We start from the raw sequence: 144,179 nt of genomic DNA, 5'->3' as shown, positions 1-144,179 counted from the left end.
ATTCCGGTCGACAGTTGTCATCATCCTAAATGGTTAAAGTCTGTCCCTCGCAGTCAGTTTCTCCGGTTGAGGAGAAACTGTACGCGGTTGAAAGATTTCTATACACTGTCTACCATTTTGAAAAGTTGGTTTCTTGAAAAGGGGTACCATCCTACATCTCTAGACTTTGAGATAGATAGGGTATCTAAGCTTGATAGAAACACACTTTTGAGGTCTCAACCCAAAACAGATAGGGTGGATAAATTTAGATGGTCTTTTTTCACCTCGTACTCAGTTCACTCAAGGCAAATAAAAAACATTATAGTAAACATTGGGGAGTCCTTCATAGTGATAGGATTTTAAGCCCTAACATTCCAGATAATGTGAGCATTATTTTCAGAGGGGCACGTTCTATCCAGGGACAGGTCGCACCTAATGTTATTGACCCTCCAAAACATATACCCTTTTTCAGCAATGTAAGGGGTACTATCCATGTCGTAAAGTGCAACGTCTGCCTGCATAATGTGTGTGGCAGACGTAAGAGTAAGAGGTTCAGTTCTACGGTCACACAACGCACCTATGACATGGAACATTTTACTATGTGCGCTACCAAATATGTTGTTTATATGTTGACTTGTCCTTGTCATAAACAATATATTGGACGAACTATCCGAACATTCTCAGTTCGGGTAAATGAGCACTTGACTAGCATTAAAAAGGTATCCTCATCACTACCTTGAACATCATGATCGTAACCCCTTAGGAACACGATTTGTCATTATTGACAAATTTGTCCCCCATTGGAGAGGCGAATCCCAATTAAAGGGTGTCTCCCGGGTCGAGACCCAATGGATTTATCGCCTAAAGACGTATTCACCTTTTGGCTTAAACGTTGAATGGGACATAAATTCATTTATCAATAAGGCTTAAAACAAAAAGTAGGATTGTTATGGGAGAGTGTTTAATATTTATTTTTTGTTGTTATCTTTATATACTAGTTGCCCCTTTGATGAATAGCCCATTGGAGGATTGCCACGATGGACGTTTGATGCCACACTTCTGGCTCTTTAATGGAGTGTTGTTGTGCGCAAGTCCATTCGTGCTGTCCTCCCATTTCTGGTTATGTGGTCTGGCCGGATGTCATCCTGGGGTGGGCCATTTGTAGCTAAGGCCCCCTTTGTGATGTGTGCGGAGGAGCTTCGAAACTTCCACTTTGACGTCACTTCCGGTTCCTGACACGGCTTCCGGTGTATACCGTATATGGCCGCGGTATCCGGAAGTGACGTTGTTTGCATTCGGCTTAGCTTGCGGTACAAGCCTCATTTTGAGATGCACGCAATTGCTGACAATTTTTGTCACCACCTTCCATTGCGGGACACTGATTGGTCCATTATTATTGGTGACAGTTTCCTGCATGGTCGTATGTGATCTAGTGATTGGTGCCCTTTACAAGGCTACTTACTACTGGGTATTCTCTTTACCCTATACAGGGGATAACCCATTTTTTTGCGGGTTTTTGCCGCTAATGTATGTGTCTACTTTTAGGATCTGTTAATATTGGAACACTATTGGTTTTTGATAGTAGGGGGTTGGACATTACTTGACATGTGGTCTGTAGCCTCCTATCAGATCATTGTATTACTGTCAATTGACAATGTATGATGATTGATTTTTCTTTTAGAATTCATCTATTTATACATGAGCAATATGGGAGAGCAGGTTGATGCCCCGGTAGAAGTCCATTTGGACGAAACACGTAGGGCCTGGTCTCTTTGCTCTCCATATTGCTGAGTCTACCAACTGAAAAGGCAGCAGTTGAAGTGCTAGCAATTTAGCCAAGCTATCATTCAACCACTGGGCATGTGGATGGCTGGGAGTGAACTTCTTTCGACGGTCCAGCAGCTGGGGTAGGGAAATTTGCCTGCTACAATCAGACATCGGTGTACTGCTAGCAGAGTGCCCGCAAGTACTTGGCTGTGACACACCTAATTCTACACCTTCATTCCTCTCAGTGCAGGTTTCAGATGCACTGGTCTCAAAAAAGGCCCACACCAAAGAACTGTCAGAATAATGCGCAGAGGCAGCGCCCTGCACAGGCGAAGCTCTGGCCCCCAGAGGGCATCCTGCCTCATTGGAGGTGTACCTTCTCCTCCTCCTCTCTCCTATCAGGCACCCACATGGAGTCAGTGACCTCATCATACCCTCCCTCTTCACTGGAGCAAACCTGGCAGTATGCTACAGCTGATGGAACATGACTGCCAGATAGCTCTCCTTCTTGAGCATCCCCTCTCTCTGCTCTCACGCTACTGCCTTCCTCTAGCTGGGTATCATCATCAGAGCCTTCAAAACGTTGGCCATCCTCCTGGAGCATGTACCCAACACTGTGCTCAAACAGTTCGGGGGACTCCTCAGGAGGACATGGTGGGTCTATGGAAGGAGTGAATGATGACACTGAGATGAGGGAAGAGGACGTGTTGGCAGCTGCTTTGCTTGTACCCTGAGCCTGGGTGAGAGAGGATGAGGAGGGCTTGGTCATTCACTCTACCAAGTCTTCAGCATGATGCGGCTCAATGCATCTAGCTGCTGAAAATAAGGACAAGCGTGTCCCATGGCCACGTGCTGATGATGATGCACCGCGTCAACAACCAGCACTGTTGTCTCTAGACACAGAGCCTGCTTGCCCTCCATTATTGGCTCGTGACTGTCTGCCTCTCCTTGTTGGCCTTCCAGACATAGTAATGGCCTGCAGGGAGATGGGAAAATCAGCAATTGGGTAGCTCTAGGTGCACACTGAGCAGATGACACTGACTGTAATTACTGCAGCTGCCTGCCTGTGTTACAGAAACAAAACAACACCAGCAATATGAAGTAGCTTAGTAGCTTCAGGTGTATACTGTGCAGGAGGCACACATCACCCACTGTAAATGCTGCAGATGCCTTTATTACAGAAACAGAAGACCAGCAATAAGGGGTATCTTCAGGTGTATACTGTGCTGGAGGCACACAACACTCACTCTAACTTCTGAAGATGTCTGTATTACTGAAACAGAACACCAGTAATAAAGGGTAGCTTCATGTGTATATTGTGCAGGAGGCACACAACCCCCACTCTAACTTCTGCAGATGCCTGTATTACAGAAACGGAACACTAGTAATAAAGGGTAGCTTCAGGTGTATACTGTGCAGGAGGCACACAACACCCACTCTAACTTCTGCACTGCAGATGCCTGTATTACAGAAACAGAACACCAGTAATAAAGGGTAGCTTCAGGTGTATACTGTGCAGGAGGCACACAACACCCACTCTAACTTCTGCAGATGCCTGTATTACAGAAACAGAACACCAGCAATAAAGGGTAGTTTCAGGTATATACTCTGCAGGAAGCACACAACACCCACTTTAACTGCTGCAGATGCCTGTAATACAGAAACAGAACACCAGCAATAAGGGGTATCTTCGGGTGTATACTGTGCATGAGGCACACAACACCCACTCTAACTTCTGCAGATGCCTGCATTACAGAAACAGAACACCAGTAATAAAGGGTAGCTTCAGGTGTATACTGTTCAGGAGGCACACAACATCCACTTTAACTGCTGCATATGCCTGTATTACAGAAACAGAACACCAGCAATAAGGGGTATCCACAGGTGCATACTGTGCAGGAGGCACACAACACCCACTCTAACTTCTGCACTGCAGATGCCTGTATTACAGAAACAGAACACCAGTAATAAAGGGTAGCTTCAGATGTATACTGTGCATGAGACACACAACACCCACTGAACAAGGGCTAGGTTCCCAAGCAGTAAAGACACTGTCCCTGCCTATCCTCCTCTTTCCCTGACCGCCGCAACACACTACACAAGGCCACCTCGCTGGCGGCCTTATATAGTGTGGGGCGTGTATTAAACCCCCCTGAGCTATAACTGGCCACAGGCATCTTGCCTGTGGCCAATTATAGCTCTCCTCGCTGCTAGCGCTGTGAATGGCCAAGCATGCGGTGTCACAGTGCATGCTTGGCCAATCATGAGCCAGCAATGCACTGCGATGGCACAGTGCATTGTGGGCCATGAGCGCCACGCGAATATGGAGCGAACAGCCCACAGAGTTCTGGCTTCGCCGAACGGGCGAACAGCCGGTGTTCGAGACGAACATGCGTTCGACTCAAACACCGAGCTCATCCCTACTAGCACTCAACAGCGCTGAGGTAGTTCATTGTGAACTAGAAGCCACCATAAACAGAGGACTGTAAATAAATGAGGTCCCTGGGCAGGCGGAGCCCCTCATGGCCATGGTAGTTTCAAAGAGTGACAGTGGGTGCCCAAAGAAGATGCCCGCTGTCACTGGGGGGGGGGACGTTGGTTTCAGCTGATGGAACGTGTTACATGATCCACCCTAAATACAGGTGGAACATGTAATATGTTCCAAAAGGTGAACTTATCCTTTAAAGGAATGGTGTTAAGGAGGTTTGAAGACTGCTAGATTCTTCTTCTGCAGGTACTTATAACTTGGCTGTCATGCTATTTGGTTTCAAATATGACCTCAAGAAGGGGATATTGTATTGGTAATGAATTGATATGGTGATGTCATGTTCTTTCTAGTCTTAATGAAAGGAGCGCTTTTGAACCCCTAAAAGGCATTGATTACTTTTGGATTCCCCCCCTGACTTTATTGGAATAAAGCTGTATCTGGACCTCTTAGCATAGGTGTAGTGTTTAAATTTAAATTTTTGTTGCATTATTCTCAGTCACAAAGACATTGCTTTAAAGAGTTTTGTGCAGCTTTCATATGTTCCTGCAGCTTTAATTATAATGCAGTGTATGCATGTTTTTTGCAATCTGGACCATGTTTTGCATGTTTGCTTCTAAATTTACACAAGCAAGTTACAGTTACTTTCTGTCTGATAATTTGGCCTAATTACCTATTTTGGTAGAGTACTTTCTGAGTCACTGACCTGAAACCAAAATGCAGATCAGATGCTAAGACTTCACAATGACTTTTATGATTTGAGCACTTAGTCCAGGTAAGTGTCTCAGAAAGTAATGAAGGCAGGAACAGCCACTTACAGTTGCAGCCCCTAAATCTGTCATACGTTTTCTTTAACCTGTTGCTGCACGCATAATGCATATGTGCGGTGACAAATAGGCTGGGCTTTAACACCCACTCACCACACATACAGTGCCTTGAAAAAGTATTCATACCCCATTGAAATGTTCCACATTTTGTTATGTTACAACCAAAAACGTACATGTATTTTATTGGGATTTTATGTGATAGATCAACACAGAGTGGCACATAATTGTGAGGTGGAAAGAAAATGATAAATTGTTTTCAAATTTTTTTACAAATAAATATCTGAAAAGTGTGGTGTGCATTTGTATTCAGCCCTCCTGAGTCAATACTTTGTAGAATCACCTTTTACTGCAATTACAGCTTCAAGTCTTTTTGGGTATGTCTCTACCAGATTTGCACATCTAGAGAGTGAAATGTATGCCCATTCTTCTCTGCCAGATTAGATGCAGAGCATCTGTGAACAGCAATATTCAAGTCTTGCCACTGATTCTTAATTGGATTTAGGTCTGGACTTTGACTGGAACTTTCTAACTCATGGATATGCTTTGCGCTAAACCATTCCATTGTAATTCTGGCTGTATATTTAGGGTTGTTGTATTGCTGGAAAGTGAACCTCCACCCCAGTCCCAAGTCTTTTGCAGACTCTAATGCCACGTACACACGGTCGGATCAAGTCCGCTGGACCAGAGTCTGCCCAACAATTCACCCGTGTGTGGGCTCCGGTGGACTTTTTCTTTCCAAAAGTCTGGCGGACTTAGAAAGAAGTTTTGACTCAAAATTGTCCGCCGGACTCTGCAGTCTGCAGGACAATCTGCCCGTCTGTGTGCTAGTGAGCCGATGCTTTTGAAATGAACGGACTTGCCCAAATGGAGAAAAGTGTGTTCATTTTGAACATGTCTCCAGGTAGACGGGACTAGCGAAGGAAGTGAATGTCGCCGCCTCCATCAGTGAGATTGACTCCTCGCTAACCCCATCACCTCGTATGGATTTAAAGGGGAAGCCCTACGCTGAAAAAAACAGCATAGGGGTCCCCCCAAAGTCCATAGCAGACCCTTATCCAAGCACGCAGCCTGGCCAGTCAGGAAAGGGGGTGGGGACGAAGAGCGCCCCCCCCTCCTGAGCCCCACCAGGCCACGTACCCTCAACATGAGGGAGTGCTTTGGGGAAGGGGGGCCCTTCGGGCCCCCCACCCCAAAGCACCTTGTCTTCCGACTTTGGGGTATTGTCCCGCTCTTCGGTTCTTCTTGCCGGGCCTCCGCTATCTTCTTATAGCTCTGTTACTAGTGTTGGCCCGGTCTTCTGTCGCAGCTGCCGCCTTCTTCTCTTCTTCTTCTTCCTTGCGATGTTGACATAATGCTCTCTCTGGCAGCAATGGCAGGGACTCGTTGTGCAGTCCCAGCATCCTCTGGGACTGTGACATCATAAGGGATGGGATCACCATGTGACATCACATGGTGACCCCACCCCTTGTCCCTATATAAGTTGGCGCACAGCGTGTCCCTGCCATTGCGGCCAGAGAAAGTGTCGTGTCAACATCGCAAGGAAGAAGAAGAGAAGAAGAGAAGAAGACGGCAGCGACAGAAGACCGGGCCAACACTAGTAAAAGAGCTATAAGAAGATAGTATTATTAGAGGACTGGAGTTAGGTACTTTAAATGAAGGTATGGCCTGGTAAGGTCAATTCTTCCATCCCTTGGGACTTTAAATGAAATTGTGGCCCGGTAAGGTCACATATTTCCATCCCTATACAAATCAAGAGAGGAGAGCTGACAAAGGGGTGGGACTTTATATGAAGCACATGGTTACAATAGAGTAGTTTGGTGATCATAGTAGGAATTTATTGATTGCCAAAATATACAAACATGGTATAAGATGTAAAAATACATTAAAATAGTACATGAGTAGAACAATACATCTTGGTTATAACTTAAGTACACACATAATGGCAAGACAATAATTTTACAAAGTACACCAAAAACACATTTAAGGTAAAACCATGATACAAGGTAATGCCTGCAAAACCTCGGGCCTCTTGGATCCTTACATGGGATATTAAAGGTTAGCTATCACTCCTTCTAGTTCCCAGCACTGATTCGTCCTCTTCACTTCTATCAATCATTCACTCTCTTGTTGTGAATTTTCTGGTTCATTTTATTTTTCGCTTTACACATAGGTTGCCTTGGTTTCATGCCCGCCCCGAGTGGAGCCCGTGGGATGCCCCCCCCCCTTTAATTGCCTGCCACGGCTCCCGGTGGGGGATACTGTTAGATGGCTAGTGTTGCTTGGCACCACACCATTGCACAAACTCAAGTAAGTTAACTTGCATTTGGTATGGGGGTGGCTAGTTCTACCCCTACCCATAAGTGCGTCTACCTTACTATCCAAATTTACACCAATATTTTTATTTTTAGGTACACCAAGTGCTGGCTCCTGACGAGTGGCCTTCTAGCCACGAAATGCATAGAGCTGCCATACAATTTGATATTTGTCTATACCCAGATAGCTTTGCTAGCTAACCTTTAATATCCCATGTAAGGATCCAAGAGGCTTGAGGTTTTGCAGGCATTACCTTGTATTATGGTTTTACCTTAAATGTGTTTTTGGTGTACTTTGGAAAATGATTGTCTTGCCATTATGTGTGTACTTAAGTTATAACCAAGATGTATTGTTCTACTCATGCACTATTTTAATGTATTTTTACATCTTATACCATGTTTGTATATTTTGGCAATCAATAAATTCCTACTATGATCACCAAAGGACTCTATTGTAACCACATGCTTCCTATAAGAAGATAGCGGAGGCCCGACAATAAGAACCAAAGAGCGGGACAAGACCCCGAAGTCGGAAGAAAACCCCCGGATGGTGGCGGTGAAAGAAGAAAGCCTCGCTCCTCCACTAGTAAAAGAGCTAGCAAAAGAGCAGAAGATAGCAGAGGAGTCCGGCGAGAAGACCCCATCATGACGGAAGAAGACCACCGGAGCTGTCTAATAAATTATTTTAAAAACTTGTGTTGTGTTTTTTTATTTACACTTATTTCACCAGGTGAATGGGTAGGGGTACATCGTACCCTTTACTCATTCACATAGGGTGGGGGGCCAGTATCTGGGGGGCCCCTTATTAAAGGGGGCTCCCGGACTCCGATAAGCCCCCTGCCCACAGACCCCAACAACCAATGGCCAGGGTTGTCGGGAAGAGGCCCTAGTCCTCATCAACATGGGGACAAGGTGCTTTGTGGTGGGGGGGAAGGGCTGCGTGCTCGGATAAGGGTCTGCTATGGACTTTGGGGGGACCCCACGCTGTTTTTTCAATGTAGGGTCTCCCCTTTAAATCTATACCAGGTGACGGGGCTAGCGAGGTGTCAATCTCACCAATGGAGGCGGCGACATTCACTTCCTTCGCTAGTCTCGGCTACCTGGAGCCACGTTCAAAATTAACGGACTTTACTCTGTGTGTGGGCAAGTCCGTTCATTTCAAAAGTCCGGCGGACTCCCGCCATAGTCCAGCAGGTTGTCCGCCAGAAAAGTCCGGTCGTGTGTGGACAGGTCCACTCGTTCGGAAAGTCCGGCGAACCTCCACTGCAAAGTCCGGCAGGTTGTCCGCTGGACTAAGTCCGCCAGATAGTCTGATCGTGTGTACGCGGCATTATAGGTTTTCTTCTAAGATTCCCTTCAATTTGGCTCCATCCATCTTCCCATCAACTCTGACCAGCTTTCCTGTCTCTGCTAAAGAAAAGCATCCCCGCAATATGATGCTGCCACCGCCATGTTTTACGGTGGGGATGGTTTGTTCAGGGTGATGTGCAGTGATAGTTTTCCGTCACACATAGCATTATGCTTTCACATTTTGGTCTCATCTGACCAGAGCACCTTCTTCCACATGTTTGCTGTGTCCCCCACATGGCTTCTTGCAGATTGCAATCGAGACTTAATATTGCTTTCTTTCAACAATGGCTTTCTTCTTGCCACTCTTCCATAAAGGCCAGATTTGTGAAGTGAATGACTAATACTTGTGGATAGATTCTCCCACCTGAGCTGTGGATCTCTGCAGCTCCTCCAAAGTTACCATGGGTCTCTTAGCTGTTTCTCTGATTAATGCTCTCCTTGCCCAGCCTGTCAGTTTAGGTGGACAGCCATGTCTTGGTAGGTTTGTAGTTGTGCCATACTCCTTCCATTTTCAGAGGATGGATTGAACTGTGCTCCATTGGATTTTCAAAGCTTGGGATATTTTTTTTTATAACATAACCCTGCTTTAAACTTCTCCACAACTTTATGCCTGACCTGTCTGGTGTGTTCCTTAGCCTTCATGATGCTGTTTGTTCACTACGGTTCTCTAACAAACCCATGAGGGCTTCACAGAACAGCTGCATTTAACCTGAGATTAAATGACACACAGGTGGGCTCTATTTACTAATTAGATTACTTCTGAAGGCAATTGGTTCCACTAGATTTTAGTTAGCCCACGTACACACGGTCTGAGATTTTGCCAACCAAATCCGTCGGATTTTGCCCGTCGGATTTAGTCCTACGGATTGTGTCCGAAACTGTTGCATACACACGGTCGGGCCAAGTTGGCGAAAAATCCGATCTTTCAGAGCGTGATGATGTAATTTCGTTACGATGAGACTACATTCAGGCTAGTAGCCAATAGCTTTGATGTAGGAATTTGATCTGAGCATGCGTGGCACTTGGTCCGATGAAAATGCTCTACACATGATCGGATTAGGTCCGTCCGGCCCAGTTGGTCGGGAAATATTTCCAACATGTTGGAAAATTGGGTCGGACGGAGAGTCGGATGGAATCAGTCCAATGCATACCACACACAGTCGGATTATCTGACGACACGGTCCAATAAGACTCATTCCGACAGATTCTCCGACTGTCTTTTACAGATATTTATTTGTAAAAAAATGTTGAAAACCATTTATCATTTTCTTTCCACTTCACAATTATGTGCCACTTTGTGTTGGACTATCACCTAAAATCCCCAAAAAAATACATTTACATTTTTGGTTGTGACAAAATATGTAAAATTTCAATAGGTATGAATATTTTTTCCAGGCACTGTATGCATCCATTGGCGTCAGAGGTTTCTGTGTTGAGAATGTGCTCACTGTAAGCTTCAAGCACATGACCAAGCTGTCAAATATATCTTCTGGTCTCCAGAAATGATGGATCAGATCTAGATCATATATTCACTGTGACAACCAGTCACAATGGTCATTTAATTGGGCAGAATTGACCATGCATCTGGGCAAAAAAGTCCAGTTACAGGGATGCCGTAGCTGGGTGGGAAGGGGTAAAAGTGTTTCCTTTTGTTGCTGTACTTTCAATTTACTTCACTTCATGGAAAATGCAGCTAGTGGAGCGAGCCATCCACTCTTTGGATTAACAATGAGCAGGAACTCTAATATGGACATATTGCTACTAAGGCTCCAGGGAGATATATAAGCTAGAGGGTGAGCCAGTTTAGCTTTTAATAACCAACATTGCACAATGATATGACTGTGTAACTGAAACACACAGAATGATAGATCCGTGCATTTAGTAAAATGCTTAAATGGCAACAGGGAAATGCATGCATAATGCCTTATTTGTTTGCATAGCTGCATTAAGTAAAACATGGTAGTACTGACTGCTTGGTTAAGATAAAATTCAGCATCAGCCATAAGCTTCCAAGTAACAGGGTCCACAGTGGCCAATTAGTGGGAAATGGTGGAATACATCTACTTGAAGATTAACTAAGCAATAACCTTCCAACAAAGAATCCCTCAAGTGTCCTAGTTTTATCTCACAAAGTGATCTCTCAAATACAGCACATTGCTCTGCAAACCTATTAGCTTCATTAATAATTACAACATCCCCTTTTAGCCTACACATCAGTCAAGCAAAGTATCATAATCCTCTCATCCATACTCAGCATATTATTAGTTTCATCTTCTGCACGTTTTATTGTGCTGGGTAGATATTAGGGAAGGTATACAATTATAGCACACAGGGTGTCAGATCATCCTCTCCACTGATAACTGTAATTTAACCTCTCCGTTGTCATAGGATCTCTGAGGACAATCCGCACTTTCGCTCACAGCCTAGTAAAAAAACATGTTATTACTGATTAAATTGCAGTGATCTCTTCTAACACTTCTTGGAAATAAATATCAGGCAGTTTAAGATATTCCTGCAGCAGGAAAATGCATTTGAAACACAGCTGACAATATTACCAACAAAAAAGATATATGATCACAAAGGCGCAAGTAGAATCGCCATGAATGCCTTGGGTCTGATTCAAACTGGTGCATTTCAGTAACCAACCGCAAATTCATTTTGAATAGCACCCCAATGCACAAACACAATGCACTGCAGTGCACCTTCTTTGCAAGGCACCGCAATGCACAGTTGTGAATAACCTGTGCATTGCGGTGCATTTTCTTATAGGAGAATGTGGCATGCAAAATGGCATATGTTCAAACAACAGACCTGTAACCAGGTGCTAGACTACAGAAACATAGAGAAGGAGACATTTCCCTTTTTACAATCAGTTTACTTTTACTGATTGCTGGTTTGCTGAATGTTGTGTTGCACTATCTCCTCCAGTCAGCAGAGAGAGAACGATAGCCAGGAGATCCTATGGACACATTATAAAAATTATAGCCTGAAAAGAATGGAACTTTTACAATATAGTTCCCATAGGAAATTGAGGAGCAAGAAGAGTGGTATAACAGCTTTTACCAGACAAACCTCTTCCTCTTTGCAGCACGGAAGCCAAGGTATGCACATCAGACCTGGTTCACATCGATAATCCAAGGGGAGATCTAGAGGCAGACACCCGGGTCAGCGAGGCACAGGCCACAGCAATCACATCTGCACTGCTGCTGCATGGAGAATACAGAATCCTCTCACCTGCTACTTCCCACTGTGATCACAGTGGCATTCTGTGGAGTAACTGAGGCGGCCTTCCCTGTGCAGAGAGAGGTCAGCACAGCAACCCGGGGACTGGTGAGAGGGCTATTAGTCCTTGCCAATTGCTGAGACTGCTAGCCACTGAAAGCAGGACACCAAATATACCCAATCCATACCGTATCAATACTTGCACACTATACCACACTTATTCCAAACCTAGACTGCACCTATACCAACCCTATACTGCGATATACCAAACTTTTACCGCATTTGAGTCACATCTACCTTGCACCTATGCCAAGACTATATACCATACCTATACTGTCCCTATACTGCATGCAGATTAACCCAGACTGTCGTTAATTGCACCAACGCTCTTGAAGGGTGTCTACCAACATTTATGTTGTACATGGGCCTGCCTCATAGGGTCCTGAAATGGATAACGGTTTTGTGTCTGTAGATCACCTTCCACCATTGCTGACATGTCAACACTCCTGTTTTATGCGAAAGGTCAGGCACAATAAAATTTGCCTGGTCAATCATTACTCTGTGAGAGTCCAGTACCCGCAATGCTTCTCCTTCATTCAGTGAAGTTTTCTTTGTATGTTGACACCTCCAGAGACAAGAGTGGGACAGCATTTCACCATAGGGCTGAGTCTGTGGCTAAAATGGGGAACTGAAAGACCATTTGCAGCCAGTCATTTTCTGTCTTTTTAAAAAGTTTATTGGTCATCGCACACAAGGAGGTGAGGGTTAGGGATTCAAGATACCCAGAAGAATACTTGAATACTTCTCCATGATGTATATTTTCCAGCTGGTGCTCAGGAATGGAGTGCTGATATGAAATATCACCATCCAGTAGTTTGTAGTATACTTAAAGAAATCGCCACCCTTTCAGGCCAGTCTGTGTTAACTTGTGTAAGATAGCTTCAGGCTTACACTACTCCACAAGCCAAGCCCTTTGACATGATTCACCCCACCCACCGGTGCTTAGTCATATAGGTTCTATCTCTTCTATCTCTGACTAAGCCCCAGTGGGTGGGGCGAAATATGTCAAAGCGTTTGACTTGTGGAGTGGTGTAAGGCTGATGCCATCCCACACATTTTAACAACATAGACTGGACTGGGGGAGCAGCAATTTCTCTAATAATACAGACTTCTGCAGATTCACTTCCAGCTTCACAGTATCAGAACCTTTAAGTCAACCCAGCATAATTGTAGGCATCATCCTATCTCCTCATCTAGAGCACAAAGTAGGCTCCACACAGTCTATGGGCCTAATGGATCAGGTTCACTCAGCGACACCTTTCCAGATCACAGCCCGGGGGAAGAGAGCAATCACAAGGCCTGCCTATATATATATATATATATATCCCCCCCAGCATGCACCAGTGGTCATGAACCTCCTACTGGTTTGACTAGAGGACATTTTAAATATTTGCAACTCAGTCCTTTTGTGAAATATCATACTAATGCCAACAGTACCAGGTACACCTGCTTTTTGCAGTGAAAAATCACAGCTCCACTGAGTTTAGTAATAGACCAAGTTAAGAACTAAACTACAAAATCAGTCTGGGTTGACTTCCACCCAACATAACTAAATTTAGCTAACAGTCCCTCTTTAGGACAGGATGCTACACTTGAAAAAAAAATCTCCTTTCATGCTGTGAGTACTATCTGTCTGCTGGTCATTGCTTTCTGCAACTTTCTGGATTTCTTGCAGCTTCTCTTCTGCTCATTCCTTTGCGTTACTTTCGATTTCTAAGGACTTTATATCCCATGGTACCTTTCTGTGTGCAAGTTGGGATTCCTGTACTGACTCAGCCTCTTGAAACACATCCACTCAGCACCTCTGCAGTTCAGAATGCAAACTCTGTGAAATGTGTGACAGCAGTGACAGTGTCAACTCACAGGTCTTTATAACTATACATCACAGAATTCAAGGAATTAAATGTGTGCCATTTTACACAAAGTAGGTTTCCAAACTTCAATGTTGTTCAAATTATTAGCAGTAGGCTAGAAATAACTGAAATAGATACCCTTTAAGTAGCACAGGTTAAATAGCACTGGTTGCCTTGAATTGAAAACTCTGTTTAACTTTATACTGGACAGTCAGAAAATTCAGCTGCAATGCCAACTCAGTCTGCATTCTGCCTCTATTATGCTTGTATAAGCACAAAATCAACTCTGTTTGGCCACACACATTAGATCACCTGAATGCCAGGTTCATGAACATGCTTCCACTCTGGTGATTGTGTTCAAGGCCCAGTGTTGCTGATTCAGGGTATCCTTTAGATATAGTAACTATAGAATATTTTGCCATTTATACAGGATAATAAGTTCTACAGAATTGTACCAATTCATTTTTATTATAGGAATCACTGACAAAAGCCCAGTAGGCTGTAATGTATCTGCTATGAGAAATAGTGAACATTTGCTGCAGACATTAGCTTGAGATATGTTTTACAATAGCTGTGAGAGTCTGCCAGGCATAAAGAGGTAATGAATGGCAGAGGTAGGCATAGTTAAATTCTATGGATAGGTTTTATGTGAGAGCCAGTTATAAAGCTAAATGGCATGGACAATAGACTGCCTTGGACTGAACATAATAGGGAAATGGTGCACACGAAAGATAAGAGCTGTGTAGGTGAACAGAAAAAGAGAAGAAAGGAATATCATAATAGAGAGACATTCACAACAATAGAAGATGGCAGGATGGTGTGGGCAGCTCCACCGAGGACGTACAAAGCATACAGCCATAAATGAAAGATAGCAATCTGAAGTTTCAAGGAGAATTAATGTAAGGTTACAGACAATAAGGATCTCTTTGCACAGAAAATGGAAAATTTAACCCATAAAAATAGAGCTTACTGTTTGAGGAAAGTAAGAAAGGGTTAAAATCCCTGTCAGATTTTTTTGGCATCTGTCTCCCATTTGAGCGTTTTCCCCTTTACTTCCTTTCCTGTTGACACAAGAGAAAATAGGAGGAAATATTTCCAAAATGGGATAAAACCCTTCTTTGGCAGTTGTCACCAAAATAAGTATTGCCATTGGAAGTGTTCTCCTATATTCCAATTGTTTGATTTTTCTTCTGTTTCAGCCCCAGGGAAAAAAGCCAGCAGGACAAACAGAAAGAGTGAATCTCAGTAGTATAAACATATCAATATAGATTTGACAAGGGAAGAAATTCCTCACCAATCTATTCAAAAACGTTTAGCTTGTAAGCTCTAACGAGTAGGGCCCTGTGATGCCTCCTGTATTGAATTGTATTGTAACTGTACTGTTTGCCCTAGTGTTGTAAAGTAATGCACAAACTGTTGGCACTATATAAATCCTGGACATAAACAAAAAGGTCAGTGCTACTACCCATACATCACTTAGATAGCAGAGTTCCCAGGTGCTCGATCCACAGTCGTTGGCTGAGTAGGGAAATAAGGAAAAGGTGATCAACACTCTGGTGATTGCTCTTAAAAAATGTAGTATTTATTACAAGCCACAGTGACCAAACGCAAATAAGAAAGGTTGACGTGTTTCAGCCTATAAGGCCTTAGTCATAACCACATTACAGACATGAAACTCTTGAAATAAATAGTGGCTCTAAGGATCACATGCTCCACCCATTAATTGTCTTAATTGACTGCAGGCAATTACCCAAAAAAAGGGGGAATCAGCTACACTGCATATAAGGTGATCCATATGTATGCCACTATTTCTCACACACCTTATAGTGATAATAAGTACATGTATGCTCACACTCATGCATGCACTCATGCACATATACATAATTAAAACACACCAAAAAAAAGGAGGAAAAAAAAAAAGGGAGAAAGAGAGAGAATTCTCTGGGGATTCTTAATTCTTAATGTAAGTGCAAGTCCAGATCCCACCTCAGGTTTAACCCCTGAGACGATCTAGTTTTTATTCTAAAGATCCACCATGCTTCTCTCCCCAGTAGCCTTCTCTCCCTATCACCTCCTCTGAGTGAGTGAGACAACCGTTCTATTCCTATCAAACAAAAAGAAGAGAGATCGCCCTGATGACATTCCCTAAAGTGACGTGTTGCATTTTAAATATTTCTAGCGTTTGGATTATTAATGTCACAATAATGTTCCCCTATACGGGTTCTCAAAGGACGTGTGGTACAGCCTACATATTGGAGGCTGCATGAAATACAGGTGGTCAAGTAAATTACATAATTCGTGCCACAGTTGATGTATTGCTCTATAATAAACTCTTCATCTGTAGCTGTGGCAACAAATGTTTTACCCTGATCACACAGGTCACAGTACCTACAGGTTTTTACATTACAGAGGGTCAGGGGTCATGCAGCCTCATAGGACAGTCAGGGGGGGAATGAAAACTCCTCCTACAAGCTTTAACCAGGCACTGAAAGAAGTCACAAAACTGCTCTAACTGCTGATAAGAAAGGGTATTTAGCAGTTTATATTCACTAAAATAATTGCATTTCCATGCTCTGTGTACTGTGGGAGATCAGATATAGTGAATGCAGGGTCCTGGGTTTAGTAACACTTTAAGCCATGCCTTTGCACTTCCTGTTTGCCAGAATATTGTGCTCTCTGCTGCTGATAACTTGCTGCTTTGCCTATCTGAAGCTTTCCATTTCACTCGTTATCGACTTTTGGCTCATTTACTCACTATGCTTCCGCTTAAACCCTACTTGCTATATCTACTACTGGAGCCCTCTTTGCTCACCTCCTAGTGGAGTGATCCTAAGCACCATAAACCCGGTACTAATACACAATAAAACCCATCTCTACCATCAGGAGTTCTGGTGAATACCAGAAAGTGCTTAGACCCCACACCTTGGGTGAGTTCATGTCCCCACAAGGGAGAAATGCTTGTGTATTTATCCACCTGACCAGTGAGAGCCCCCTACTGCAATAGCTACTTGTAATTGAGCCTGACCATGACACAGTGTCCCTCACAGTGAAGTCCAAGCTAGGCATGGTAACACAGGTGAACAGCTGGATGCATCTCAAGGCTGGTAACACAGACAAGCAGCTTGAGGGTTTTCAGGGCTGGTAATACAGATGAGCAACTGGGAACACAGAGCAACTTCACTTGAAGGACAGTACCTGGTAGAAATTGGAGAAGAGCCCTCCATAGTGATTGGGTCTTTCATGGAAGCTGTGTGCTATTGGTCTGCTGTTTGGCTGCCCACATGCCAGGACTAAGAAAGAAGAACCACAAATATGACTGTAGATCACATGCCCACTCACCTCTGCCTCATCAGGTGCTGAGTAGCTGAAAGCAGGAAACAAGGAAAGATATTGACTCATTCAGCTCCAGCTTATTAACCTGGAGAACTGATAGGGCTTTATTCAATTTAAACTGGTTGTGGGCTGGAGTTTGATATGTCTACTCTACAATTTATTGTTTGAGGTGCTTGTAATTGTACACAAAGATTGTCTAGCATGTTTGAAAATTTCCTGGCAAATCCTTTGTGAAGAAAAGTAAAGAATCTAACATACCATGTGCGCACTTCTGTCAGGAGACCTTAGGCCCTGTCTTTCTTGTGGGTTATGATCAGCCATCTCCAAGTTTTGTTCTTGAAGAAAATAGTTTCTCTGGTTTAGAAATAAAAAATCGTCTTACTAAATTTGACTTGAGATACACTTGGGATCATAATATGTAGAGCAAGGAAACTTTAGTTGTGATTGGTTGCTGAACCACAATGATATGTCCATGTTATCCAGCTGTCAGCATTATGAAATGCGTACGACATGCACAAATAAGCTGTAATAAAATTTCTGGTACGAAGCACAGGTTGACAGATTTCATTTTCCCCCTTCTGTCAGACCTAACACTAATCTCATTAATTCAAACCGTGTAACAAAAGTCAATGAAAATGATCCTATCATATAACTTAGTCAATGCATGTTTCCCAGGCTCCCTTGTTTCATTATCCCTCCCAGCATGAGGCAAATGTTTCCATTCTGACAATCATTTCTGCACTAACAATATTCACGCTTCAATACAGAACAAGTCTCTGGGAGCTTGTATTTGCCCACTGTTGTCACATTTTGGTGTAATACTAAAATGATTTTTATGGGTAAGAATTTAACAAAAGTCAACATTTACATGAAAAAATTGATAAAATAATTTAAGAATTCAGCTCCTTAGACATTGATTACAATACAGACACCAGTTACCCAGTATCCCAAGGAAGATGAGCTTTGGTGATAGCAGCATTTCTCCAGCAATTCATGAAATTTTAGTTAAAGACTTTGTAGGTTTGCTGACAGAAATATGGAATAGTCTATAATGCATTTTGTAGCCTTTGCCCCTGTTCTTCTGAGTCATGGGAGATGATAATTTAAATAAATGGATAGCCCACCCACGTTCTATAAAAGGGTGGGCTCACAGCAGTCATATTGTCAATGTGTGTTAGACCTGTTAGGCAGAGCTGATCATTTTGTGTATTGAGTGATACTATTTTTTTTTTTTTCATTTTAGTTTGAGTATTGATATATGTCTCCTTTGATAGAGCTAAGCTTTCTATGCCTTTTGTTTGACAATGGCTTGATTTTAAGCCCCAGCAATGACCAGTATTGAAAAGCAAGATTCCCAGCCCTACTCCCAAAGATTTTTTAAAGTTTTTGCAGCAGTGTTTGCAAATCTGAGCAAGCTTTGCAAAATTGTTAGCAAACCGAACCCAGGAAAACCCAAGCAGATTCCCTCATGCCTGATCCCAACTACTCCAAGTCTATGCTTGGAAGGAAAGTTCCATTATATACAGATGCTGAGCTAAGCATTCAATCTATGCATATCAAGACAAATATATTTGGACTACAGTGATCGCCATCATTACTGTTATAGACGAGTTTTACTTAAAAGTCTCCTCTGGAAATCTCTTTTGCATAGAAAAGAAAACTGGCACTTAAAATATGCTCTTTCCATACAACAAAGTCCAAAAGCTACCTCTGTGCAATGTTGCAAAGTCAATGTATCTGGAAGGGGATTTAAAGTAAACTACACAATACACTGGGGCTACTTGTTTCCTGCAGTATTTGATCTGATTTCCTGTTTTAAAGCATTTGTAGATGCTTTTTTTTTTTTAATGAAAATAATAAACATTTTATACTTACCTACTTTGTGCAATGGTGTTGTACAGAGTGGCCCCTAACCTCCTCTTCTGAGGTTCCCCGCCTGCACTGTCTGTTCCTCATCTTCTGTCTTGGCCCCAAATCAAGCCACTTGAAATGGGGGCAGATATGGGGGCTCAACCCGAACTGAGCTGGGCTGTGTGTGTCCATAGACAAACACATCATGGCTCAGCCCCACCCCCTGCTCGTAGAATTTGAAGATTTAATTGACAGGAGTAGGAGCCAATGTCTCTCACAAGATATAGCCAACACATAGCATGTACATACCAAAAATGGTCCTCAAAATACATTCTGCTCATCATCCTCGAGTATGGAGATACCACATGTGTGAGACTTTTACACAGCCTAGCCACATACAGAGGCCCAACATGCAGGGAGCACCATCAGACGTTCTAGGGACATAAATTTCAAATGTAATTTGACTACCTATTACACTTTTGTGAGGCACAGATGGGCACTGTAGTGGCATGGATGTGGCATGGTTGAGCACTTATGTGGCATGGATGTGGCATGGATGTGGCATGGATGAGCACTGATGTGTCATGGATGTGGCACAGATTAGCACTGATGTGGCATGGATGTGGCACGGATGAGTACTGTACTGATGTGGCACAGATGAGCACTGATGTGGCATAGATGTGACATGGATTAACACTGATGTGGCATGATTGTGGCACAGATGAGAACTGATGTGGCATGGATGTGGCATGAATGAGAACTGATGTGGCACAAATGTGGCATGGATGAGAACTGATGTGGCATGGATGAGTACTGATATGGCATGGATGTGGTATGGATGATCACTGATGTGACATGGATGTGGCATGGATGATCACTGATGTGGCACAGATGATAACTGATGTGGCATGGATGTGGCACAGATGATCACTGATGTGGCACAGATGATCACTGATATGGCATTGATGAGCCATGAATGAGCCATGGATGGGAATGGGTGAACATGAATTAGCCATGGATAGGCATGGATGAGCCATGGATGAGGATGAATGAGCCATATATGGAGCATGGATGAGCCATGGATGAGCCATGGATGGAGCATGGATGTGCCCTGGATGGATGGGTGAGACATGGATGGAGCATGGATGAGACATGGATGGAGCATGGATGAGACATGGATGGAGCCTGGATGAGTCATGGGTGAGCCATGGATGGATGGATGAGCCATGGATGGAGCATGGAAGGATGGCTGAGCCATGGATGGAGCATGGATGAGCCATGGATGGAGCATAGATGAGCTATGGATGGATGGATGAGACATGTATGAGCACAGTTCAGCGCTATGGGAACTTCAGATCCAGCCCACAGCGCTGCTGCACTCGATTCCCCTTCTCTCCTCACACGCTGTACTGATCGGCGTGAGGAGAGAGGAGGAATTGAACTGGACATGCTCTGGTTTGTTTACAAGTGATCACGTGGTAAAAGGCCACTGTAATTGGCCCTTTACCCGGATCCATGATGCCCCGGGTCTGGGAGAAATGGACATTCCTGGGTGAGTGCCCCAGGGGTCGCACGGGAGCGTGATTCTAGGAGGGCATCATAGTACGCCCTTCCAGAGTTATCCGACCACGCTCTAGCCATCATTCAGCTATGTCCTGGTCGGCAAGTGGTTAAAGGCACAATAACCTTTCTACCTGCTCCTTGTGTTTTTCACCTGCATAAGATATGCATTGATGATATAGCTTCATAGTGTGATTTGTGGCCCTGTACGCACAGCCTATAGTAGTGTAAATCCTCAATTCCGGGGTCAGCAGTTTCTGTTTATGTCGCAATACGAGGCCCTCAGCATGGCACTACACAGGTTAATATATGACCTCTGTCTGTAGTGTGAGAATCGGCACTTCCTGTAAGAAACTACAAATCCCACAATCCCTAGGTCTTTTAGTCTAGCCTTCTGTAGGTGAAAGCTACACAGTAATTAGATCTCACATAGACACAAACAGGCAGAGTATTCCCAAACACATAGTTACCATGCAGCCAAACAATGTTTTTATTACATTATACTCCTACGATTGTGATGTGAAACAGAGTGGAAGGCAAGGCATGCACCGGATGCTGTGTGACCCCAAACAGGAAATTGCCTGTTCCTTTGGTGCATAGGGACATAGGGTATTGATCAGCCAAACATGTGCATAGGGGTATTGATCAGCCATGACACCACAAATTGCAGCTAGAACATGGAAGTCCATCATTACAAGTTAAAGTGTTACTAAACCCAGGGCCCTGCATTCACTATATCTGGTCTCCCACAGTACACAGAACATGGAAATAAACTGCTACATACCTTTTCTCATCAGCGGTATCATTGACTGGTTAAAGCTTCTAGGAGACATTTTATTCTACATTTTTATTCTACTGTCCTTTGAGGCTGCAGGACTCTGACTCTGTCTGGATAGCGCTGATTGGACCTGTGCTGATCACATGCATCCTCCCAAGAAAAATAGCCCTCTAGCAATACACACCAAACTGAGCATGTGCAGAGTGACTCCAAAGGCTCTGCCTTATCAGAAAATGGATTGGGGACAATCAAACAGCCATTTTACACAATGTGGAGGATTAACCCCTTAGGTTCCACAGTGAGTATAACAAGCATGCTTTACTGCATATACAGACTGATTTTACTGTTGTGGGTTTAGTAACACTTTAAGGCAAGGACATTAAAAATAATTACACTAATACCTAGTTACAACAAAAACATTTGAACACTGTACAATGGCTTTAAATGAAAAAAAAATCATGATCAGAAGGTGTTTTTGATTCTCTTTACTGTATCCAAAAAAAGAAAACTATTCCTGCGAATTCAGCTACTGCGAGTGATGGTATTTAAATCTCAGTTTTCTGGGACCGATACACATACTATAATGGATTTTTCTAGTGTTCTTCTTCAAAGTTTTAAAAATGAATACTTACTTATTATTAGGAAATTCTTCCTTTATTATAAAAACATGAAATGTTCCAGAATTTCAATAAAAAATGCTACATTATGGTATCCCTTTAGACAAATAGCACTCTTTGCAGGTATGTCGGCAAATATATAAAAATCACAATACGGGTAACATCAAAAGATACAAAAGATGCTAAATTACATGTGTCAGAATGTCTGTAATTTAACTTCAAACTCTGTGCAGAATGCTGGGAAAGTATTGATCCAATTATGGTAGAAGGGGATAAGGTTCCTTGAAAATTCTGAATACTAAACAGAATTGCTTTTTCTTGTGTTTTTTCTGGCAGTTATTGAAAATTCTGTCTGCTTTCAAAAATATATTGAATCATACTTTGCAATGGCATCACATTACAATATTTTTGTAGCAATTCCCTATGTTGTGTAAAGGAAAACTCAACTTTCGTTCAAAAATTATTGATGTATACAACTGCTAAAAAAAAATCAAATTTCCCTTCTTCAATATCATGTCAATAGTATTTCCTTTTATGGAGAGGGCATTTTCATAAGTCAATAATGGGTGTGACCACCCTTTGCCTTCAAAACAGCATCAATTCTTCTAGGTACACTTGTACACAGTTTATGAAGGAATTCAGCAGGTAGGTTGTTGCAAACATTCTCCGAACTAAGCACAGATCTTCCGTGGATGTAGGCTGCCTCAAATCTTTGTGTCTTTTCAAATAATCCCAGACAGACTAGATGTTGGAATCAGGGCTCTGTGGGGGCCAGACCATCATTTCCAGGACCTCTTCTTCTTTATGCTGAAGATAGTTCTTAATGACATTGGCTGTATGTTTGGGGTTGTTGTCATGCTGCAAAATAAATTTATGGCCAATTACATCCCTCCCTGATGGTATGCAAGGAACATCCACCAAGCTTCACAGTTGCCTGCAGATACTCATTATTGTACTGCTCTCCGGCCCTTCGCCAAAAAACTGTCTCCTGCTACAGCCAAATATTTCACATTTTGACTCATCAGTCCATTTTTTGCATCCCAGTCTCAATGTGTTCATGCATAGGACATGAAAACAAGGCTAAGCGACTCCACTGTGCACAAAAACATAGGCACTGGGATGCAGAAAAATTACAGCATGTGCCCTGGGCTGATGAGTCAAAACTTTAAATATTGAAATATAAAACATCACTTTAAAACTATTTTTATTAGAAAACAGAGTAAAAGGAATTTGCCCAAGATACATTAGCAAGAGCATGTTAAGTGTATGTGACAGATTAACTACTTGTCTACTGGACACTTCTACCACCTTCCTGCCCAGGCCAATTTTCAGTTTTCAGTGCTGTCACTGGGTTTTTTCTTGTTTTTTTTTTGTTTTGTTTTTAGCTAAACAAACAAAAAAAGACCAAAACTTGAAAAATAAGTAATTTATCTAAGGTTCTGTTATAAAATTTTGCAAACAGGTAATTTTTTTCCTTCATTATTGTGTGCTGAAGAGGTTGCACTGATGGGCACTGAGGAGGCAGCATTAATGGGCACTGATAGGCAGCACTAATGAGCACTAGAGATGAGCCAAACACACCCTGGTCCGGTTTGCAGCAGAACATGCATGCAGGCAAAAAATGGATTTGAACACGCAAACACCTTTAAAGTCTATGGGACACGAACGTGAAAAATCAAAAGTGCTAATTTGTTTTTTGGTTTTTTGGGGACCCGGATCCTGCCCCACGGGACATGTATCGATGCAAAAAAAAGTATTAAAAACATTCATTTTTTGGGGGGGGCAGTAATTTTAATAATGCTTAAAGTGAAACAATAAAAATTAAATATTCCTTTAGATAGCGTGCCTGGGGGGTGTCCTTAGTATGCATGTAAAGTAGCACATCTTCCCCATGTTTATAAGCAAAATTACATTTCTGAAGAAAAAAAATTCATTTAAAACTGCTCGCATCTGTAATGCATTGTCGGATCCCAGCAATATAGATAAAAATACCAAAAATGCCCCAAAAAATGCCCATACCAGGCCCTTCAGGTCTGGTATGGATATTAAGGGGAACCCCTCACCAAAATGTTTACAAAAATGGCATGGGGGTCCTCCAGGCCCCATATACTCTGAACAGCAGTATATATACTATACGGCCTGCCCTATATACTCTGCAGAAAATTGGGCCTTAGGTGTTGGTGGTGCCAGAACACTGTAAGCCCTCACAGTTACTCTTGTTGGGCGCAGGAAAGAGTCTGTGCTGTGAAATATTATATCAAGAATTGTAATTACATTCCTGTGTTAAATGGGCAGAAAAATTGGGCCCTGGGTGGTGGTGGTGGTGGTGTCACAACAGTGTAACCCCTCACAGATACTCTCGTTGGGCGCAGAAACAGGGGCCCTGCTATGAAACATGACTGCCAGTTTCTTGTCCTTCTGTTGCACCCCCTCTCTCTAGGCTCACGTCACTCCCTTCTTCAACTTGGAAACCAACATCAGACCCTTCAAATCACTGAGCATCCTCCAGAAGCATATAATCAACACTGTGGAGGAATAATTCTGGGGACTCCTCTGTGCATGATGGTGGAACTATGGAAGGAGTGACTGTGGACAACGAGCCAGTGGAATAGGCCGTTTGGCAGCTGCATTGGAAGGCAGACTACTCTGAGCCTTGGTTGAGAGGATGAGGAGGAGGATGAGGATGACTCTTTTGCATGTTGTGGCTTAATAACGCAGCCAGCAGCAGCAAAAAAAGGACAAGCATGCCAACACAGCCACCTGCAGAGGATGCACCATGTCCACAACCACCGCTGTTGACTGTAGACACAGAGGCTGCCTGCCCTCTTTTAGTGGCCTGTGAGCATCTACCTCTCATTGGTGGCCTTCTGGACATGATGTATTTTTTGCTTTGCAACACCACACTGCACTGTATTAGATACTGTGTACACCGCCTACTAGACTGTATATATATATTAATACACCACCTAACGTCTATTAGAAACTGTAGAAACTGTACACTCTGTATTAGATACGATGTACACCATTTGCATTGTATTAGCAACTGTACACCACGGAATTCACTGTAGATATAGTCTACACTAAACGCAGAGTGTGTATATATATATATATATATATATATATACACACACAGTATCTCGCAAAAGTGAGTACACCGCTATCATTTTGTAAATATTTTATTATATCTATTCATCTTTTCATTTGACAACACCGAAGAAATGGCACTTTGCTACAATGTAAAGTAGTGAGTGTACAGCTTGTATAACAGCGTCAATTTTCTGTCACCTCAAAATAACTCAACACACCCATTAATGTCTAAACCACTGGCAACAAAAGTGAGTACACCCCTAAGTAAAAATTTCCAAATTGGGCCCAATTAGCCATTTTGCCTCCTCCTTGTGATGTGACTCATTAGTGTTATAATGTGAATGGGAAGCAGGTGTGTCTTGCCTACAGTCAAGCATGGTGGTGGGAGTGTCATGGTCTGGGGCTGCATGAGTGTTGCCAGCACTGGGGAGCTACCGTTCATTGATGGAACCATGAATGTCAACATGTACTGTAACATACTGAAGCAGAGCATGATCCCCTCCCTTCGGAAACTGGGAGGCAGGGCAGTATTCCAACCTGATAAAAACCCAAACATACCTATAAAACCACTGCCTTGCTAAAGAATCTGAGGATAATGGTGAGGGAGTGGCCAAGCATGTAGCCAAGCAATGTCTCTAACATGCAACAGGTCTGTGATGTTGTCGTGGAGAGGTGGAAGAGGATTCCAGTGGCAACTTGTGAAGCTCTGGAAAACTCCATGCCCAAGAGAGTTAAGGCAGTGTTGGAAAATAATGGTGGCCACACAAAATATTGATACTGTGGGCCCATTTTGGACATTTTCACGTAGGGGTGTATTCACTTTTTTTGCCAGTGGTTTAGACATTAATGGCTGTGTGTTGAGTTATTTTGAGGAGACAGCAAATTTACACTGTTATACAAGCTGTACACTCACTACTTTACATTGTAATAAAGTGTCATTTCTTCAGTGTTGTCACATGAAAACATATAATAAAATATTTACAAAAATGTGAGGGGTGTACTCACTTTTGTCAAATACACTGCCACTAACTGAATGACCTGCTTGCTTAATCTAACTCAAGCTATCGCTCTGTCCATGCCAACAACACTACACACACTGCTTTGTAAGCAGCCTTATATAGTGTGGGGCGTGGACTTAGTCCCCCTGAGCCACGATTAGCCAAAGGCATCCTGCCTTTGGCCAATTATGGCTCTCTCAGCAGAGCGTGCTGTGATTGGCCAAAACATGCAGGTCAGATGCATGCTTTGGACCATCATCATACAGCAATACACTGCGATCTCACAGTGCATTATGGGGCGTTCCACGGCGCTAAAATATTCCACAAATGCCCCATATGTTTGGTTTGTTTTAGAACAAATGAACACCCGATGCTCGAATCGACCTTAGTGCCAGTGCCCACCAGCGATGCCTCATCAATGCACTGAGGCAGCACTGATAAGGCATCACTGGTGGGCGCTGATGAGGCTGCACTGATATGCTGCACTGACAGTCAGCACTGGTGGGCACTGATGAGGAGACACTGATAGGTGGCACTGATGGACACTTATTGTTGGCAGCACTGATGGGCACTGATTGGCAGCACTGATGGGCACTGATTATCACTAATAGGCAGCAATGTAATTTGGCTATGGCGCAGTCAGCAAGTGCTTAAAGCATTTGTTAACCCCCAAAAAACCTTATCCTGATCCTTTAAAGCATGTTATACGGCACACTGCTTGTGCTGTGTCATTTGGCCCCCTGTATAAACTGCATACATCTGTAAACAGCCCACAATAATCATGGCTGCTGAGCCCCTGACATTGTGGTCTATTTGCATGATTCTGTCAGCCGCAGCTCTCCTGTCTGCAGCTCTCCATGTGTCTGTCCTCTGTCTTCCCCTCCCCTCCCTGTTAGTAGCTGCGCAGACCCCCCCCCCCCCCCCCCCGCTCCTGCTCCTCTCGTATCTGATCATAAATCTTCTGTGCCTGTGTAATGTAAAAACTCTGCCGATCTGTTCCTGTATAAACGGATCCCGCCGCTCAGCTGGTTGTTGGCTCTCCTTCTCTCCTTTCTCCTCCTCCATCAGCTGACTTCAGCAGGACGGCTTGGCCCCACCCACTTGAGCTAGAGAAACAAGGGAGCTGACATGTTAGCTAAGCGCTCGGAGTGCAGCTTATACAGGTGCAAATCTGCAGTTTTTTTGTATATCCTTTTACATCCTTTACATTTACACCCGTATTTAGGTAAGAAACATGTTTTTTGTTTATACATTTGTCCGCCATTAACTTTTTTCTTCAACAACTAAAAAAAAAAGACATGTTAAAAAAGATGTATACTGATATAAACTGAACTGAACTGAAGATGGATGTATATACTGAAGAAAAGGGAATTAAAGGTCCTTTCAGATTGCAGCACTCCACTCCATACAGCAAAGGATAGATGAAGAGATCCCCTGCTGAATCAGAGCCGGATAGGACAATTGTCAGTTTTGTGACATTTGTGCCTGTTAGCCCTTGTACACACGGTCGGACATTCAGATGGAAAATGTCCGATCGGACCGTGTTGTCGTGTAATCCGACTGTGTGTGGGCTCCATCGGACTTTGTCCGATTGTGTGTAGAGAATTCCGATCGGACAAAGTGCCATGCATGCTCAGATCAAATTCCTAGACCAAAGCTATTGGCTACTAGCCTGAACGTAGTCCCGTCGTAACAAAATAACGTCATCACGTTACGTACGAAAGGATTTTCTGACAACTTTGTCCGACCGCGTGTATGCAACACAAGTTTCAGACAAAATCCATCTGACAAAATCTGACAGATTTTGTTGTCGGAATGTCCGACCGTGTGTACAAGGGCTTAAGGTTTTGCCTCCATTTTCCCTGCAGACTCCTGGACTTGTGATGGCTCTATGGGCCACCTAATGTAAATGGACTTGTGCCAGTTTACAATAGGTAACCTCTAATCCATCACATTTAGCTGCCAAAAAACTGAACAGGTCACAGATCTTTTTATTTTTTCCGGACCTGGACAGACTTGAGGTAGGTGTTTGTCCTTAGACCTGCATGGAGCTTCCGATTAGATCTGTCTGAAAAACAGAAGGGTGGACCTGACTCAAAAGCCCATGTGAAAGAGGCCCCAATTTTCCTTTTGCATCAGCTTTTGTGACGGAGCTGTTATGACACTCATGTGAAAGAACTATAAGCATTAAAGCTCAACTCCAGTTTTTGTCCCATCATTTGACCCAAAAAAACACAATCTAGTAGGGTCTGAGGAGGACATTGCAGAGTTGGAACATGGAAAATATTAAGTAGTGAATTAAAAACCTTTTATTTTTAAACCAGGCAAAGCATTTAAATAAAGAGAAACTCCCGAGTTAAGATTTTATATTATATTATAATTATTAATATAGTAATAATAATTATTATTGTTAGGTGGTAGTTAATTTTAACAGTAATTTTAAGAGTTAAGGTTACAGGGAGGGATAGGGTTAGGTGTTTGTGATAGGCTTAGGGGAGCGGTTCAGGTGGTATCTTTTTTTCACATTTGTTTTTAGTGCCGATAGCCTGAGATCAGTTACACTGGACTCCCAGTGTTGAAAGCCTATGTATCCTGTGTACAAAGCCTTAGGCTTTCTTCTTTATTTTTTGCCCATTAGGAAACACACAGCTCAGTCACATGAGTTCAATTCAGCAAATTTGATTAGGTTTCCAAAGCATTATTTTTTCTACCCGCCACACACTTCAGCCATCTGTTTAACTTGCAATTTATTTGTGCTCGAATTTGGCACGGTCAGTGTGTATCTGGCAAACGTGCTGTCAGATGCTACTGTAACTGCTTAATGTTCCATAGAGGAAGCATCATAATATTTTGCAAGTGGTCTGGTGGCAGCTGTGCATAATTGGGCATATCTCATTAAGCACACAATGATCAGCTGGGTGGCCTTTGATGGTGTATCACACATGACGCTGGCACTATCAACCTGAGACTATGACAGCCTTTTCCATTCTCAAGCGATGCTTGCCAAGTTAGTGGCAGATGTCATCAGAAAGCGAAAATAAGGAAAGATAAACTTTACTTATAAATAATCAAACTGATTAAATGATTGGTTGAAACGAAACAAATGCACTCAAACACATATATACACACACATACACACACACAGACATATTTCCATATGTTCCATGTCATAAGTTACGTTTAAGAAGGAAAGTAAGTCTCATTGCCATACATATTTAATTATAACTTTGATATGTCTGTGAATTTTCATTTATTTCATTTTGTAATCCCATAATTGATATTACTGGACATTTACCTAGCTATATGTTAGAAACAGATGTTGGGAAAATAATTATTACTCCAGTTTTGTATTTCTGATTTAGTTATTTTACTGTATTTCATGTGATAACAATAGATGATGGGGAAAGAAATTGTCAAGTGTGAAAGGTTTCATAAGGAACAAATTTCTTCAGCACCTAATAATTATAAAATCAGCTGTCACAAAAATAATGTTTCAGTTTTTGGAAAAAAATTACCTGAAACTTTCTTATAGCTCTCAGGCAATGAGATATCTCAGTGTTTGGTTTAAATTTAAAGCCATCAAGCACATTTAAAGCCCACATTCTGCTCTAAGGGGCTCTCTCACAATGAGGAATGAGGGAAAACTAAACAAAATTCCTCTAGAATGAATTCCTTTGTGAACAAACCTTCATTCAACCATTTACCTACACAAGTAGCTACCTTCACACTCTTTTAGGAATCCATTCACCACTGATGGTACAACCTCATGGCAGTTTCCTAGGATGGGAACTCTCTTCTTGTATTCTTGATGTAACTATAGTTTGGAGACCACACCATTCTTCTCTCAATAAAAAGAAGAAATTTGACTTTGACTTGAATTTGAGTACTATACAGAATGCATAGGCGTTTGCACAGGGTGTGCCAGGTGTGCGCAGATTCCCCCTGTTAAAACCCCTGATATTTCACCAAATCCCGCCTGATTATTGAACGGCCCGCCTGATTATTTAAACATATATATCTTTTGTGGCCCCCGGCGATCTCCCAGCGTCGGGGCCACAAAAGATATATAGACCGGCTGCCTCGGAGGGAGGAGGCGGGACGAGTGCCGTGCACACAGGAGGAGAATTTCCTGTTTACACGGCAGCCTCTGTAATAGGAAGTCCCGTCTCTGCCATTGGACGACTGTGCTGTCCATCAAAGGAGGCAGGACTTTCTCTTAAAGAGGCCGCTGTGTAAACAGGAGATTCTCCTGTAGGATGTCTTTAGCGCTCGTCCTGCCCTCCATGGCTGCACTGATGGTAATGGTGGCTGCATTCCTGGCAATTGCAATTGTGAAGCTGCATTCCTGGCAATGGTGGCTGCATTCCTGGCAATGGTGGGTGAAATTCCTGGCAATGGTGGGTGAAATTCCCAGCAATGGTGGCTGCATTCCTGGCAATGGTGGCTGCATTCCTGGCAATGGTGGGTGAAATTCCTGGCAATGGTGGGTGAAATTCCCGGCAATGGTGGCTGCATTCCTGGCAATGGTGGGTGAAATTCTTGGCAATGGTGGTTGAATCCCTGGCAATGGTGGCAGCATTCCTGGCAACGGTGGCAGCATTCCCGGCAACGGTGGCAGCATTCCCGGCAACGGTGGCAGCATTCCCGGCAATGGTGGCTGCATTCCCGGTAATGGTGGCTGCATTTCCGGTAATGGTGGCTGCATTCCCGGCAATGGTGAGGGAATTCCCGGCAGTGGTGAGTGAATTCCTGGCAATGGTGGGTGCATTCCTGGCAATGGTGGCAGCATTCCCGGCAATGGTGGCAGCATTCCCAGCAATGGTGGCTGCATTCCTGGCAATGGTGGCTGCATTCCTGGCAATAGTGGCCGCATTCATGGCAATGGTGGCAGCATTCCCGGCAATGGCGAGTGAATTCCTGGCAATGGTGGCTGCATTCCTGGCTATGGTGGCTGCATTCCTGGCAATGGTGGCTGCATTCCTGGAAATGGTGGCAGCATTCCCGGCAATGGTGGCTGCATTCCCGGCAATGGTGAGTGAATTCCTGGCAATGGTGAGTGAATTCCTGGCAATGGTGGGTGCATTCCTGGCAATGGTGGGTGCATTCCCGGCAATGGTGGCTGCATTCCCGGCAATGGTGGCAGCATTCCCGGCAATGGCGAGTGAATTCCTGGCAATGGTGGCTGCATTCCTGGAAATGGTGGCTGCATTCCTGGCAATGGTGGCTGCATTCCTGGCAATGGCAGGTGAATCCCTGGCAATGGTGGCTGCATTCCTGGCAATGGTGGGTGCATTCCCGGCAATGGTGGCAGCATTCCCGGCAATGGTGGCAGCATTCCTGGCAATGGTGGCTGCATTCCTGGCAATGGTGGCAGCATTCCTGGCAATGGTGGCCGCATTCCTGGCAATGGTGGCAGCATTCCCGGCAATGGCGAGTGAATTCCTGGCAATGGTGGCTGCATTCCTGGCAATGGTGGCTGCATTCCTGGAAATGGTGGCAGCATTCCCGGCAATGGTGGCTGCATTCCCGGCAATGGTGAGTGAATTCCTGGCAATGGTGAGTGAATTCCTGGCAATGGTGGGTGCATTCCTGGCAATGGTGGGTGCATTCCCGGCAATGGTGGCTGCATTCCTGGCAATGGTGGCAGCATTCCCGGCAATGGCGAGTGAATTCCTGGCAATGGTGGCTGCATTCCTGGCAATGGTGGCTGCATTCCTGGCAATGGCGGGTGAATCCCTGGCAATGGTGGGTGAATCCCTGGCAATGGTGGGTGCATTCCTGGCAATGTTGGCAGCATTCCCGGCAATGGTGGCAGCATTCCCGGCAATGGTGAGGGAATTCCTGGCAATGGTGGGTGCATTGCTGGCAATGGTGGGTGCATTGCTGGCAATGGTGGGTGCATTGCTGGCAATGGTGGCAGCATTCCTGGCAATGGTGGGTGCATTCCTGGCAATGGTGGGTGCATTGCTGGCAATGGTGGGTGAATTTCTGGCAATGGTGAGTGCATCCCTGGCAATGGTGGGTGCAACCCTGGCAATGCTGGGCACTGCATTCCTAGCAATGGTGGGTCTGCAGATGGACACTGACCCTTATTTTGCTTCACAGTTCTTTATTTAAAATTGTAAGTTTTTTTTTCCTGAAGCTTCCCTGAAGTGATGGTGCGTGTTATACGCCAATAAATACGCTGTATCCAAATAATACACTTGAGTTCAAATATTCACCACACACAGCCACAAAGGCAAGAGAATTCTTGTGGGGAAGTGTATTAGTGCTCAGACGAACACACTTAGACCGAATTTTAATGGGTCAAAGAATGTCAGGCAAAATGGTCGGCACTCGCGCATGTTCACTTCATCAAATCTGGCCCTCTTTGTAAAAAGTTTGGACATCCCTGCCTTAAGGAATATATTTTATAGTAGAGCATTTGTGGAGAATAGAAGGTTTGAGGGGCATATATGATTCCGCTTACATGGGTGTGTTGTATCAATCCCCTGTTGCGGGATATTGTGTGATTTTAGATCATACCTCAGCATTTAAGTACTCACTTTTGAATCCACATGAATGCGTTTATTATATATGCATATGCTGTAATGCTGCTATTTTTTTTAGGGACAGATCATCCAATGTAATTTTATATTTAATTGTTTTATGTAACATGTTCATTTTTAAGTAATACATACCACCGCGGTAATAGTTGTTATTTGTGGAATGTATTTGCTGTAATGCTGCTATTTTTTAGGGACAGATCATCCACTGTCATTTTGGATTTAATTGTTTTATGTAGCATGTCTATAATGTTAATTTTTAAGTAACACACACCACCGCGGTAATAGTTGTTATTTGCGGAAGAGATTCTGCAATATATAACATTGCTTAAGGTATCAGATGTGGACGATGGGGCTTATTCTCCTGTTGAGCATCTATTTTCTATGTAAAAGCTGGCGCTTTGCGGTCACGGGGACACGATGAGTGCGCAGGCGCGGGATCTGTACCCAGGTGACCTGTGTGGGGAAGAGTACAAGAGGGTGACTCGTTATCCGTGTAGCCAATCCCAGGAAGAAGTCAGAGTGAGGAAACATGTCGGGGGCGTGGCTACACGGATACTAACTTCATGGACATAACATGCTGGCGTTCGTGACTCATATATACCATTGTCGGGAGCAGAGGCCGCAAACTGGGAGAGAGTTTAGGCACACACTTTGGATCCGCTGTGACCGCAGTGCACCGATTGGCTATTGGTTTACAGTTTGCTGTGAGATATTCTTTTTATGCAGGCACTTTTCTTTTAACATGTGAGTGGAAATATTGAAGTGTGGTTGTGAGTTTTTTAATAAATTGGTTATAATAGTATCATGCTATGTAGAGCACTTTTTATTTTTTTCACATATGAATATGCCTGGCCTGGAATAATCGTGGTATTGACCTAGGTGTGTTTCAAACTGCTTCTTTGCCAAACACAAGAGTGGGAGGCAACATCAGTTGGTGAGTGCGTTTTCATTAGGAGAGGTGTCACGAGCACGTCGGTGTGGTAGAAGATTGAAGGATTTTATGATGAATGATTTCCTTTGTGTTTTCTATAATAGTTTATTCAATGGACTTTTAGTTGTATATCACAACATCACGGGGTGTTATATTTAGAACCATCACGTTTTTATTAATTTACATTTGTTTATTGCATGAGCGCTACTAAATTATTTCCTAATCAATACTTTGCAGCACATGTTTTAGGAAGTGATTGTCTCTTACTGCAAACCGTAGAAACACCCACAACTGCTCAGTTCTCATGGCTCCCTGAGCAGAGAGCTGGTGACTGTCAGCTCAGGCTCTCAGTGGCTCGCAGAGAGGCTGAGCCGGGTGCCGATCCAGTCATGTGGGCGGATCCCGACTTCATCATCTCAATCTTCTGAAAACAGGTCACAGAAGTGCAGAACAAACTTCACTCCTGTGATCCACAGGAGAAGCACAGCCAAACGAGCTTTGCCTGTATTTCTCCATTAAATAAGTAGTGGTCCAGGCATGCGGTTGTTAAGGAATGAAAAAATATATAGTAATACATAGAAACCTAAATATGGAAAAACAAAGAAGCATTGGGGTTGATTTACTAAAGGCAAATAGATTGTGTGCTTTGCAAGTTTCTCCAGAGCTTAGTAAATGAGGTAAAACATCACTTTACAAAGAATATCCAATCACATGCAAAGGAAATTCTAAAAATATATATTTTTGCTTGCACATGGTTGGATGATGCCAAGTCAGCAGAGTTCCCCCTCATTTACAAAGCTCTGGAGCAATTGGCTATTTGCCTTTAGTAAATCAAACCCATTACACGTAATTGAAATTCATCTATTTTCTCCTGTCATTTCACCAGAGTTTTAGAGACTTTTTTTGTGTATATATACTGTAAGCATATACATAATTTGCTGCATAACCATATGTCATATGTACAGGGCCGGTGATAGAAATTATGGGGCCCCGTACATCCTACCTGACGGGGCCCCCTTCAGCCTCAGCCCTGGTCCCTCCTTCAGCCCCACCCCTGGCCCCGCCCCTATACAGAGAGGCTAGGGTATGCATAAAGGCTAAATTGTGGGCGTGGCTAATTTAAAAATATGCGCTACGCGGAGCTGGAAAATGGACATGGTTTAAATTACGCTTAATTATTAGGTGTGGTTAGTGTAAGATGACCGTGTGTAGGATGCAGATGATACTGTGCTGCGTTCATAACTGCACTGTCCAATTTGTCACAGTCAAACAGTTCTACATGAAAAAGAAGAAGATGCCATGTCAGCTAAGCCCTTTTAAAAAAAAAAAATTCTAAACTTTTAATGAGAAGTATTATGTCTAAGGGAGCAGTTTACAGCATGGCTGCATCTGAATCTTGCGAAGAAATGTGCTGTGGATTTCTGTAAAATTCAACCTGCATGCAAAATGCACTGCTTTTGTGATCTGCACCAGGTGATAAAAAATCAATGAAACCTCAAATGCAGGTTTCCAAACGTAGTGTGTTTGCCCTGCCCCTGCCAGCCCTAGATCATGTGATCTGGTTGCATTGCATTTTAAAAAGTAGTACATACACTACACTACTTTTTGCACTACTTTTGGTGCATTGCAATGTTAGCCCATTCAAAATGAATGAGCTTGAAATTGCACTGCACAGACCTGCATGTGAATTGCACAGGAATGCACAGTGCGTTACTGTGTGATTCAGCTCCAGGCATGGTGTGATCCAGTGATTTAAATAGAAAAAAAGTGGGGTTTGCTGACATTGATGGCATCTCCTTTTTCATGCAGCACTTCTGTGAGAAATATGGCAGTGCAGTATAAAACCCAATTTCTCACAGTCAGGACAGCTGTGCTACATGAAAAGCAGACATTAGAATTTACATTACAGTTAATGTGACTGGGCTAACCAGCAGTCCCCTGAGAATCCAGATCCACCGCCACCATAATGCAGCTCATGTGTGCACACCAGAAGAAGCCAGGAACGATTATCCTCCAAGCCGGCCACACCCCCTCCTGCCCACTCAAACTACAAGATCTCACAGTCAGGCTCCACCTTTCTGCCTCTAAGATGTTTAGCCCCAGTGCGTGCTCATTGAGAGCAGTTAAACAGCTGCTGAGGGAGGAGCGGACAGGGAGTTGGAGAAAGACTTTTTTTTTTCTTTCTTCTGCAATCTGTTCAGATTGCTCGGGCCCCCTGGTGGCCGGGCCCGGCATAACAGGGCCAGTTGTACTGGCTTATCAGCGGCCCTGCATATGTAGTGGGAATATTTTATTTTTTCACAGTTATTTTTAGAGATATCTTTGGTGCAAAGTTTCACAAGACAGAATAGGATTAGGAGTAGAAAAGTATTTTTACAAAGTTGTGGAACTTGAGCTGTTAGGAGAGAGGTGTCTTCAATTTGAAGGTTTGACAGAGGGAAACCTGAATGAGACTTTCAAGAACATCAGAGAATGACAATGGGGGAGATTTACTAAAACTGGAGCACAGAGACTCTGTGCCTAGTAACCAATCAGCTACAGGGTGTTATTGTCAAAACTTTATTAACCACTTGCTTACTGGGCACTTAAACCCCCCTCAGTCCCAGACCAATTTTCAGCTTTCAGCGCTGATGCACTTTGAGTGACAATTACGCGGTCATACAACACTGTACCCAAATGAAATTTTTATCATTTTTTTTCCCACAAATAGAGCTTTCTTTTGGTGGTATTTAGTTACAGCTCGGAGTTTTATTTTTTGCTAAACAAACAAAAAAAGATGCAAAAAAAAAAAAAAAAAAAATCATGTTTTAATAGTTTGTTATAAAATTTTGCAAACGGGTCATTTTTCTCCTTCATTGAAGTGCGCTGATTAGGCGGCACTGATAGGCTGCATTGGTGGGCACTGATGGGCTGCATTGGTGGGCACTGATGGGCTGCATTGGTGGGCACTGATAGGCTGCACTGGTGGGCACTGATAGGCATAGTTAAGGCGGCACTAATAGGCACAGATAAGGCGGCACCGATGGGCACAGATAAGGCGGCACTGATGGGCAAAGATGGGCACAGATAAGATGGCACGGATGGGTGGCACGGATAAGTGGCACGGATGGGTGGCACGGATGGGCACTGATAGGTACCACAGATAGATGGGACTGATGGGCACTGATAGGTGGCACTGATAGGTGGCTCTGATAGGTGGCTCTGATAGGTGGCACTGCTGGGCACTGATGGGCGGCACTGCTGGGCACTGATGGGCGGCACTGCTGGGCACTGATGGGCGGCACTGGGGTGCAGCACCTTTGAGGCAGATTTTGGGTGGCACTGTGGGTGGCACTGCTGGGTGGCACTGTGGGTGGCACTGTGGGCACTGCTGGGTGGCACTGTGGGCACTGCTGGGTGGCACTGTGTGCACTATGGGCACTGCTGGGTGGCACTGACAGGGGGGCACTTACTTTATTTCAGGATGGCACTGCGGGTGGCAGGTGGGCACTGGCAGGGGGCAGGTGTCCGCTTGAATTGCTGGCCGTGATCGGGACTGATGTCCCGAACACGGCCGCCGGCGATCGGCTTTTTTTTTTTTCTCCTCGCGCTGTCAGCGCGAGGAGGAATACTAGCCGATTACCGGCTCCATTTTATCACATGATCAGCTGTCATTGGCTGACAGCTGATCACGTGATAAGGGGTCGGGATCGACCCCTTACACGGATCGGTGATCAGGCGAGTCTCACGGACTCGCCGATCACAGAGCGCGCCGCGCGCGCCCCTCAGGGGGCGCGCAGGCCGCTCGTAACCGGGACGACGTCAATAGACGTCGTCCCGGAAATGTAGGTCCGCGCTAATGCCGTCATTTGGCAATAGCGCGGATCTGAAGTGGTTAAACAAGCTGAATTTAGAAAATGATTGGTTACTGAACAGCTACACCATATTCTCTGGGCTCCAGTTTCCAGCTTTTCTCTAACTAGACTAAGTGTCTAAAGATATAGCAATGATATATCACAGCAAAAATCACTTTTAAGTGTAACTGAATGCAAAACATTCCTTTTCCTTTTGGATAGAGTAAGAGAGGATTATAACCCTTGTCAGTTTTTTTTTTGCCATCTGTGTCCCATTGGGGAGATTTCCCCACTATTAGTGTTCTGACATCAACCCAATATTTGGGCATTTCTTTTCCCTTCACTTTCAAAGATAATAGTAAACAGGACAAATAGTGAGGTTGAATCTCCCTCCACAGTGAGTTCTCCTATTTAGTGTGGTCAGTTTGTAATAGGAAAGCAAAGGAACTGACAGGAACACCTGGGATTTCACATAAAGGAAGCAATACAAAGGGAACAGGATACTTTCTCATACGAGTACATGGTGCAACAGGCACATATCAGGAATATGAAATGCTGGGGTAACAAACACTTTAAATTACTTTACAAAGCTGAGAAATGTACTGTAGATCATACTGTTTTTCAATGCAAGGCTTGGGTTAAAATCTATGCCGGGTGATTGCCTTTAAGAAAAGGAAAACATTTTAAACAAATGTATTTGTAGCACCCTGGAGTTTAGGCAGGGTTGCTCCTCACAAATTTACTTACCAGGAGTATCTATCCTGGTTGATTGTTAGAGATCTATTGATTTCTCCCTAAGTTTGGCCTTGTTGCACTTTTCACTTCTATCATTTGGTGGCCAGGTACTTTGTGGGACTAGATAAGGGCAAGATAAGATACGAGAAGGGCAACTCAAGGTCAGGTTATGGGTATATGGAGTATCTCAGCCAATGGGCAGGGGTTTTCTTGATTTTCTTGGCCTGCTGGGAGAACCTATGTATTTGGGAGAAGTCAGGTGATCTACGTTCTGTGCCACCTAGACAGCTGTCTGAATGAATGTGTGTCATGCACCCTGGGCTATCCTGGTGCATCTGGCTGCTAGGTTGTCTGAGGGCCTATCTACAAGCAAGAGAGCAGCGCAGGGTTGAGATTGCGGCTTGCAGTCCAACTAAAAGTGACGATTCTGTTGGCTGGAGAACCTGTCGTGGTCGGAGGTAGAGGGGAAGCTGTCACCAGTAAGGGACTATCCGCCTTATTACCAGGGACCACAGTGAATAACTGAAGCAAGTATCGGAGCAGCACTCTCACCAGATGGGGACAATTAAGAGCAAAAAGCATTACATTTTGGTGAGAGTTGCTATTTTAGGTAAATGTACTGAATTTAAGGTGGTTTTAGGGGTACAATGGGCTTCTGAGTGTTACATTTTTTCCTTTCACGTATATTGAAGTATTTATTTCCATGTGCACATAGTGAAACTAGAGAGAGATACTTAAAAGCTGATGCTAGCATTAAAGCAGTTGTACAGTTATTTTTTTAACATGTTATACTTACCTGCTCTGTGTAATGGTATTGCACAGAGAATTCCTGAACCTTCTCTTCTGGGGCCCCCACCAGCACTTTAGGCTCCTCCTCATCTGAGTGTGCCACCATAGGAAGCTGCTATGGTGGCACGCGTGCAAGTTCATTTCCGAGCCAGGCTGTGTGCTTCCATTGACAGACACAGCGCTGCTCAGTCCCACCCCCTGCTCCCTCCTCCCTGGATTACACTGACAGCGGCAGGGGGCAATGGCTCCCACTGCTTGCAGCCAGGCCTATGGGAGATTGAAGAGAGTAGAGAAGTCCTGCAGACAAGCACAATGCTGAATCAATACAGGTAAGTATTTAAGGGGGGGGGGGGGGGGGTTGGGACAGGCACTGAAAGGATTTTTAGCCTAATGCATAGAATCAATTAAGGTTAAAAAAAAAACCTTATGACCTCAGTACTACTTTAACATTCTACAGTATGTTAAAACACAGACTAGCGGACTCTAATATAGCACTACCAGTGGCAGCTGGTGCTCAAAAATCCGGGGGGGGGGGGGGGGATCTCAGCAAACCAACAACCCCCCTCCTGGAGATTATTGCTGGGAAAACAACACCACAACGCAACAACACCACATCCCGACAGCCTCCTTACCTTAGTCCTGCCTCCCCGGGATGACTCCAATCTCCCTTCCTCCTCCCACCCCTGTCGAAGCTGGGGAGTGGAGCCGCTGCGGGTGAGCCAATAAGGTTGCTTCTCCTTTTGGCCAATTGGGAAGCGGGTCTTGACCCGCTTCCTGATTGGCAGGGAGGAGATTTAATGTAAAAATAGCGAATTTTCATTCACTATTGTCACACAACTGGGTGGGCTTTGGGTGCAGTTCTTTGTGTCCAGAGCCTTCCCTTTTTTGAAGCCTATTAGAGCCTCTGGCTCTAATCACATGCTTAAAAAAAACACACCCCCCCCATTGGAATTCATGGTCCGGCATCCCTGTATGTAGATCAGGGGGCTGGACGTACGAATGGAGGGGTGCACATGCGGCCTAATGAACTGGTCACCACTGAGCGCTACCCTTATACCAGTACCCTAGGTAAAAACGAATGAAACACGGCATGTGTTTCCAACGTTTCTATTAATAAAAAATAAAAAATATATATTCCCAGAGGTTGGGGAAAAAGCCACATTTGAAATTGTTACTGGCTGACACTTTAAGCTTGTGCAAGGCTACTAACTCATGATGGACAGGGGAATCCAAAAGCTGCAAGAGAAGAGGGCAAGGAAAGAGAGGTGGCAAGCAGGCTATGGTGTAGCCCGGCTTCTCCGGCCTTGGCTTGCCCTTGACTGGTCCCTCGAACTGACAGATTCTCCCCCTGGCTCTTATTATCTTGTGAGTGCATTTTGTTGTTCATTTAACTTTTTTTATATTAAACTGTGCTACACCATAGCCCACTTGGCACCTCTCTTTCACTCCCCTCTTCTCTTATGCCCTGTACACACGATCGGAATTTTGGTTCAAAAAAGCTCTGATGGTTTTCCGACGGAATACTGACGGAATTTCACTCAAGCTGTCTTGCATACACACAGTCACACCAAATTCCAACCATCAAGAACGCGGTGACGTACAACAAGTACGACGGGACTAGAAAAAGGAAGTTCAATAGCCAGTAGCCAATAGCTTCCATCTCATAGTTGAATCTGAGCATGCGTGAGTTTTTGCGCATTGGAATTGCATACACACGATCGGAATTTCCAATAGAAACTTTTTCCATCTGAAAAATTGAGAACCTGCTCTCAATCTTTTGCTGGAGGAAGTTCCGCCAGCAAAATTCCACACACGGTCGCATTTTCCGACAAAAAGCTCTCATCTGTCTTTTGCTGGCCGAAATTCTGACCATGTGTATTGGGCATAACAGTATGTTAAAGCCTAACTTCAGATGTCTTGTGATTTTATTAGCTATTTGCTTCACTGAGAGATGCACTCTCTGGAAGTGCTGCATAAACTGTATGAAGCATCAGCTACATGCAGTATAAAGTGCTGTATTGCAGCAGTCAGGTAAGGACTTCCCATTCTGCTCTCAGAAAAAACTCAAGTTGGGCTGAGTACTGAAATGCATATGGGACATTGTATGTACTCATGGAATACAAGGCTTCCTCTGATTGACTGAGGTGGAGAGGTGGGCAGATGACCCACTATCTCTACTTTAGGCAATCAGAGGAAGCTTTGTATTCATTGCTGAAATACAATGTCTCCTGTGAATGTCTGAGCATCGTTCACTTAGACTCTATTTTGTTCCAGGAGTGGGACAGAAAGCTTCCATTCCACTACTGGAACATAGTGCTGTACACTGTATGTAGCTGATGCTACATACAGTTTATACAGAATGTCAAGTGGGTACCTGACCAATCAGCAGGCTTGGGGGTTGCTGTTCATGCTGGGAGAGCTGCCTCCCTAAAAATACCTCCTGAGAGGAGTCTTGCTTTTAGGCCTTAGGATTCAGACTGTGGAAGTTCCCCCAATAAAGGCAGGGAGAGAGACTTGTGAGTAGGAAAAACATGGGAAATCTCTCCATTGCAGTCCTGTCCTAAACAGAGATGTCAATAAAACCTCAGATATAAGATAACATAAAAATTCAATGTTTAGCCAATGTAGCCCAATGAGGATGGGGTTCAGAAAACTAGAAAGACAAGAGACTGTGTTTTTAGAAGAAACATGCATACATTCTGTGCTCCCTTTAGCTTTGGATAGCTGAAGAGTGGATTTGCGCACATTTACCCAAGTATATACAGTTATTTTGTGAAGATACTTCCTGATGAAAGCATCAGCAGAGTCCAATTGTAGGTGCCACTGGGGAGATGATCGCAAGTGCAGCGTCCATTCTGTTTTAAAGAGTTAAATACGACGTCAGTGATAATGATGAGGAGATCCTCTAGCCAGCCTGAGATGTACAGTAGCTTTTTAACAACAAGTCAGTGGGGTGACATCAGCTTATCTACTCTGCCTTTTTGTCTCATCCTTATGCTGTTTACTGAGTCCTGAGCTAAACCTAACTAACTAGCGAATCCCTTATCAGAAAAAATGACAGTTACCTAAAGTAATATGTGCTGCATTTATACTTTATTTTAATAAATAGGTTCACCCAATAATATACTGCAAGCTGATCACTACACATATACAGTAGCACATACCTAGCTACCTTGCCCTGTGCATGCGAGAGAGATACTAACCATTGGATACTTCTGTTGTTAGACTTCAGATACACACAGAAGCTAAGCACATCAATACTTAACTCCTTAACGCTGACGTTAGACATGTACTGTGTGTGGCCTGACGGAATGGGGGTTTCCTCCTTTCTGATGCTTTGCAAGGCTCAAACTGCAGCTGTCTTCAGTTGTTCTTTGTGGTTCTTTCTGCCTTTAGTTTTGCCTTCAGCGAGTGAAATGTGTGTTCAGTTGGGTTGAGATCAGGCGATTGACTCAGCCATTGCAGAATATTCTACTTCTTTTCCTTCAAAAGCTCCCTGCTTTTGCAGTGTGTTTTGGATCATTGTCCATTTGTACTGTGACACGCCGTCCAATCAACGTTGCTGCATTTGGCTTAATCTGGGCTGACACTATATCTTTAAACACTACAGAATTCATCAGGCTGCTTCTGTCTACTGTCACATCATCAATAAACACCAATGACACAGTGCCACTGGAAGCCATGCATGCCCATGCCATCACACGGCCTCCACCATGTTTTACAGATGACATTGTGTGCTTTGGATCAGGAGATATTCCAGGCCTTCTTTTTCTTCTTGTCATTCTGGTACAGATTACCGTATATACTCGAGTATAGGCCGACCCGAGTATAAGCCGAGGCCCCCAATTTACCCCCAAAAAACTGGGAAACCTATTGACTTGTGTATAAGCCGAGGGTGAGATATGCCTGTCCATCCCTGTGTGTGTGTCCATCCATCCATCCATCCCTGTGTGTGTGTGTGTCCATCCATCCCTGTGTGTGTGTGTCCATCCATCCATCCATCCATCCATCCCTGTGTGTGTGTCCATCCATCCATCCATCCCTGTGTGTGTGTGTGTCCATCCATCCATCCATCCCTGTGTGTGTGTCCATCCATCCATCCATCCCTGTGTGTGTGTGTGTCCATCCGTGTGTGTGTGTGTGTGTGTGTGTGTGTGTGTGTGGCCTTGTGTGTCCAGCCTACCTGTGTCCTGAGCCTCCGTCCGGTCCCGAGCCTCCGTCCGGTCCCGTCCCGTCCCGAGCCTCCGTCCGGTCCCGTCCCGTCCCGAGCCTCCGTCCGGTCCCGTCCCGAGCCTCCGTCCGGTCCCGTCCCGTCCCGTCCCGAGACTCCGTCCGGTCCCGTCCCGTCCCGAGCCGAGCCTCCGTCCGGTCCCGTCCCAGGATCACCGCTCTTCGTCGGCGCCCATTCCCCTGTTCAAATGCCGCGCCTCCCTGTCTGTGATAGGCGGAACACAATTTCCCAGCAGCCTGTGTTCCGCCTATCACGGACATCGTCTCATCCTCGTCCGTAGTACGAGGATGAGACGATGTCGGTGATAGGCGGAACACAGGCTGCTGGGAAATTCAGTGTTCCGCCTATCACAGGCGAAGGCGGAGCCGGAGGCGCGGCTTTTGAATTATAGAATGGCCGCTGTCTGTCTGCTCGACACGCTGATCGAGCAGGCAGACAGCGATGACTCGAGTATAAGCCGAGGGGGGCACTTTCAGCCTCAAAAAAGAGGCTGAAAATCTCGGCTTATACTCGAGTATATACGGTAATCTTAGTTTCATCTGTCCAAAGAATGCTTTTCCAAAACTGGTCTGACTTTTTTAAATGTTTTTTGGCAAAGTCTAATCTGGCTTTTCTATTCTTCAGGCTTATGCATGGTTTGTACCTTGTGGTGAACGCTCTGTATTTGCTCTCGTGAAGTCTTTTCTTGATTGTAGATTTTGACAATGATACACCCACCTTCTGGAGACTGTGCTTCACTTGTCTGGATGTTGTGAATGGGTTTTTCTTTACCACAGAGAGTATCCTGCGATCATCCACCACTGTTGTCTTCCGTGGACGTCCTGGCCTTTTTATGTTGCTGAGCTCACCAGTGCATTCTTCTTTCCTTAGAATGTGCCACTCCTAAAGCTGCTGCTATCTCTCTGGTGGATTTGTTTTGTGTTTGAAGCCTTACAATGGCCTGTTTCACTTGTATGGATAGCTCCTTTGAATGCATGATGTAGGTTCACTGCAATAGACTTCAAATGCGAATACCACATTTGAATCAACTCCAGACCTATTACCTGCTTAACTGACGAAGAAATAATAAAGGAGTAGCCCACACCTGGCCATGAAACAGCTTTTGATTCAATTGTCCAATTACTTTTGGTCCCTTGAAAAAGGGGATGGCTATTCTTAATTCCTAAACCCTTCCTCCGATTTGGATGTACATACCCTCAAATTAAACCTGAGAGTGTGCACTTTCAGACCATATCCATTATATAACTATAGCCTGAATATGTTTTGGTAAATACCTGACCTGAATATAACTAAAATTGTGTCCAAATATATATGGATCTAACTGTATATGCGTATCTGGGTCCCAATCATTAGTACGGTGCCCAGGGCTCCTAGTGAGACCTCGGTCCTTGTGCTGGGAGCACGCAGTGCAGCACACTCCCAGCATAGGGCTTGGGGTATCACCAAGAGCCCCTGGCACTGTACTAACCATCGGGACCCGGATCACCCAAGGTCACCCGAACACTGTAGTAGCCTCTGATTGGCTACCACAGTGATCAGTTACTGTGAAGCCTGCCCCTGTGTTTTTCTCTTTCTGTGAATGGAGAGGAAATATACAATGTATCTTTCTCTTTCCTTGTAGAAGAAAAATTTGTAAAAAAAATAAAAAATAAATAAATAATAAAAAATAGAACACAAAAAAATAAAAAATACCTAGATCAAGGTTCGATCTAAGTTAGTGCCAGGATTACTGTTTGGGTCAAGCTCAGGGTCAAAGGTCGGGGTCATTATATATTGGGCAAGATTTTAAATTTTTTTAATTAGCTTTTAAAAAAGCAAAATGTGCAATGATCAGGTCACCAGACAACATTTTTTACTCCTCATGACAACCAGGATTTATCCTGCCTTGGTTTAATATATTCATCACTTATATTTAGTTTAACTATTTAACTATGGAGAAGTTGGCGAATAAACAGGGAAATTATTTCACTTTGTAACACAACTTTTGTTTCCAAAGTGGGCCTAAAATGTGTTATTTTTTTTCTTCTTCTTTTTACTAGAGTACAGCTTCTGCTGTATGGGTAAAAACAACAAATAACATACACATATGTGGTATCGTCTATGACAGGAGAATTTTTTTTGTATTGTTCTTTGGTGGTAAGTTATGGTAGTGACAAGAAATATACAGCTACATTTTTTTTTACAAAAAAATTAGATTTACCCTTAGGCGTGAAGGGGGTTAAACCTGCCTAGCTGTCTCTCCTTTGTTCCTGGTCAAAATTAAATACAATACAGAGAACAGCAGCAGAACCTCCTACGTGAAAGATCATGTGGACTAGGTCTGTCACAGTCTCATTCTCTCTGCACTTTCTGGAAACAAAGGAATATTATAACCCTCCAGCATGGGGTTTTCAGACTCATCTAGCAGGGACAGGAACATGTTCACCCCTAAGCAGGACATGCCTGCTTTAAGCAGCTAACTCTGTGATAATTAGCAAGCAACAGCTGTTTACAAATACAGACACCAGAGGAAAGAGCAGCACCATGCATATACTGTATATTAAATGTTCAATCATGTATATATAAAATAAGTAAACAAGGATTTTCTTTTTGCACGATTGGATCATTTTTGTGTAACTTCACACATTTTATTGTGTGAACATTCTTAAATACTTTAGTAAATAACCCTCACTTTCTAAGATATTTAAATGTTGAAAAAGCTACCTGTCCTTTTAATGCTGGAAACGCAAAAAAAATGGTGGAGTACAAATTGAAACTAAAAGGTTCTAATGAATGACAGCCCGTGGAAGAGTGAGGGTGTGGCCGGATGTAAGCTGGAGCGACATGTGAGAGTGTGAGTGAATGTGAGGTTGCCGTCTCCATGCTCTCCCTCTGTGATGGTTAAGCTGGTGTACACTGACTGAGAGGGCGGAGAAGGCGGAGTGGGCTGAGCCATGCAGAGCAAGCGAGGAACGCTGAGGATTGCCGGTGTCTTGTCTAATAACGTTCTCCATCGGATAGTGTCCGCTGTGTACTGCGCATGCGCAGTACACGGCAACACAAATTCCTAAAATTGCCGAGGATGAACGGTGCCTGCGCCATGAGTCCAGGTTCTATCCCCACTATCCAAGTGGACATAGAGTAGGAATAAAAAAGAGCCGAGCGCAGCGGGGCCGAGCCGGAAGCGTGGCCGAGCCGGAAGCGTGGCGAGCGAAGCTCGCCCGCGAGGGGCCCTTTAATACTCACAACCCTATGTCCGCTTGGATGGTGGGGCTACCACCTCCACTCATGGCGCAGGCGCCGTTCAGCTTCGTAAATTTTCCGAAGCTTCGTCTGCTCAGTACTGCGCATGCAAGTACGGGGCGGACGATATTTCATGGCCGGACACTATACGGCAGAACACCGGAACTCGCTGTGAACTACCGAGTACAGCCGAAGGTTGCCGAGCGGGACTGGTCGTTTCCAGCGGGGCACCATGGGAGGAGGAACATGCAGCGCGCACAGGGCCAGGCCCCGGGAGCCTGTGAGTAGCCAGGAGAGAGACCCCCCTGGAGTGTGAGGGGGAAGACTGGGCTGGAAGGCGGAAAACATTGGACGAATGCTCTGCATATTCAGCAATAAGGGAGAGGCAGGCCGGCTTGAGAGTATAAGAGAGACAGCTGAGAATGGAAAAGTACTCCTGTGGAGTGAGTGAATCAAACAGGTCAGCTCTTTTAGGATATCAGGACTCTGTAAATCGCATAAAAACATATACAGCAAAGACTTTGAGGAGATATTGAGCTCAGTTGGAATTAAGATGGAAAGGCTGATATCTGAGGTGCTCAGTACTTTGTCTGTCCTTTGTTATGCTTACAGCAAGTGAAATTGCATTGTTTCTCTGCTACAATTTCTATAGGGAGACAGCTGAGCATGGAAAATTGCTCCTTTGGAGTGAGTGAATCAAACAGGTCTGCTTTTTTTCCCTTTTGCTGCTGTTTGCTGTAGGCCGGATATAAGGTTATCAGAGCTTTGTTAATTGTATAAAAGCATATACTGCAAAGACTTTGAGGAGATTTTGAGCCTGGTCGGAATCAAAGTGGAAAGGCCAATGCCTGAGATGCTTAGCATTTCTTTTTTTTTTTTTTTTTCTGTCCTCCCTTATGTTTGTAGCAAGTGACTTACAGAGGTAAAATGTTATTGTTTTTCTTCTACAACCTCTGCATAAATACATATGGCGGTATATATCTCTCAGCATTCAGCACTCTTGCCGTAAGTTTACGGAAGCCGTCAGCATTAATGTATTAATCCCAAATAATTTCAGTACTTTAAAAGAAAGAAAAATGTGAAAATCCTTTTCCTCAGGGTTTTTTTTTTCTCTCTCTCTCCCCAATATGCAGTATCCTTTGTTTCCTTTTCTCTCTCCCCTTTTTTCCCAAGTGGGGAAAAAGAAAACAAAAGGGTAAATGCATGCCCAATGAACTATATCCTTCTCCTGTTTGATTGAAAAGGCCTGCAGTGTTGTAGACTTTGTGTGGAAATCTCTGCAGATATGCCAAAGTGGAGAGGAGAGGAAGTGGTACAACAAGATAATTTAGGGATACAGCAACCTCGTCCCCCGAAAGAAAAGAATACCCAGATGGCATCAGCAGCTGCAGCAAAATTAGAGCGCTATATTCATACCCCAGGCCAGACCCCAACAAGGTTAGGGCAACAAGTACAACAGGGTCAAGTAAAAATACAGCAAGGGGGTTTAGTGGATAGGAAAAGCCTAAGTCATCAACCTATAAACTCTACATCAGCGCTAGGACAGAAGAATGTAAGCGATAAAAGCCCAGGGGAAATTCAGTCTGAGCTTGAATTGTCCCCTAGTAGCAGTCCCTCCATTGAGGAGGGCTCAACACTTAAAGATGTCTTCCAAGCTGTAAACACATGTAAATCCTCTCTGGGAGAATTGTGTGAGCAACTAAAAGGGATGAAGGAGGAATTAGTGCTGGTTAGGCAGGATATGCAGAAAGCAGCAGAGAGAACAACAGAGCTGGAAGCAAGGATAAGTTAGCTGGAAGATGATGTGCATCCATTACATCATGAGGTTAAAAGTATGAGAAAACAACTGGTCGACCAGGCCTCCAAAATGGATGAAATCGAAAATAGGCTATAATATTAGGATGATGGGTCTGCCTGAGAAAAGTGAAGGCTCTAACCCTATACAATTCCTGGAAACATGGTTTATAGAACTTTTTGGAAAATAAAATTTTTCATTATTTTTCTCAATAAAACGAGCTCATCGAGTCCCTTTTAGAGCCTGGCCCCCTGGGGGGCATCCTAGGCCTTTACTGTTGAAATTTTTTAATTATAATGATAAAGTGACACTGATGCGTAAGGCAAGAAAGATGGGGAATATCTTTTATGATGGTATGAAGATTTCACTTTACCCGGACTACTCGTCTGACTTACAGAGGCGCAGAGCCAAATTCTTGGAAATTAAACATACTTTAAAGTCCTATACAATTACCTATGCACTTTTATATCCACCACGGCTACGTGTGATGGCAGTGGGCGGGTCTCAGATCTTTGATTCCCCAGCAGGTGTGACATCGTGGCTGGAGGCTAATAAAGGGATCTTGCAGATGAATCAAGGGGAAAGGGAGGGAATCTAGGATAAGGGGGGTAGGGCTGATAACAGGAGAGAAGGGGATTGGAGGAAAGGGAAGGAAATGGGAAAAGGGTTCATTTTTTGAGTAACACAGGGAGAGAGATGGAGAGGTATAAATGTGGAGTGGAACTATAATAGTGTTAAAAGAGTGGGGTGAAAGGGATTAGTGTTAAATGGTCACGTTATACCTCTGTAGGGAGCACCTTGATAAGTGGAGAGAGGGGTGGGATAAGTGGGAGAGGAATAGAAGGGGGTATTGGGTGGGGGCGGTGGGGAAAAGGGGTAAAGAAATATTGCATGGAATACCTCACAGGATGATTAAGGATAAACACTGCATGGTTAATGAAAAGATAGTAGTCCAAATATTAGTTAACACTATGAAATGTACACATTGGTTTATGCAATTTATACAAGTAGGTAGAAATATTTATATACTAAAAGAAAGGGAGCCACACTTGGGTGTATCTGCATATGATCGCTTTGTAAAGTCTTTAGCGGAGTCTTCTTACTATATTTCTCTTTCTTTCTTTTTTGGATAGACAATGCAGGATAAAACATTTATTATTGGCTCCTGGAATGTAAGGGGTTTGGGTGCCCGATAAAAAAGGCAACAGTTTTGTCCCCATTGGAGAAACATGGGGTTGGGCTGGCCTGCCTGCAGGAGAAACATTTGACAAAATTAACCGCACCCCAATTTAAGAACAGGAAATATCAAAATCAGTATCACTCAACTCATACCTCCTATTCTAGGGGGGTAAGCGTGATAATAGGAACAGGGGTGAGTTTCTCCTGCAGGCAGGTCAGTATTGATGAACTGAGTCATTATATCTTTTCGTACTGTGTTTTGGAGGGAAGATGTTGTGTCCTGGCAAATGTATACATACCACCCCCGTTTAATATAGAGGTGGTGTATAGATTTATGGAATTTATCGGGGATAAGGAGGATGTGCCTGTTATAATAATGGGGGACATCAATGAAGTTCTTGATGAAGGGGTTGATAGGTTTCCCCCCAGGAACCGATCTTGGAACTCAGGGGTAACCAGGCTGAGCTTTTTTCTGAAGGAAATTGGGTTAATGAATATGTGGAGAGAGAGGAACCCAACTGATAAATAATGCTCTTGCTATTCGGGGTCTTTCTCCACACTCTCCAGAATAGATATGGTCTTGGGTAATGTGGAGGCGCTACAAAGTGTAAAAGATATAGTATATATGACCAGATGGGTCTCGGACCATTCACTGCTGGTGACGACATTAAGGTTGACTGGGAAGAGGGTACAAGGGGTATGGAAAATGAGTCCATTCTGGTTTGATTTAATTAAGGATACAGAAGAAGTTTCATTAAAGCTAAAAGAGTTTATAGAGGCTAATACAGGTACTGTATCTATTAATGTAACATGGGACTCCCTCAAGGCCTTTCTTAGAGGCATTCTGATCCAGCAGGTGGCAAGAATTAAATGAAAATCTAGGCGATGGGAGGAGGACTCTAGGAGGAAACTGATAGAAGCAGAAAATAACTATGTAAAAGATCCAACCCCCGAGAGACAAAAAATATGGTTAAATAAACAGCAGGAGTATAGGATAGCAATTATAAAAAAGGAAGAGGATAGACGATTATTCCAGAATCAGCGTTATTTTGGGGAAGGGGAAGGGGTAGGTAGATTGTTGGCCCAGTTAGTGAAAACTAACTCCCCCCCCCCCCAATCTGCTATCCCTATGGTTAGAACTAAGAACAGGGTAATATCTACCTGTGGCCTGGAAATTGTGAAAACCTTTGAGGCTTTCTATAGGGAACTATATCGATCACAAGAGCAGGTTGAGGAAGGAAAATGGGTATCTTTCTGGAGAACGTGGATATGGTAACTATTACTCAAGAGGAGAAGGAGGATTTGGAGGCCCCCATAACCCTAGGAGAATTACAACAGGCAGTTTCTGGGATGGCCAATCAAAAATCCCCAAGGCCAGATGGAAATTGCCCATCTCGATGACGGAAGCAACTGTCATTGTGATACCCAAGGAAGGAAAAGACCCACTGGATGTAGCTTCATATAGGCCGATATCTTTGTTGGGCTCAGATGTTAAGATCTTAGCTAAGGTCTTGTCAAATAGGTTGAACAAAATTATTATAAAACTTGTACACCCAGATCAAACAGGTTTTATTTGTGGAAGATCTACCAGCATGAATATCAGAAGGGCATTTCTGAATATCCTGACCAGGGGCGGGCTGGGGCGGGGGGCAGGGTGGAAATTTCCCCCCAGGCCGGCACCTACATTATGTTTAAAACGGCCGCTGGCCATTTGTTCATTTCTTTTTTTACGCTGTGACAGGCAGCCGGGACCCGGTTCAATAATCTCCTTCTCTCTGTGGTTGTGTCGCTCCGTTCTGATCAGTCTCGGGCAGCGGCTGTCACTCACAGCCGAGCAGAGTGAAGCCGCCTCCCCCTCCTCCATGCACAGCACTGTGTAGACATGAAGGAGGAGGGGGAGGCGGCTTCACTCTGCTCGGCTGTGAGTGACAGCCACTGCCGGGACTGATCAGAACGGCGCGACGTGAGTCACGTGACCACAGAGAGAAGGGGATTATTGCGCCGGGTCCCGGATCACTGAGCCGACAGATGTCACTCCACTCGGGTGCTGCTTGCACCTCCCCCCTGCAATGCCACTGCCTTGGGCTCGAGGTACATTATGGGTCCTTAGGGGGGTTGTTTACTGTGGGGGGTCCTGCACTGTAGAGGGGGTCCTGCACTGTAGAGGGGGTCCTGCACTGTAGAGGGTGTCTGCACTGTAGAGGGGGTCTGCACTGTAGGGGGGGGTCCTGCACTGTAGAGGGGGTCTGCACTGTAGAGGGGGTCTGCACTGTAGAGGGGGTCTGCACTGTAGGGGGGGTCCTGCACTGTAGAGGGGGTCCTGCACTGTAGAGGGTGTCTGCACTGTAGAGGGGGTCTGCACTGTAGGGGGGGGGGTCCTGCACTGTAGAGGGGGTCTGCACTGTAGAGGGGGTCTGCACTGTAGGGGAGGTCCTGCACTGTAGAGGGGTCCTGCACTGTAGAGGGGGTCTGCACTGTAGAGGGGTCCTGCACTGTAGAGGGGGTCTGCACTGTAGGGGGGTCCTGCACTGTAGAGGGGTCCTGCACTGTAGAGGGGTCCTGCACTGTAGAGGGGGTCTGCACTGTAGGGAGGGGTCCTGCACTGTAGGGGGCCTGCACTGTAGAAGGGGTCCTGCACTGTAGAGGGGGTCCTGCACTGTTGGGGGGTCTGCACTGTAGAAGGGGTCCTGCACTGTAGGGGGGTCCTGCACTGTAGAAGGGGTCCTGCACTGTAGGGGGGGGGTCCTGCACTGTAGGGGAGTCTGCACTGTAGGGGGAGGGGTCTGTACTGTAGGGGAAGATTCGGCACTGTAGGGGGGTCTGTACTGTAGGGGAGTCTGTACTGTAGGGGGGTCTGAGCTGTAGGGTGGAGGGGTCTGTACTGTAGGAGGGTCTGCACTGTAGATGGGGGTTTGTATGGTAGGGAGGGGGGTCTGCACTGTAGGGGGTCTGTGTAACATGCAGGGGGTCCAGAGCTGTGAGGGGCTGTGTAATGTAAAGGGGTGCGGAGGTGCGGGGTGCTGTGTAATGTAAAGGGGTCCAGAGGTTCAGGGTGCTGTGTAATGTAAAGGGGTCCAGAGGTACAAGGGCTGTGTAATGTAAAGGGGTCAGGAGGTAAGGGGTCCAGAGGTACAAGAGCTGTGTAATGTAAAGTGGTCCAGAGGTGCAGGCTGCTGTGTAATGTAAAGGGGTCCAGAGGTGCAGGCTGCTGTGTAATGTAAAGGGGTCCTTAGGTGCAAGGTCCTGTGTAATGTAAAGGGGTCCTTAGGTGCAAGGTTCTGTGTAATGTAAAGGGGTCCGGAGGTGCAGGGTGCTGTGTAATGTAAAGGAGTCCAGAGATGCAGGGTGCAGTGTAATTTAAAGGGGTCCAGAGGTGCAGTTGTGGAGGGGGGGGTACACAGTAGTGACAAAAAGATATTGAAGGATGCAGAGGTATGCAGGGGACACAGTGGGTGTTTTTACATTTTATGGTGGGGGGGTGCCAGATATAGGATCCGCCCCGGGTGCCAAATGCTCTAGGTACGCCCCTGGTGTGAGCACAGCAGACTACAACTCCTACCTCCCAGGAGTCTCAGAGGCAGGCCAGGTGTGTTGCACGTTAGGGGAGGGGATGCCCGGCGTCAAGAACGTCACGTCGCACGTGACCTGCTGGGCTTATGGGGAGCAGTGGCTAGCTGCAGTCTGCAGAGAAGATGAGACCTGCTTCAGGATCATCACCCCCCCTCCCCTCCGAAGAGTGGCAAGGACCTGGCTCAGTGTCTCCAGTCCTCACTGAATCAATGCTCCCCAGCCTGAAGTAAGACATCTGTGATAACCTTCACAAAATGGAATAGAATGAGAAAATCCGCTTCAGTTGTAAATTTAATTAATAATGCATAGTCATCAAGACAATTTAAAATTTTGGCAGTGGCAGCGTGTGTTTTTTTTTCTAGCACCTCCCCCCACCAGCGGACTTAACACCCTCCCCCCCACCAGCGGACTTAACACCCTCCCCCCCCACCAGCGGACTTAACACCCTCCCCCCCAACCAGTGGACTTATCTAACACCCTCCCCCCCAACCAGCGGGCTTATCTAACACCCTCCCCCCCACCAGCGGACTTAACACCCTCCCCCCCACCAGCAGACTTAACACCCTCCCCCCCACCAGCAGACTTAACACCCTCCCCCCTAACCAGCGGACTTATCTAACACCCTCCCCCCCACCAGCGGACATAACACCCTCCCCCCCACCAGCAGACTTAACACCCTCCCCCCCAACCAGCGGACTTATCTAACACCCTCCCCCCCAACCAGCGGGCTTATCTAACACCCTCCCCCCCACCAGCGGACTTAACACCCTCCCCCCCACCAGCGGACTTAACACCCTCCCCCCCACCAGCAGACTTAACACCCTCCCCCCAACCAACGGACTTATCTAACACCCTCCTCCCCACCAGCGGACTTAACACCCTCCCCCCCACCAGCAGACTTAACACCCTCCCCCCCAACCAGCGGACTTATCTAACACACTCCCCCCCAACCAGCGGGCTTATCTAACACCCTCCCCCCCCAACCAGCGGACTTAACACCCTCCCCCCCACAAGCGGACTTAACACCCTCCCCCCCACCAGAGGACTTGACACCCTCCCCCCCACCAGCAGACTTATCTAACACCCTCCCCCCCAACCAGCGGACTTATCTAACACACTCCCCCCCACCAGCGGACTTATCTAACACCCCCCCACCAGCAGACTTATCTAGCACCCTCCCCCCCACCAGTGGACTTATCTAACCCCCTCCCCCCCAACCAGCGGACTTATCTAACACCCTCCCCCCCACCAGCGGACTTATCTAACACCCCCCCACCAGCGGACTTATCTAACACCCTCCCCCCACCAGCGGACTTATCTAACACCCTCCCCCCCACCAGCGGACTTATCTAACACCCTCCCCCCACCAGTGGACTTATCTAAAATGCTCCCCCCACCCACCAGCAGACTTACCTAACACCCTCCCCCCACCAGCGGACTCACCTAGCTGATTAAGTGGTTCAATGGGCCACTTGACTGGACTTGCCCCCCAGGCCTAAGGCTGCCAGCCCTCCCCTGATCCTGACACCATCGGATAATATAGGGTCAAGAGCTATTCTGTCCCTAGATGTAACTAAGACCTTTGACAGCCTAGAATGGGAATATCTATGGCGTGTTTTGGAGAAATTTGGGTTTGGGCCTTCTTTTCTCAGCTGGATTAAGATGATGTATAGAGCCCCAAGTGCAAGAGTAAGAGTCAATAATGAATATTTAGAAAAGATAGAAATGAGTAGAGGGACAAGGCAAGGGTGTCCATTGTCCCCACTGCTCTTTGCACTTGCAATGGAGCCCCTTGTGACAGCAGTTAGGTCAAATCCTGAGATAAGGGGGTTTAGAAAGGAGGGAGGAAGAGAGGAAAAAATTGCATTATATGCGGACGACGTTCTCATATTTTTAGGAGTTACCGACCAATCCCTTAAGAAGGCAATCAATCTGGTAGAAGATTTGGGGGACTGGTAGAAGAACTGGGGGAAGTCTGAGTTGCTCCGGGTTGACCCTCCGGATGCTGCGGCTGCGGTGGTGGTACCGCAAGTGGAGAGTGTAGAGACAATGAAGTATCTTGGTATATATTTAACAATAGACTCCAATCTGTATATCAATAAAAATGTAATACCCTTATTGAATATGTTTAAACGAAAGTGTGACATCTGGAGCCGGCTCCCCTTGTCGGTGGCGGGCAGATGCAGTTTGATTATGATGATATGGATGCCACAGCTGCTATATGTTTTACATAATGTTCCAATAGTGATATGCAAAAAGTGGTTTAAAAAATCTGAAACCCTTTTTCGGGAGCTGATCTGGAAAAGGGGTCAGGCAAGAATCTGGCTTCAAACGTTACAACTTCCAACGGAGAGAGGGGGCCTGGCGGTACCCCATCCCAGGAACTATTACTTGGCGGCGCAGCTGCGGCATTTGGTGGGAGTCGATTCGGGGGGAAACCTAGGTGGTAGGATAATGATGATAGGAGCCCCACATGAAACATTGATAGATGTATTAGAGGCAGACTCCTTTGAATATAAAAATCCCATAATAAATATGGTGGGAAAGATATGGAAAGCGGTAAAAACATTGATGGGATATACAGGTTTGTCAAAATATATACCCCTGTGGGATAATAAGCATCTTCAGGAAGTACTACTAATAGGAAAGATCAAAACATGGGAAAGACAGGGCATTACCAGGCTGAGCCAATTGTATAACGGAAGAATCCTAAAAACATTTCTAGACCTGAAAAGAAAGTTTAATATACCACAACAATCATTTTACAGATACTTACAGCTGAGACATGCCTTGGCAGCCCAGTTTGGGCCTCAAATACCGAAGTGGGTAAAACCCCCTTTACTTCAGGTGATATTTAAATTTGATAAGTCCAAAGGGTTTATCTCGATGGTATATGGTCAGTTATCTACTGGCCCCAATAAGGTCCTCGACCCCCCTAATCAAAAAAGGGGGTGGGAAGAGGATATAGGAGAGTTTTCAGATGAACAATGGAGGAAAATAATGGAATTGGGGCCATTGGTATCTGTTTCTCCCTCACAAAAAATATTACATTTGATGTTGGTATATAGGGCTTACTATACCCCCAAGAGATTGTTTCGGTTTGGTAGGAGAGTGGACGCCAATTGTCCCAGATGCCAAGGGTATGGGGACTTGATACATATTGTATGGAGATGCCCAAAGCTGTTTTGTTATTGGGGCGGAGTTATTGAAACTATAAATAAAATCTTTGGGACAAGGCTGGTAAGGGATCCTATACTCTGTGTGATGGGTTATAGGAGAGTATCAGGAGAACAGAAAAGTACCTCAATAGCAGTCATACGCTGTCTATTTCAAGCACAAAAACTTATTGCGCAGAAATAAGAGGAAGAGAAAGCCCCATCAGTGAATGAATGGACCCAAGTTGTTAGTGAATTAATATGGAAAGAGAAGACAGTATATATACAAAAGGGAAGTCTTAGAGAATTCGAGAAAACATGGAGACAATGTGGTTCATTGAAATGGGGTACCCTATTTGATCAGAAAGGAGCAGGAGAAGAGTGGGGTAAATTTGTTAGCTTTAAAACTATAATGTGAAAAAATTATTTAAAACCAGGACAGTACGAAGGATATTAAGATTGCAGTGGAATAAGGAGCTAGGAGAGGAGGGAGGGATTTAGGGAGGGGGTGGGGGAATAAAATAAGCGGTCATGTAAGGAAACACGGGATAAGGAGGAGAGAAAGTACTGAAAGAGATTGAGGTTGAAATATTATTTTGTTTATCCTTGTTTTTTTTTCTATTTTGTAGGGTTTTTATATTTATTTGTACGGATGAAGAAAAACGAAAATAAAAAATGTATTTAATGCCAAAAAAAAAAGGTTCTAATGACTCTTGCTACCATAAAAAACTGCTTCAATTGAAGGTGTCTACCCCAGCCAGGGGCAGAAAGAAAAAAAATACCCAATCAATACAAATTTTATATATGTACAACACAAATAATTTACATGGAGGCATCAGCTAGTAACCAAATGTTAGACTGATATTTACAAATTAGCAGAATGGCATGTTATTACAGTTGTTTATGTACATGGGGAACAGACATTATTACCACCGTTCCATTCTGTCTAGTCAGTTTTGTCAGAAGAAAGCAGCTTGTTGTCCTGGAAACTCCTCATTATTTCTTCTTTGCTGCCAAATGAAAAGGTTGAAAATGTTTATCTAAAAGGAGACCACATGTATTGCAAGAATATTAAGCCTCCATGAGCCATTGTTAATAATTTATATTTGATAAAATGGTTGTTAGCCTACCATTTACTGCCCGATGTTCCTTTGTAGGCAAAGGATGTTGTAGGATGTTTCTTGTACACATAAGACTATGCAAAGCAAAAGGTTTGGATAGAGCAGGGAAGGACTCTACAGATGAAAAAGGAAGTTAAATGATATCTCTACAAAATGAGTGGCATTCCCTGCAGTTGTCAATGGAACATGTCTACCGCTGGGAAATTTTTGCTATATTTATTTTTCTGGTGACACTGACAACGGTATAATTTTGGATTTCTCTTAATTTTTTTTCCAGGTGACAGTGGTCACCAGGACCAATACTGAGGGTGAACACCCCCAGCAGAAACATAAACAGCAATAAATATTTTACAGGGGTTCTAATCCTTCTCTGCTCTATACAAAAATAACATAACAGTTTTAGATATACATACCCTTTAAGTTATACTTCTGCCAAATGTTACACTTTTGCACTTAAACTCACTCAGAAAAAGCTTATCTGCTAAAAGGTTCTGATTTGCTACTTACCTGCTGAGTAGTGGGTGTGGCAGATCACGGGTTATGGGAGCTAATGCAGGCCCACCCTTCCCCTTCTTTCTCTTCTTCCAGACTCAGGCAGCCAAAAACTAAATTATATAAGGCTCAGTGATGCCATTTTTAGAACCAGGGACCAAATCAGAGACACTATTTTCAGACAGCCTTTTAAATTTAGGGACTGTCCCCAGAAACTGGGGATGTCTAGTCAACCTACCCTAAGTGTTTCCAGGTTCCAAACACTGCCCTCCAAAGTTTTCACAGAACAACGATAATCATCACATCCAACTCTAACTGCTGGACCTGGGTCGGTAAGTGTGACAACCACAGGTATAATCCCTCGGCAGAGTGAGAGCAGGATAAAGTTTTATGGATGCAAGCTCGACATGTTTCGCAGATATGACACTTCTTTAGGAGCTTATCAATATTTTTCACCATGGTAAGTATATATATACGTAACTGCCCGAGAATCAATTCCTCAAAATGAGCAGTCCAACAGACATATAGGGGAGAAATACTAGGATGGCAACAAGCTCATAAGATTAGGATATCATCTCCGACAATGAACACATATTATATAGTAAAGCACAGCAATGATAAATAGAGGGGTATGACTTTAAATGGTCAGTTAATCTATTTATGGGCTATAATGGTCAGTACTTGATTAACTTCCCCAGAAATTATGTCTTGAGTATGGTTGAGTACAAGTTTGTCACATAAAGCAATCCCATTTACGTTGTTGGAGCGCAGCTACCGGCCAAGGGATATAAATCCAAAGGTGGAAATCTACCCAGTGAGTGAGGGGAAATCCCAGCTTAAACAAAAGTTACTTTTACACAGATACCGAAATATACCAGTATTTACAAGAGTTTGAAGAATCTGTTATCTGGAATAACTGACTGAATTTTCCAGGTCACTTCATATGTTGGAACTTGGCAGACCCATCATAACTGTCTTGAATACATTCGCTGAACAAGGCCTTGTAGACAATGTGACAAAAGAAAGGCTGCTACACTGCTAACAAACCTAAATAAAGAAAGAAATTAATTAGATACCCACAATGTGTGTATGATGTACGGTATGTAACTAGCACATACTCATAAGCACAGACTCCTAAACAATGCTCTGCAGGTAAGTGACTCATATGAGTAAATCCATAAGCATAGAATCCCAAAGAATGTATATATGACACTTCACAGGTAAGTATGTGATATAAACCAAATACACTAACATAAAATCCCAAAGAAAGATATATAGTATTCCACAAGTAGATACATAATAAACGTAAATTCCTAAATTAAATGAACACTGTGTAATATATTAGAATCTAACTCTTCTTAGCCTTCCATTACATCCAGTGATAATGATATATCCTTTATTGATGGATTTTGATATCCAACACCAATAATCAAAACATGCTTCTATGATACAAACACATGTGTAACCACTGTGCTCTCAGAAATCTCACCCCCATTCAATATGAACATGCATTTATACAGATGCACATGCAGAAAGCCTCCTGACCACTAAGGACTCTCCTTCTATGTTTCCCAATGGCTCCAGCAATATACAAGGTGTGATCCCTTTCAGGCTTTAAATTATTCATGTGGCTATATTTGCCTTACTCAGAATGGAAAAGGATGCAAAAAGTCCTCCCAAAGTGTAGTAGATTGATAAGCACCAATTTATTAAAATAAAATTGCACTTGCAATGTTAAAACTTGTAAAAGCACTGAAAAATCACATACAATATCCCAAGATTCGCTTCCTTTTGCATCACTTCCTGTCCGCATCTGCCTCCACTCACGCCCTACGTGTCACGTCATGGGCACCTGACTTGATGTCTTCTGTAAATGGAATGTAATGGGAATGGAGTGGATTACATCATTGCCTAAATATGGCTACACAGCCATATTTGGGCAATGCTGTCAATGGTAGTTAACGAAGTAGCGGCTGCTGGCAGGCGCCACATCTTTATTAACCATTCACCTCACCCAGCGCATGGTTGCCAATCCCTGGACACCTAAACAAAAGAGCCTTAAATCAATGCCTAAATATGGCATGGCCATTGGCCAATGATGTTACCACTAACCCCTCCCCTTTCTTTTTTATTGCCGATGACAGCTTGGGGAGCTGCCACGTGGCTAATGTTACCACCAGGACTAGGTTGTGTGTGATGGGTCTTCTGGTTTTTTTTTTTCAATGTGTCAGAGACGGGCATTGTAAATTATGTTAGATTTACAATGAGGGACATTTTTGGGGATTATTATTTTTTAAATAAAGGACTTTATTTCTAAGCTTCAACTTTTTTTTTATGAAAGAGTACTCATTCACATGGGGGGGCCGTATTTGGTGGCCCCCTTAGTATTAATCAGGGCTTCCAGATTCTGTTAACTTGCTTTCCGCCAGACCTCCACAACCACAGAGGAAGGGTTGTTGGGAAGAGGCTCTAGTCCTTTTCAAGACACCCCCTCCCCCTTCCCATGTTGAGAGCATGTGTCCATGTGATTTCAAAGGGACTTGGGTTCAGCCTCTAAACTTCTTTTAAGTTTGATGAACTGCTGCCGAACCAAACCCAGGGCTGTTCAACTTATCAACAGTCCTGTGTTCTTGCAAAGAGGGAGAAACTTTAGCATTTTTTTAAATTGATATTTCTTATACTGTATATAGAATTCTGAATTATGCCACACAGTTTAAAAGATTTGGGGAAAAAAACTCTTCACTGGTGATAATGATGATGTTGACCAGCTTTGACCTTTTGTGATATGATGCTGGTGGAGCACAGAGCTGAGCTCAGTCAAAGAGAAAATAGTTGAGCTTCTTCATGCATTCCAGCAGACTCAGAAGTGCTTGTTCCCAGCCATAAAACAGCTGCTGGTTCAGCACTCCAGAGAGGGTTGTCGTTTTCTTGCTGAATGTGAAATTCTTATTCAATAGATACACAGGCTAAATAAGTAAAAATATTAAAGTGTACCGGTATCTAATTGCTATTGCATTAGTTTGTGTACCTGCAGGCAAACAAAAAAACGACCAAACCCCTGCGGCAGATGAATTTATAGATTCAATGTGCTGCGAAGGCGGTGATGAGTGCTTGAGAGGACATGTCTGCAGGATCTAATGATCATGGATATAATTCTTTCTAGTCTACTGCTGGAAAAAATAATAAATATGCATTTTTTTCTGCAAAAACATGTTAATTTATTATTTTTATTGGTAAAGGTGATGTGATGGACCACCAGGCACCCAGATTGGATGTCTCTGTCAAGATATATCACCCTCCACTCTTGAACCAGGTATTATAGCGGAATATTGTACCCAAGATCAATACGACACTAGCTTGGGTGCAAACTGGAACTGACTTCACACAGAATATATACCACATAAAATTGGGTAAGAGCCTGCTTACATTACCCTAAACAATGCAAAATGTAAACAGGAATATCATTAAACAGTAAGCTAATTAACACCTAGTCACCTAGACTAACCTAGGTGACTCAGGTCACTGCCCACCCAGAAAGTGCTTTGAGTAATCAGGGAGTTCACCCAGACAGTCCAGCACCTACCCAGGAGTACATGAGACAGAGACCGATGTGGCAGCTCTTTCAATGCACATGTATAGTTTCAAATAAAACAAACCAGAAATGGTCTTTAGGGCAAATCCAAAAAAACAGTCCCTGAAAAATGTAAAAAAAAAGGGAAATATAGCGACAACAAATAACAGGGTGAATATGGGCAGAGAGGGTTCCTGTAGCCAGTGCCCATGACAGGTGAACCTATCTTTTAAAGAGAATAAAGTGAATGAATATCAGTTTGTAAATGGAGAGAAAACTGAATTCAGAAAGTAGTGGTTAATGATTCTTACTCTGAATGGTCTAAGGTTATCAGTGGTGTACCCAAAGGTTCAGTGCTGGGACCCTTGCTCCTTAACCACTTAAGGACCGCCGTATTGCCATTGTACGTCATCACAATGGCACAGGCAGGCACAAGCACGTAGATGTACGTGCCTGCCTTCCAGCGGGTGGGGGGTCCGATCGGACCCCCTCCCGCTGGATACGGCGGTCCGGTTCCCTCCAGGAGCGATCCGTGATGAGGGGATGGCCGTTGGTTTCTGGCCACCCCCTCTGGATCGCTCCTGGCCAATGACGAACTTCCTCCCACTGTGTATTGTTTACACAGGAAGGAGGAAGTGATGTCATTCTCCTCGGGGCGGTCTTTTTGACCGGACTACGAGGAGAAGACTAAAAGTAAGTGTGCACCAACACTACACTGACATGTAGGTACACACAGGCGCACAAACCCCCCCCCCCCCCCGATCCCCCCCCGATCGCCCCCCGATCCCCCCCCCCCCAGTCACAGTGTCACTGATTGCATTGATCATTTCTTTACTGATCAATGCATTCAGTGTCAGTTGTAACAGTTAAAACTGTCAGGGCAGTTAGTGTTAGGTCCAGGGTAGCCCCCTATCACCCCCCAATAAAGATTTAACCCCCTGATTGCCCCTAGAGTTAACCCTTTCACCCCCTTTTGCCAGTGGCACTAAGCGATCATTTTTCTGATCGCTGCATCAGTGTTGCTACTGTCGCTAGGTAACTAGTTATTTTTTTAGGTTCACCGCCAGGTTTTTATATCGCTAGGTACCCCGGTATACTACCCAATAATGGTTTTAACCCCCTGATTGCCCCTAGTTAACCCTTTCACCCCCTTTTGCCAGTGTCACTAAGCGATAATTTTTCTGATCGCTGCATCAGTGTCGCTACTGTCGCTAGGTAGCTAGTTATTTTTTTAGGTTCACCACCAGGTTTTTATATCGCTAGGTACCCCGATATACTACCCAATAATGGTTTTAACCCCCTGATTGCCCCTAGTTAACCCTTTCACCCCCTTTTGCCAGTGTCACTAAGCGATCATTTTTCTGATCGCTGCATCAGTGTCGCTACTGTCGCTAGGTAGCTAGTTATTTTTTTAGGTTCACCGCCAGGTTTTTATATCGCTAGGTACCCCGATATACTACCCAATAATGGTTTTAACCCCCTGATTGCCCCTAGTTAACCCTTTCACCCCCTTTTGCCAGTGTCACTAAGCGATAATTTTTCTGATCGCTGCATTGGTGTCGCTAGTGTCGCTAGGTAGCTAGTTATTTTTTTAGGTTCACCGCCAGGTTTTTATAGCGCTAGGTACCCCGATATACTACCCAATAATGGTTTTAACCCCCTGATTGCCCCTAGTTAACCCTTTCACCCCCTTTTGCCAGTGTCACTAAGCGATAATTTTTCTGATCGCTGCATCAGTGTCGCTACTGTCGCTAGGTAGCTAGTTATTTTTTTAGGTTCACCGCCAGGTTTTTATATCGCTAAGTACCCCGATATACTACCCAATAATGGTTTTAACCCCCTGATTGCCCCTAGTTAACCCTTTCACCAGCGATCACAGTATAAGTGTCACTGGTGACGCTGGTTAGCCAGTTAGTTATTTAGGTTCCCCATCAGGTTTTTATATAGCGCCAGGGACCCCCATATACTACCTAATAAAAATTTGAACCCCCTGATTGCCCCTAGTTAACCCTTTCACCACTGATCACCGTATAAGTGTTACGGGTGACTCTGGTTAGTTTGCTTTTTATAGCATCAGGGCACCCACCATTTATTACCCAATAAAGGTTTAACCCCCTGATCACCCGGCGGGTGATATCAATTAGGTTTTAGGGTCAGGGTCTGCGTCGCCCCAGGCAGCGCTAGGTTAGTGCCAGTACCGCTAACACCCACACGCAAAGCATAAACCTCCCGTAGTGGTATAGAATCTGAACAGATCAATATCTGATCTGATCAGATCTATACTAGCGTCCCCAGCAGTTCAGGGTTCCAAAAAAACGCATTGTTAGCGGGATCAGCCCAGATACCTGCTGGCACCTGCGTTTTGCCCCTCTGCCCAGCCCACCCAAGTGCAGTATCGATCGATCACTGTCACTTACAAAACACTAAACACATAACTGCAGCGATCGCAGAGTCAGGCCTGATCCCTGCGATCGTTAACAGTTTTTTTGGTAGCATTTTATATTTAAATTTGGAAGGCAGTGCTTGGTTTTCGGGGTCCCGTACGTGGCTAGGCTCCCAAAAAGTCCCCCACATGTGGTATCCCCGTACTCGGGAGAAGCAGCAGAATTTATTTTGGGGTGTAATTTGACTTATGCCCATAGCATGTGTGAGCAATATATCATTTAGTGACAACTTTTTGCAAAAAAAAAAGTTTGTAATATTCCCGCAACTTGTGGCAAAATATAAAATATTCCATGGACTCAACATGCCTCTCAGTAAATAGCTTGGGGTGTCTACTTTCCAAAATGGGGTCATTTTGGGGGGATTTGTGCTATTTTGGCATTTTATGGCCTTCGAAACTGTGATAGGTAGTGAGGAGTGAAATCAAAAATTTGCACCCTTAGGCCGCGTACACACGGGCGGACTGTTCGCCCAACCTTGTCCGCTGAACAGTGTTTGGGCGGACAGTCCGCTCGTGTGTGGGCTTTCAGCGGACAGTTTCAGCGGACAGTTGGACGGACAAAGTCTTTCGGAAATTCCGAAAAACTGTCCGCTGAAACTGTGTTTGAGCGGACAGTCCGCCCGTGTGTAGGTACTTTCGAAATGAGCAAACTGTTCCCGCTCGGAGGGAAGTCTGCTCATTTCGAGGTAGGCGGGGCCCGCGACGGAGACGTCGCGGGCTCCGCCGCATGGAATGGGCTTAAAGGGGAACCCCAACGCCGAAAAAAATCGGCGTGGGGGTTCCCCCAAAGTCCACAACAGACCCTTGTCCGAGCACGCTACCCGGCCGGCCAGGAAAGGGGGGCGAGCGAGCGCGCCCCCCCTCCTGAGCCGTACCAGGCCGCGTGCCCTCAACATGGGGGGTGCCTTGGGGAAGGGGGGGCCGCGCGGCCCCCCCACCCCAAAGCACCTTGTCCCCATGTTGATGAGGACAAGGGCCTCTTCCCGACAACCCTGGCCGTTGGTTGTCGGGGTCTGCGGGCGGGGGGCTTATCGGAATCCGGGAGCCCCCTTTAAGAAGGGGGCCCCCGGATACCGGCCCCCCACCCTATGTGAATGAGTATGGGGTACAATGTACCCCTACCCATTCACCTGTGAAATAAAGTACAAAAAAAAACACAACACAGAGAAAAAATATTTTATTGCACAGCTCCGGGGGTCTTCCGTCTTCGGGGGTCTTCTCGCCGGACTCCTCCGCTATCTTCGTGTAGCTCTTTTACTAGCGGAGGAGTCCAGCTTTCTTCCTCCCCACCGCCGGCCTCTTCTCCCGACTTCGGGGGTCTTGTCCCCCTCTTCGGTTCTTCTGCCGGGCCACCGCGCCTTCTTGTAGCCACCGCGCCTGACCTCCTGACCGGCCGGGTAGCGTGCTCGGACAAGGGTCTGTTGTGGACTTTGGGGGAACCCCCACGCCGATTTTTTTCGGCGTTGGGGTTCCCCTTTAAGCCCATTCCAGGCGGCGGAGCCCGCGACGTCTCCTTCGCGGGCCCCGCCTACCTGTACACGCGCTCGAAATGGGCGGATTTGCCTCCGCCTTACGTGGGCGAGTCCGTTCATTTCAAAAGTTGAGCGAACTGTTTGGCAAACAGTTCGCTGAAACAGTCCGCTCGTGTGTGGGCAAGTCCGCTCATGCAAATTTTGAGCGGACTGTTTGCCGAAACTGTTTGACAAACAAAGTTGGGCGAACAGTCCGCCCGTGTGTACGCGGCCTTAGAAATCCTGAAGGTGGTGATTGGTTTTCGGGGTGCCGTGCGCGACTAGACTCCCAAAAAGTCCCACACATGTGGTATCCCCATACTCGGGAGAAGTAGCGGAATATATTTTGGGGTGCAATTCCACAAATAACCATGGCATGTGTGAGTAATATATAATTTAGTGACAACTTTTTGTAAAAAAAAAATATTTTTTTATTTTTTGTCATTATTCAATCCCTTGGGACAAAAAAAAAATATTCAATGGTCTCAACATGGCCCTCAGCAAATAGCTTGGGGTGTCTACTTTCCAAAATGGGGTCATTTGGGGGGGTTTTGTGCCATCTTGGCATTTTATGGCCTTCAAAACTGTGATAGGTAGTGATAGGTAGTGAGGAGTAAAATAAAAAATGTATGCCCTTAGAAATCCTGAAGGCGGTGCTTGGATTTCGGGGTCCCGTACGCGGCTAGGCTCCCAAAAAGTCCCACACATGTGGTATCCCTGTACTCAAGAGAAGCAGCAGAATGTATTTTGGGGTGTCATTTCACATATGCCCATAGCATGTGTGAGCAATATATCATTTAGTGACAACTTTGTGCAAAAAAAAAAAGTTTGTAATATTCCCGCAACTTGTGGCAAAATATAAAATATTCCATGGACTCAACATGCCTCTTAGTAAATAGCTTGGGGTGTCTATTTTCCAAAATTGGGTCATTTTGTGGGGTTTTGTGCTATTTTGGCATTTTATGGCCTTCGAAACTGTGATAGGTAGTGAGGAGTAAATTCAAAAATTTGCACCCTTAGAAATCCTGAAGGTGGTGATTGGTTTTCGGGGTGCCGTGCGCGACTAGACTCCCAAAAAGTCCCACACATGTGGTATCCCCATACTCAGGAGAAGTAGCGGAATATATTTTGGGGTGCAATTCCACATATAACCATGGCATGTGTGAGCATGTCATTATTCAATCCCTTAGGACAAAAAAAATTAATATTCAATGGGCTCAACATACCCATCAGCAATTTCCTTGGGGTGTCTACTTTCCAAAATGGGGTAATTTGGGGGGGTTTGTACTGCCCTGCCATTTTAGCACCTCAAGAAATGAGATAGGCAGTCATAAATTAAAAGCTGTGTAAATTCCAGAAAATGTACTCTAGTTTGTAGACGCTATAACTTTTGCGCAAACCAAAAAATATACGCTTATTGACATTTTTTTTACTAAAGACATGTGGCTGAATAAATTTTGCCCTCAATGTATGACTAAAATTTAGTTTATTAGATTTTTCTTATAACAAAAAGAAGAAAATATCTTTTTTTTTCAAAATTTTCGCTCTTTTTCCATTTATATCGCAAAAAATAAAAATCGCAGAGGCAATCAAATACCATCAAAAGAAAGCTCTATTTGTGGGAAGAAAAGGACGCAAATTTCGTTTGGGTGCAATATTGCATGACCGCGCAATTACCAGTTAAAGCAGCGCAGTGCGAAATTGGAAAAAGACCTCTGGTCCTTAAGGTGTTTATTGGTCCGGGGCTGTAGTGGTTAATATCTTTATAAATTATAGATCTGGGATCAAAAGTAACATTTATGTCTTTGCAGATGACACTAAGCTATGCAGTGGAATAACGTCCTTACAGGATGTCTCCAATTTACAAACCAACCTCATTGCTCTGTCTAATTGGGCGGCTATGTGGCAGATGAGGTTTAATGTTTATAATTGTAAAATTATGCACTTGGGGGCTAAGAATATGCATGCATCATACATACTAGGGGGAATACAACTGGGGGGATCCATAGTGGAAAAGGATCTGGGGGTTTTGGTAGATCATAAGCTCAATAATGGCATGCAACGCCAAGCTGTGGTTTCCAAAGTGAGCAAAGTCCTTTCTTGTTTTATGAGAGATTTGGACTCCAGAGAGAGAGATATAATTTTGCCCCTGTTCAAATCATTAGTAAGACTTCATCTGGAATATGCAGTTCAGTTTTGTGCACCAGTTTTCAAAAAGGATATTCGGGAACTGGAGAAAGTGCAGAGAAGGGCAACCAAACTGATAAGAGGCAGGGAGTAGCTCAGTTATGAGGAAAGATTAGAGGAACTGAACTTATTCACTCTTGAGAAGAGGAGATTAAAGGGGATATGATCAACTTGTACAAATATATAAGAGGTCCATATAGTGAACTTGGTGTTGAGTTATTCACTTTACGGTCAACATAAAGGACAAGGGGGCACTCTTTATGTCTAGAGGAAAAGAGGTTTCATCTCCAAATAGGGGAAAGGTTTCTTTACAGTAAGAGCTGTGAAAATGTGGAATAGACTCCCTGCAAAGGTGGTTCTGGCCAGTAGATTGCTTTAAGAAAAGCCAGGATTCTTTCTAAATGTACATAATATAACTGGGTTATAGATAAAATTGATCCGGGGAAAATCTGATTGCCTCTCGGGGAATCAAAAGGGGATTTTTTCCCCTGCTGTAGCAAATTGGATCATGCTCTGCTGGGGTTTTTTGCCTTCCTCTGGATCAACTGTGGGTATAGAATTGTGTATATGGGATTGTATAATATTATATATTTTTATTTTTTATTTTTTATGGTTAAACTGGATGGACTTGTGTCTTTTTTCAACCTGACTAACTATGTAACTATGTAATAACTGTACGCCACATTCACTTGGACCACTTGTGTATTTTGTGATTATATCCCCCCCTTAATCACCTCTTCTCAAGAGAGAATAAATTCAGTTCAGCTGATCTTTCCCCATAGCTGAGCTCCTCTATGCCTCTTATCAGTTTGGTTGCTCCTCTCTGAACTTTCTTTAGTTTTCCAATATCCTTTTGTGAACTGGTACTGATAAACTAAACAATACAAAATAGTTAAATATACAACATTGGCATAAAGTTAACATATTACTTAAAACCTCAAGTACTTAATGTGGACCTGAACTCCAAAGGGAAAATTGAATTGTGTCTAAGCAGTGTCCAAAAAAATAACCTTTCGTCTTGAATTACTCCTAAAGAAACAGTTCTCATGCAGTGCCTTGAGCCTCACTGGCTGTTCATCTGTGGTGTATGCTGGCAACCATTCAAGGGTATACCCTTTATCGCAAGGATAGAGAGGGTAAAAAAAGGGGGAGGGGTATGTCTATATATCAAGAATAATGTACAAGTGAATGTGAGAGATGACATTGCTAAGGGAGCTAGGGAGGAGGTGGAATCCTTATAGGTAGAGCTCCAAAGGGATGAAGCTAAGGGAAAAATATTACTGGGAGTATGCTATAGGCCCCCTAACCTGAGGGAGGAAGGGGAGACAGATCTCCTATCACAATTTGGATTAGCAGCAAGGATGGGAATGTCACTGTACTACTTATAGTGAGCTCACAGGCAAGCAGGTGACAAGGGATCCCCCAGGGCGTGGAGTCTAAGGGCTTGCCGGTATTCTGCCAGGGACCCCTTATGAGGGTTTGGGCTTAGCTGCGTGCTGACCCGTCACGACCCCGGGTTCAACCCTCTTGCTAGGGAAGTACCAGAAGACACTGTCAGACACGGATGGATGGAAGAAGCGAAGGAGAGCCGGATAGTGAGCCAAGGACAGGGCAGGCTGCATGTAATCTGAACAAGCTGAGTCGGTACACAAGAGATCAGTTCACGTGAGGTCAGGTTAAGGCAGATTACACGAAGGGAGCTCAGAAACAAACATTGCTCAAGCAACCAGAGTTGGTCTGAGAGGGACTAAAATAGAGAAGCACATGAGGGGCTGGACAGGAAGTAGCAGGAAGTAATCATATATTAAGCAGCAGAGCTGAACACAAGCTAGTGGAACAACAGATGCTAGCTGGCCTACAGCAGTAAAGGTGAGACACAGATGAGCTCCGCAGCTGATCTGTGGCAGGGAAGTGTTATCAAAATGGGGGATTTTAATTATCCAGACATAGACTGGGCAGAGGGAACCATGCATTCATCTAAAACTTGCTAGTTCCTAAATGTCTTGCAGGACAATTTTTATGGGTCAGATGGTAGACACACCAACTAGAAATAAAGTGTTACTGGATCTATAGATTACCAACAATACAGACCTGATCACGGATGTGGAAATATGGGACAGTTTAGATAACAGCGATCACAGGTCAATTGGCTTCAGTATAAATCATACAAATAAGAAACATAAGGGGAATACAAGGACACTGAATTTCAAAAGAACCAACTTCCCTAAACTACAAACCTTGCTAGAAGGCAAAAACTGGGATAAAAATCTTAGGAACAAAGAACACGGAGGAGAGATGGGTTTGCTTTAAGAGCATATTAAATAAGGGCATTAGCTAATGCATCCCATTGGGTAATAAATTTAAAAAAGGGAACAAAAGTCGTGGATGGCTTAACTCCAATGAAAAAATGCATATAAAAGCAAAGGAGAAGGCCTTCAAAAAATCCAAGGTTGAAGAATCATGATCAGCATTCAGACTTTATAAAGAATGCAACAAGAAATGTCAGGGTGCAATAAGAACAGCTGAGATAGAACATGAAAGACACATAGTGGAGGAGAGCAAAAAAAAAATCCCAAGTAATTCTTTAAGTATGTAAACAGTAAAAAAGGGAGTACAGACCATATTGACCACATAAAGAATGAGGAAGGACATCTGGTTACAAAGGATGGGGAGATGGCAAAAGTATTGCATTTATTCTTCTCCTCGGTCTTCATGAGGGAATCGAGGGGTTTCAGTAACCAAAACTGCAGTGTTTATCCTCATGGCACATCATAGGAAGCATCTCCATGGTTAACAGAGGACAGAATTAAAATTAGACTTGGGAAACTTAACATTAATAAATCACCGGGACCAGATGACCAAGGGTGCATCCAAGGGTACATGGGGAACTCAGTCAAGTAATGGCCAGACCATTGTTCCTAACTTTTTACTGACAGTCTACTGACTGGAATGGTACCAGCTGATAGCCAATGTATCACCAATATTTAAAAAGGGCCAAAAATACATCCATGGGAATTACAGACCTGTTGGCCTAACATATATAGTATGTAAACTCTTGGAGGGGATGATAAGTGACTATATACAAGATTTTATTAATAAGAATGGTATCATTAGCAGTAATCAGCATGGATGAAGAATCGTTCTTGCAAAACCAATCCATTAACCTTCTATGAGAAGGTGAGTTGCCATCTAGATAAAGGAAGGCCCGTAGACGTGGTGCATCTGGATTTTGCAAAAGCATTTAACACAGTTCCCGATAAATGTTTACTGTACAAAATAAGGTCCGTTGACATGGGCCATAGGGTGAGTACATGGATTAAATACTCACTACAAGGGCGAGTTCAGAGGGTGGTGATAAATGGGGAGTACACGGAATGATCAGGGGTGGGTAGTTGGGTCCACCAGGGTTCTGTGCTGGGACCTATCCTGCTTAATTTGTTCAGAAACAACCTGAAGGATGGGGTAAACAGTTCAATCTCCCACAATAGGGATAAAACGCAAAAGGGTGTTTAACAAGACCCGTGGCCACTCATTAAAATTAAAAGAAAAGAGGTTTAACCTTAAACTACATGGGGTTCTTTACTGTAAGAGCGGCAAGGATGTGGAATTCCCTTCCACAGGCGGTGGTCTTAGCGGGGGGCATCAGTTTCAAGAAACTATTACATAAACACCTGAACGACCGCAACATACAGGGATATGCAATGTAATACTGACATATAATCACACACATAGGTTGGACTTGATGGACTTTTTTCAACCTCACCTACTATGTAACTATGTAAACTATATAATATAAAACATTGCTTCCTCTGTCTGCTTGACTCAGGAAATTTAGAGTAAAATTTGGTAACGTAACTATTGTGCCAATCATTGTTCTTTCTGGAGAGCAAGCTGCACCCGAGGACATGCAGTGCAAGGATCCCCCTGCTTCTGCTTTATTGCTTTATTCATTCTGTGGATCTTTACAATCTCAACCTATTCTGCTGTGTTTTCAAAACTAAAACCTTTTAGTTTTGGATAGAGTAGGGACAATTAGAGCCCCATCAGCTTTGTATTGCAGTTTGTGCTTCTGCTTGGAAGATTCACCCTTTCTATTTGTACTGGTAGTCATTGCCATTGGGACTTTAGATATACAGTATAAATTATTTCAGGTGAAAGGTGAGACATTTTAAATTTAAAACAACCTCCCCCTCTCCTCTTCTACCAAGGCATGTAATTATGACCCTTGTTTTAAAATATGTATGTAGAAAGACTTTTGTATTAAAATATAACTTTCATTTGCTTCCTAAATTGCAAGTGAAATGCTTCTTCTACCTTTATTAGTTTCATTTAAATGTATTTACCAGTCGCCAATAGAATTAAATCATGAATTCATATATATTAATGCATGAATTCTGGGGAGTTAAAAGCAATTGCACAAAATGGTGCATAGCAACTTAATCTATTCTTCTCTTTGCCTTACTGAGAGGGTTTGCTGATGTCTCACATCTTCGTTGAATGCTTTTGCACAGGAAATCGGCCTCCCAATGAGTTTCAAATGAACTGCCACTCATCATTATAACCTCCTCAGTGATGAAAATGAGGACCTCATTGAAGAACTGGATGTGTGCCGCATCTTCTTTAGTGCTCTATGCTTCTTAAAAATAAAAGAGAAATATTATCCTTGGCATACATTTGTAAATCTAATATTACATTTTAAGAACGTTCCATTTGGTTTTTCTCTGCCTGATCTATCTGGCACATCCTGGATGTTATGTAACAATAATATACATTTATGTTGCCTTCATGTAAAAGTACAGCTAATGCCATTCCCAAAAATGCATTCACAAATGTTCCAGTGCCTACAACAGCCTTTCTCAACTAGGGTTCTGTGGTTCCCTAAGGTTCATCCAAAGTCTGCTAGAGGTTCCTTTAGTAGTATTAAATTAATATTCAACCTGCAGTGACCACCATAGCATTCAAACATATTTCACAGTTTTTATTTCACAGTTATTTAAAAAAAAATGTTTTAATTTAAAGTGGGAGATGCTGTAAAATCTTCTGCCTGGGGAGTCAGATACTCTGGGTTGCCAAATTCTCTATATCTAAAACCTACTGAACACATTTATGTACTATGAAATGTAGATATCATTTTTAGCAGAGGTTCCCTGAGAACTGACCATTTTTGCATCAGGTTGCTCTAGTGTAAAGTGATGAATGGTCCGATTTCTCAATGGCAACATGGACCAGGTGCATGCGCATGCACATGACTATCCAAGGGCATGTCAAGAAGCGCCACCTATCGTGGACTACACGTGACCATCAGGGTAAAAGCGTTGCGGGCAGTCAAACATAGTCAGTGTGAGAGCTAGGGTCACAGTGCAATGGAGCAATGAGTGAACACCAAGTTCTGCTACATATTGGGGAGAACGGTAATGGAGACGCAATGAAATGTTGGTGCAAGTTTACAGGACAGAAGCCGTGAGCAGAAAATGTGTTTACGGTTGGTTCAATAGCTTTCCCGACAGGAAGAAAACGACTGAGGATGGGCCACGTTTGGCTCGGCTGTTGGCAAGCAGAACCCCAAATATGATCAAGCACATGCAACAAATGCTGGCACGAGATCGATGACTGACTCTACAATTGATGGTGGAGGAATTTGGCATTTGCAAGGACATGGTGCGCACCATTATCCACAAAGATTTGGGTAAGCAGAAGATCTGTTCCCAGTTTGTGCTGCACAAGCTGACAGACGAACAGAAAGCAAAACAATGGAAACCTCTAGAGATTTAATTACCATGTGTGACCAGGATCCATCCTTGCTGCGCACCATCATCACAGCGGATGAGCGCTGGTGCTATCAGTTTGATCCAGAATCCAAGCGTCAATAGATGGAATAGGATACACCATCTTCCCCATGACCCAAAAAGAGTCACCTGCAAAAGTCTGTTTCCCTTGAAGAGCGTCATGAAAGGTGCATGTTTTGCAGGCATGCCAGCAATCCCAGAATGTGTGACAGCGGTTCTGTGAATCGATTCCAAAAGAGGACTTTGCAGACAGTTTTCAGAAGCTTTATGAACATTTCCTAAAGTGCCTCTGAAATTCTATGTAAAATTTTATGTAATATGACACAGTTGCTGTGTACAACTCTAAACTACAAGTCAAGTTTTAGGCATCGGCAATGTAATTTTTGGCAAGTTACTCCCTAAGGGTTACTCACTTCTAAGGGGATGCAGACACAGCAACTTTTCTCATAAGAACATAGAAGTGTGTCAGCCGATTAAAATAAATTTGTCACTCCCATCAAGGGTCATTATCTGACATGGAATTTTATAGATAGGCAACTCCTATCCTCATATTGATTAGTAGTTCCAAATCAATAATAACTACTGCAGTAGGGAACAGACACAAAAGATAAACTCTGAATCTTTCCAAATAACTGTTCTGCTTTATTATGATGCAATTTATGGTTTTTATACACAGGTATGATTAGTGATACAAATATTGATCAAAAGAGAGAAGACTGTAAAGGAAATTTGTAAGTTCTGTATATTAGAAATAGTCTGCCTATGTTACGCCCCTTGTTACCATAAAAGTACAATTGTAACATTAATGTGATACCCACGTAATCATGTGTATAAAAACCTTCAATTGCGTCCTAATAAAGCAGGAGAGTTATTTGGAAAGACGCAGGGTGTATCTTTTGTGCCTGCTCCCTACTACAGTAGTTATTAATTTGGAATCACTAATCAATATGAGGATAGGAGTTGCCTATCTATAAAATTCCATGTCAGATGGTGAGCCAGCCAGGAGGGGATTTACAGGTGATCCTGAGAATCTGAAACGAGGAGCTTGAGACGATCCGGGAATTTCTGATAATCAGCCGACTGAGGTAAGCCTTTTGCTTACATTTGAGTTATCAGACTTCCTTGTAAGGCATTTTCGGGACAAAGGGTACTTATTTTAATCCCCTTAATCGAACGGTATTGATTGGTGGTTATATGTTATGTTGTCCCTGTCTACTGTCCATCAGAGTGTTATAGATAAGAAAGGGAAGAATAGTGCTGTTCACAGGTATATGTAGTACATCTGCTAGATAAAGTAGTTTAGAGGCAAGAGGGTATATGCACAAATAGAGAAGAGAGAAGACTGGCCAGACATTATGGGCATTAAATTAAGTAAGGGAATAAAGATTAAAAGACCCTCAAAAAAGCCCAGCACAAGAGGAGCGCTATAAAATATATGAACCAAAGGTGCGGTTCTGGCTATACTGAGCCCCTAGATAAATGGTTAGAGTGGACAGGGAACCACAATGGGTAACTGGGTTACCACCAAAGTCCACAGGGACTAAGAATCATGCAGAGTAAACAGCTAGTGTAACAGCTATGTGAGCAGGATGGATCAAGGGTGACAATTAATACTGAACAGAAAGGGACATTTTGATAAGTTGTGGGATGAATTTGGGGTCAAGCACTACAACTAGTAAAGTCAAAACAGAGAAATGAGAGTTAAAACTGAATACTTTATATGTTGTCAGAGAGGGAAAATGCGATAAGTACTATGGCTGCCCGTCTAATAGAATCATAGAAGCTAGAGTATGTGAAGTATTGGATAACAATACATGGGATGCAAAGCATATCAGAACAAAATAGGAAAGCAGAATTTAATCAGCGTAATATTAAAGCGTTAAAAGAAAGTGGGAGAATGATATGCATGTGTTGTGTACAAATCGGGTAAAAGGTAAGCGATTTTAGAGAGATATTCGTGTATGTGTGTGAATGCAGGAACCTTTAGTTCTATCTCTTGTATGTGTCATGTATGCAGAAGTGACCCCCTCCTTTGCGCTCTCATGAAAGAATGTAGCTGGGATGAGAGATCAGTGATAAGCTGGAAGGACACCATGTCACGTTCATGTCAAATAATCGAATGATAAACAATGTGATCACAATTATTTTGAATCTGTTTTCCAAACATGGTAAAATGAAGGTTACATTTAATTGTGTATTAAACAAATTGAACATCCTTTGACAGTGGAAACAGTGCATTTAAAACAGGGAATTTAAGTAAAATGTCCTCCTTTAATGAAATGTATCTGTGGATATATATTAGTATTAGGGAATGATATTGAGATTATAACTTGAGTATTAATTTCTAATATGAGTTTAACAATTTTATTAATAATATAGATATACTGTAAGTGGTTTAGACAACCTTTGGTTGGAAATGAAATCCAGGTTATTGGGGAAATTTGTAAAATGGGATTAGTTTAGAAAAAAAGATTAAGATGATGTTGTTAATTGGAATTAGCTGCCATAATGTTTAACAAAGCCAAGATGGATGAGATACATAAGAAATGTTTCTACAAAAATTAAATCTAAAGGTCTGATAATAACTTGATGTGTGGTCCATGATGTGAGAGTAATAATAAATAAAATGTAAAAATAACAGATCCATCACATCAAGTCCACACACCCTGTTAGGATAGATGCCACCTGCAGCCAATTGTATAGTTTTTGTTCTGGTTGAGAGCTTTCTGTTCTGTCATATACAGATTGTTGGTCCTTTTGTTTTTATTTATTTTTAAAATCCAAAGCAGAATGTGTGAATTGTAAAATGATTTGCCCCTATCCTTGTAAGTGCAGTGGTATAAGCAGAAGAATGCTTTGGATGCATTGGACAGCTCTGCATGACCACAGGTTATTGTTATCATTTATTATGTTATGACATCAGGAAAAGAATGTCTGATGGAAACTAAAGACTTGTGTTATCTAGCTAAAACTAATGCCGCGTACACACGGGCGGACTGTATGGCGTACTTAGTCCGTCGAAACACATTTCAGCGGACAGTCCGCCCGTGTGTGGGCTTCAGCGGACTTTTTCAGCGTGCAGTCTGGCGTACTAAGTATTTCGGAATTTCCGTAATTCTGTCCGTCATACTTTGGTTTCAGCGGACAATACGGTCGTCAGTGTGCTAGTTGGACGGACTAAGAATGGCGCATGCCCAGAAAGGATTTACACGGCGGAAGGGTGCTTTGCTGTGTATTGGACTTCCTATTTCTAGTCCCGTCGTACGTGCTGTACACGTCATCGCACAAGCTTTCGAGGGACTGTTCGTGTATCCGTGTGTGGTCAAGTCTGTTCAGTGGAAAGTATGATGGACTGTCCGTCGGATTGTATGACGGACTAAGTACGCCATACAGTCCGCTCGTGTGTACGCGGCATAACAACAGAGCAAGCAATGAGAAATGTATAATATTGCCAGTAAAAAGTTTTCTTTTTGAAACATGAAACTGGAGTTCTTACACAAATAGCATGATAGAAAACAAGCCATTGTAATATATTTATGCAAGCTGGACCCAGTAATGAAGGTCTCCCCCAGATATATCAGAGCTGTAGTTTTATGCAAATGTGCTTGTGCTATTAGACAAAGTTAGACATTATTTTAGTCAATATTATTATCGATTTATATAGTGCCAACAGTTTACGTAGCGCTTTACAATGTATAGGGGGGACAACACAATTACAGTACAATACAAAAGGTACAGGAGGGCCCTGCTCGTAGAGCTTACATTCTAAAGGGAGGGGGTGGTGGTACAAAAGGTAATAACATTTTTAGTGGCCCCACATTCGGAGCAGCAAATATACAGCTAAATAAATGTTTGTCTAATGAAAGTTTAAAATATGGATTTGTTTTGTTTGTTTATGTACAAATCTAACAATGAAAAATGTGTACATTTGAATCCAGCCACCTTATTACCTCTATTGGAGAAGGCTGGAGACAAAGGAAAACCACATATGTTAAATTGATGACGTAGAAATCAACTGCTATGAGCCCAGTGCAGGACACACTACCTGAAGACCCAGACATTGAATTTTTTTAGAGTCGATCCCGGTTTTATAGTGAGTATGCAGTTTATCACCCAGAAGGATACTCTGTATTCAGAGTCATTGGATCATTTTTCCCCAGCTCAAGAAGCAAAGCTCCATATTTTAGCAAAGCCTGTGAGCTATAAAAAAATATATATATTTTTATAGATAGTCGAGATATAGTGAGCTTTTGGTTCCATTTAGGACAGAAGTTTGTTTTTACTTGGGCAGGTAAACCAATCAAGCATGCTAAGTTAATTTGATTGGCTGTTTTTAGCCATCCAGGTTCTTGCTAAGGTATCCATACTAACATTAAAACTCACACATGGAAGCAGACCAGGCAACTTAGGATGCTGCATTACAGCCCCGGACACTTGCTGGATCTGTGCAACTCACAGATTCCACCCTAGTTCTGGCCCAGTATAGCTGGGATTAATAATTAAACTTTAAGGACCCCAGAACGAGAAGAACAAGTGGTCCACAGGGGGCAACGTCTTATGAAACAGGATTTTGGAAAAATGTGCTCTTTTATGTCTGCCAGTCACTCTTTTCCCTCCAGCTTGACAGATGGACCATGTCAGTCACAAGCAGTTATGTCTGCCTTAGTAAATGAGCATGGAAAAGAGCCAGGGTTCTCCACAGTTGTTTTTTTTATAACATACCACTGATTGTTTTACCTGTTACCAAATGTGTTACCAAAAGCTGAACATCCCTTCCAGAGATTACAAAAAGATATATCCAGATGCCCAAGTCAGGATCTTATGAATATAATTTTGTCTGTATGGACATGTTTTCTGGATGTCCAGTGGCAAATGCTACTGCAAAGGCCACAGTAAAAAGTGTTATCAAAAGTAGTTTGTAAGTACAGAGTGCAGAATCTACATAGAGTCACAGAGAAAATCATTTTATAGGAGAGTCTTTACTAGAAATGTTGAGGTTTTATTTTTACACCTCCTACTGTCTACAATATAGCGGAAAAAGTACAGTAAGAAACTAGAAAACTTTTGCCTGAATGTTTTCTTATATTTTATCAAGCCCCTAAGGGGATGTTGGACTCTCTCCCTATGGGATTTGGTTTGGGGGTGTGTTACTTGCTTATTTTTTGTCTATATTTTGCTTATATTGTGTCTCAGCAGCTGAAGTCCTCCATTTGGATCTCACAGAGAATGTTGCTGATCTTTGCTGATCTTTTAAGGTTTTTGACAAACTCATTTATGTGTTTTCTCCCCAATTCCAGATCCTAAAAGTTTGGAAGGATCTAAACCTAAAGCCAGGTGACTTGTGGATTGTTAAGAGACATTTATATATAGGGAAATGTTTGGAGACTCAATACAGCATCTATTTCATGTGCAGTTGTGCAAAACTTGAAGGAAAAGTCACCTGGATCCACACCAGACACTTAAAAAATTACTAAATTAAAGAAATCTCTATGTTTGATTTGATTCCCCTCTTGGAATCACAGTCTAGGGTACTATTTATTCAAATACTTTAATTGTAAAGGATATATATATATATATATATATATATATATAGTGATTTGAAAAGTAGTTTAGTTTAGCCATGTTGAAGTCATAGTTGTACATCTTCCATTTTATGTAGAATTGTCTGTGTTTACAGATGCTGATAAAGTCAGCATGCCAACAATTAAGCTAGAAGGCCATTCTGGCCACAGGGGTACTCTGTAAATATCAATTGTTTTTCACAATGAAAAGTAATTTTGTAGTGAAAAAGCTGCTCAGTTATTATATTCTCCACAATGGAGTTTTGCCCTCTTTGGCCATGTTTTCCCTCCTGCTGGATAACAACCACCAATTTAGGCTCTGACCCCCTGAAGGAGGCCACCATTTCCCTGCCACCATTTCCCCTAAAAATCTCCTGCAGCCAAATGAAGGAATTTTCCTTTATCCTGATAAGTTGAATTAGTCCTACAATGGAACTGATTCACGTCTGGGGTAAGAATACCTTCTTCTGTATGGTATCTATAACCAGCCCCCAAGTAAAGTCCTTGATGGTTTTAAGGAGAATCTTCCTAGGCTGAGAATCCAACCTAGAGAGTTCAGATATCTACAGCTGAGATCAGACTCTGTTTTTAGACCTGAGACTTAATGATCTATTAAAAGTCGATTATTTTAATAGGCTAGGACCGTTATGCCTTGAGCCCTTAACCTGGCTAAAGCAGGTGCCAGAATATTTCAGAACACTCGTAGTGCTGTGACAGTGCCACAATTGAAAATTGAAAAAATAGTTTTATATTTCAAACTGCAGAAATTTCTGGTAAGCGGGAAACTTTGGCACATGGAGTTATACAACTCCCCTCCTTGCAGGATGGACACAGCCGATCGAATTAAGAAAGGGTCGGATGTTCAAGTGCCGATTCAGATCTCAGAGATCTAGAATGGGTCTTACCTCTCTGGCTCTGAGACTTTAAAAGGTCTGCACCAAAAAAACCCTGTTCCACTAAGGGAATCTCTAATATCACCGACTGGGATAACAGCTGATCCAGAGGCCAGAAATCGGGACTTCTCTTCTTCCCTTTCCTTTTTTTTTTTCTCTGGAACTTTAGGAGCATTCTTTGAGGAGATAGACACTCTTGCATAAAGACTGCCGCATCAGCAGCCCCAAGGACCCCACAGGCAGCACCCAAATCTAACCCCGGTCCCTCAGATCGAAAGCCGACTGGGCCACCCAGGCGCTTGAAACTCTAGATGTAACCTAGAGAAGAAAATCGCAGAAATCCCTCTGCTCTTAACATTGTTCCTGCCAGACTTTGAGAATCACATGACCCTTCCCCTCACCCAAATGAGTAGGGGTGCTCCTTCATGAGAAGGCCTTAGCATTCTGCTTTATGGTCTTTCTTCCCCCAAGATCCTGGTGCTGCCCCTGGGAACTAAGGCATAGGAGAGGCTGCACGATTAAAGAAGAACTGTCTGAACCTCCTTTTATTGGTAAAGAGAGCTTTACCCCTTTTATATGTACTTATCCATTCTAAATAGTCGTACCCCAGAAAGGGACACAGGCTGGCTAAGGGTTTTCACTTGGTGCTTCAGCTGATCAATATTTCAGCCACGGACCTCTGCAAAAAATGCACTAGTCCAAGTATAAGCCATAGGGTTTAAACGACCGAGTCCTTCATAGCATCTGTGAGACACAGTGCATCAAATACACCAGTCCCTTGTCAGGCCTGCTGATCAGGCAGAACCTTCAGGTATCTCACAACTGTACCTTAACCCCTTGGAGTCCATATTCCAATGCATTGGCGTGACTCAAAATGTGCTCCACCAAAATAGTGGAGCAGACGTTAAAGGGTTAATGGACTGAGCTACTGCAATTGCAGCCAGAACTGCAACGACATCTTGTCTTTAAAATGAAAATCCAACCTTAACTTGCTGGATCCTTTTAACATCAGTGCGTTATCCACTGGACATGTGAAACTCTGCTCACTGAGGTGATTGCAGCATTAATAGCTGGAACCCCCCATTTCTTTCATAGAAATGTTCCCATTCAAAATACATAGCTATGCATGAATAGAAAAACATCCCCAGGTGGGGGAGGTTCAAATGAACCCTATTAGAGGTAGATACCTCAAGAGCCTGTGCTGCAGGCAACAAAAGGGTTAAGTAAGGAAGTAGACAAAACACCTGACTTGTGCGGCTATTCCCTCCCTGTTAGGATCCTCCGAAGAGGAAAAATAATGACCTTCCAATATTTGGGAAGATCTACCTGATCCCCAGCCTCCTGCACCTCAACAAAAGGGCCCAGAAGACTAGATGGGAATCTGCTATGTTTAGTCCTACTAGGGAGAGACATAATAGCAAAAATCTTTTAAATGGTAGAAGAGAAAACCTGTTTGTATGAAATACACAGGGACAGAAGTGTTCTACCCTTGATGGCTCATACGATCTGACACATTCTTTTTTAAGGGTTTTTAGTTTGTTGTATACCATTAACCCCTTAGAACCCTTAGAGGAGTTCCTGGTCCCTTTGTCACTCATAGCTTACAGTACAAAGCAGAGGCAGTACCAGCAAAAGAATGTAACACTTGCTAGGCTATAGTACAGTACAATAACTGTCCTAGCTATTAGTCCTAGCTATATAGTACAATGTTGTCAACAAAAGGGAGATGCCTGTGTCACCAAACCTGACAAGCAACCACTCTGCTCTGTCCCTCCACAGCCAGACTGCAGCTCTGCCTGTGTAGCTTAAATTACTTCCTCCATGTGTGGTCGGCTTCTGACGCCGTTTAGCCATGCCCCCTGTGTGAAAACGCCCACCCCCCCCCCCCTTCCTCTTTCAACAGGGAAGTGTGTGAGTGACGGGATTTGCCCCAAAAAAAAATTTTTTTCCTTTTTCTTTTTTTTTAAGAAAAAAGAGGCAGCTGGCTGGCATTCAAGGAGTCAAAAACCGCAAATCTGGGGGCCCAGGAAGTGATCAGAACCCCCCTTCATACCTGAGGGCCTGAGCTGGCTTGAACGGAGAGGAGAGTGAAAGCTTCTGCTGTTTCCAGCGCCAGAATGGTGAGTGCTCAATACAGCCTCCAGTGGTGACACATAGACATGACATGACAACAAAATACATGGAAGGAGAGATTCCTTGCAGAAAATTTCCCCTACCTTTCCTCGCCACAGGGTCTTATCAGGGATAAAAAACCCAATCTTCACCCTTCACGGTAGGCTTCGAGACCTTGAAAGGAAACCTTCAGGAACAGGGGTACACTCAGTTAATCCCGTAATCCTGGACCTGCGAGAAGACCCTGCCAGTAAACTTTTATTGGCCTCATTACCAAAAAGTACTGGATTCCAGGGTCCAACTGTAAAGCATTCACAAGCAAAACCTTGTGTCTTCCGATGACGAGGCCCGGGTACCATTCATTTAGTCTATTACGGAGACATCAGAATGGATCTGGTAAGGATGGCTGGCTCTCATCAAAGGATTACTGCCCGTGGAGCTCAGTACACACATCCTTACACGTACCCAACACCTTAGACACTGGCGAAAAAACTGAGGACTCACAGAAATGGGAGGGGTTATATGGGGAAAATCCACGCCTTAAGGGGCGTGCCAGTGTCCAGCACTTGATAAGCCGATATAACCCACATAGTTATTATTATGGCTCTGTGTCCCCTGATGTAAGGAAAGAAATACAGGTTTTTTTCCTTGCACGTGATTGGGTATTCTTTGCAAGTAAAATTGTACCACATTCACTAAGCTCTTGCAACTTCTCAGATAGCAAGCAATTTTGCTGCATGTTTGAAAATTATTTTCGAAGCTATTGCTAGACTTTCCAGGTTTCACAAGTGCGTTACACAATTGCAGCAAGTCTGCGTTGCATGACTCCAGATCAACTTTCTTTGCAAACATTCTGCAAGTCTGCTGCAAGTTCTGGTTCAGTTATGTCGTACAATAGTCATCCACCACAGGGGTCGCTGTGACTGAATTTTCATGCTGTAGACTTGCAGAGCTCTTGCTGTAGACTCACCACAGCAACTTTGCTCTTGCTAAGGAATTGTCACTCAAAATTGATACAAATTGAGTATTAAGTGTCAACTAGAACTTGTGCTTCAAGTGTACAACTTGCCAGTTAAAATGTGCAGCAAGCTAACAGACGTACAATTTATCACTGCCACAAATGTGTGGAAAGTTAAACTTTCTATCTGGGTTCCCTTCCTAGTACAAAATCTTTTTTAATTAATTCTGTTTTGTATCTAGCTTTTTATCTTCTGATTTTCTACTGACCTATAGTAATAATATAAACAAACCTTAAGATTTGCTCCAGCACAGATAAAATTTGAACAAACAGTTTTCTATGTTGTTTTACTGTCTTATGTGCTAGTTTCATATGATAGTGTGCAATTTTCTTGAAACTTGTGTCGTTTTCCTTATAAATATTGAATGACAAAAAGGAATTGTTAGTAGAAATAAATAGTATTTCAGGAGCACTATCTGTGCATGTTATATATGTGCTGAAGTAGGCTTCAGATACACAAACCATTTAGTTTTGTGATGTTTTTTATAATACTTCACTAACTAGGTCAGAGCTATTGGATGTCTTAAAAAAAACTTCTATGGAAACAAATCCGACTTGCTGCCTGCAATAAAGCTTGATAAAGAGCTAGACCAGAAATGTTAATTTTTCAAAAACTCAGATTTTCATTTTCGTAAGAGACTTGTATCTCAATAAAGAATAAGCTGCATTGATGAATTTTACATGATAAATTGTGCTTACACTGAGGGTTTGCCTTTCAATGTTGATGTTTTTTTTTTCCCTCACTAATTTAATAGTGGAAAGATTTTCACAGATACACAATTCCCATTCTCACTTCTCCGGGGAAATATTATGTGTAAAACGATTAATCTTCCTGTAGCACAGAAATATAAACCATTTCATCCCTTGCAATTCATCTGTGAAGTGAGATTCTGTTTAAATTTATTGGACCTTCAAGACACTCTTTTTGCCATATAGGTTGTTAAATAAAATAAAATAATTACAGCGCTCGCAATAGTGCATAAATCGTTTCAATAAGAAATCTTCCAAAAATAAAACAAATCAATTAAATATTCATGTTGAAGTATTGCAAAATGTCACAAATAAAAATGCTTAAGTGCTCCAATCCGCAAAAAAATTGTGGCAGTGGACCAAACTTCCACTACCAATGGTGTGACACATGTCCCTACTCACCAGATGAAATGGACCCCTAGCTTTTCAGTGTAGGGGTCATATAAGCTGTATAACTGGCCAGGAATAGGGACTCATAGAAGGTCCAATGGAGATCTCCCCCAGAATGATAGTTACAAGTTAGTAGATTAGCCAAAAGTTAAAAGAAGGCACTGATAGTGAAGTACAGTAAGGCTGGTATTTATTGCGCAAATACAAGTTAGTACTTACAGGACAAAGAAGACAAATGGGCATACAGCAATGCATGGATAAAATCCAAGAAATGCCACATCCAGTGTGCGTTCCACCACCGAAAATGGAAGTGACTTTGTTTGGACTGAATGCTTCGTTTTTATTTATTTACTTTAAAGTGATATTAAAGGCAACTTTGTTTTTCTTTTTTAATAACAAACAAGTTAGTCCCAAACCTCCTCTTCTCGGGTCCCCCGCCACTGCTCCTGGCCCCACCCTTCTGCCAAGTGCCCCCAGAGCAAGCAGCTTGCTGTAGGGGCACCCAAGCAGGCTCACTCCGGGACCACTGCCCTGTGAGTCTATTCAGCCACAGAGCTTCAGCTTGGCCCTGTCCCCTCTCTCTTCTCATTAGCTCACTGGCTGTGACCGACAGCAGCAGCAATGGCTCCCGCTGCTGTCTCAGCCAATGAGGAGGATGCTCAGGTAAGTATTGAGGGGGGGCTGCTGCACACAAAGATTTTTACTTTGATGCATAGAATGCATGAAGGTAGGGGGGCGTGGCCTAACTCCGGACCTGAATGGATGCCTAGCCCTGTCTCTCCGGCACTCAGGGACAGGTAAAAAGCACACAAGGGCTCAATAAAACGAATCCGATTATGGGGAAAAGCGATCGGGCTCCCTCCGCTCCCCGGGAACCTCCCGAGACCAATCCGCAACCCCCTAGCACTATCCCCGCGATGTTCCGAACATCGCAAAGTGAAGCCCTCAAAGCCACGGTCTTTCCTAAACCGCTCACCCCGCTCGGCGGCTCCGGAGGTGCGGCGGACGGCGTGAACGGTGCAAACGGCCTAAATATTACAAGCAGCCTCCCTACACCTCCATCAACATCCCTGCAAGCCTCATCAGCCCCACATATCATGATAACCCCACAGTCACTCTGCTTATCTGACCTTCAAGCAGTGGCCATGGACATAAAAGCCACGCTGTCAGCAGCCATAACGGATCTTAAAACTGACATCCAGAATGTAGCAGCAAGGATGGGGGCTGTGGAACAAACAACTGCACGCCATGCAGAGGCCTTAAAACAAGTGCAAAGAAATTCAGACATGCACTTATCACACATAATTGAAATACATCGCCATTTAGAAGACCTCGACAACAGAGGAAGACGGCACAACATTAGAATCCGTGGAGTCCCAGAAGCAGCAGACCAAACCCCAATTGAGCATTCAGCTACTGCGATATTCAATGATCTGCTTGACAGACCCGCCGACTCCCCCATAGAATTTGAGAGAATCCATCGTGCCCTCAGGCCTAGGGGAAGAGACACTGACCCGCCAAGAGACATAATATGCTGTTTGGTAAACTTTCCTTTAAAAGAAGCCATCTTAAAAAAAGCGAGAGAAAAAAACAGAGTTCTATACAATGGAAATGAGATAAAATTATACCAAGACCTCTCCAACATCACATTACAGCAACGTAGAGCACTCCGTCCACTTCTTGACCAACTACGTTCCAGAGGGATTCCCTACAGGTGGAAGTTCCCCTTTTGCCTCTCGGCTAACTGGAGAGGTCACACAGCCTTGTTGCGCACCCCTGATGACTTACAATCATTCTGCGATACACTGAACATTCCTCTAACTGAGGTTCCTGAATGGTACAATTCTTTCAGGATTAATGACACCTGGATTGAAGTAACTAACAACCTTACTCCAAGAACCCAAAGAAATAGAGACCGCAGACGGAGATCACCTTCAGCTCCTCAACATAGAAGAGGACCAAACTACGGAAGTCCTGGATTTTCTCCTCCCAGACGAAGAGATCGTACCGAGAGGCAGGATCAGATGGATACCTGAGTTCAAAAATCCCTACTTGACCACTGACGCAGCTATGAAGAAACACATCTTAACCTCCGATCAGCAATCAAATCTACTCTGCAACTGCTCTACCACGATATCTTCAAACCACTTTAATAAACTGCGAACCTCTTCCCTTTTTCTCTTTTTGTTGTTTATTTATTTTTTTTACTTCTTTTTTCTCTTTTCGCCTTTTATTTCCCCCCTCTCCTGCTTTTATCTTGCTTTCTTCTACAGCATCGCCGAGCGTGGAATTCCAGGCCTCGATACATCAACAGAGACACCAAATTATATACGGTATGACCAGCATAACCCGATGTTACGCTGGTGCCTTTGCCTCATGAACCATCTAAAAGTATGACTGTAAGTACAACTTGTATGTGTCTTACAAACCCAGACACTCAAGGACTTAATGAGAGAAGAGAATTTGTTCTGACATACCCTTCTCCCGCCCCCAACCTTTTTTTATCCTGACCAGGCCAATCTACCTTATTGAACGAACCTGTGTTTTTTTTTTTTTTTGTTTGTTTTTTTCCTTTTTTATATTACTAACGAACTTTTTCTAGTTTACCTATACTATAAAGTGCCCCCTCATGCTCCATAGTAGAGAAAAGCTATCTTAAAGCTAGCAGGGAGGCGTGAGTAATGTAAAGAAAGGGAAGGACACAATTTTAGAGATGTTATTTACAACGCTTAGTGTTTCTATTGTGTTTTCAGGCCTCAGGCCGGTATCCAGTTAGAGAAACCACTTTTCTACCAGTTACAGTTAAACGATTTTATATATACCGTATATACTCGAGTATAAGCCGAGATTTTCAGCCTCTTTTTTGAGGCTGAAAGTGCCCCCTCGGCTTATACTCGAGTCACCGCTGTCTGACTGCTCGATCAGCGTATCGAGCAGACAGACGGCGGACATTAAAATTTAAAAGCCGCGCCTCCTTCTCCGCCTCCGCCTGTGATAGGCGGAACACTGAATTTCCCAGCAGTCAGTGTTCCACCTATCACGGACATCCGCTCATTCTCATACTACGGACGAGTATGAGAGGATGTCCGTGATAGGCGGAACACAGGCTGCTGGGAAATTGAGTGTTCCGCCTATCACAGGCGGAGGCGGAATTTTGAATTGTAGAATGGCCGCCGAGAAGAGCGGCGATCCATCGGCACGGCACGGGACGGAGGAGGCACGGGACGGAGGAGGCACGGCACGGGATGGAGGAGGCACGGGAAGGAGGAGGCACGGCACGGGACGGAGGAGGCACGGGACAGAGGAGGCACGGCACGGGACGGAGGAGGCACGGGACGGAGGAGGCACGGCACGGGTCGGAGGAGGCTCGGGACGACGGCGGCTCGGGACGGAGGCTTGGGACACAGGTAGGCTGGACACACACACAAGGCTGCACGGACACACACACACACACACACACACACACACACACACACACACACACACACAAGGCTGCACGGACACACACACACACACACACACACAGGGATGGATGGATGGATGGATACACACACACACACACAGGGATGGATGGATGGATGGATACACACACACACACACACACACACACACAGGGATGGATGGATGGATGAATACACACACACACACACACACACACAGGGATGGATGGATGGATGGATACACACACAGGGATGGATGGACGGACACACACACAGGGATGGATGGACACACAGGGATGGACGGACACACACACAGGGATGGACAGCCATGTCTCACCCTCGGCTTATACACGAGTCAATAAGTTTTCCAGTTTTTTGGGGGTAAATTGGGGGCCTCGGCTTATATTCGGGTCGGCCTATACTCGAGTATATACGGTAGTCTAGTTTTGTATTACTACTGCATGACTATGAAAAAAATACACAGATATCGTTTGGAAATACTGAATAGTAAGACTGTTAATTACTGTGTACTGTTACAGCTGTTTGCATATTTCTGTTGTTATATATTTTAATTGTCCAAACTGAGCTTATTGACGATCCTTAATGTGCTCACCTACCCTATTGGGACAGTAGACACTAGCGATGCAAGATGTTTCTCCCTAAACTACAGATAATTCTATCGGGAGACAAACGGAACCTCTAAGCATCACATGCATCAGCTACCTGTACTTAGAGATTATCTATGGTCACTATGTGACAGGACTGGATCGTACCTACGCTCTGTTTTCTTACTGAGTCACTTCTGTGGAATTGTTTAAAATAAAAGGTTTTTCAATAACTCAAAGTTATAACCAAACTTGTTTAACAATATAACTAAGATGGTGCTTCATCCTCAAATCCAAGCCAAACCCCTGTTCACACTCCTTTACTCTCAAAACCCTACCTCGAACTCCATCCCTAACTGCCAGAACACAACTTAATGGCCATTCTACACAGCCACAAAAAATGTAACTGACCGCTCGCCATCGCTGCCCTCCTAGACCTCATATGGCCTATCAGCCCATTGGTTGAAAGACAAAATAACTCCCCATATTTATACAAATACCATTAGCCGCCCAATCTACCCACAAACACTCTGAAACGTGCTTACATCCCATACAAAACATTTTCTAAACTTTTTGAGCCCTGTAATAGACGCACAGCTATTCATCATAGAGGACTGCCCCTGAGTGCCCTAACTCATTATAAATCAAACAAAAGTAAACGAAAGAGATCCATACTCTTTGCTCAATTTGAAATAACATTAGGAAGAAAGAGACTGGGATCCCTTCCATCCTCTGTTGGACCTCGCACCCACGCAAGGAGGAGATCCCCCTCTCCATCCTTGAACCTGCCGGTCCCCACTCTTAGGAACGATTAGCTGGTCTAATCTTACCTCCGGCTCTCTTAATCGTTACCCCTTTTTAAGGTAACCACCCCTAACTCACCCGCCCCCCCCCCCTTCTTTTTTTTTTTTTTTTCTACAATAAGAGAAATACATCAAAATGTCTATCCCCAAACAAAACACAATCTCACCATCAATCAAACTAGTATCAATAAACGCCAAAGGGCTCAACATACCCACAAAGAGAACCAAACTTTTAAACGAAGCTCATAAACTAAAAGCAAATATTGTATGCATACAAGAGACCCACTTTAAAACTAATAGTGTTCCCAAGATGCACGACAAGAGATACCCAACTGCATTCCATGCTACAAACCCAGAAGGAAAAACCAAGGGGGTATCTATCCTCATCTCTAAACAAACTTCTTTACAGATCCAAGACACCATGCAAAAATACTCTAGAATAGACTTTTTCTTTATGTCCCAATCTGATCTTGGGCTACTGAAACATTCTTCTATAGAAACCATGACCTTATCTGACCATCACCCTATTACCATGACCTTGACCCTTCCAGGAAAAATTACCATTACCAAGACTTGGAGACTCAACACCTCTGTCCTGAAAGACCACACAGACGTACTCTATTTCAAAGACAAACTAAAAGAATACTTTGAACGTAATGAAAATGGGGAAACGTCCTTCCTGACTCAATGGGAAGCACACAAGTGCGTCATCAGAGGTGAATTTATCAATAAACTAACTAAAATCAAAAAAATGAAACAAGCCAAAATCAAATCACTAATAGAACAAATCCACAAATTCGAAATTTCACACAAACAGAATGTCGCAATCTCCACTTTTGAAGAATTGACAAAAATGAGAGCATTACTCTCAGAGGAGCTGAACTTAAAAACAAAGAGGCAATATATATTAAGACACAAAATTTATTACGAGCAGGGCAATAAAAGTGGAAGACTATTAGCAAAGGCTGTTCAAAATAAAAAAAGTTGCCGCAACAATTCATCAGATAAGAGATAAACAAGGCAACTCATACTCTTCGAATGACGAAATTGCCAAACAATTTGAAATGTACTATCAATCTCTATACAATATTCCCTCTAATCCCCAATGTCCCCATAACTCTGACAAGAGAACAAAACTCATCCAAGACTTTCTTGAAAAATATAGCTCACCTCAAATAGATGAGAACACGGCACAAGAATTAGAAGCCCCCATCTCCGAGAGGGAATTTGATAAAGCTATTAAAGATATGAAAGTGGGCAAGGCACCAGGTCCCAATGGCCTTCCCCTACAATACTATAAAACATTCACTAATATATTGAAACCAAGGTTCCTGAAAACATTCCAATCACTCCACTCTGAACAACATCCCCCAAAACAATTACTTGAAGCACATATATCTGTTATACCTAAGGAAGGAAAAGATCTGACTCTAGTCACAAATTACAGGCCAATTTCTTTAATAAATGTTGACGTCAAAATATACGCAAAAATTTTAGCCAATAGAATCATTCCTCTGCTCCCATCACTCATCTCGCTTGACCAAGTAGGATTTATCCCTGGAAGAGAGGGAAGAGATAATACAACCAAAGCCCTAAACATTAATCATTGGTTAACTTCCAAAAACAAACAAGGTTTTTTCTTGTCTCTTGATGCAGAGAAGGCGTTCGACAGAGTGGCCTGGGACTTTATGGACGCAGTTCTAATGCGCATAGGTTTTTTACCTCAGATGAGAGCCTATATCAAAGCACTCTATTCCAACCCTACAGCACGTGTACGAGTTAACGGCCACCTGTCGAGCGCTTTCAAGTTAAGAAACGGAACAAGACAGGGCTGTCCCCTTTCACCATTATTGTTTGTTCTTACACTAGAGCCCCTCCTAAACAAAATTAGATCCAATCCTGACATTAAATGCATAGAAATCAACAAACATACATACAAAGTCGCTGCCTTTGCGGACGATATGCTCCTTTTCCTCTCACAGCCCCATATCTCACTGCCCAATGTCATTCAAGATCTCAAATATTTTCAACTCATATCCAATTTAAAAATAAATCACACTAAATCTATAGCCCTCAACATATCACTGCCCCCAAATACTGTTGACCTATGCAAACGAAACTTCTCATTCTCCTGGGCCAAACAAAGTATAACTTACCTCGGAATTGAAATCCCAACAAACCTAAACAACCTCTTCAAATTGAATTTTCTGCCCATCTTAAAAGACACCCGAGATGATCTAAAAAGATGGAACTCCCTCAACATATCATGGTTCGGCAGAGCTTCACTAATAAAAATGACAATCTTACCAAGATTTTTATATGCAATGCAAACAATTCCCATCAGACTACTATCATCTCTTTTTACTTCCTTCCGTAAAGCTTGCTCAACCTTTATCTGGAGGGGCAAACCCCCCAGAATTAAATTCACAAGATTAAACTTACCTAAAAACAGAGGGGGAATAGCACTCCCCGATCTAAGAAAATATCATCAGGCAGCCCTACTGACGCGTATAGTCGATTGGAACATTCATCAAAAAATTAAAGACTGGGTGACGCTAGAACAATCACAATTTACTAGACCAATTAAACACCTACCTTGGATAAACCCAACACACCACCCAAAAGACATTAAATCCCATCCTCTCATAGGACCTACTCTGGAAATATTTCATGAAGCTTACAAAAAAAGTGTCCCTTCCCCATGGATAGGCCCTCTCACACCTTTAAAAAATAACCAAGATTTCCCCCCAGGTATTGAGGGGAGATTTCTTAAAGATTCATGGCCTCACAATGATGTGCTTGTCAAACACTTTTTTGATAACAAGAAGCTAATATCTTTTGAGGACATCAACAAAGATAAAAAAACAATTCTAATTACACAGTGGAATTACCTACAGATAAGACACTTTCTGACCAGAACTGAAACAGCCCACCTTTGGACCAGAGCTCCCACGACACTGGAAGTTCTGTGTACAAAAAAAGACCCACAAAGACATAACATATCAAAACTCTACAATTCACTATTCATGAATGGTCCAGAGTTCTCCATCCCGTCATGCCAAGCCTGGGAACTAGACCTAAATCTAAATCTCTCTGATGACAATTGGGAAACCATATTCTCTTACGCGCATAAAGGCTCACTAAATGTAGCCACACAAGAGTGCGGCTTTAAAATACTCTCTAGATGGTACAGAACCCCCAACCTTTTGCACAAATTTTACCCCCAGGTCTCCGACAGATGCTGGAGATGTCTTACTGAAGAAGGCTCGATGGTACACATTTGGTGGTCCTGCCCACTAATTCAGGACTTTTGGAAGATGGTCCACGAAACCATCACCCTGGTAACTTCAGAAGTCATACAATTTAAACCAGAGCAATACCTTTTACATCACACCACAACCCCCAAAAAACGTTACCTAAAATCATTAACGATGTTCATGATCAACGCAGCAAGACACTGTATTCCATGCCACTGGCGTGAACATATTACACCATCAAAAAAAGAATGGTTTCATAGGATCAACAACATTGAAACTATAGAGGAACTCATAAGCATCTCACAAGAGAAAATCTCTAACTTTACTGCAACATGGTCCAACTGGATCGACTACAAAAACTCTCAGGCCGCGTACACACGGGCGGACTGTTCGCCCAACCTTGTCCGCTGAACAGTGTTTGGGCGGACAGTCCGCTCGTGTGTGGGGCTTCAGCGGACAGTTTCAGCGGACAGTTGGACGAACAAGGTCTTACGGAAATTCCGAAAAACTGTCCGCTGAAACAAGGTTTCAGCGGACTGTTCGCTCGTGTGTAGGCTTGTTCGGCCAACTAAGTCTCGCGCATGCTCAGAAAGGATTTCCACGCCGAAAACTATAATGCAGTGTATAGGACGTCATATTTTTCGTCCCGTCGTACGTGCCGTTCACGTCATCGCGCACGGTTTCAGCAAACTGTTCGTCCGTCGTGTGTGGCCATGTCCGTCCATGCTAAGTTTGAGCGGACTGTTTGCCGAAACTGTTGGACGGACAAAGTTGGGCGAACAGTCCGCGCGTGTGTACGCGGCCTCAGGCTTATAAGTCCTCCATAGGATAACTAAATACTTTCTTTACGGTCTACTTTTACATGATAAGGTACGAATGATGTGAGAATGAATAAACAATGTATTCTGTCACCCGTCCATTCCTGATTAAATCCCTTTGTTTTTTTTTTGTTTTTTTTTTTTGTTTTTTTTTTTCTTTTCTTTTCTTCCCTTCCCTTTCCTTTCTCTCTCTTGGAGAGTGAGTACCTTTCTACTGAAAAAAAAATTAGTAATGCTCAACGGTAATCCTGCATACCCTCTCAATATTATCTGATCATATCAAATTTTGTTATGTTCAAAAACACCTTATGTAGCACATATGTACGATTTACTTACTGTAATGTTTCATCAGATTTTTATTTGCTGTTCAACCAATAAAAACCTTTGTGAAAAAAAAGAATGCATGAAGGTAAAAAGCCTTAAGCCTTTAGAACCACTTTAACCACTTGCCGACCACCGCATGCTGATTTACGTTGGCAGAATGATATGGGCAGGCAAAACGGGCATACGTCCCTTTGAATCTGTCTATTAATCTGTCGCCTAGCGGGCGTGCACCACGGGAGCGCGCCCGCGGGTCCTGCAAACTCGAAGTTCAATGGTGGCCCGGGATTGCGGTGAGGAGAGGCAGAACAGGAAGAATGGGAAGATGCCTATGCCCATAATGTCGCAGTCCTGATAAAAATCGCAGATTGCCGCCATTACTAGTAAAAAAAAAATGAATAATAAAAATGCCATAATTGTATCCCTTATTTTGCAGACACAATAACTTTTGTGCAAAAATATGTAGAAGAATACATATTGGCCTAAACTATGGAAGAAATGTGTTGTTTTATATATTTTTAGGGGAATATTTATTATAGCAAAAAGTAAAAACATAGCTTTTTTTTAAAAAAAGTTTTCAAAAAATAAAAACCTCAGAGGTGATCAAATACCACCATAGAAAGCTCTATTTGTGGGGGAAAAAAGGACGTAAATTTTGTTTGGGTACAATGTCGCACGACCGCGCAATTGTCAGCTAAAGCGACACAGTGCCGAATCATGAAAAAACGCTCTGGTCAGGAAGGGGGTAAATCCTTCCGGGTCTGAAGTGGTTAACTTGTATGTTTCAGTCACTGGGAATAAGGGTGGTTAAATAATACGTACACTTTTATGCCGCGTACACACGATCAAACAAGCGGGTGGAAAAGTCCGGCAAACTCAAGTCCGCCAAACAATCCCCCCCGTGTGTAGCCTCCGGCATACTTTTTTGACCCAAAAGTACGGCAGACTTAGAATGTAGTTTTACACTCCAATCTTCCCGCCGGACTCGCATTTCGGCGGACAATCCGGCCGCGTGTATGCCAGTCCGCCGTACTTTTGAAATGAACAGACTTTTCCCGCCCGGAGAAAAGTCCGCTCATTTCGAGCGGGTCTCCAGGTAGGCGGGGCCCGCGAAGGAGACGTCGCTGGCCCCGCCACCTGGTATGGACTTAAAGGGGAACCCCAGCCCCGAAAAAAAATCAGCGTGGGGTCCCCCCAAAGTCCACAACAGACCCTTGTCTGAGCACGCTACCTTGTCTGAGCGCCCCCCCCCTCCTGAGCCGTACCAGGCCACGTGCCCTCAACATGGGGGGTGCCTTGGGGAACGGGGGGGCCGCGCGGCCCCCCCACCCCGAAGCACCTTGTCCCCATGTTGATGAGGACAAGGGCCTCTTCCCGACAACCCTGGCCGTTGGTTGTCGGGGTCTGCGGGCGGGGGGCTTATCGGAATCCGGGAGCCCCCTTTAATAAGGGGGCCCCCGGATACCGGCCCCCACCCTATGTGAATGAGTATGGGGTACAATGTACACCTACCCATTCACCTGTAAAATAAAGTACAAAAAAAAACACAACACACAAGATAAAATAATTTATTGCACAGCTCCGGGGGTCTTCTGTCTTCGGGGGTCTTCTCGCCGGACTCCTCCGCTATCTTCTCTGTGACACCAACCCATGTGACATCAACCCATGTGACACCGCCCCTTGTCCCTATATAAGTGGCAGCGCAGCGCGTCCCTGGCATTGCGGCCGGAGAGAACGTCGAGTCAACATCTCCAGGAGAAGAAGAAGAAGAACGGAAGGCGGCGGCGGCAGAAGAACCGAAGAGGGGGACAAGACCCCCAAAGTCGGAAGAAGAGGCCACGGCGACGAAGAAGAATTCCGGGCTCCTCCGCTAGTAAAAGAGCTACAAGAAGATAGCGGAGGAGTCCGGCGAGAAGACCCCCGGAGCTGTGCAATAAATTATTTTATCTTGTGTGTTGTGTTTTTTTTTGTATTTTATTTTACAGGTGAATGGGTAGGGGTACATTGTACCCCATACTCATTCACATAGGGTGGAGGGCCGGTATCCGGGGGCCCCCTTATTAAAGGGGGCTCCCGGATTCCGATAAGCCCCCCGCCCGCAGACCCCGACAACCAACGGCCAGGGTTGTCGGGAAGAGGCCCTTGTCCTCATAAACATGGGGACAAGGTGCTTTGGGGTGGGGGGGCCGCGTGGCCCCCCTTCCCCAAGGCACCCCCCATGTTGAGGGCACGCGGCCTGGTACGGCTCAGGAGGGGGGGGGGCGCTCGCTCGCCCCTCCTTTCCTGGCCGGCCGGGTAGCGTGCTCGGACAAGGGTCTGTTGTGTACTTTGGGGGGACCCCCACGCCAATTTTTTTTCGGCGTTGGGGTTCCCCTTTAAGTCCATACCAGGCGGCGGGGCCAGCGACGTCTCCTTCACGGGCCCCGCCTACCTGGAGACGCGCTCGAAATGAGCAGACTTTCCTCCGCGTGTGTGGGCGAGTCCGTTCATTTCAAAAGTACGGCGGATAGTACGGCGGACTTAGTACGCCGTATTAGTCCGCTGAAAAAGTGCCGTGCGTGGGCAAGTAGCCCGTTCGGAAAGTCCGACGGACAATCTGGCGGGAAGTCCACCAGACTAAGTACGTCGGACAGACGGCTACGTGTGTACGCGGCTTTAGTATGCCTAAACTCCTTTATTACGTTGTATATCTAGTGTAAGACACTGGCTGGCAAGGTTGAGGACTATGGGGTTGATTTACTAAAGGCAAATAGGCTGTGCACTTTGCAAAGTCCAGTTGTTCTCTGCAAGTGCATTTGCTTAGTAAATTAGGTAAAACTTCACTTTGCAAAGAATACCCAATCACGTGCAAAGAAAATTAAAAAGAATGCATTTTTGCTTGCACGTATTTGGATGATGGAAGTCAGCAGAGCTTTTGCTCATTTACTAAGCTCTGGAAAACTGCTCTTGCAGATGGCAATTGCACTTTGAAAAGTGCACATTCTATTTGCCTTTAGTAAATCAACCCCAGTGTATATATGTCACATGGTGAGGGACTCCAGGATTTGTAAGTATTAACATAAAAAGCTTCTGTGTGCAGCAGCCCCTCTCAGCCCCCCTAATACTTACCTTAGCCCCACATCGATCCAGCAATGTTGCACGAGAGCCTCGGTTCAGGGAGCCAATGAGGAGAGAGAGGGGGCAAAGTCACGGCTCTGTCTCTGAATGGACACACAGAGCAGCGGTTCGTCTTGTGGGGTCCCATAGCAAGCTGCTTGCAGTGCACTCGGCAGGAGGGAGGGGCCAGGAGCATGGGCAGGGGACCTGAAAAGAGGCGGTTCTAGGCTGCTCTGTGCAAAATCACTGCATAGAGCAGGTAAGTATAACATGTTTGTTATTTTAAAAAAAACAAGACTTTAATATCACTTTAACCGATTGCCGTCCGCCCACCATCAAATGATGGAGGGACGGTGTGGCTCTCATTCTGGGTGGATGTCATATGATGGCACCCAGAACGGCCACTCTCACACGCCCACATGGGTGCGCAGCGTGGCGATCACTAGGACATGGCGCAACCCTGATGCCTGTAAAGAGCCAATCACGCGGCTCTTTTATCATGTGATCAGCTGTGTCCCCTTACAGCCAGTCATGTGTAAACACAGAAGTGCCAGTGATTGGCTCTCATTACCTCACATTGACAGAGTGTGTGGTGAGGAGAGTCAATCAGTGGCATCTCCTCGCAGGGAACACCCGGATATCTAATCAGGGCACTGATCATCAGTGCCCTGATTACAGAAAAACCCCCAAGTGCCACCAATCAGTGCCCATTAGTGATGCCAGTCACTGTTGCCTTTCAGTGTCCATCAGTGCCTGCTCATTAGTGCATCCCATCATTGCCTCCCATCAGTGCCGCCTATCAGTGCCCATCAGTGTGGCATATTAGTGCCTCCTCGTCAGTGCCACCTAATCAGTGCTCATAAGTGTCACCTCATCAGTGCCCATAAGTGCCACCTCATCAGTGCCCATCAGTGCAGCCTATCAGTGCCCATCTGTGCAGCCTCATTAGCACCCATCAGTGAAGGACAAAAATGACCTATTTACAAAATGTACTGACAGAAACTAAGAAAAACTTTTTTTTTCTGTCTTTTTTCCTGTAAAAAAATAAAAACCCAACAGTGATTAAATACTACTAGAAGAAAGCTGTATTTGTTTGAAGAAAATGATAAAAAATCCATTAAGAAAATGATAAAAAATCCATTTGGGTACAGTGTTGCATGATCGCATGATTATCATTGAGCTGAAAATTGGCCTGGGCAGGAAGGGGGTCAAAGTGCCCTGTGAGCAAGTGGTTAACAAGTTCTTTACTGGACTATGGACCTCAGAGGCTTTGTAAAGCTTTGAGTAGGGTAAAGTCTCCATTCTTATGTCCACATTGTACCTTGTAGCCAAACCTCATTAATTAGTATCACACTGTCTGCTAACCTTTTTATCCCCTTGGCTCCAGAAGGTTTTATTGTTTTGCTATTTACCGTTAACTGGTAATGGGGCAGTCATGCAAAGCTGTACCCAAACAACCTTAATAAAAAAAAAAGCCCTGCAATTTTGAAAAAAAAATATATATTTTTTTTTTACTTCCTACTATAAAACATATCCAATAAAAAAATAATAATTTCTTGATAAATTTAGGCCAAAATGTATTTTGCTAAATGTCTTTGGTGAAAAAAAAATCCCAATAAATGTATATTGATTTGTGTGAAAGTTATAGCATCTACAAACTTTACTGGAACTTTAAATATTTTCTTATACTATTGACGGTGATCAGCGACTTATAGTGGGACTTTGATAGTGCAGTAGGCAATCTGACAATAACAGACACTGGTTGGGAAGTGACTAACTGATACTGACATCACCAGTGTCACTAATACAGTGACCAGTGACAATACTATACACTGTCACTGTTCTAAAGACACTGGCTGGGAAGGGGTTAACATCTTGGGGCAATCAAGGGGTTAAGTGTGTGCCCAACAAGTGTTAATGGGTCTATTATATGCTGCTTTTTACTAAAACTCTTTGTTCCTTCTCCCTGCTTTCCAAGTCACTGTCCCAGTAGGAGCCACTGTATGATGCAAGCAGGTCATCCTAAATAGTTTATATGTAAGCTGACTAAGGCTTAAAGGACTTCCTCTCCATCTTCTGTGGGATCTGAAGCTGTGTGAAAAAGATGACTGCTGACAGAACACTATAAAGGTACATTGTGCTGCCAATTTGTTTTAGGAACCCTTTAGGGGACACCCTGTTAGTCAGAAACTGACCCCCCCCCCCCCCAGTATTCAACTGTGTTTTTTTGCTGCCTTGCTGATTGAATAAAAGTAGCCTGTTCTTGGGGTTCCTTTTTTGTGCATGGTTTACCACTAAAAGCTGAGCCTGTCCACTTTAAATTAGTCATATACAACTTACTATTGTTTTTCTTAAGTTTCCTCTTTGGCTTATTTTTGTATATTAATCAGCCCCCTACCCCTTATGGATGCATTTCCATTGTGTTGTTCATTTTGCTTACCTACGGTATCTGAGAGTTTTTTTATCTTCTTGCTTGGCCCTGTGATAGCACAAGAGCCACAAAGCTCTTCACTCTGTTCTCATCCGCTCTGGAAATTCACTGTCCTGTAGGGAGGGGTAGGGTGACAATGTTGCAATGAATTCACTGGAATTAAGATCATATTCTTTTGAAGACAGAGCATTTATTGACTAACCACTTCTTACTGGACACGTAAACCCCCCTCCCGTCCAGACCAATTTTCAGCTTTCAGCACTGAATGGCAATTGTGTGTTCATACAACACTGTACCCAAATTACATTTTTATAATTTTGTTCCCCCCCAAATAGAGCTTTCTTTTGGTGGTATTTGATCACCTGTGCGATTTTTATTTTTATTTTTTTATGTAAAAAACCCAAATTTTCTTAAATGTTTTTATTTATTTATTTTAATTTTATAACGGTAATTTTTGTCTGTCATTGATGTACATTGATGAGGCAGCACTGATGGGTGGCAGTGATGGGCACTGATCGGTTGCACTGATAGGCAGCACTTCTAGGTGGCACTGATTGGCACCACTAGTGGGCATCAATAGGTGGCACTTGTGGGCATTGTTAGGTGGCACTTGTGGGCATAATTACTCTATAAATGAAGCATAATTGCCTCTTCCTTTTCAGGACCGATGTCCCTTTAAGATAAGCCGGCGATTGGCTTTTTTTTTCTTCTCCGCTGTCAGCGTGAGGAGAAAAAAAATGATCACAAGCTTTTGTTTACATCATGTGATCAGCAGTCATTGGCTGACAGCTGATCACATGGTAAGGGGCCAGGACCTGCCCCTTACTCGGATCTGTGATCACATGAGTCTCAGTGACTCGTGATCACAGCACGCTCCGCAGGGAGCGTGCACAGGGGAGGCCGTCATATGACCTGCCAGGAGTTTATTAAAGGTGGCAATTTTAATTATTTGTGTAGCGGCCATAACCCTTTGTAGGGGGGCCTTAACTTATTGGGCTTACCGGTTACCTCTGCTTGGCTTGTTCTTCCATGTCTAGAGGTTCCCAGGGTTGATACCCAACAACTTGGACGCTGACACCAATAAAGTCCTTTTGAAAGGTTTTATTTTGCAGGGGGTAACATCCAACAACACAGTCTCATATAGGAACAGAGGGCAAGGGTGAAGAACTCAGGTACCTTGAACTTCAGACATAACAAAGTCTCTAATACCACCCAGAGAGTAGCCACTCGCAGCTGGGCACTTCAAAGCTGAACAGATCTCTAGCCAGAGATCATGGCAGTCAGCACATTGATTCAGAACTTGTAAAATCTCTGAACTTGAAAAAGTTGTAACTGAAGTGAACAGGAACCTTTTTCCTCAGTACCTGGAACGTTCTCTGTCTCTTTGATAGTACTGGACAAAGCGTGGATTCGCCAATGTCCTTCCCAACTCAGTAACCAGGCACTTCTCAGGATGCCGCTTGTTGGCCCTCCTCCGAAGAGTCCTCCCCTCACTTTCACAAGCTGTGGTGCCCCTCCAAGCCGAGAGCACACCCAGACACCTTGAATCCTCCCTTAGTTACTGCGCCTCGGACCAGCCGGTTCCGAGACTCGGGAACAGATGGATCCCTACCCCAGACCAGGCGGATCTATTGGGGGTAACCAACAGAAACACGAATGAATGAATGAATGAAATACTTGTATAGCGCACAATGCGAACTGAATCGCCTCTAGGCGTGATGTTGCGGGATGTCAAACACCCCGTGACCGGGACCCCTCAGGAAACAAGAATAGGCCACTCTGGCCTCACAAACTCCTACTGAACACGTGACCTCAACATCTTAAGTACCCTTTCCCAGACTCCTCTGGGGGGCCCGGCACACCCACTGATTGGTTCCGAGATAGCTGATACCCAAAATGTCCAGCCAGGCCTGGTTCTGGGCCTGTCATGTGCACTTCACTGTACACATGACCAAGCAGGACTTCTAATACAGCCCAGCCAAACTGATGTCAAATTTAACCTACATAATTAACCCTCAGAACCCCACTACTGTTCTGTGGCAAAAACTAAATTTACACATGAATGACACTTTGTCCAAAATGTCATCCGCTACATTTGGTATGACATTTTTACACTGATCAGTGGCAGATGATTGGCTGCAGCCACCAATCAATGAAAACTTTCCAACTGAAGTACCTTTTGAACTTTTGACAGAAGTATATTAACCAATAGAAATCTGTTGCACGAGGACTGCCACACAAATTCAGCTAGTCCTCATTGAACTGTGTATTCCCTTAGAGTCTCAGACTAATAACATTTATTTTATTCTTCCCTGGAAATTAAACTCTTTTCAGGTTTACATGGAGGATTAGCAAAAGCTTCACCAACATCTTTTCCTTCCTCGCTTCACACAGCATCACATCGTTTAACTATTTTTGAGAAAAATATGTAATAGCTTCACAAGATCTCTTCCGCTATATACAAATTCAGCACCATGTTAACTCTTTCCTGCCAAATATAACACCTCCGTTAGTCCTTACGAGCTTCAAGAGTAAATGCTGAACTGATCCCCATTCCCCTGGCCTTTGTTCTCTCATATAAGCATCCTTCAATTCCTCCAAAATAATCCATAAAGTGAAATACATGCTTCACTGGGAAGAAAAGTTAAATCCCAGCATCCCAGAGGAGAACTGGAAAGACGTTTGTTCTTCCACAGCTCTCTAAACATTTCAGCAGTGGAAATTTTGTAAAAACTCTTAATGCATTGGTATTTGACTTCCCAGATTTCCAAATATGTTCCTGGTTACTCTTCCCTTTGCTACCAGGGCTGTGGACATAAAGTGACTAAGTTACATACAGTATATGGTGAATGTGCCATAAGGCATAGAGGCTTTAGTGCACTTCCTAATACGCATTGCATATGCAATTAGCGGACCTCCAGCTGTTCCAGAACTACAAGTCCCATGAGGCATAGCAAGACTCTGACAGCCACAAGCATGACACCCAGAGGCAGAGGCATGATGGGACTTGTAGTTTTGCAACAGCTGGAGGTTCACTAATTGTATATCCCTGTCCTAATACATACAGTTCTCAACTGAGTCTTTGTTAAATAAACCAACCTAAGCTATCCTTTAAAAAAAGGCAACATTTTATATTTTTAGTGCCCCTAAACAAACTACAGCTCACTCATGGATGTCCCCTTTGTTCATACCATGGATAACATGAAAAAATTACTTTTGACCTGACCATGGAGCATTGTATATCTAACTTCTGAGGTCTCAGATGAGGATGTGTGGGTCTCTTGTGCCAGGGATGGGAGAATATCCCTCCTCTTTTATTTGTGTAGTGTCCCCTAACCCCTCCCTTCTTTCCTTCCCTCTAGTACTCTTCTTTCCTCTCTCTTTTTTGAATTGTTGTTTTTTTACCCTATTGCTCTGTACTTTATACAGTTACACTGCTATCATAGGTCTGCGCACGGGGTGTGCCAGATGCACCTGGGCACTCCCTAATCACCCCATTCACATTAGCATTATTGCTCTGGTGCTAGTGGGGAGATGGGAAAGATCTCTCATTGAGCAACTCTGCTTATAAGAGTAGTGGGGAAGCATTTCTCCCTCACTCTGAATCTACAGGCAGGGAGATCAGAGTGCCACAAGGAAGGCTGTATGTGTATGTATATATATGTAGCACTAACCCCCAAAGGAGCTGCTGGTTATTTTTGGGCTTACCGTTACCTTCCGATTCTTCTTGTGGCACGTCTAGGGGATGTCCCGTGGTAGATGACCCAGTAACTTGAGACTAACAATAGATCCAGTTGAATGGATTTTATTTGCAAACTTCAACCATTGAACAGTCTTTAACTTGGGATCAGGGTTGGAAAGGAAAGTTCAGGTACTCTCAATGTCAAAGTCAAAAACATTAAAGAACTTGCTTACTTTGACTGCATCCCGAGAATAGCCATTCGCAGCTGGATGAACACTCAGGTTGGACAGTCCCTCTCTCACAAGGCCTAGCAGCCAACAAGGTGCTTACTCAGGAACAAAGTCTTTATCATGACGTTGTTGCAGAACACGTAGGAAACTAAGCTGTAGAATACTTGTAGGATACCTGGATCTTTCAACCAGCTTGGTGATATCCAAAAGACCGGATTCTCTCAGTTACTTCAGCCCTTCCAGGCTCTTGTTAAGAAAACCAAACTCACTCGTGGTAATCTTCTAAAGAGTTCTCCCCTGGAATGCTTGAATTTCAATGGGTCTCTCCCAAACCAGAGTCAGCAACCAACCACCTCAGAATCCTCCTTTAGTTTCCCTGCCTTGGGCTAGCCAGCCCCGAGGCATTAAAGTCGGGTGGATCCATAGCCTTCCTGGGGGCTGGTCAGGAGGACCAGGACCAAGTACTCAACACTTCATACTGGACCGAAACCCCGAACCACGTGACATCCATGTCTTAAATACTCTCTCCCAGAGGGCACAGCGGGAGGGCCACTCTCACTGACCTGGCTCCGAAATAAAGTAACCTAAATGCCTGACTAGACCATAGTTCCACGCCTGCCACCAGAGACAGCGCCCCCCTGTGGCCAGGCTGAACATCTCACAGCCCAATCAGATTGACACAGAAGACCAATTTAGACAAAATAGACCCAAACCAAACTGTAGTCTTTGTAAAGTTTTAACTTTGAAAAACATAGCGCGTGCTCTTCAGGAGCCCGCCGCTACATATATATATATATATATATATATACATGCATGTGTGTTTGAGCTTTGGTGTGCACACCCTAATGCAATAGGCTGTGCACACCCATGACTGCCTTTATATATAGTATGCAATGAATCATCTATAGACATTCCTTCAATAGTTTAATATACTAAGAACATTTCCATGTCAACTAGGATTGTCCTGATTTCCCTGTAATCAAACTAATTGGATTATATTCATTAATGTATACACATCTGTGTTTCATATACAGGACAGCAGTTATTTGGACTGCATAATTTCATAATATGGCCCTTCTAATTATGTAATGATTTGAAAACATGATATGTATGCTGGTTTACACTTTCTGTTCTGTATTTAAAACTTTAATAAAATACATTGAACATGAAAAGTTTTGGAGCCCAAATATTTATACATTACCAGGCAGCAGTGACTGACCAGCCTTGCATGCTAGATGATCCAGCCATGGTGAAATATTACTGTATTTATCGGCATATAACACTCACTTTTTCACCCTGAAAATCGGGTGCAAATAGTGTGTGCGTGTTATACGCCAATGTTGCAATTTGAGCCACCTAGGGGGGAACAGGGAGAGGGGTGGGATGAGCACCATCAGATTACATACAGCGAGAATCTCCTGTTTACTCAGTAGTCTCTGTAATAGGAAGTCCCGTCTCCTGTGCCAGCATTGGACCGCTGTTCTGTCTATCATAGAAATCAGTCCAGGAGGCAAGACTTTGTATTAAAGAGACAGCCGAGTAAATAGGAGATTCTCGCTGTATGTACTTTGAAATGTAATCCCACCCCCCTCCCTGTCCCCTCCGAGGCAGCAGTAATCTGATGTGAGGCTGCAGATGGGCATCGATCAGGCTGCATTCATGGCAATGGTGAGGCTGCATATGGGCATTGATCAAGCTGCATTGATGAGCAATTGTGAGGCTGTGGATGGGCATTGATCAGGCTGCATTGATGGGCAATTGAGAGACCACACATGGGTATTGATCAAGCTGCATTAATGGTTATGAGGCTGCAGATGGCATTGATCAGGCTGCATATGGCATTGATCAGCCTGCAGATGGGCAATGGTGAGGCTGCATTGATGGGCACTGATTCTTATTTTGCTTCAAAGTTATTTATTTAAAATGTACGTTTTTTTTCCTGAAACTTCCCACCTAAAATGAAGGTGCCTGTTATATGCCTGCGCGTGTTATATGCCAATAAATACGATAGTTTCAAAGAAGAATAAAATATCCTAAAGCAAATATCAGTATGTATGGAAACAACACATTTAACCTCTGGGAAATTAAGATGGGAAATTAATTATAAATAGAAGTATATGAAATACCATGTGAGTTGCTAGGAAGATAAAGTGAGGAAAGGTTAGAAGGATCCCAGCCCTCCAGGTGAAAATGAATAATGGTGATGTATTCCTTCCTCAATCTGGACTTCAGTGCAGATGGTTTGGACACATTGAGGTAGCTCTTTCATATTAACAAGACACATGTATCATCTCTTCTGCAAAAAATAAAATATAATGGAGAATTAGTAAATAAAGGGCTCCTTCCCTGAAGCTTAGGTTTTCAGCAGTAATGCCCCTGACCTGAGCTCATCATTGTGCATCCATTCCAGATGCTTGTATGTGATATCACATACAAGCACATGGGCTGGATGCGAGAAGAGGAATAGCAGGATGAGTGTGCCAAGACAGGTAGATGTGTCTTATCTCTGCTTCCTTTCACCACTCTGCATATCAGACATATCATAGATGAGAAGGGTACAGCGATGGAGCAGATGAGCAGGAGGGTACAGCGGTGGGGAAAATGAGCAGGAGGATACAGCGGTGGGGCAGTTGTGCAGGGAGGTACAGTGGTGGTAGAGTTGAAAAGGGAGGTTCAGCAGTGGGACAGAAGAGTAGGGGGGTACAGCGTTGGGCCAGATGAGCAGGGGGTTCAGCATTGGGCCAGATGAGCAGGGAGTTCAGTGGTGGGCCAGATGAGCAGGGGGGTAGAGCAGTGGGGCAGATGTGAAAGGTGGTGTATTGGTGGGACAGATGAGCAGAGGGTTAGAGAGGTGGGACAGAAGAGCAGGGGGCACAGAGGTGGGGCAGAAGAGCAGGGGGGTACAGAGGTGAGACAGATGTGCAGGAGGTACATTGGTGGGGCAGATGAGAAAGCGGGTTACAGTGGTAGGGCAGATGAGCAGATGGGATTGGTGTTCAGACAGATGAGAAGGTGATTCTGTAGTGAGACAGTAGAGCATGGGGATATGGCGGTGGAGCAGATGTGCAGGGAGGTACAGCAGTGGGGCAGTTGAGAAAAGGGGGTACATTGATGGGGCAGATGAGCAGGAGGTTACAGTGGTGGGACAGAAGAGCAAGGGGGTACAGTGGTAGGGCAGATGTGCAGGAGGTACAGTGGTGGGCGGGATGAGAAGGGGGTTCAGCGGTGAGACAGAAAAGCAGGGAGGTACAGTGATGGGGCAGATAAATGGGGGGTTCAGTGTTAGGCTAGATAAAAAGGGGGTTACAGTGGTGGGAAATATGAGCAGGGGGTTCGGTGTTGGGGCAGAGGAGAAAGGAGGTACCGTACATTGGTGGGACAGATGAGCAGGGGGTTACAGTGGTGGGGCAGAAGAGTAGGGGGTACAGTGGAGGTATAGATATGTAGGAGGTACAGAGGTGGGGCAGCTGAGAAAGGGGGTTACAGTGGTGGGGCAGATGAGCAGATATGTTCATTGTTAGGACAGATGAGAAGGTTATTCAGTAGTGAGACAGAAGAGCGTGGGGGTACTGCGGAGGAGCAAATGTGCAGGGAGGTACACTGGTGGGGCAGATGAGAAAGGAGGTTACAGTGGTGGGACAGAAGAGCAGGGTGGTACAGTGGTGGGACAGAAGAGCAGGGTGGTACAGTGGTGGGACAGATGGACAGGGTGGTACATTGGTGGGACAGATGAGCAAGGGGTTACAATGGTGGGGCAGATGTTCAAGGGGTTACAGTGGTGGGGCAGATGAGAAAGGGGATACATTGGTGCGGCAAATGAAAAAGGGGGTACATCGGTGGGGCAGATGAGCAGGGTGGTACAGTGGTGGGGCAGATGAGCAGGGGGTTACAGTGGTGGGGCAGATGAGCAGGGGGTTACAGTGGTGGGACAGATGAGCAGGGAGTTACAGTGGTGGGACAGATGTGCAGGGTAGTACAGTGGTGGGGCAGATGTGCAGGGGGGACAGTAATCTGAGGTGTGAAGGTGCATGAATTGGGGCTGATCTGAGGCTTGAGAGTGCAGGAAGTTAATTTCTCATTACTAAAGTATTTCACAGCATTTACTTTATAAAAAAAAAAATCCTCAAAAGGTTTCCTATACCTGATTTAGAAGCTCTAGGGTGAGATAACCAGGCTTGCCATTTTTTTTTTTCAAGGTAATAGTGGAATAGTTCTTATATGCTGGCATTAGTTTGCATTGTGCTTGAGCATTTAATCTAGAGATGTTGTTCGATGGGTTAGGTGCATCAGTGGATTTCCACAGACTTGTTATAGTAAGCCTTGCTGCTGTTAATATATGAGCCACAATCGTTTTATATAATGAGGGCTAATTATCAGGATTTATGCCCAATAAAGCCATAGCAGGAGTAAGTTTAGTTAGATTACCTGTAATGCCGCGTACACACGGTCGGAGAATCTGTCGGAATGAGTCTTATCGGACCGTGTCGTCAGATAATCCGACTGTGTGTGGTATGCATCGGACTGATTCCATCGGAATCTCCGTTCGACCCAATTTTCCAACATGTTGGAAAGATTTCCCGACCAACTGGGCCGGACGGACCTAATCCGATCATGTGTAGAGCATTTTCATCGGACCAAGTGCCACGCATGCTCACATTCAAATTCCGACACGGAAGCGCTCGTTCAGGTAAAACGACTGCTCGTAAGCGATATAGCACATTCGTCACGCTGCAATGTTAAAAAATCTGTCATCAAGCGCATTCTCTTGTTCTTTACAATGCTGCAAGAACCAACTTCTTTTGATGCTCATAGTCACACACACTTCTCCCGAACGGATTTCATTACTCTTTTTTAACCATTTCAGCAATACAATTTTATTTTAAGTCACATCTACACAATGTTTTTTTTTGTTTGTTTTTTTTTGGATGTTTTTTTGGGGGGGGGGGATTCCCTAAAAATCTCCTTTAATGACACTGGTCATTTATCCTTTTTTTTTGGGGTGTAAACTTACAACAACATTATTGTATTTTTTATATTTTCTTTTTCTTTTTTAATCTACAGGAGGTTGTTTAGTGTTGGTACCCCTTGTTCTTTAGTTCACTTTGTATTTTGGAAATGTACCTGCCTGCTCACAAATAAACTCTACTTTTTGAAGGAAAACACATTACACAAGTATTTCATCAAACAAAAATAAAATGTATTTTGTTTGCTCCAAAATAAAACTAGGAACGCAGCACTGGAGAAACTTCTTAACTTTTGTGCAGCCTTTGGCCCCCAGGGCAGACATGACTAAATGAGATATAAAAAAATTGGTAGCCTGAGGAGTAGATATCTCAGGGAGAGAAGTCTGCTCCTGAAGTCCTAGAGAGCAGGAAATTCAGATGCCATTTCTGTCCCCAGGATGGTGATCTTCAAGAGGCTGCATCTTCTGGCACACCAGACTCATCCCAGGCCATCACTCTCTGGTCTTCCTTTGGGACTTCCCACCAGGCATCCTTCCAGGCTGTGGCTGGGCTCCTGTCTATTGAGATGTAAACCACTTGGAAAAATCTCAACTTACTGATCAATAAGAACATCTAGTTAACATCATTAAATGTACCACAAGAAATATGTTCAACAATGCAATACCTGTCTCAAGCTTGGCCCCACCACATGGTGCTGCCTGGAAGGCCCAGGTTGGTCATCAGAAGCCTCAGCTGGGGGTGAAGGATGCCTTGGAGGAAGCATGGAGAGTGGTGGCCTGAGTGGTGGCCTGGGTACCCCTTGGTCTACCAGAAAATGCAGCCTGTCAAAGTGCACCATCCTGGGGTAATAAACAGCATCTGGATCTCCTGCTCTCAAGGACTCCAGGTGCTTCTTTCTCTCCCTGAAATATGTAAGCTTCATGGCCACAATTTTGCGATTCAAATATGTCATGTCTGCCGTGGGGACCCTGATCTGCACCAAAGCAAGCAGTTTCTCCAGTGCTGCGTTCCTCTTTGATCTGTCATTATAAAATTTGTTGTGGAACTGCCACAGGCAGGGCATCTCCATGTAGAGCTCGAGGAATACCCCTATAAAGTTGGCATTGTTGAATGGGTCCATTTTTTCTGCAAGACACAACACAAGACAAACCCTCAAATACTAATAATGCAATTAAAATCCCTCCTAATCTTGTCCCAACAGCAGCCTAGATACAAGCAGTCTAGTCTAGTGAAGCACAAAGTTAAAAATGTTACCTTCGTTTCCACGTTCGCAGCGTCCGTGACTCACACTCTCCTCCCAGATCGTACGGACGATACACATGTGTGGCGTTTTAGATACAGTGCGCATGCATGAAACTCCGCCCGCCCCTGACGTTCTTTCCAGACTATTCCCCGCCCCTTCGCTTCCCGCACAGTGGGGAGAGCACATGGCGGAGAGAACGCAGGTGTGCAATAATGGTTCCACTAACGAGGAGCAGGGTGAGAAAAGCCCGGAGCCTGAAACGTCCCGATCCAGGAAGACAAGATTTAAGGCCTCAAATATGTCTTTTGGAGAGATGTTGGAGATGGTCGACATATTGAACAGGACCGACTATGATTTGAAATATGGACCTTACCCAAACACAAATATCAGAAAGGCCAAGATCATTAATAAAGTTGTGAAGAGTCTTCTGAAGAATTTTGGGGTACACCGATCCAAGGATCAACTGAGAAAACGCTGGTCAGACCTGAAACTGAGGGAGCACGAGCAGTACCTAAGGATCAAGCGTGTTCTTAAAAAAAGTAAGTAGTTGTCGTGTGTTCATATGATTATTCTTGCTTGCATACATGCTCCATGTGCTTTGATTTCATGTTGTGCATTTTAAAATGGCCACTTTCAAGGTCATGGTTTCGTTCGTTCGTAGGAAACATCGTTCTGCAGGGAAGTATTCCAGCTTAACAAAGTGGCCCCAATAATGTTCTCACCTTGTAACTCGGCCCAAAAACACAATTGTACAACACTTCCAAGCAATGTTTCATATTCCTATTTCTGCCCTCTGTGTGCTAATTAATCTTTGTTTACATTCTCATAGGGGAGAGAAGACTCGGCAAGTATGAGGACACCAGGGACCACACCCCTCCCAAAGAAGGGAAACTTCCAAAAGAAGAAACAGAGGAGCAGGAGCAGGAGGAGGAAGAAGGAGAGATCGTGGAGGTTGGCCAAATTGTCACCACAACAGGTGAGTGTCGGAGAACACAGCTTCTGGTAAGCTCATCAATGTATATCACCATATTTGGATTACATGGTGTGTTTGTTTTTTTTCTTTCTAGGTGATGTGGAGGAAGATTCCCGTTTTACCAGTGAAAGTGCCCAGATCTTGATCGGGGAGATAATGGGGTGCAATAGGGATTTGGAAATTGTACAACAAAACATCAATGATGTTAAAAATAAAATGAAGAACATCATTGATGTTTTGGGGAGAGTATGAAAACGAAAAAACTAGATAGGGTTTTATTTTTGCTTTTTGTCCAAAAAATGTTGTATTTTGCATAATTCCAAATTTGGAAGATGCACAGAGTGTGTAAACATGCGCTATCTCCCATCATGGGGGATCAATGTACATGTTTTGTGTAAAGCATGTACATTGATCCCCCATGATGGGAGATAGCACGTGTGGACACACTGTGTGCATCTTCCAAATTTGGATTTTTCAGGGGTCACACCCCATGTGATGAAGGCAATATCAGCCCAGTTTGTACATACTCATGTCTGATATTGTCTTCACTTTTCCAAGTTGAACTTTGTAAGTTCCTGTGTTCTGTATTTTACGCTTTGATACATGCCTGTTTGCACAAAAAAACAACTAAAAAATAAATATTATTAAACTCGGTTTTGGATCCCCAAAATATCTTGGTTTGTTGTAAAAACCTTTACTAAACGCACATATGAATGTGCTTGTATTAAAAAGTTGAATTCTCAACAATGTGTGGCTTCCTTTTTCATTGGGCTTAAAATGTATTTGTAGTGAAATTTGAGTTTGTGCTGAGAAGGAGTGCAATTTACTAAAGGCAACTCCACTTTGCACTTCAAGTGCAGTTTCAGGTGTACTTTTGCAGTGCACTTGCAGTGCATAGTGGATGTGCCTTTAGTAAAAAGCACCCACAGTGAGGTGTAAATTTGGACAATCATGCCATTTTCCTGCCATGGTGCTGAAAATGAGCATGATTTAGATCAGTAATGTACTACACATTAGTTAACAAAAAGAAGGTGTGTGTGTAGCAGACCCACAACATAATAAGATTATCTGAAGAAGAGACTGTCCCCTCATCTCACTCTGAACTTGGGTTTGCACTGTTGGTGAAAAGTGGGAGGCCACAGTCTGCCATTCCTGTGGCGTTGAAGGACACTGTGTAGTGACACAAGAAAAAAAAATAGTAATTTTACAAATCAACATTGCATGCAGATTAGACACCCACATTTTTGGACAAAATTAGTATAACATTTTTTAAAATGAGTATTTAAAGCCTAAAGTATAAGGTCCCCTTATGAGAGTCCTAACCCCCCCCCCCCCACCCCCCCATCTGATGGGCCCTTGCTAAAAAATGAGGGGGGATGTTTAGGACAGGTAACCCTCTCCACTTGATTGAGAGCTGAATGCCTAAATAATGTGTGATAATTTGTGAAGCCCCTCCTTAGTTACACTATTGGCAGCCCACCGGACAGGTAAGAAGTGTCATAATAACAAAATGGAAGCACATGTTGACATTCTGCTATTACATAGCAAGAAAATGAATGTGTTAAAAAAATCAAAATAGCATTTGAAAGTATTGAGGCAGGCCCTTACACTACATGCTTTGGTGAATTGTTCCATAAATGTTATCATGAAAAAGGTATTTAGAGTGTGTATTGGGTTGGGTCAAGTCATCAGATAGAAGATTGCTATCAGCTGAGGTAAAAGTTGGGGAGAGGGGGGTTACTAATGAGTTTGGCACAACTCCAAAAAACAATAAAAAGGTCACTTTGCATGAATTGAAGCACACACATCACATTCGTAGAGATTTTAGGGGGTGTTTAGGGGAAAGCAATACTATGGAGCTGACAAAAGACATTGTCAAGTGACTAGACTATAGTTTTAGGGGCCAAGAAGAGCATGGTGGGGAAGTTAGTGAGGCAAATCTGCATGAGGACAAAGGGGCAGAGCATATGAATTAGAGCATATTGCAATGATGGAAATTAGGGAATGAGGAAAGAAATGCAAGACATTAGCAATCATGAAATACATAGAATGTGATGTTTAATGTTAAAACTTAGCATAATATAGTCCTTCAGCAGGAGCTGAATGATGGCAGAACAGGTCTCTGGAATAATGATCCCCAGAGCCTGGGGGGGGGGGTGCCTGTAGAGAACTTGAGGTCCTGAAGGCTTCTCCCTGTCACCAAGTAGCGCAACGTGGCGATGAGCCTCTGCTCCGGAGTGATGGCTTGCTGCATGCAGGTATCCTGCCTGGTGATATAAGGTGACAGCAAAGCCAGCAGACAGTGAAAAACGGGGTCCGTCATCCTGAGAATAATCCAGAAATGATCAGGATTATTCTCGCGGATCTCACGGAGCAAAGGCATGTGGGAGAACTGGTGACGCTGGCACAACCAATTCTTGGTCGTCCAAACATGTTTCATCTACGTACTCATCATACAGTTTGTGCTGTGCAGGGGTTCTTACTTTGACTTTGACACAAGCCCTTTGAAAACGGTCGGCTGGTCAGAACGGACACCAGAAAGCAACGCTAAACAGCAAGGCCTGAAAGGACGACCTGAATAGCAGAAGCAAGCAGACAATAAAAAATGCCTTTCAAAGTGTACTATACCAAGATAGAGTCCACAATGAGAAGCAAATACTTAAGGACTGCACGCACTGATTATCGGATACGCAAAGACAAGCAGAAACTGAAGAGCAGTAGCGATCTGAATCACTAATCAGAAAAGCGCGAATCGTCTTTCACCAAACTTCTACTAAAACATGAGATCAGCAGAAGGAGCCCAAAGGGTGCTGGACGTGTAGCTGAACTTCCTTTTTCTAGTCCCGCCGTACACAGCTTACGTCACCGCGTTCTTGGCCACCGGCGAAATCAGACAACTTGGCCCGACCGTGTGTATGCAACAGTTTCGGACACAATCCATTGGACAAAATCCGACGGGCAAAATCCGACGGATTTGGTTGGCAAAATCTCCGACCGTGTGTACGTGGGCTAAGAGTAGCTATGAAGGAGAATACATATGTCGAAAAACTTTGCAGGTTTTTGCAGCTTGATAGAGTATGAAGAAGGTTGCCAATTTGTTGCATCTCCAACATATAGGGGAAGTGGAAGGGTATATTTTTGATAGTTTGTATGGAGTCAAGTACCATAAAAAATGTTGTGTCTTGTCCCAATGTTCGATACATGTGGAAGCTTTACTAGATATTAGTATGGCTTTCTGCCATTGATCCCAAGAGAATTATTGAGCATAATCTTTCTCCCATTTGCTCATATGAGAGTTTTTACTTTCCTTTGAGTGGAATGCTAATAGCCCGTAAATAAGGGGAATTACTTTCCTCTTTTGGTCATTATAATTGGTAAGAAATTGTTAAATTTCTAAAATAAATGATATGGTGTTGTTGGGATTGAAGTCCTTTAGATAGGGATACTTAATAATTTTTAAGACTATGTTCTTATATTGAATAGCTAGACCTTCGTAAAAATGGCGATCCTGTTAAATTGTTTCCATGCTATTAGTGTGAATCTAATGCTAAATAGATTAGGTGGGCTCATTTTGGGAATTACATAACTAGCAATCGATAAGGCACCCAAATCATGGCCTATAGTGGCCTCTTTTTCAATGTTTAGTCAAAGTTTGTCTTCATGGGATGAAAACCAGAACTTCATCTGGTCCAGTAAAGAGGCACAATAATAGTCTTTAATGTCTGGTAGACCCATGCTCCCTGCATATTTGGTAGTAGTAAGTACTGAGAACGCCGCTCTAGTTTCTTTCCATTCTAAATAAAAAATGTAAATTTCGTATTTATTTGTGTAAAAATTTGAAAGTTTTCAAGATAGGCAGGAATCAGAAATAATATAAAATGTTGGGGAAGGTTTGCATCTTAAATGCAGCAATTTTCTCGACCCACAAAAGCTGCGTTTTCTGCATAATTTGCAGGTCTTTGTTGACTTGGTCTAAAAGATTGGGAAAATAACCCTCGTATAATTTGGAAGGTGGATAAGTAAGTTGTACTGTATCCCTAGATATGTTATAGAGTCTTCATCCCAATTCTAGCCATATTTTATATGCAGACTGTTCGAGCGTCCCTAAGGAAGATTCATAGGTAAAACAAAGCATTTGTTTTGGTTTACTTTGTAGTATGACACTTCTTCATAATTTTCTAGTTGTTTTTGGACTGCAAGTAGTGAAGATGTAGGATTGATTAATGTAAGTATAATATTATGGGCAAATAAATCTATTTTATGTTCATATTGGCCTATTTTTATACCTTTGATATCTGGGTATATATTCTGCTAATGGTTCTATTGCTAATGAAAAAATTAAAGGGGATAATGGACATCCTTGTCTGGTTCCATTTGTTAAGTTGAAGTTCCTGGACCTGATATAAATACTTTCGCCAAGGGTTGCATGTAAAGTGTCATTATAGCCGAGTGAATAAAGCCCTTAAATCAGAATTTTGTTAGTGTCTTGGAAATTTGTTCCCAGTGCATTCTATCGAATGAGTTTTCAGCATCTAACGCTAGAAGGAGAGAAGGCACTTGATTGGTATCTATTTTGGTTGATTAGATTCACCATTCGTCTAGTGCTATCTGGGGCTTGTTTTCCCATGATAAAACCTACTTGGTCAGGGCCTACAAGAGAGTATGTTATGGTTATTAATTGATCAGGAAAGATATTAGCATACATTTTCTTGTCATAATTTAGTAATGATATGGGTCTATAATTCAAGGGGGTGAGGGGTCTTTGCCTGATTTTCGAATAGTAATAATTATAGCTTCAAGCAACTCTTTGAGGAATAGTGTAGAATTTGCTACTTGGTTAAACATATTCATCAGATATGGTACTAAGATATCAACAGCAAGCACATCTTTTTACCCATCATTGTCAATATGCAATCTGTCCATGGATACACATTCTACTTATCCTTATTTTATTAGAGTTGCCACAGCAATAAAAATATGATATATTTGAGAGGCATATTTTATATCAGAATTTTTTGAGATTTGCATAATTGTTACTGATTAAATGCTACCTTTTAAAACAAATTTTTAAAAAAATTACATCAAAGCTACAACTGAAAAAGTCAGCTTTTCAAGGCATAAAAACAGGTGCCCTTTCCATTTTAACCATAAAATACATTTTCTTTCCTCCTGTGTTACCTAAGATAAAAAACACTTTTCATTTGTACTGACCTCTTGATGTAGAAGTGCGAGCGAAACTGCCTTCAAGATGGTTGTGATTTGAAAACATTTCTCAATTACTCACGGCTTGTCTAGACTTTACAGTAAATACTTTATAATAAATCACCTAAGAGAGCAAACTGACTCGTGGTTGCCCCAAAATGCAATGTGTTTTTCATGAGATAACACAGCACTCAGATAAACGCCAAAAGAAAAGGGAGTTTATGTTCCCAAACAAACCATAACTCACTCTAGTGCTGTTTCCTGAAATTCCATTGTTCCAATTAATTTTATCAGGATTTACTGCATCAAGAAAATTATATTATAGTGCTCTTTCAGCTATAGGAAAAAAACTGTACCTCTGGGAACAGAGAAGCTGAGGACTTCTATAGTATGGGCTGCTCAAATTATACACAATAAGATTACGTAGGCTAATCTCTAGTTAGTTTTATCCCTGAACTGTAAAATTTGACATGATTCATAGCACATTATGAAGCCTTTTTGTAAATGGTCATCTAGTTGTGCTCATAAGTTTACATACCCTGGCAGAATTTATGATTTCTTGGCCATTTTTCAGAGAATATGAATGATAACACAAAAACTTTTCTTTCACTCATGGTTAGTGTTTGTCTAAAGCTACTTATTATCAATCAACTGTGTTTACTCTTTTTAAATCATAATCACAACAGAAACTACCCGAATGACCTGATCAAAATTTTACATACCCTGGTGATTTTGACCTGACAACGTGCACACAAGTTGACATAAAGGAGTTTGAATCGCTATTAAACGTAACCATCCTCACCTGTGATCGGTCTGCTTGTAATTAGTGTGTGTCTATAAAAGGTCAATAAGTGAGTTTCTGGACTCCAGGCAGACCCTTGCAGATAAAGAGCCTCATCCACAAATACCACAAAAGACTTCAAGCTGTCATTGATGTTAAAGGGGCCAATACACAGTATTAAGAACTGGGGTATGTTAACTTTTGATCAGGGTCATTTGGGTAGTTTCTGTTGCCATTATGATTTAAAAAGATTAAACACAGTTGGCATGTAAAAAAATAAAAAGTAAAATAAAAATAAAAAATAAAACCCCCTGTAAGGGAAAGGCATAATGACCTAGTATGCAACGCATACTAGGTCATTATTAAATACTTATCTTAGAATGAGGTCCCCGTATTGCAGCCCAGTCCACGCCGAGGGAGCTGACATTTTGCCCTCTGCGTTTCTTCCGGGTTGCGCTGTGAGTGGTCGGGAGCTGCGATGACATCACTCCCGCGCATGCACATGGGAGTCTTCTTTCTGGCAAGGTCCGGCAGCATGAGCCGAGCATTCATAGTGCATGCGCCGCTGATGTCTGTGGCTGCATTCAAAGTGAATATCTCCTAAACCGTACAGGTTTAGGAGATATTCATTTTACCTACAAGTAAGCCTTATTATAGGCTTAACTGTAAAAATAAGGGTATACAACCTCTTTAACCACTTAACAACCGCCCTATAGCCAAATGACGGCTACAGGGCGGTTTCTTAACTCTGGGAGGCCGTCATATGACGTCCTCCCAGAATTTCGCTCTCGCGCGCCCCCTGGGGCGCGCACTCGAGAGCATCCGTGACCGAGCATCACGGATCACGGTGAACGGCCACTCATAGCGGCCGTTTACCACGTGATCGCTCCGTCAAATGACGGAGTGATCACTTGTAAACAAACCGGCGTCATGTTATGACGCCGGTTCCTCCCTCCCCCTCTCTGTACCGATCGGAACAGCGGAGGGGGAAGAGATCTGTGTCAGCAGCGATGTGGGCTGCATCTGCAGTGCCCACATCGCTGCTCACCGAAAATTAACCCCTCAATTCCCTGCCAATACTCTGCAATACCCTGCCATTACTCTGCATTACTCTGCAATACCCTGCAACACTCTGCAATACTCTGCATTACTCTGCAATACTCTGCATTACTCTGCATTACTCTGCATTACTCTGCAATACCCTGCAATACTCTGCAACACCCGCCAATACCCTGCAACACTCTGCAATGCTCTGCAACACTCTGCAATGCTCTGCAACACCCACCAATACCCTGCAACACTCTGCAATGCTCTGCAACACCCGCCAATACCGTGCAACACTCTGAAATGCTCTGCAACACCCTCCAATATCCTGCAATACTCTGCAACGCAATACTCTGCAACGCCATACTCTGAGATACCCAGCCATACTCTGAGATACCCAGCCATACTCTGAGATACCCAGCCATACCCAGCCATAGTCGGTGATACCCTGCAATAGCCAGCCATAGACACCCCCCCCCCCCCCCCGCCGCCCTCCGGTGCTTCTACCGACTCGCCAATACGATCAAATCCAGAATCTTTTTTTTTTTCAGGTTTCCCAGCTTAGAGGTGAGATGTGGGGTCTTATTGACCCCATATCTCACTGTAAAGAGGACCTGTCATGCCATATTCCTATTACAAGGGATGTTTACATTCCTTGTAATAGGAATAAAAGTGATCAAAAAATTAATTTTTGGGGAAAAAAATGTCAAACTAAAATAAATAAAGTAAAATGAACAATAAAAAAACATTTTTTTTAAAGCGCCCCTGTCCCCATGTGCTCGCATGCAGAAGCGAACGCATACGTAAGTCCCGCCCACATATGAAAACGGTGTTCAAACCACACATGTGAGGTATCGCTGCGAACGTTAGAGCCAGAGCAATAATTCTAGCCTGTGCAATTTTGAAGATTGACATGTTAGGTATCGATTTACTCAGCGTAACTTCATCTTTCACATTATGCAAAAATTGGGCTAACTTTACTGTGTGTTTTTTTTTTTAAGCACAAAACTGTTTTTTTTCCAAAAAAAAGGATTCGAAAAATTGCTGCGCAAATACCGTGCGAGATAAAAAGTTGCAATGACCACCATTGTATTCTCCAGGGTGTTTGCTAAAAAAACATATATAATGTTTTGGGATTCGATGTAATTTTCTAGCAAATAAATGATGATTTTTACATGTAGGAGAGAAATGTCAGAATTGTCCTGGGTGCTCCAGAACGCCTGATGGCGCTCCATGCATGTTGGGCCTCTGTATGTGGCCACACTGTGTAAAAGTCTCACACATGTGGTATCGCCGTACTCGGGAGTAATAGCAGAATGTGTTTTGGGGTGTAATTTGTGGTATGCGTATGCTGTGTGAGAAATAAACTGATAATATGACAATTTTGTGGAAAAAAAAAAAAAAGTAAAAAAAAATCTTGATTGGTCTCAAGAATTCAAATAGGCTGTCAGTACTTCAGGTGTGATCAATTTTCAGATATTGGCACCATAGCTTGTGGACTCTATAACTTTCACAAAGACCAAATAATATCCACCAATTTGTACTTATTTTTACCAAAGATATGTAGTAGTATAAATTTTGGCCAAAATTTATGAAGAAAAAATTACTAATCTGCTAAATTTTATAACAGAAACAAAGAAAAATTCATTTTTTTACAGAATTTTCTGTATTTTTTCTTTTATAGCACAAAAAATAAAAAACCCAGTGGTGATTAAATACCATCAAAAGAAAGCTCCATTTGTGTGAAAAAAAGGACAAAAATTTCATATAGGTCCAGTGTTGCATGACTGAGTAATTGTCATTCAAAATGTGAGAGCACCGAAAGCTGAAAATTGGTCTGGTTATTAAGGGTGTTTAAGTGCCCAGTGGTCAAGTGGTTAAAGAAAACCACATACAGTACACTGTTGGAAATTTGTCTGTTCAAAAAAAAAAATTCCATCCTGTTCCTTGGAATTTTGTCATCACTGCAGTTGAAAACGAATGTCAATTGGACCCAATAATGATTACAGCAAATTTTCCTTTTTATTTTTTAGGAATTTTTGTTAGAATGTCTCTATCTGTGGCTTTATTTGGTGTCAGGGTCTGTGTGTTTTAGGTAGCTAAAGTCAATTTTTAATTTAGTATCAGTGTATTTAGGTAGGAAAAACAAAACAAAATGTGCACTAGTGTTTCTTTACCCTACTTCGGGAAGAAACAACAAATCATGCACACATAGGTAGTATCCTCATGTACGTCAGGTGGTAGGTCATAATAATGGCATAAAATATACAACACATTTTTTTTATTATTATTATTTTTTATTTTTTTATTTTTTTGGTCTGTTTTCCTATGATAAAAAAAAAAGAAGATACATACTAATATTTACCATAAAATGAAGGACAAATTTGTATTGGAAAAAAAAACAAGGTTTAATTCATCAGGGCTATAAATTTGTGAAGCAGCAACTCTACACAGTATTATACATTGCAGCTCATACATGTGCAATTCATCAGTGATGCCTCAAGATTTTGTATACTTTTAAAGGGTATCAGGGCTAAAAAAGAAGGTTCAGAAACACTGTCATAGTGGATACAATCTTCAGACCTCCTCTTCATCCTTAAAGTCCATCAAGTTATAGTCTCTGAGCAGACTGTGGACCAGTCTGTGACAGTCCTCGATCGACATCATGTCCCGCTGGTGGATGAGGTGCTTTATGGCGCACTATACAGCGTCCTTAAAGCAACGCAGTACCCGCCAGGCACTGTCAATGTCTTCCTGTGAATGGGTTCCACAGAAGAGTCTGTTCAACACACCAAAGTGTGTGATTGCAGTCTGTGGTACAAAGTCTTTAAGTACTGGTCCCACATCCCTCAACAGGTCCTGTGCGAAGGGGCACTCCCAGAAAACATGCAAAGCAGTTTCCTCATGGATGATACAAAAAGGGCAGTGCCTGTATCTGCACAGGTTTCTGGCATGCATGAATGTCCAGAATGCAACCCCCCTTGGATTGCCATCCATTTAGCATTATGGGGTTATCCATCCTGAATTTAATAATTATTCTAAAACTAGATAACCACATATGGGCAATATATTATTTTCCTCCATTTTGGTGACAGCTAATTAATTAGAGAGACAACAACCTTGTGGTATATTTTAATCTTACAATGGTTTTTCTAGCTGTGTATTTTGCACAGTAAAATCACAGAGTGTATGAAGGATGGCTTCTCTTTATTTTTTGAGATACCGTATATATAAAATAGTGTCGTTTGTTGAGACTGCAACTCTGGTTCTGAATATGAGCTTTGAGCTACATAGTTAAACACAAGGTCCTACAGTTTAACATACTGGAGACCTTAGTTTAGCTTAAACTTAATGTTTTTGTTCATATTTGTTCCAAGGCGTAAAAAAAAAAACTCGCCTTGCCCATGCAGTTTTATTGTCTTTGTTTTATTATGCATAAAATATACATTTACCACAGAGGCTTGGCCATTTCTACAAAGATAACAACTCTGCGGGAGGTCTATTGTCTCATTTGTCTTGCTGTGTGTCACTGAACCTCTTAATTACTCTATTACAGATAACAGATGGCAATCACATTTCAAAGTCCTTTCCCCCTCTATGACATCTTGGCTGCACTTGCTCTCCTATGTAGCTGATGAGCCTATAATTAACAGTTAGAAAGGGGAAAAAAATATTTAAACATTAATCTGCCATCTAAAGAAACAACTTATATCTGTTGTTGTTACCTTCAAAGGGTTCTGGTGTCAACTGGCTAATGTTTTACCCGATAGTTAGGGAGGGACCCTGCTTTGATGTTATGAAATCACTAACATGATTGTTGTATAGTATACTTAAACCTATATCTCTTTGATTACTAGCCATTAACATTCCTTACACACAATTGAGAAAAAAAAACATAACGCCTAACCAACCCTCTTGATGCTTCTCATTATTTTATTAGTTATTTATATTTACAGATATTTTCATTCAGTCATATGTAGCACAGCCTTCTATCTTTTTTGCCACTTTTTTTGGGGGGGAAGGGGGAGCAGGTACCCGGTTTAGAAGTTTGCTCCCCCTTCTTTCCTCACAGCCCTCTGGGAAACATCAAAGGTCCCAGAAGACTACGGGACCTTTCATAAAGCGCAGCTCGACTCATATGCATAGTAGGAAACCAGCTGTGAAGCCACAAGGCTTCACTGCCTGTTTCCCCTACTTACAATGCCGGTGTCTGCATCAGAAGCCGTTGAAGAATTGCCTTGGGTGAGGACATCACTGGATCCCTGGACAGGTTAGTGTCTTTACATTAAAAGTCAGGAGCTACAATATTTGGGGGGGAGCCTGGAGCTCCTTGTTAAGGACTCAGAGAGCAGATATGGCTTATTTATGTCAGTGGCATTCTCTGGATCGTCAAACTGGTCCATAGCTGTTATGAATGGCCATAGAGTACAATAGTGAGGTCTAGAAGATGGGAGGAACTGACTTAAAGCAGTAATAAATGCAAAAGCAAATATGTATTATATTACAGCATACCAATTCTTAGATGTTTTTGCTGCATTTTTTTTCTTATTTAGGTTAAATTCACACTGTGTGGAGTTCTAACGGGCCTGCAGCCACCTGCAGCCAAAATGCACTGCTCTTTAGAGATGTGCATGGCTGCCATTCATTCTTCACCTCCATGCATCTCAACCTTCAAGGTGTTTGTGGGTGTGAGAACTGCAGGGAAATCGCATGGTGCAAAAACACAATGCGATTTCCCTGCGTCCACATTTTAAGAAAGGTGCAAGGCACACCAGCCTATTCGCAAGTGTGAACCTAGGGTTAGGCTTTCTTGCTCATGTTTTCACCTAGTTATCCAGCCAAAGAGTCCAGTGATTTTCAACAGAAGAATTCTGCTGATGTAACAGTTAGAGGGTTAAGACAAACTGCTTCCATTGGACATGAGTGCTTACAATGATTAGCTTTTATTTATTTATGTAAAACATTTATCCCAAAAGAAGAAAAGCTGTTTTCTGTAACTGCTTATAAAGTGTGAGCTGGAGTTTAGTGCATTTAAATCTGCTAGTGCATCTCACCCTCCCCTCTCTTCAGATTAACAATGCTGCTATCTAAGTTGGGTCACTTTAATACAGGAAGTGTTATTGGCCAGATCACCAGGTAAAATCAGGGGGGGGGGGGGGGGGGAACTAATGCAGTCACCAAATCTAATGCTTGGAAAGCTTCAATATATTAAAATTTTGGTTTTGGGTTTAACACCGCCTCCCATGTTCAGCTCTAGGACTTCTGCAGAGCGTCTCCCATCTTTTGGAACTCCCTACCCCAATCTATGTCCTACTCTGTTCACTTTTAGGCGATCCCTGATAAACTTTCTCATTAGAGAAGCCTATGCTGCCTCCATCTAACAACTGTACTTTTGTTTTCATCAGCACATCCCCTACAGTTATTGCCTTTTGTATCACTTGACCCCGTCTCCCGTCCATTTTAGACTGTAGGCTCTAAAGAGCATGGCCCTCTGATTCCTCCTGTATTTTATTGTATTGTAACTGTATTGTCTGCCCTCATGTTGCAAAGTGCTGTTGGCGCTATATAAATCCTATGTATTAGTAATAATTATTTAGGTGTTCATGTCACCAGTTCCATAATAGTGTGCTCTAAATTTAAAAAGAGACAACTTTTTTGAAAGACATCAGTTGGGACCTAATTCTATAAGCACTGAACACGGAGGAAAAATGTGAATGTTTTAGGAACATTTTAAAACAAAGGTATCTCACAGTGCATTCCAATGGGAAATAAATATAGAAGAGCAAAGGTTAAACCTGAGTGGCTAAACCGTAACGTAAAAATTCTTATTCTGTTTAAACCGTAACATAAAAATTCTTATTAGAGAGAAAAAAATGGCCTTTAAAAAATATAAAGTAGAGGGGGCATTGTCAGCATTTCAACACTACAAGAAATGCAATAAGAAGTGTAAGAATACAATCAGGTTGGCTTAAAAAGACTACGAGAGACACATAGCAGAGGAGAATAAAAAAGTCCCAAGGAATTCTTTTGATATATTAACAGTAAAAAAGGGAAATTAGAGCACATTGCCCAAATAAAAGACAATAAAGGGAGGGTGGTTACAGAACACACAGATAAGGCAACTGTACTAAATGCTTTCTTCTCCTCCGTTTTTACACAGGAAAAGGAGGGGTGTATTGACCATGACAGTATTGTTAAGCCGCGTACACACGTAGCCGTCTGTCCGACGTACTTAGTCTGGCGGACGTCCGCCAAACTGTCCGTCGGAATTTTCGAACGGGCTACTTGCCCACATACGGCACTTTTTCAGCGGACTAATACGGCGTACTAAGTCCGCCGTACTAAGTCCGCTGTATTTTCGAAATGAACGGACTCGCCCACACACGCGGAGGAAAGTCCGCTCATTCCGAGCACGTCTCCAGGTAGGCGGGGCCCGCGAAGGAGACGTCGCTGGCCCCGCCGCCTGGTATGGACTTAAAGGGGAACCCCAACGCCGAAAAAAATTGGCGTGGGGGTCCCCCCCAAGTCCACAACAGACCCTTGTCCGAGCACGCTACCCGGCCGGCCAGGAAAGGGGGGCGAGCGAGCGCCCCCCCTCCTTAGCCGTACCAGGTCGCGTGCCCTCAACATGGGGGGTGCCTTGGGGAAGGGGGGGCCGCGCGGCCCCCCCACCCCAAAGCATCTTGTCCCCATGTTGATGAGGACAAGGGCCTCTTCCCGACAACCCTGGCCGTTGGTTGTCGGGGTCTGCGGGCGGGGGGCTTATCGGAATCCGGGAGCCCCCTTTAATAAGGGGGCCCCCGGATACCGGCCCCCCACCCTATGTGAATGAGTATGGGGTACAATGTACCCCTACCCATTCACCTGTAAAATAAAAGTACAAAAAAAACACAACACACGAGATAAAATACTTTATTGCACAGCTCCGGGGGTCTTCTCGCCGGACTCCTCCGCTATCTTCTTGTAGCTCTTTTGCTAGCGGAGGAGTCCGGCTTTCTTCCTCGCCGCCGGCCTCTTCTCCCGACTTCGGGGGTCTTGTCCCCCTCTTCGGTTCTTCTGCCGGGCCACCGCGCCTTCTTATAGCTCTTTTACAGGCGGTGGCCCGGTCTTCTGTCGCCGCTGCCGCCGCTGCCACCTTCCGTTCTTCTTCTTCTTCTTCTCCTGGAGATGTTGACTCAACGCTCTCTCCGGCCACAATGCCAGGGACGCGCTGCGCGGCCACTTATATAGGGACAAGGGGCGGTGTCACATGGCTTTATGTCACATGGGTTGGTGTCACATGGTGACCCCGCCCCCTTACGATGTCACAGTCCCCATGTGACATCAACTCATGTGACCAACCCATGTGACATAAAGCCATGTGACACCGCCCCTTGTCCCTATATAGGTGGCCGCGTAGCGCATCCCTGGCATTGTGGCCGGAGAGAGCGTCGAGTCAACATCTCCAGGAGAAGAAGGAGAAGGAGAAGAAGAAGAAGAAGAAGAACGGAAGGCGGCGGCGGTGGCACCGTCTAAAATGGACGGGAGATGGGGGTATCCGCCGTACTTTTGAAATGAACAGACTTGCCCACACACAGAGGAAAGTCCGTTGATTTTGAGCGTGACTCCAGGTAGCCGGGACTAGTGAAGGAAGTCAATGCCTTTGGTGGCGACATTGACACGTTGCTGGCCCCGTCACCTGGTATGGACTTAAAGGGGAAGCCCTACGCCGAAAAAACGGAGTGGGGGTCCCCCCTAGGTCCATATCAGACCCTTATCCGAGCACGCAACCAGGTCGGTCAGGAAAGGGGGTGGGGACGAGCGAGTGCCCCCCCAGCCATACCAGGCCGCATGCCCTCAACATGGGGTGCCCCCCCACCCCAAAGCACCGTGTCCCCGTGTTGATGAGGACAAGGGCCTCTTCCCGACAACCCTGTTGGTTGTCGGGGTCTGCGGGCGGGGGGTTTATCGGAAACTGGAGCCCCCTTTAATAAGGGGGCCAAGGATACCGGCCTCCCACCCTGTGTGAATAAGTATGGGGTACAATGTACCCCTATCCATTCACCTGTGAAAAAAATGTAAATAAAACACAACACACAAGGGTTAAAAATAGTTTATTGCACAGCTCCGGGGGTTTTCTTCCGTCTTGGGGGGTCTTCTCACCGGACTCCTCCGCTATCTTCTGCTAGCTCTTTTACTAGTGGAGGAGCCCGGCTTTCTTCTTCGTTGCCACCCTCTTCTTTCGACTTGGGGGGTCTTGTCCCCCTCTTCGGTTCTTCTTGCCGGGCCTTCGTGCCTTCTTCAAGCTCTTTTACAAGCGGTTGCCCGGTATACTACTATACGCCGTTGCTGCTGCCTTCTGTTCTTCTCTTCTTCTCTTCTTGATATGTTGACTTGTCGCTGTCTCTGGCCGCAATGACAGGGACTCGGCGTGCAGCGACTTATATAGGGACATCGCCCATTATGATGTCACAGTCCCAGAGGATGCTGGCGGCGGCGGCGATAGAAGACCGGGCCACCAGCGGTAAGAATGTCAAACTCTTTTCCACAGGTGGTGGTGTCAGCAGGGAGTATTGATATTTTTAAAAAACTCTTGGACATGCAACACAGTATACAGGCATGTGGGAAATGATTATCAACACTGAAACACGTACACCTACACAGGTTGAACTGGATGGACTGTTGTCTTTATTCAACCTTACCTACTATGTTACTATGTAACTATGATTTAAGGGCTTCTGGGGTGCCTTGGGGTGCCATGCAAGCTCACTGGTTGCATGTGCAGGCACCTCTAGATTCCGTAATTTCTATCTTACTGGTGAGCTTACAATATTTAAATTGCAGTCCTGCTGAGTTTGAATCTTCATGCCTCGTAGAAAACAGTCAAACTATGTTCGACATACACTAATAGTGAACTGTACACAATTAAATAAGGAAAAATTGAAAGAAGATAGTATAGCATTATCAAATTTTTAAACTATGTTTAAAGAAATCTTGCATTTGTTATTTCTTTGTTAATAATCTCTCAATAAACCTGACAGTTTTTTTCATCCAAGGCACTGTTTACATTTCTGCACCTAATTCTAAAATGTTGAAAACAAAACAAATAGTTTTACATAATGCAGCAACATCCACACATGTAGGACACCCAACAGTAGAGATTATTTATTCCTGCCAAGCAAATATATGTTTGCACACTGGTAATGACTAACATTCCAATGTTTTTCTTTTCCCTCAGTTTCCCTCCTTCACTCAGCTAATGTGACCCCAGTGCTGACAGAGAAAGGCAGGAGAGGGGCAAACAAGGATGTTGAGCAGGGGTGCAACATCCTCCTTATCAACCAATGACACCATTGGTTGTTAGGATGTCCGCAACTAGAAGATTTTAATAGTGTAGAATGAAAACCCATGACTTTGTGTAACTAAATTTAGAATTAAACTTGAACCACATGATCCAATTTTTAGGCATTTTGACCAAGGCACCCCTGAAAGCTCCCCAGGGCTCCTGGGTATCCTGGTTTAAAAGGGCTGGTATTACCAGGGCCTAGACTTGAACCTGGGACCTCTGCTGTGTCTGGCGATGACTCTTCTCGCTAAGTTACCTGAGAAGCTGGACATTGCCTTGTCTGATCCATTAGACAATCCTGCCTTGTTCCTTGACTTCTGCTGAACCTTGAACCCTTTGTTCCTCCCATAAACTTTCTGATTTAAGCCATGTCTCTGCACTTCCTGTTTGCCAGATTATTGTGCTCTCTTCAGTCAGTATCTCGTCTTGTGCCTTGACTTCTGCTGAACCTTGAACCCTTTGTTCCTCCCATAAATTTCCTGATTTAAGCCATGTCTCTGCACTTCCTGTTGCCAGATTATTGTGCTCTCTTCAGCCAGTATCTTGCTCTAGTCTTCCTCTAGACCCCGGTTTTCTCACCTCCTGGTGAGGGGATCCTGAGCACCACAACCTGTTAATAACATGCAGAAAAATCCATCTTCCCCATCAGGAGCTCTGGTGAACACCAGTTAGTACTTAGACTCCGTGCCTCAGATGAGCCTGCGTCATCTGCCAGGGTGACTGCCTGTGTACCTATCAAGCTGGTTAGTGGTAGCCACGCAACTGCTATAGCAACTGGTCTTCAAGCCTGATCACTGATTGTGGCAGGAATAGATTGTGTGTGCACCTGTGATAAAAAAAAGGTTATATATTCATAATAACCTTAAACAGCCAACACAGCCAGTTGCCTCCACACCCCCTCTGGTCCCCAGTAGTGCACTCAGGTACCTCTCAGTGCTTCTATTGCTGGTTTTGCCAGCCTTTCTCTGATCAATGGTAGTTATCATTGTTTGTGGAGGCTGCCCTGTAGAGTCTTGGGTCAAAATGAGGGTGGTAAAGGGCAGAGCCAAAGCAGCAACCACTGAAGCTTTGTATTACAGAACAAGCAGGGGTTTGGGGTATTGATGGACCAACCTATCATTAATCATAAGGCTTCAAAACGTTATATTCATAGGTTTTATGTAAGGTCATTAATATTAGGTGATCATTGTCTAAACCTACAATGTAAACAGTTAGATGATAATCAAGAAGTCATTATGTACCTCAACTTTAGCAGACATCTTTAGCAGAAGTCTACTGGGAGAAGAGGCTACTGATGATGTAAAAACTTTTTGGCTTGTCTGTTTTCCAAATAAATGTACCTGTATGTACTCATGCATGGGTATGAGTGTGTACATTAAAATCGTTATTAGGCATGCATGACATCTGTTAAGGATTGTTAAATATCTTTTAGGCCTTCCTTTGTGCAATGGCTAACCTTCCTTAGACTATACAGGATCATACAGCATGTTGTAGCCGTATCCAAAGTTTTCCTGTCTAGTCAGCAAGTATAGAACAACAGTCATAGAATATCCCAAAGACCCGATGAACTGCACTTGCCCATTTAGTTTTTATTGCTCCTTTGTGTTCCTACAAATAACTTTACAATAACATTAACATTCCATTCTAAAAAGATTTCTGCTCTCAATGAACCACAAAGGTACAATTGTTTGATTAGCAAATAAAAACGTTTTCCTTTCTTACGAGGTGAAAAAGAAAAATGAGCTCTGGGTTGTCACATAACACTAAGCAAACAAGGTATTACTAAATCAAGTGGGTTAGTTAGTGCCCATTTTCTTGTATCTGAATGCTTTCATGCTTTCCCTGTGGGACAAAGGTATTGCACGGTGCCTGTATATAGGTCAACTTAACAGCCATTTAAAGTTGTCAATGTTTGCAACCTTTTACACCTGAAGTAAGCCTGAAATACCAGTCATGTCATATTAATCACTGACAATTGGGATGAACTTCTCAATCATTAAGCTCTTATTTAGAAACAAAACATGTATACAAACTTGTCACATTTCCGTGTGTCCAAGGTGGGACATGTGTAAGTGTCAGTCCTTATATTTGTATGGTAGACATGTTTAAGAAGCAATTTTTGATGCTATCCACCTACACCACAATTGACTCTTTATTTTTAGGTTAACACATGTTACGTGTTGATTTAAAAAACAGGAATGTTGCATTGCACACATTGTACACTGCAATCAGCATAAAAGACCTTTACATATTATGCATGTGAAGTTCTTGGGTGGGTAATTGTGTAAATACTCAGCAAGTTCCTGTTACCCTGATCAAAAAGCATACAGTATATGTATCCAGCAACGCCTATCCTCCACTGTGCAAGCTTACCATGTACAGTACATAGAGATTTTACTGCTCTAATTAACCAAAGATTTCTAGAGAGTAGAGCCCTCTGGATCTGTTAATAAAGGGATGCAGTAATAATGTACCCCTATACAAACTGATCCACTTTAAAGTGGAACTAAACTCACTCAATAAACATTAAGGGGTTAATTTACTAAAACTGGAGCACTCTGAATCTGGCGCAAGTGTGCATGGTAGCCAATCAGCTTCTATCTTCAACTTGTTCAGGTAAGCTTTTACAATAAAAACTGGAAGCTGATTGGTCTCTATGCAGAGCTGCACCAGGTTTTGCTCACTCCAGTTTTATTAAATCCCTAAATCCTAACTGTTTTAATCTTCATGCTGCTAGCATTAGTAAATAGGAGAGTATATTACTGTATATTTTCCTGTTTTCACTTTTTTTATTTCTTCAGTTGCTTTCTGGTCATTGGCCTAGGCCAAAATGATGTCATCCATCCCAGGAGTTTTTCATGGGTATTTTATTTTCTTACATCTGGAAGGGGTGGAGGGGCTTTCTCAGCTAAGCAGATCCTCCTGCCTGCAAGCCTAAGCTAAGGGCAGATGAGTTCCAGAAATAAATGTTACATGAATCATCTGCCCTTACTCAAGATGGTCGCATGAAGAAATTGTGAAATTTTGGTTATACTGATCCAGCTACCTTATACTGTACGTATATCGGATGTAGGCATTTGTTTGGGTACCAGAAGTGATACCGCCCATCAGTAAGTGAGAGTCCATCTGCAGAAAGTGTTGCCTCTTGCATTTTGATATCAGAGATCCAAACTTCTCAGTTAGGCCCATGGCTACCTGGATGGCCCAAGTTATAATCTGCCACTGAGCAAGTATCAAGAGCCTCCATCTCCTCATTGGCATTGGGTGCAGGAACACAAGGCAATCTGCTGCCCAACAGTACCTACATAATTCTGTAACTGACCTGACACTCATAGGCAACAGCATGGTACATGAAGCATCTCCTCAGAGGATTCATGTCAACGATATAATGATACTGCATTCTTTCTTTCCTTGATACCTGTTCTTCCTCTCACAGACACCCATGGTATGCCATTCTCCCTCCTGCTGACGCCAAGGATGGGGGATTTTCCCTTCTACTGACACCAAAGATATGCCAAAGTGCCAAGGATGTGCTATTTTCCTCATGCTGACACTGAGGGGGCACCATTCTTCCTCCAATGGACACCAACGATGGGACATTGTAAGCTTACATAAATGGATGCAAGTGTTTCATTTAGGGTTGCAATGAGGGTTAATGCATGTGTTGGGACATAGAGTAGGGCATCACTACTTGTGAAGGGAGATCTGTGCAAGCACCAATCTCAGATCAGCATTTAAATCTAATGTACCACATAGTCAAGCCTCTTAACTGGTACAAACCCAACTTCTTAGTTGACATTTCAGGGGAATTTATCAAAGCTGGAGCAGCCAGAATATAGAGCAGTAGTGCATGGCAAGCAATCAGCTTCTATCTTCAGCTTGGCTAGTTAAGCTTTTAAAATGAAAGCTAGAAGCTGAGTGGTTGCCCTTCTCCATATTCTGGATGCTTCAATTTTGATAAATTCCCACCATCATATTTTCTTCCAAACTTAGGTGGGCACACAGGGTGTGCTGGATGTGCCTGGGCTCAACCTAATTTGGGGGTCAGCAACCCATCGATCGTGGGAAGGTGACAATCTTCCTTGCCAACCCCGGAACCTTGACAGGAGGGGCAGCATTTACTGGAATCGATCTGGATTTTCCTCCTGCAGAGCTGAAAGTAGCCTTATCCTCCTCTCCCACCGGCATTCAACTGTCACAGAAGGAAAATACAGGGAATTGGTACCAGTATATGCAGAGGTCAAACATCACCTCATGGGGGTCTATGGTGCACGAGAAGCTCAGCTACATTCTGAAAGACATACACGCTCAATAGCTGAAGGTTTGGGAACCATGGATCGTATATCTGAACCTGGATTGTTTGCTTTGAACTTGATGATTCTAATTTAGTTCTCAGCTGTTGATGTGTGGTTGTACCCTCCGGGAACCCACCCTTCCTCCTCTCTTTACTTATCCCTTATTTTCTCTCTTTTATTCTCCCAACTTGCTGTATTTTTGTTTTTGGGCCTGGACCACCTTGGGTTGTAGGTGGTGCCGATCACATATAAGGTGCAGACCCCACGAGTTCAGGCAGTTTTCCGCTCAACTGCACTCTCATGTTCTGGTTCTACTTGATAGATATGGTGTTGCTATGATACTGACCACACCCCAGGACGACGTGATCTTTTCACGAAACGCATTGGGTGGCGTGACACGCTTTTTGCCTCATTAGAAATTGTACCAGAATAAGGATATCGTTTGGAGTTCGCGATCGGCTGACGCTTTTCCATTGATGATATGCCCTATGTTCATTTACTCTTGTAAGTGCACTTCTTTTTATGTTTATTTTATAATAAATGGTGTTACACTATTTGGAGTGTTTTTTCCTTCTTACGGTGGACCATTTTCCTCTTGGTTGGAATACATTTGAGTCCGGCTCCCGAGGTTTTCAATCCTTTGATGATCCGAGTTTGACGCATACTCTGACCTGATCTTTAAGATACGCACTCCTTACTGGGGTATCTGGTAAGGAGCTACTGTTATCTACACGGTGGTGGTGCACTTTACTTTTGTTTTACATCTACACCTGGTCTAGAATTTGGACAAGTCACTGTGGACACATGGTGTTTTTGAATTCATTCACCAGGACTTTATAATGCTGCTATATTAATTGTTTATGTAATCTTTTTAGCTCTTTTTGTTATATTTTTTCTTGGAGCACCAGAACTATTGAGATTATAGTATTTATGTTAATAGGGTTTGTTTACACTAATTTTTTGGTGTTACTACACATATATTTTTTGCACTGTATTAAGTATATGCTGTTAATGTATTTTTAATGTTGGGGTTCATGACTAATTTTATGCAACATTGAGCACCCCTGTACTTCACTGTTGGGATATTTACACCTTAATATCAAACATTAGGGATTGCGCAGTTCTTTTTTCCCTTTTTCTCTATCACCTCATGGGGGTCTATGGTGCACGAGAAGCTCAGCTACATTCTGAAAGACATACACGCTCAATAGCTGAAGGTTTGGGAACCATGGATCGTATATCTGAACCTGGATTGTTTGCTTTGAACTTGATGATTCTAATTTAGTTCTCAGCTGTTGATGTGTGGTTGTACCCTGCGGGAACCCACCCTTCCTCCTCTCTTTACTTATCCCTTATTTTCTCTCTTTTATTCTCCCAACTTGCTGTATTTTTGTTTTTGGGCCTGAACCACCTTGGGTTGTAGGTGGTGCCGATCACATATAAGGTACAGACCCCACGAGTTCCGGCAGTTTTCCGCTCAACTGCGCTCTCATGTTCTGGTTCTACTTGATAGATATGGTGTTGCTATGATACTGACCAATTTGTTTAGTATTGCCTCTGTTGTCATCAGGGGCAGATCCAGAGTCTAGGCTCGGGAGGGGCACTGATAGAAAATATGTTTTTTTGGGGGCAATTTATCAGGGAAATGGCTGGTATTGGCGCTTCAATCATAACGGCACCATGGTTGTTATGGTGTCAGGATGATTGAAGCGCATTATTTCTATTATTACATTGTAATATAAAAATAAATGGTTCAACTCACCATAATGCAGAATCAGTGGGAGCCCTGAGGGTGTCACTTGCCACGTCACTTGCCACACACTGCGCATTGTCACTTGCCACACACTGCGAATTGTCACTTGCCACGTCACTTGCCACACACTGCACATTGTCCCTTGCCATGTCACTTGTCACCAAATGTGGATTGTCACTTGCAACGTCACCTGCCACACATTGCGGATTGTCACTTGCCACGTAGCCTGCCACACGTTGCAGATTGTCACTTGCCATGTCTCCTGCCACATATTGCGGATTGTCACTTGCCACGTAGCCTGCCACACATTGCAGATTATCACTTGCCATGTCGCCTGCCACACATTGCGGATTGTCACTTGCCACGTCGCCTGCCACACATTGTGGATTGTCACTTGCCATGTCGCCTGCCACACGTTGCGGATTGTCACTTGCCATGTCGCCTACCACACGTTGCGGATTGTTTCCAGAGTGAAATTATATATAATGTAATCTCTCTGTTGCCCACTGCTTCCCGCACAGTGAGGGCAGAACTGCAGAGATGCAGGGCAGTGAGAGAGGATGTCATCTCCCCGCTCCCCTGCTCAAACACTGAGCCGCCAAGCTGCCCCCCCTCACCCGCCTGCGCTGTCACCCACGGAGCCAGCCGCCCGCCCGGAATGACACCCGCGGAAACGCCCGTGGAGCCGCCCCTGCCCGATCACCCACGAAGCCACCCGCATTCTCAGAGGGGGCAATTGCCCTGTTGCCCCCCCCCCCGGATCCGCCCCTGGTTGTCATAGGCCTAATGTCCCATATTCCTTTTATCTTTTTTTCTCTCTGATGTTTACTGTTTTTTGTAGCATTGTCTTGCTAGTTGAAGTATTTGAAAACTTCAATAATTACTGTATATATATTGTAAAGATAAAAATAATTAAAAAAAATATTGTAAAAAACTATTTAAAAATGTTAAAATAAAAAAACAACTACAATAATTTAAATAAAAACCACTGACACCGTCCATGTTTTAATATATTTGTTTTTTAAAACATGTTTGTTTACATTCATTCATAACAGTGTGTCTATTTGTGTATATACAGTGTGCATAATATATATATATACGTACACACACACACACACACACACACACACACACACACACACACACACACACACGCATGTGTGTTTGAGCTTTGGGGTGCACACACCTATGCTTTCAAACATTTCCTACAAAACAAAAGCTAAAGTACTATTTTTTATTTTGCCTGTAGCACTCTCTCAAAGTGGAACATTTCAATCTATTTTGTATGTTTTCACTTACAGGTGGATATATTTACCTTCTAAGTTAATAGCATTTATTGCAGCTGTATTATTCATTATAGGTATATCAACACAAGGAGACTTGAAGGAAGGCTTCTATGAACCTTCTTGCAATTATAATTTCAGTGAGAGACATTCCAGACTCACCTCTTGCAGTTACTTCAATTATTCTCCAAGCACATGTGAATTGCTTACCTGTCAGTACCGGCAAGGGGGGGATAAATATTAATATGCAGTAGTTGTGATTTTGAATGCACTGGATTGAACATGTAATGCTTTCCACTGATGAGGATCACATCCAAAGGTTTAAGTGTTTCCCATCCTAGCTGTCCCTGTCACCAGCAGTTATCACAGACATTACACAGCGGATGGTCATAAGGAAGTCATCTGACTGTTGAAAGATATTTTTTTACTACCGGTGCAAACATATGTTATTCACATTTTGCTAGCGAATGGGCTGTAAAATAGAGAATTGAGTCTATAGTGATGATTTATTAAAGGAAGAGAGAATGTCCACTTTAGAAACTGCATGCAGACCTAGATTGGTAAATAAGGTGAAGCATTATTCACTTCAATTGGCCAATCAATGCTTGCATTTTTCCTGTACATAATTGGGTTTTCCAAGTGAAAATAGCTATGCTTTATTCACTAAGATACAGTAGGTGAACATTCACTTTCCAAGGTAAATGATCGCTATACTTTTGGTATATCAATTCCTCTATATCTGTACTGACTGTTAAAGTGGAACTCAACTTTTGCTGAGAGAAAAAAGGAATCCATTCCAGGTTCTACAGAAAACAACTGTAGCAAACTTCCTTTGAATGTTTTACATAATACTGTTCTGTTAAAACTGACACATGGATCATGGATTTGCCTTCCTCCAATAAAGTCTGGGTATAAGATTGTGTATATGGCGGTTTTCTATTTATGTATCGCTACTCCATAGGAGCTGCTTGGTTATTTTGTCTCTCTGTTCCCCAATTCCAAGAGCACCCTCAGCCCTTCTGACAGACCTAGTTACGAAGATACATAGTTACATAGTAGGTATTAGGGATGAGCTTTGTATTCGAGTCGAACATACGTTCGACTCGAACATTGGCTGTTCGCCCGTTCGGCGAATTCCGAACGTTATGGGCCGTTCGCGCCAAATTCGTGTGGCGCTCATGGCCCACAATGCACTGCATCATCGCAGTGCATTGCTGGCTCATGATTGGCCAAGCATGCACTGTGACCCCGCATGCTTGGCCAATCACAGCGCCAGCAGCGAGGAGAGCCATGATTGGCCACAGGCAGGATGCCTGTGGCCAATCATAGCTCAGGCTGTGTAGTACACGCCCCACACTATATAAGGCCGCCAGCGCGGCGGCCTTGTGTAGTGTGTTGGCGTCTGAAGCAGTTAGTGGGTGTTCTGTGTACCTTTAACACAGTACACACCGATCGTTATCTGACGATTTTCGATCTTGCTCTTCTGTAGCGGTTGTTGTCTGCTTGCCCTGACCGCAGTATACACCGCTATATTCACCTCACCTATATAGCTAGTGATCTATCTTTTATAATAGAGCTTGCAGTCAGTAGTGTTAGGAGCTTGTGCGTGCTGTCTGCGTGCTCTGTACCCAGTACACACACCGCTATATCCACCTACATAGCTCTTCTCTATTTGAGCCCACTTGCCATCTGCAGGAGTTATTGGAAGTTGTGTGTGCCTCCAGCACAGCACAGTATACATCTGTATATACCCCTTTATCTCTGGTGTTCTATAATAAAGGCATCTGCAGGAGTTAGTGGGTTTTTTGTGCCTCCAGCACAATATACACCTGTATCTACCCTTTATTGCTGTTCTCTAATAGAGCCATCTGCAGGGCTTAGTGGGTGTTGTGTGACTCCATTACAGTATACCCCTTTATCTCTGGAGTTCTATAATAAAGGCATCTGCAGGAATTAGTGGGTGTTGTGTGCCTCCAGCACAATATACACTACCCAACTGCTGTTTTACCCAACTCCCTTCAGGCCATTACCATGTCTGGAAGGCCAGCAAGGAGAGGCAGACAGGCGCGAGCCGATAAAAGAGGGCAAGCAGGCTCTGTGTCTAGAGACAACAGTGCTGGTCGTGGACGCGGTGCATTGTCATCAGCACGTGGCCATGGGACACGCGTGTCCTTCTTTTCGGCAGCTGGACATGTTGAACCGCAACATGCCAACGACTTCGTAGAGTGGATGACCAAGCCCTCTTCATCCTCCTCATCCTCTCCCACCCAGTCTCAGGGTACTAGCAAAGCAGCTGCCAACACATCGTCTTCCCTCCTCTCAATGTCATCATCAGTGACTCCTTCCCTAGACCCACCACGTCCTCCTGAGGAGTCTCCTGAACTCTTTGAGCACAGTGTTGGGTACATGCTCCAGGAGGATGCCCAGTGTTTTGTAGGCTCTGATGATGACACTCAGCTAGAGGAAGGCAGTAGCGTGAGCGCAGAGAGAGGGGATGCTCAAGAAGGACAGCAATCTGGCAGTCATGTTCCACAAGCTGCCGCATACTGCCAGGTTTGCTACAGCGATGAAGAGGGAGGGGATGAGGAGGGCACTGACTCCACGTGGGTGCCTGGTAGGAGAGAGGAGGAGGAGGAGGCACATGTCCAACGAGGCAGGATGTCCTCCGGGGGCCAGCTTAGGGGCAGCACACCGACTGAATCACACCGCAGAGCTCCGCCTGTGCAGGGCGCTGCCTCTGCGCGTTATTCTAAAAGTTCTTTGGTGTGGGCTTTTTTGAGACGAGTGCATCAGATCGCACCGCTGCTATTTGCAACATATGTCTCAAGCATATCTCGCGTGGCCAAAACATCAGCCGCTTGGGCACCACATGCTTGACCAGACATATGTTGACCTGCCATGCAGCTCGTTGGCAAGCGTACCTCAAAGACCCACACCAAAGAACAAAGCAGACCTCTCCTTGCTCCTCATCAGCTGGCATCTCCAACCCCACTAGACCTTCAGTCCTCTCTGAAACCTGTTTTGAGAGGAATGAAGGTGTAGAATTAGGTGTGTCACAGCCAAGTGCTTCCGGGCACTCTGCTAGCAGTACACCCACGTCCGATTATAGCAGGCAAATGTCCCTGCCCCAGCTGCTGGACTGGCGAAAGAAGTTCACTCCCAGCCATCCACATGCCTAGCGGTTTAATGCTAGCTTGGCTAAATTGCTAGCACTTCAACTGCTGCCTTTTCAGTTGGTAGACTCGGCCCCCTTCCGTGAGTTTGTACAATGTGCGGTTCCTCAGTGGCAGGTCCCCAAACGCGACTTTTTCTCACGGAAGGCGATTCCGGCTCTCTACCGGCATGTGGAAGGCAATGTCCTTGCCTCTCTGGACAGGGCGTTCAGCGGTAAGGTGCATATTACCGCTGACTCATGGTCCAGCAGGCATGGACAGGGACGTTACCTGTCTTTCACGGCCCATTGGGTCACTCTTCTGGCAGCTGGGAAGGATGCAGGACAAGGTGCAGTAGTGTTGGAGGTTGTTCCACCACCACGCCTCCAAAATGCTACTATTGGTTGTGACACACCTCTCTCCTCCACCCCCTCCTCTTCTTCTTCCTCCATGGCCTCTTCCAGTGCTCTGTCCTCAGAACCAGCGGTGATCCGTAGGCGTTCCAGGGGCTACGCAAGTACGCAGGCAAAACGATGCCATGCCGTGCTTGCGCTGGTTTGTTTGGGGGACAGGAGCCACACTGGGGCGGATGTTTTGTCAGCTCTGCAGGGGCAGGCCGAGAGGTGGTTGACGCCACGCCAGCTTAAGCCAGGAATGGTGGTTTGTGACAATGGCACCAACCTCCTCTCCGCCCTCCGACAGGGACAACTGACCCATGTGCCCTGTGTAGCTCACGTCCTTAACCTGGTGGTGCAGCGGTTCTTGGGCAGGTACCCCGGCTTACAGGATGTCCTGAAGCAGGCCAGGAAAGTCTGTGTGCATTTCCGCCGATCATTTAATGCCTGTGCTCGGCTGGCTGAGCTCCAAAAGGAGTTGAACCTGCCCAAGAACTGCCTTATATGTGACATGCCCACCAGGTGGAACTCAACGTTGGCCATGCTGCAGCGGCTGCACACGCAGCAGAGGGCCATCAATGAGTACCTGTGCGTCTACGGCACCAGGACAGGGTCAGGGGAGCTCGGTTTTTTCTCACCACGCCAGTGGGGCATGATCAGGGATGCATGCACTGTCCTGTCACCGTTTGAGGAGGCCACAAGGATGGTGAGCAGTGACAGTGCATGCATCAGTGACACTGTACCTCTTGTCCACCTCTTGGAGCATACGCTGCGTGGAATAATGGACAGGGCACTTGAGGCAGAACAGAGGCAGGAAGAGGAGGACTTCCTTGCCTCTCAAGGCCCCCTTTATCCAGACAGTGTTCCTGCTGTGCCACCCATCACACAGGAAGAGGATGAGGAGGAGGAAGAGGAGGAGGAGGATGATTGTGTCAGCATGGAGGTGGAGGCTGGCACTCAGCATCAGCAGCAGCAGCAGTCTTGTAGGGATGATTTACAGTCCCAAGAAACACCTGGACTTGTACGTGGCTGGGAGGAGGTAGCTGCGGATCATGTTGTCCTTAGTGACCCAGAGGACTCCGGACCGAATGCCTCAGTTAACCTACGCTGCATGGCCTCCCTGATCCTGCAAAGCCTGCGGAAAGATCCTCGTATTCTTCGGATCAAGGAGAGGGACCATTACTGGCTGGCCACTCTCCTTGATCCACGGTACAAGGGTAAGGTTGCCGACCTTATCTTGCCATCGCAGAGGGAGCAGAGGATGAGACATCTCTGGGAGGCCTTGCAGAAAGGTCTGTGCAACGCGTTCCCAGAGACTGGGAGGTTACAAACTCCTGGTCCTAGACAACGTGTTGCTGAGGCATCGATCAGAAGGAGCGGTGGAGAAGGTGGCCATCTGACTGATGCTTTCAGACAATTTTTTAGTCCGCAGCCCCAAGGTATTATCGGTTCCAGCAACCATCGCCAGCGTCTGATTTACATGGTGCAGGAATACCTAGGGGCAAGGTCAGACTTGGACACCTTTCCCACCGAAAATCCTCTGGCTTACTGGGTCTTGAGGATGGATCACTGGCCAGAGCTTGCACAGTATGCAATTGAGCTACTGGCCTGTCCTGCATCCAGCGTTCTTTCGGAACGCACCTTCAGTGCTGCTGGTGGCTTTGTTACCGATCACAGGGTGCGCCTGTCCACCGAATCAGTTGATCGACTGACCTTCATCAAGATGAATCAGTCTTGGATCACCCACAGCTACCAAGCACCTGAAGCTGATGTAACCGAATAATTTTTTTTGAAATATCACATACCTTCAAGACTGCCTATGCTTATGCTGAGTGACTTTCCTGTTATGTTGATTGTCTATCCTCTTCCTCCTCCGCTGATATGTTGGAAGAACATTTCTGGCTCTGGGTGATGCCATCAGCCCAGTTTTCTGCCCCTGTTTAACAGGGGCGTTTAAGTACAATTTTTGATGCAATGCTTTGCAGCAGGGCTAATTCCTGCAATAAAACAAGAGTATATGGGAGAGGTTGCAGTGTCGTGGCACCAGCACCAGTGCCTAAGGCCCAATTTTTCTGCCCCTGTTTAACAGGGGCGTTTAATTACAATTTTTGATGCAATGCTTTGCAGCAGGGCTAATTCCTGCAATAAAACTAGAGTATATGGAAGAGGTTGCAGTGTGGTGGCACCAGCACCAGTGCCTAAGGCCCAATTTTTCTGCCCCTGTTTAACAGGGGCGTTTAATTACAATTTTTGATGCAATGCTTTGCAGCAGGGCTAATTCCTGCAATAAAACTAGAGTATATGGGAGAGGTTGCAGTGTGGTGGCACCAGCACCAGTGCCTAAGGCCCAATTTTTCTGCCCCTGTTTAACAGGGACTAGTAATTACAATTCTTGATATAATATTTCACAGGAGAGCCCGTTCCTGTGCCCACCCATAGTAACTGTGAGGACTTATAGCGTTGTGGCACCAGCACCACAACCACCAAAGGTCAATTTTTCTACCACTGTTCAACAATGGCATGTAATTACAATTTTTGATATAATCGTTCACAGCAGGGCGCTCCGGGCCCACCAAGAGTCACTCTGAGGGCTTACAATGTTGTGGCAAAACCAACACCTTGTTCCGCCATTTCTGCAGAGCATATAGGGCAGGCCCCTACTTTCAAACATCCAACCTACAAACATCTCCTACTTGCAAACTGAAGGAGACAACAGCAAGTGAGATGAAAAAAGATGTATGACAAAACAAATTATACAGGGGTGATAACCCTTCCCTATGTTTTCCAAAAAGCTTAAAAATAGTTTTTTTGACTGGGGCTACACTTTAAAAATGTACCAGTTGAAAATTACAAACAGATTCAACTTAACACAACAAACCTACACAGTCCCTGTCTTGTTTGCACCGCCTGTATACGGCTGTTCTGAGTATATAGGGCCTGGGGGCCACACGCATTTCCTTTTTTTAAGATGGGTACGGGGTTTCCCTTAATATGCGTATAAGACCCAAAGAGGCTGATAATGGGCAGGGAGGGCTACCCATGCCATTTTTCTCAATGATTTTCAACCATATTGCAGGAACCAGATATAACATTAAAACCGCAAGCAGTTTTAAATGGTGTTATTTCCGTTTAATGTCATTTTGTGCAGGGACTGTTCTAAACACAGGAAACACGTGGCACTTTACAGGCATACTACAGACACCCCCCAGGCACCATATTTAAAGGAATATTTCACTTTCACATTTTACTTTTTTGTTTTTCACTTTAATCGTCATTAAAATCAGTGCTCCCGCCAAAACGGCCATTTTTAAAAACATTTTAGGCATTGACCCATGTCCCCTGGGGCAGGAGCCAGGTCCCCAAACCCTTTTTAGGACAGTATCTTGCATATTAGCCGTTAAAATTAACACTTTTAATTTCGAACGTTCGAGTCCCATAGACTTCAATGGGGTTCTAACGTTCGTACGAATTTGGGGTCCGTTCGAAAGTTCTGGTGCGAACCGAACCGGGGGGGGGGCGGCTCATCCCTAGTAGGTATATACATTGAATGAAAGCTACTGCAGCCACGTATTAGAACACAAGTATAGATTCCTTTACTTCAGCTGTGAATTAGCAGCAGGAAATTGATACAAGACCATTTAGTGGTAAATGAACTTAAAGCATTTGTTACCCTAAAAAAAGAAAAATGGATCCCGTTCCATTAAAGCATCTTATACATCACAGTGTTTGTGCTGTGTTAGTTGGCCCCCCCTCCCCCCCAAATACCTGGATTCCATCAGAATTTTCATGAAAAAAAAATCAGATGAGGCCCACACACGATCGGAAAAGATTCCGTCAGACTTTTTCTGCCGGAAAGTCCGACCATGTGTACACGGCATTAGCCTTAAATGGGCTATCCCCTATTCAGTGTATCATGAATGCTGCTGACAAACTCATCTACCTTACAAACTGCTCGGCGTCTGCTAACCCTCTCTGCCAATCCCTCCATTGGCTGCCACTCACCCAATGAATTAAATTAAAAATGCTAACAATAACTTACAAAGCCACCCACAACCTGGTCCCCAGCTACATCCCTAACGTAGTCTAAAAATACCAACCAGATTGTTCTCTTTGTTCCTCCCAGGACCACCTGCTATCTAGCTCCCTCATCACCTCCTCACATACTCGCCTCCAGGACTTCTACCGAGCCTCTCCCATCCTTTGGAATTCCCTACCCCAATCTGTCCAGCTATCTCCTACACTATCAACTTTTAAACAATCCCTGAAAATCCCTTAAAACATTTCTCTTCAGAAAAACCTATCCTTCCTCCACCTAACAACTTTACTTTTATTTTCTCCATCAGCTCATCCCCCACAGTTATTACCTCTTGTATCACTTGATCCTGCTTTTTAGATTGTAAGCTCTAAGATCAGGGCCTCTGATTCCTCCTTTATTGAACTGTACTGTAACTGTACTATTTGTTGGCACTATATAAATCCTGTACAATAATAATAATAATTATAAATCAAATGGACAGAATACATTTAAGCAACTAAGAATTGTCTCAGCTACTGCGACACCTGCAGCACCTTTTCCTATTTGTGGTCCCTAGTAAATTCTTACTACTAGATTTCACAACAAAATGTTCCAAAGGCCATAAAAGATAGGGTTACAGTTGTTACATAGTTTACAAGCAGTAACAAAAATGTTATGTTCAGGTTTTCTGTTTGGTGTTCATGGTACTGCTTGGATACTTTGGACCACATGGTACTTATTAACACTCTGAATCCTTATTAAAAGCTCAGCAAAGACTTGAAAACATCTTATGCCACGTACACACAATCGGACTATCCGGTGGACTTAGTCTGGCGGACAAACCGCCGGACTTTGCAGCGAGGGTCCACCGGACTTTCCGAACGAGCGGACCTGCCCACACACAACCAGACTTTTCCGGGGGACTAGGACTATGGACTATGGCGGGAGACTGCCGGACTTTTGAAATGAACAGACTTGCCCACACACGGAGAAGAATCCGTTCATTTTGAACGCGGCTCCAGATAGGTAGGACTAGTGCAGGAAGTCAATGTCGCCACCTCCATCGGCGAGACTGACACCTCGCTAGCCTTGTCACCTGGTATGGACTTAAAGGGGAAGCCCTATGCCGAAAGCCCCCATGTCCTCATCAACATGGGGACAAGGTGCTTTGGGGTGGGGGGCCACAGGGCCCCCCTTCCCCAAAGCATCCCCCATGTTGAGGGAACGCGGCCTGGTACGGCTCGGGGGGGGTGCGCTTGCTCGTCCCCACCCCCTTTCCTGACCGGCCGGGCTACGTGCGGATAAGGGTCTTATATGGACCTTAGAGGGGACCCCCACGCTGTTTTTTCAGCGTAGAGCTTCCCCTTTAAGTCCATACCAGGTGATGGGGCCAGCGAAGTGTCAATCTCGCAGATGAAGGCGGCGACATTGACTTCCTTCGCTAGTCCCGTCTACCTGGAGCCACGTTCAAAACTAACTGACTTTTCTCCGTATGTGGAAAGTCCATTAATTTCAAAAGTCCGGCGGACTAGCGCACAGACAGGGCGGATTGTCCACCGGACTTCTGAGTCCGGCGGACAATTTTGAGTCAAAACTTCTAAGTCCGCCGGACTTTTGAGGAAAAAAAGTCCGCCGGAGCCCACACACGGGCGGATTGTCCAGCGGACTCTGGTCCGCCGGACCAAGTCCGCCGGATAGTCCGATCGTGTGTACGGGACATTAGAAACACCATAGACATTTGATAAACGGTTGAATTTTGCCATCCATGAGTACCACGTTTTATGCCTGGATACTAATAAAGTAGAGTACTCCCCAAGACATGGCGGCTCAGGAGAAGCCAGTATAGAGCAAGGCCTGGGGAACACCATAGAGGCTGGCTGTAGAAAATATTTTTACATACTGTATACCAAGAACAGCAGATAAAAATACAAAGCATTCTAAACCACCCTACACCATCTGTGCCAACATCAGTGGCGGTTGGTGCTCAATATTTGAAGGAGGAGGGGGGAAACAAGCCTGCCCCCCTCACTCGCACTAATGCCACACACACCCCCATGGGAGACAACAGGAAGGAAGTGACCTCCCCCCATGTGAGACGGACACGAAGGCAGTATCAGGAAGAATCAGAAATTAATTAATATTCTAAATATTCTAAATTAATATTTGCTATTGCCACAAAACCGGGTGGGCTCAGGTCGCAGTGCATTTTGCACCGAGCCCACCCTTTCTTTGAAGCCAATTAGAGCCTCAGGCTCTAATCAAGCACTTCAAAAATAAAAACCCCACTGATATCAATGCGACCGATGCCCTGCAGGTAGATTAGGGGCCGGACGCATGGATTAGGGGGGCGGCACTCCTGCGCCCCCTATGGATGGGCCATTACTGACCAACATCATTTTAATGACTAGATGTAGTGCTAAAATATATAGTTACTCATAAACAAGCCCATTACATGTGCATCAAAAACTAAAACATACCACGAGTGCAAAATTATACCACCAAACCTCCCAACGTTTTGAGATGAGAACAAGGTACACCTATTCGCAAAAGTATGTAAGCATAGGTCACACAACCTGCCACGTCCCCTCAAAGGAGAATTATACAAAAAAAAAAAAAAGTGCTTTTTTTACCATTATTATTGCTTTACACTGGCTTTTGACATTTACAAATGTAGCAATTTAGAAATTGGATGAAAGGTTTAGCACTATGAAACATTTTTTGATAGATAAATAGTGAATTTTATATACAACTCTATAGATCAGACTAAAATGAGAGACAAATGAGGAGGAAAGAAGGACAGAGGGACTTTGTATCCAAATAAGGGACAGTCACTCATAACCAGGGATAGTTGGGAACTATGTATACAGTACTGAGAAATTGCATAGTGTGCCAAACAATGAGGTCAAAAAGATCAGTTCATCAGTAAACCATTAGTGCTCCAATGAACAGTTTGTCACCATCAAAACTGTTCAAAAATCAGCTCCATGGTTGTGGCTCCAAATCAATGATCCCTTTTCTTATCTGTGTACAAGCCACCTTTGTGATCTCCCAAATCCCAAAGGTTTACTGTATTAACCTCTCATTTACAGGTCAAATAACGCTATGCATGTACTCCTTCTGTTCTCCAGTGTCACATAGTATAAAATTATTTTTATTAAAAATTTCAAAG

This window comes from Lithobates pipiens, unplaced genomic scaffold (assembly GCF_037356315.1).
Source record: "Lithobates pipiens isolate NorthernLeopardFrog02 unplaced genomic scaffold, aLitPip1_a1.2 Scaffold_3, whole genome shotgun sequence".
In the NCBI taxonomy this organism is placed as follows: Eukaryota; Metazoa; Chordata; class Amphibia; order Anura; family Ranidae; genus Lithobates; species Lithobates pipiens.
Note: the sequence above shows the minus strand (reverse complement) of the source record.